General features: G+C 40.5%; 3 protein-coding genes and 1 long non-coding RNA gene across 15 annotated transcripts in view; all 4 read left to right on the forward strand.

Moving 5' to 3' along the window:
* The window catches only part of LOC116440080 (interleukin-1 receptor-like 2), a 17,697-nt gene extending 13,098 nt beyond the window's left edge, over positions 1 to 4,599 (forward strand). For 2 of the 3 annotated variants that reach the window (XM_032100398.1, XM_032100399.1), the window contains 2 exons: positions 1,257 to 1,418; positions 1,912 to 4,599. In XM_032100398.1, coding sequence (XP_031956289.1) covers positions 1,257 to 1,418; positions 1,912 to 2,303 — 554 coding nt within the window. In that variant the 3' untranslated portion in view covers positions 2,304 to 4,599. The remainder of the gene's footprint in view (positions 1 to 1,256; positions 1,419 to 1,911) is intronic. The other variant, XM_032100400.1, reaches the window with a different exon arrangement.
* Positions 4,600 to 5,458: 859 nt separating this feature from the next.
* Positions 5,459 to 12,869, forward strand: LOC116440081. Its single transcript, XR_004238392.1, has 2 exons — positions 5,459 to 7,189; positions 12,783 to 12,869. It is a non-coding gene; the product is annotated as an uncharacterized LOC116440081 (long non-coding RNA).
* Positions 12,870 to 28,025: 15,156 nt separating this feature from the next.
* IL1RL1 (interleukin 1 receptor like 1) lies at positions 28,026 to 49,813 on the forward strand. 4 transcript variants are annotated; one of them, XM_032100403.1, is made up of 12 exons: positions 28,272 to 28,359; positions 31,174 to 31,263; positions 32,142 to 32,217; positions 34,433 to 34,634; positions 34,903 to 35,071; positions 35,154 to 35,316; positions 37,469 to 37,537; positions 39,399 to 39,531; positions 39,624 to 39,781; positions 43,877 to 44,020; positions 45,979 to 46,137; positions 48,187 to 49,813. In XM_032100403.1, the coding sequence occupies exons 3-12, from the start codon at positions 32,151 to 32,153 to the stop codon at positions 48,531 to 48,533; spliced, it is 1,611 nt and encodes a 536-aa protein (XP_031956294.1). In that variant the 5' UTR covers positions 28,272 to 28,359; positions 31,174 to 31,263; positions 32,142 to 32,150; the 3' UTR covers positions 48,534 to 49,813. The 4 variants fall into 4 exon arrangements, 3 of the variants coding, with proteins under 3 accessions (XP_031956295.1, XP_031956293.1, XP_031956294.1); XR_004238393.1 differs by lacking the exons at positions 31,174 to 31,263; positions 32,142 to 32,217 and adding an exon at positions 46,830 to 47,012 and having other exon boundaries at positions 28,026 to 28,359; positions 48,187 to 48,260; XM_032100404.1 differs by lacking the exons at positions 31,174 to 31,263; positions 32,142 to 32,217; positions 48,187 to 49,813 and adding an exon at positions 46,830 to 47,980 and having other exon boundaries at positions 28,026 to 28,359.
* A 1,101-nt stretch (positions 49,814 to 50,914) lies between these two features.
* Positions 50,915 to 79,067, forward strand: IL18R1 (interleukin 18 receptor 1). Of its 7 annotated transcripts, XM_032100413.1 has the most exons (14): positions 50,915 to 55,938; positions 56,586 to 56,748; positions 58,880 to 59,031; positions 59,380 to 59,450; positions 60,481 to 60,721; positions 66,353 to 66,530; positions 67,429 to 67,582; positions 68,084 to 68,146; positions 72,576 to 72,732; positions 72,915 to 73,048; positions 73,918 to 74,079; positions 75,643 to 75,801; positions 77,427 to 77,590; positions 77,689 to 79,067. In XM_032100413.1, the coding sequence occupies exons 4-14, from the start codon at positions 59,402 to 59,404 to the stop codon at positions 77,755 to 77,757; spliced, it is 1,530 nt and encodes a 509-aa protein (XP_031956304.1). In that variant the 5' UTR covers positions 50,915 to 55,938; positions 56,586 to 56,748; positions 58,880 to 59,031; positions 59,380 to 59,401; the 3' UTR covers positions 77,758 to 79,067. The 7 variants fall into 7 exon arrangements, with proteins under 7 accessions (XP_031956304.1, XP_031956297.1, XP_031956301.1 ...); XM_032100406.1 differs by having other exon boundaries at positions 77,427 to 79,067; XM_032100410.1 differs by having other exon boundaries at positions 58,883 to 59,031; positions 77,427 to 77,827.
* The last annotated feature ends 25,686 nt before the right edge of the window (positions 79,068 to 104,753 follow it).

The raw sequence follows: 104,753 nt of genomic DNA on the forward strand, positions 1-104,753 counted from the left end.
GCAGGATTTTTTTTCAGTCATATAGGTAAAATAGATAATTATGCTTGAGGTAATAAAAACTGTGTAATATTGAAGACAATCATAGTGAGATAAGTGAAAAACAACTATAGGTTATTCCAAAATGAGCATGTTGCTTTTTGCGTTTCTGTAGTTTCTTTACATGCAGATTTATGGTCACTCTGATGATGAACAATAGGTGTCAGCAGAGCTACATCCTGTAAACTGGATGTTTAAAGATGTGTATTAAGTATTTATTTTGAAAATCAGACTCATTTGTCAGAGATTAATTTTGTTGGTTTTTTTTCATTTTGCAGTTTCTCTCTGTTACCTTCACTTTCCTTCTAAATCCTGTCAGTTATGATGTTGACATATCAAAGAGAAAATATACTGCTAATTCCATGTTCTGGGATTCTTCTAATGTGTTGTAGTTCAATGTACTGTAGACAAATATATTGGACAGGTGTGAAAAATTTGAAATAAGTGCAACATCATAGATATATTTCATACCAGTTCTCAGAACTAGACTGTCTGAAGTTCCCCATGTCTTGAAAGTGAATGGATTACATACATTAAGATAGTTAATGTTTACTCATGGCTGTCCTAAAAGTTTTCATGGAAAAGTAGTTTCAACTCCTGGTCAAAAGTTCAGTTGTACTATATTACCGCATTAGAGTTCTAATTAAAAGGAAAAAAAAAAAATCAAAGTTTTTAACTTGTTGAGTTAAATCTGACTTTGGCTTGGTTCTTTCAGTCCTGCTTGCTATGCAGCCTTAACTCTCAAAACCTCAGAAGCCTTCTGGCCTTTTCCTCCACCCGAGAAAAGCCCCTACAGGACTATTACAAGAAAGAATTGCCTTTTTTCCACCTTCTCTTGTGGTTAGTCAGAAGTGGAGATAACTACTGTTGAGTTTCTTTCAGGAGAACTGGTGAAGACAGTCCTGTAAGAGGGTATTTCTTAAATGTCCTGGCACCTCTGGGGTTGGGAGCTCCTTCCTGCAGGTCCCAGGTCCTGCATCCAGTTCACATGGGGACTCCTCCATCCCCATGATGGGACCTTTCCCATCAGATTCTGTCAGATTCTGTGGCTGATCATCTTTATTTTGATTCGTAGAGCATTTTACTTCTGTGAAGTTATTCTGTCAGATGGGTGAAATCATCCCACATTGCTATTTCTAAACAGTCCAAAATGAAACTTTGCAATGAAGGCATTTTTCTGAATTTTAGTTTTTTAATAGAAATGTTTATGTTTGTTTTAGATGGTAAAATCTATGATGCATATGTCCTGTACACAAAAAGCAGCGAAGGCAGAAGTGTCTGTTGTCTGGAAACCTTTGTTCGTAGAATACTCCCAGATGTTTTAGAAAAACAGTGTGGATATAACCTTTTCATATTAGGAAGGGATGATTTACCAGGAGAAGGTATGCTTTAATTTGCAGAGTAAACAGGTTGCCTTTTGACACATTGTTCTCAGGTTATAAGTTTATCTATGCAATTTAAAACCACATTTTTGGAAAAGAAAGCTGTATTTGTTTAGTTTTAATGGATAATTTACTCAATGCAAATTTTTTTCTTTTTCTTTTTTTTTCTTACTGAAAATTCTGTTCTGGTGTTGTGAGGGTCTGTGCTTTCTTCTTAGTGATGAATGAATGAAGACTTAATAGCATTAATAATGTTGTTGAGTTTTTTTGAATGATATCTTCTGCTGAGGGCAGGAGGAACCAATTTTTTAGTAAGTTTTATGTCATGTAATCGATCACGAATCATGTATCATGAATGGCAGTGTAAAGATCTTGAAGCAGCCACTGCTCTGATCTAGCCACAGCTTCACGTGTGCAATTTTAAAATTAAGAACTATTTTCCACAATTGTAAAGTTTCTTTGCAAACTTTGATTGTTCCTTCATCACTTACAGCTGTGGTCAGTGTTGCTGATGAAACCCTTAAGCAAAGCAGAAGACTGATGATTATTTTGGGATCAGAAACATCTAGCTGCTGCCTGTTAGAAGACACCTCTGAGCAACAACTAGCTATGTATAATGCTCTCATCCGTGATGGGATTCAAGTGATTCTAATAGAAATGGGTGAAATACAGGACTACACAATCATGCCAGAATCAATCAGATACATTAAGCAAAAGCATGGAGCTATCCAATGGAAAGGGGACTTCTCAGAGAAATCTTGTTCAGCAAATACAAGATTCTGGAAAAATGTGCGCTATCAAATGCCATCCAGGAAAAAGGTACCTTATTCTGAAGTGTATTTGTTGCCCCTAACTTCAAACAGTTCTGCAGCAAAAGGAAATTAAGAAGCACTTATTTAAATAATAATGAGAAAGTAGTTCTGAATTGGGATGTTTCTTTCACAGTCTTTATATTACAAAGTAAATGTTTTCTTTGAGGAGTAAAAACTTCTCATCCCTTCCATAAATTACACCCTAATAAAAACCTCTGTGCAACTTTATTTCTGTTATGGATTTTGGATAGTGACACAATTTGTTGTGTTAGTCTCCATCAGATATTAGAAGTAAACATGGTGATGTTTTAGGCTATTAACTAGTTGTGGTCCACATAAATGTTGTATGAAGAAACAGCTATGAAGTCCCTTCTTTAAAAATTAAAAATGCAGTTGATAAATTAAAAGTCTATTTCTGTCATCAGCATTTTCCTAGTCATTCTGTTCCATTTCTTGTTGCCTTTCCATAATTGTCTGACTTCCTTATTGCTGCAAGAATCTGCACTGTGCAAGTTTTTCTCCCAACCTTACCCTTGCTTCTTGAAGGGGTTGGGGAAAATACATGACATAGCAGGTGTATTTAAAACTCACAACACCGAATGTGTTTCTGCTGAACAGTTTGTACCAAATGTGTTCAGCAAATGGAAGGGAATGAAATCCGTGGATTTTTAGACATTTGTTGAACAATTCTGTGATATCTGGTATATGTTTTCTTTTTAATCTCTTGAAATGCTTAGGAAACGAAAATAGTTCAGATTTCTTGAGAATGGGAAGCTTTCTAGACTGTGCTGCTACTCTGGAAACCAGATGTTCTCATGCTGTGTCTCAACTTTGCTAACTGCATGCACAGAAACTCACTGAGAGTCTATCAAAGGACTGTGCTTGGGCTGGGTATACTGGAGAGTGGAAAGTGGCCAGTTCTGAAACATGACCAGATGCTAATGGCAAGAAATTATATCATGTCTACATGTGAAAAAAGAAGTTAGAGGCATGTGGCTATATCAAACTGCTTGGGAGTATCTTGGTATTTCTGGACCCCAATCTACTTTCTGTGTGCATCACTGTGAGAAAATGACATGCTGCTTCCTTTTCAAGGTGGTCTGATGCAGCAGGAGTTTTCATGCTCCAGCTTTGAAGAACATTATCTGAATGCAGATAAGAATTTTGTTTGCTTTTTAAAAATTGTTTTCTGAAGTCAAGTAGGTTCTTACATCATGTTTATTGCCAGGATAGCATCTGTCACTGAATTCCTTTCAGCTGAGTCTCAGAGGTATGTATATCTAGAATATTCTTCATTGGGCTGTATTGATGGGAGAGAAAGCAAAATCTAGGAGTGGGAATATATAATCAAAGGGAAAGATTTCCAATAGCATTTCATGGTACTTTTTTCTTTGTAAAGGGGTAGTAAATACTCCTTACTTCTCATTCTCCTGGCTGTGGGGTTCACAACTGTGTAGTTTTCCAGAGCCTTCACTGACTAGAGGCTTGTTCTGAGGTGTCACCAGGAAAACTGGGAACAGGATAGATCCATCAGATGAAACACTATTGTCCTAGTAAGGGTTGAATCAGTCTTCTTTGGAAATGTGTAATATTTAGGCTGGAACTTTTAAAAATAAATTTAGGGACTTAGAGAATTCAGATAATCATAATTTTCAAGTGTTTAGACTTAGCAGGCTCAAAAAAAGTATTTAAAATTAGTTTCCTTCTTTTTTTAGATTTGTGTTTAAAAACAGGACCCTCTTATTTTCAAGGTAGAAGGAGAAAAATAATAAGGAAAAGATGTTGAAACTGTGGTAGTTTTTTTCAGCTTACTTATTTCATATGCTTTGAAATAAAAAAACTAAACAAACTAATGACTAGGATTTGCAGTACTACATAAAAGTAAATTGATTTGCAATTTGTGCTGGTATTTTTCTTTTTTTCTTTCTGTGAATGTGCTGTTATGATTTCTGGCTGCTTTTTTTCATAGTTCTTTTCAGAGATTGGCCACAGTATTTAAGATAAAAATTTTCCCATTTCTCCACTAAATGAGACTCCTAAAGACTCTTAAGAGAAGACAGATGATTCTGAGTCACCATTGGTTTACCTGATACTTTCTTTCAAACAACCACATTTAGTATGGTTATGTAGACATTTTGAGTCCTTGTGTGAAAGTGAGTGTGAGAGAAAGGTTTTGGTTATCATGGTTGATTGTTAGCTAGCTAATTCAATGTAGCACGACATGAGATGGCTTATCCTTTTATCAGGGGGCTTAATTTTGAAGCTGAATTTTGTCTCTATTTTCTCTCCTTGGAAACTGTTTTTTTTGCAAGTCACATAGGAAAACACACTATTTTTTTTTGGTGGTACAATAAAAGAAATCCCATAGAGACAGATGTGCTGGTTGCTCTTTATTAAAAAAAAACCAATAAATCCCAACAACTCCACAAATGATTAGTTGGCTAGAGGTTTGCTCCTGAAAACTTGGCAGCTTCAGAAGGAAAAGGCAAATGCAGTGTAATCAATGGAAGAGTATTTGTTCACCACTTTGTAGTAGATATATTTCAGTTTGTTTATGCCGACAGAGAGCAAAGTCTAAATGGTATGTGGCATAAGATACACTGAAAGCATTCTCTGCACCGTTTTTAGTTTTACAGCCATAACTACATATTCATTCTGTTGGCTTGCTCCTGTCAATTTATTTGGTACTCCAGATTGCACTGTCCTTTCTTTGCCTGGTGATTAACTTGTTTCATATTTGCTAATTCCACTGCATCTTTCCATCCATACTGTGAGGCTGGTGCTTTCTGGGATACTTTTCCTCTGTCATGATTTTTTCATGATCATGTCCTGCTTTCTTACCTCTGTGGTAACTCGTGCTGAGATGTGGCCTGTTTCATGTTCTAATGTACACATCTGTTGTGGTTTAACCCGAGCCAGCAGCCAAGCCCCACACAGCCACACGCTTACTCCCCTACCAGTGGGATCGGGGAGAGAATCAGAAGGGTAAAAGCTAAAAAACTTGTGGGTTGAAATAAAGACAGTTTAATAGGTAAAGAAAAAGCCACACACACAAGCAGAGAAAAACAAAGAATTAATTAATTAATTGTTTCCCATGGGCAGGCAGGTGTTCAGCCATCTCCCAGGAGAGCAGGGCCCCATCATATGCAGTGGTTACTTGGGAAGACAAACACCATCACTCCAAACATCCCCTTCTTCCTTCTTCCCCCCCACTTTATACACTGAACATGATGTCGTATGACCTGGAATATCCCTTTGGTTGGCTTGGGTCACCTGTCCCAGCTGTGTCTCCTCCCAGCTCCCCATGCACATCATCTATGACCGTATTAATTAATGGATAGCGGTTTATGTGATCGGGAGGAAGATGTGCTCTGAGCTCAGAACAAGTTGTTAGGACATAGTAGAGTTGATGCAATAGCCCCAAAGAGGACAGCCCTGACTAGCTTTGCTTTTTTTTTTTTTTTCTTTTATCTCTATATTGCATCTTAGGAAGTAGAACAGTGCATGAACAATTTTACATTTTCCCTGTATCTTGGTGGCTTGAACTTCTGCTTGAGGGGTAAGCCCATCCTGCCTCTTGTTCAGACACTACGGTAGCTCAGTGACTCTACTTCCTTTCATAGCTGCAGTTAGCTTGAAGCAGGCAGCATACAGTTAATATTTATGGCATCTCAGCTAAGGAGAGACCTTTTTTCCTAGAAGTACCAAGGATGTATTATGTTGTAGAGCTTCAGAATACATGTAAGTAAAAACAGTGGCTAGCAGCTTTCCTTCAGGGTATTTCCAGGTCTCAGGTTTACTCAGAGATGCTACAACTCATGAACACAGGAGCAATAGCATTTCCTCCTCTCATCTTTACAGTCATTATTCTCAAGAGTAAGGGCAAAGCATGCCACTTGATGTGCATGTTTATTCTCTTTTAATTTAGGATAATATTAACCAGTGCTTGATGCATTTGTTGAGACAAACTGAACATTAGTCTTTAAAAGTGAGCTAGAAAGTAGTAGTAGTAGAAACATTTGCTTCCTCAGCCCACTCTGAGATTGCTTCCCATGTTGAAATCAATTGAAAACAAGGAGTCTGATTTCTGCTGTGCATCAGGGGGCACAGTTAAAATGTACAGCTTATGTGGCCCCTCTGACAGACCACCTGGGTCCCTGTGGCATTACAGCTGAAGCTAGAGCTCTGCTTGGCCCTGACAGTGTTTATCAGAGGTTCCTATTTCACCCTGAAGAAAGATAAAAAGGCCACCAGGTCATTAAGGTGATTTTTTTTCTCCAAAAAGGTCGATTTTGAATTACTGCTCCAAATCAGGTGACTTAGATGTGTAAATATTTCTGGTTCATTTCTGTTGCCAGATCATTTGATCTTGCCCTAGTTTTTTTTTTTTTTTTTTTTCCTGGAGCACAGCAGTGGCTGTAGTAGGAGGGGAATTTTGAACACTGTCTCATAATTATTTTTCTTTCTTTTTGATTAAATACTTTCCCTGATGGGCTTTAATTCTGCTAGCAATTATTAAAATCCATGCTCTTTCTTTCCCTTATCTCACTGGCTACATGCATCAGGGGAGTGCTTCCTTTTCCTGCATTGCCTATGGTAACACACCCCAGTGCTGCTTCATCTTGCCTTGAGATTTGCTCTTTTGCACATTCTTTCTCTGTTTAACTAATGTCCCCTGGAAGATGTGAAGAGAACAAGTCCTTAAGAAGGCATTTTCTTTCTTTCTTTGAACACATTGTTTCTAATATCCACATGGTTTGTTTGTTTGTTTGTTTGTTTGTTTTCTGGTGTTTTTTCTTTCCTAATATGCATAGCATAACTATTTCTTCTGTGCCATGGAATTGGGGGACTTGGACAAGCATTGAATTTGGAAAGAAATTCAAGCTATCTACTCTTATCCAACCTCTCACTCCTATGGAAGCACACTAAGACTGTACCAGCTGGATCTGTACTTTCTAGGTAAGGTGTGAAACAACTACATAATTTCAAGTGGAGCATAGCAGAAATGGCAGGACAAATGCATCTTTAGGACCCTGAGGTCAGCTCAGTTGGTCAGAGCATGGCACTAATAAAGCCAAGGTTGCATGTTTTATCCCCATATGGGCCATTCACTTTAGAGCTGGACTTGATGATCCTTGTGGGTCTCTTTCAACTCCGAATATTCCATGATTCTGTTTAAAAACACTACTGAGAGGTAAGGGAGTTTATAAATTCTTTTTCTTCTGAAATGGCAACTAAGCAGAGTATTTGGGAGTTACAAAAAATAACATTCATCTGTCTCTTTAAAACAGAAAAAACACTTGGCAGTTAACTCCCCCACATATTGCCTACAGGAGCAAACAGGGAAAAAGCTAAAGAGCTGTCTGGACAGGGACACTCACAGTGGGAAAGAACTAATGTGCCATATGTCCCCCTTCCATCTGTGTATGCTCTCTTCTGGGTCGTGACATCTGGTTCTGCTTGATATCTGGCTCTGATTCCTGTATTTTTAAAGTAAACGGGACTTAATTCTCCTCAGAGACTGAAGAGAATAGACCACATGCTGACTTTTAAAAGAAAAGCCAAGTTTTTCATAAAAATATGTCTCCTCATCCTAGATCTGAATGGCTTGGTACACGTATGCATTTAAATGAGCCAAGGATGTGCCAGCACCGTCTGCTGTCACTTTTAAAAAACTGCTAACTTTGGCATATTTGACATTTTCAGAGGGTTGGGCCATAAAGTTAGTTGGGTACCTAAATTAGATGATGAATTGGCTTATTATTAAGGAAAGGATCACGTCCAAGAGAGCAGACAGCTGAGGATGGGAAAAGAGTGGGTGTTCCAGGGTGAGGGGTGGTGAGGGATTAATAACATCTGCCATAGAAGCTGGCTGTGGGGAGCCTGAAACCCCTGGAGCCGTGAGCCACACCGGCTTGTGCCGTGCAATGCCTCCACCTAGTGATGCCTGAGACTGAAGCTTTCCCCTTCTGGGAAAAGCCCCACTGTTTATATAAAATCATAAGGAGATTCTGCTGCTAATAATGCCAAGCCACAGCATTAAAGAAAAATAAGCACACCAAGAGGGAGTAAAAAAAAAGAAGATACTTTGACAACTGCTGTTCTGAATTATACTGTAATTATTATTTTTAGTGCTTTTCCTGTCCTTTTTAAGGAATTTAGTGGAAAATGAGATTTTTGGCCTTTGAGTCTGGCCTTAGAGCTGATTGGACAATGGGGAGTAGTAGAGCTCTGTAGAGCTGTGTTTCTTTTACAGCCTCCAGCGTATGTCAATTAGATCTAATTGAGCAACACTTACTGTTAGTTATTCCAAGAAGAAGACTATGATTGGAGACCATCTGGGGTCTGCATTCCAGCAGATCTGCTGTGCATAATGGCTGGAGGATCATTGCCTGCCATATGCTACCCAGGCAGCTGAGAGTTCTACAATTTACTTGACGTAGTGATGTATGAGGATTTAGTAATTTAATTTAGTGATCTAGTCCCCTGAGCTGGGGACAAGTGGATCCAATGGTCACATGATGAGAAAATCTTGGAGTCTTGGATGCTGAATTGTTTATAGGAACCCAAATGGACAGTAGGCCCCTGGAATCCTTGAAGAAGAATTGCCTCAAGGCTGCCATCAGAGAGGAGCAGTCAGTGCGTAATGAAGATCATCTGAAATGGAACATCACAGCATTCTCTGGAGCAGAAAGCACTGGCTGCCTGAAGTGACCAATCCCCAGTTTCTTTGCCTTGGACTGTGTACTCAGATTCCAAGGGACCTTGCAAACTCTTTTTTCCCTAATGATGTTTAGGGATTTTTTTTTAACCCCCTAGTTAATAATCTACAGCCACAGGGTTTGTAAGTTGAAGAGAATTTGCAAAATGGAAGTGATTGGGAGGTTTCAAAGTCTATCTAGGACCTTTGTCTGTTAAAGTATTATTATTATTGTTGTTGTTAATTTTGACATCAGTAATAAGTGCAGCCAAATCAAAAATCCTGCCATGGTTATGGCTCAGGCAAAATGATTCTGAGTACCAGAACTAATGGTGAAGATGAGACTGCAGAAAGTGATAAAGCAATTAGCACAAGAAGGCTGGGGCAGTGTGATTCATAATTCAATAGCTCTCAATAGTACTTGATTTTGTAGTGAGCACTCAGATGGTAATTCTTAAAGCTTTGTAGTAGCATACGCCTTAAGGTACATGAAGGTCCCCTGATGACTGAAGGGTCCCAGAGCCACCCATATGCTCCATGTGTAGACCCTCAAAAATGCAGTACTGCCAAGACTGACGTTTTCTGCCCCAGCTGTGGGAGTCTATGAGCAGTCACTGGTATCCTGGGTTAGGCTAAGAGTTATGGAAGAGAAGGCCTTAGTGGGTTTGGTGAGGCTTCAGGAATCTGTGAGTCAGGCCATGCATTTGTTTCTCTTCTTCATTCTATCTCTCTTCCTTGAAACCTACCAGAAAACATGGCCTCTAGCTGGCCTCATACTCAGCATCACACAGCTGTGTCTCAAAAAACAACCACCTTACTCATATGTCTGCACTTGTAAATTACAACAGCCCCTAGCTGGAATTGGACTAGAGCACTTGGTGGCTATTTCCACTTCTAGAGTAGGTGGGTAGTATGAGATGGTCTTCCATAGGAAAGGAAATGAGAATTGTTGGCCACATCATAATGGGAGTTAAATCAAAGTATGCACTTTGCTAAAGAAAACATGTCATTTTGGAAAATAGCCATATGACTTCTTTCGAAGCTAAATACCATGTCAACTAAGTAAGATGCTAATTGGAAAAAAAAAATAAAATTCTTGTCATGCTTTGAAAAATTTGACCTGGACCTGGAAGCATTATGAAGTCTTTGTGGCCTGGCCTGGTGAAGAAGGGAGGAGATGAGGAGGAATCAAGACAGCAGCACTATACATAATTACTGATTAAGATCATATGTTGAACTTTGAGCTACTTGTGGGACACGTGAAGCAGGAAAGTGCCATTTTATCTTTGTACCTACCCCTCTCTAACCACAAATGTACTTAATATGGACGTATTCATTACTCTTGGCTTTTTTCTTTGACGATAACTCAAATCAGCCTGATGATCTTTAGATTTCCTGAGTGGGGCCACCTCCTGGATCACCATGTTCCTTTTACAAGCCCCAGTGTCGTGGAAATTCCCTTGCCTTACATGCAGAGTGGAATTTTTTTCTTCGGCTAAAAGCTCCTGGTTTGGTGTCAGCAAAGTATATTCAAGCAGTGAGTACAGAGCCCTTTTGAGGTGAGCCGTGGCAGAAGTTATTTATGACCTACACTGAAGAGCTGCACCTGTATTTCATAAAGGAGTGCAGGATATACCCACCTGCAGGTGCTCATAAAAGCCTCAGCAAGGAAACCAAGGCTCAGCTGCTGCGAGTCCCCGCGTTCCTCCAGCTGGGGGTTTGTAAGGGCTGGAGGGAGATGTGACAGCTGCAATAGCTCCAGCTGACCTATTCCCTGGGCCAAGAGCTGTCTCATGGCCAAAGGATGAAGCTTGCTTGCAAGGGCTGATGGGGAAGACAGAGGAACAAGAAACACTGGAGAGAAGTATGAGAAACGCTCTGCAGAGTCAGGCCAGCAGCTAACCCAGTGTCTCGATTTTGAAAGACAGGTGTCTGCTAAGAAAGGCAAAAGCCTCCCTTGAAGTGGCAGATGTAACCCCTTTCCCTCCAAGTTATTATAATTTTGAAATCAAGGGCCTTTAGGCAAAGATGTGGGAAAATAGGAATAACAGTTCTTTACTATTATATATATAACCAGTCAAACAAAACAACAACAACTATGGCAGTAACAGCAATCACAAACCCAGTGCCAGCCTTCTCGGCTGTCAGGCCCTTTCCCCTCAGGTGCAGTTCCGCTCGCAGCCGGCAGGGGCGCTGGCGGCTCCCGGTGAGCAGGGCAGGTGCGATGGTTCCCCCGCGGCTGCAGGGGGGGCGCTCCGGAGCGAGCTCGGGGAGCACGCGGCACCGGTGCTCCGGGGATCCCGGGAAGGGATGGAACAAAGGCTTCACAAACCCCTGGGCAGCTGGCCCTGGTGTCCGGCTGGACTCTTGGGAACAGCAGGCTGGAGCAGCAGGCTGGAGTGGCAGGGACGAGCGCAAATCCTGGAGGCCAGACGAGGTGTATCTAAATGGGGAACCCCCCCGGAGGTGGGGCAGGCAGGGCAAGCACGGCTACAACGTAGCGAAGGCTCAAAGCAGCAGCGGGGCAGGGCAGCCACAGCCCAGCCTCCAGCAGGGCAGGGAAAGCGGCTTTGGGATCCCGGCGTTGTTCCCAGCAGAAAGAAAAACGGCCGAAAAAAAAGAACCAGCAGCTCCTTTCTCTGCAGCTTCTCTCTCCGAACGCTGAGAGCGAACTGACCCACACCCAGGTGAAACAAAGGAGTAGCCAGGCCCACCCCACCCCCAATGGGCAGCTCTTTTGTCTTTCTTAAGTACAGCCATTTGTCCCCTAGCAACATGCATATGGGAAAAAATTCCTTTAACAGGAAAAAAAAACTAGGACTAAACTAAAACCCCAACACTCAGCCAGGCATTCTGTCTCCCAACAGTGGTGAAAGCAGTTGCTGAAAATCAGACTGTTATCTCAACAGCTGCCCCAAGCTGCTGGGCTGGCTCTCATATCTTGAACTCCACTGAAACCCAGGGATCAGGATAGCATTCTGGTATCTGAACCCCGAAGTTTCTTTACAATTTTGATTATTCTTCCCCTCTGTAGCACTAACAGAACACCACGTGAAATCTGCAGGGTTTTGTGTAGCTTTTTTGGCCTGTGTTGCTCCAGTCTTTCATGGCCTTTCGCTACTGCCTGTAGCAATAGGTATTGAATGAAATTGCATATTTACATGAGATGCTTTTATCATGCTTACCCAGCAAATATTTAGACTTGGGCATGCTGTTGACTTTCTTTCTGGAGAGTGAAAAAGAGGTTTTTGTGCTTCCTGCAATGTCTATTGCTATTGGTGGGAAAGAAGGTCCCTGGGGTGAAGTATCAGAACCTAAACACTGTTCTGTTAGCCTTGAAAACCACACAGAGCAGAGTTTGTTTCCATTCAGACATAATAATGAATTGGTTTCTTGTTATTGCATAACACAACCACATCCCCAGAAAAACAGTAGAGCTGTCTTTCCTTATTAAGGTTACTTGCAACCTTGGGGGTTATTAAAACAGTCAGCTTTCCCTTGAAAACATAATTCTTCGTTGTTTCTTGGTTGGCAAACACTCATGCAACAGGAGTTACAAGACCATGCAGGCATCATGCTGGTGTGGTCATCCAGTGCAGCCAGACATCAGGAAATTGTAACACTATTTTGCTATTGTTCTGGTATGGTTTGACAGGTGCTTATTCCCCACCCTCACTAGTTTGGACTGTCCTTCTCCCTCTGTCTGCCACACCCACTCAAGACTGTCCTGTTGGGGTCCCTTCCCCCCTGCTATGTGGTCCTAGGAGAGGGGCCCTGGGCGGGGAGACACGGGGTTTCCCAGCCCCTGGTCAGCCTCATTCCCCGTTGGTTGTTTTGTGTTCCCCTGTGCAGGCGACGACCCTCGGGTCCCACAATTGCCACAGTTTCCTCGGCATCCTCAGCCATGCGGCTGGAGAAATAAACATCTCTGAAAATATCTACCAAGAATCGGTCCATATATATTCTTTTCCATGGGCCTCGTTGTCTGATACACATGTTGCAACAATCCCCATTGCAACATTTGGTCAGAGAATGCGAGCAGAACGATCCCTTGGAGGACAGTGACTGTGATTTGTGAGTAAACTCCGGATTTCTCTTCTTGTTTTTGTTTTGCTATTCCATCTCTATGGAGGAACTGTGGAAAAACGCGTGGCTCTCCAAGCTGCATATGGACATTTATCTTAAACTTGAAAAGATTCTTGAACAACAATTTGTAAATTTTAGCTTAATTTAGGCTCAAAAGGAACTGAAACACTTCCTGGCATGGTTGTTTAAAAACTTCTTCTATGTTTCTTGGGACTTGATTCTTACCAAAGACTTTTGGAAGACTGTTTGGACCCAGTTAATTTCTGAGTCAAAATATATGCCGATGGAAGAATATTTTTGTGAATATTATTTGATTACCGAGACTACTGAACAATATCAGCTGTGTCCTGGTGAAGGGAAGCGTGCCCCAGGGACTGTGCTACCCAGGCCACATGGACCGAGCTCTCTGTGAGCAGCAGCGAGGCAGTTCCCGCGGGCGGAGCGACGTGAGCCGCAGTGTCGGCAGCGGAGCGAGGCGCGGCGGGAGTGGCACGACCTGGTGGTGCCCTCCTGGCCCCGCGCAGCGCGTGGTGGAGCGAGCCCGGTGAACGCCCAACTGAGAGGGGGGGCGCGCGGGCGGCGGCTAGTGGCGGTGGCGGTGGAGCGGAGTCGCGCCCAGCCGAAACGCGTGCTGGAGCAGGGCGTGGGGAGGCCGTCACTCGGGGGCCTGGCTGAGATGGGGGTGCAGCACCAGGCAGCGGCAGCGCAGCTGAGAGCAGAGGCAACAGAGGCGGCGGCGTGCGGGGAGCTGAGCGGCACGGCCTGGCCCGGCCCGCGTGGCCCCGAATACGACCCTGGGAAGCCGAAACCCCGCGGCAAGAGCACGCAGGCACGAGCAGCTCTGATGGCCCTGGCAGCCCTGGCAGCCCCGGCAGTTTCAACACGGGAGCGAGCAAAAGCAAAAACACAGCAAGACAGAAAACAGCAGCTACTCGGAAAAAGGAAAAGATCATTGTAGCTAAGGTTTTAGGAATAGTAAAATGGTATAATGTTAAACAAAATTATGGTTTAATAACAAGATGTGACAACCAGGAAGACATATTCATTCATAGAACTGCTATTAAAAAGAATAACCCTGAAAAATATATCCTATGCTTAGGAAATGGAGAAATAGTAGAGTTTAAAATAATCCAAGGAAAGGTTTACAAGCAGCAGATGTCACTGGGCCTGGTGGTGCTTCTGTGAAAGGCAGTATATATGCTGCAAATCATAGTCATGTCAACCAATATCCCCATTATAAGCCCTCCTTACAGTCTCCCTTTCCTAATCCCACCTTTCCCTTTTACCCTATGTCCTATTACCCCCAGTGTATACCCAATCCGTTTTTCCACCCATGGTTTCCCTCACAAAACCATGCCTTTACCAATTGTTTCCCCAAAAATCCCTTTCCAGTGCCGAGTGGGGGATGGCAAGGGAGAGAGAAAGAAATTAACTATTTTTGTTTAGTGTTCCAACAGGTACATATGGAAAAAACCCTCTCCTGCCTCAGTTTCCCCGCAAAGCATGCTCAGAGAGTCCTGTCTCCCTTCTGTCAGCCTTAAGATGTTCCAGAGAAAAATTCCATTTGGACATTTAAAGACTCAGGAGGGTGGCTTGTTTTGTTTTGAAACACTTCTTGTTATCTCATGTTTATCCAGTTGTTTTCAATGTTAAGTTTTAAATCTCTTTTGTTAAAAATAAACAGGTGAAATGTTGGGGTCCCTTCCCCCCCTGCCATGTGGTCCTGGGAGAGGGGCCCTGGGGGGGAGGCACGGGGTTCCCAGCCCCTGGTCAGCCTCATTCTCCGTTGGTTGTTTTGTGTTCCCCTGTGCAGGCGACGACCCTCGGGTCCCACAATTGCCACAGTTTCCTCGGCATCCTCAGCCATGCGGCTGGAGAGATAACCATCCCTGAAAATAACTACCAAGAATCTGCCTATATATTCTTTTCCATGGGCCTCGTTGTCTGATACACATGTTGCAACAATCCCCATTGCAACGCTGTCCCTTCTATTGTGCCAGCACAGCTGCGTGTCCAAGAAACCTGCCCAAGAACCAAAACAGCTGAAAAATTACTGTGCTTTTGTTGCTCCTCTTGGCCAGTTAGTTCTCAGGCAGATCTGCTTTCTGAACTCTCTGCCATCTAAAAGCACACAGTATTTTTTTTTCTGGCACAGGAGAGTCGGGGAAGGCAAGGATGGGTGTTTAGGATGGCATGGGATGCACTGTTCCTAAACCACAGGCTTGGCCGGGCTGAGCAGCTGTTTGATGGTCTGTGTTCTTGTAGCTACACATTCCCAGCACTCAAGTGTGATCCTTTGGAGACCCTTCTGTAGATTGCAATACCACGCCAGGAACATGCTGAGATAACATCTCTCTTCTCTGGCCACACGTTTGGGTTTTAAGGATTTTTCTCTATGCATTGCATCTGATAGAGTTTCAGTTGCTCTGGTCAAGGGGTTGTACAAAAAAAAGGTTGTATCCCACAGGAAGCAGCATAGTCTGACACAGCAGCTTCTCAGGGAGGGTATTTTATGCAACCAACACAACTTTTTTCATGATTATTTTCTCATTCCTTTCTCATGCTTCAGCACTCAGTTCTGGCTATCCAGGACATTAGCAGAAAAATATGATGGATCTTTAGGAAAGAGATGACAACACTGTGTAACTCCTTGACAGAGGACACTGCACAAGTAGGAAGTCCACATAGTTCCTGCAGGGACCAGCCTTTGAATGGGAAAAAACACACAAAACCTAACAGGACATTCCTGGTGCTGAGAGCATTTGAAGGCTAGAACAGTACTGAGGTGGGGTTATAGTGTATTTTGGATATGATTTTACTCTTTGTTTTTTGTAAGAGTCCTTACCTCAGAAGAAGTACTGAGTTAGATGGTCTGAAGCAGCACAGCTGTTTTCATATTCCTATGGGTTTGAACTATAAAAACAATACAAGGATGGAGCTATTCCATCGAAGTTTGCTGCCACCATTCTTTCTCTCTTTTTTTTTTTTTTTTTTTTTTTGTGTCATTTATTGATAGCTTAATTTATAAATGGCAAGTCTTGGATGGAATAATCTTGTCTGAATTGTAGACTCATCAAAATTCAGCATTGTCTACTTTTGTCTATCACTGCCTGTTTCTTTGTGTCAACAACATTTGTTGTCATTGTCCATTATGTTGCCCCAATAAACTCCACAGTTGCTTTTTATCCTCCTGTAAATTTGACATTTTGCCATGATTTCAGTAATTCCAACTAGATATTTGTTGTTTCAAGATCTAGTATTTCCGTTGTTTATTGCAGTAAATTTATTTGTCTTTTCAAGATTTAATGGACCATCTGAAGAGACTCAGTGAAAATCACCTGAAACATTTTGCAAGCACAAGTTCTATTTTTGTCATCACTATTCTATTGTCTTAGTCTTTGGAACATAAATATTTATTTTGTCTTCATGCAGGTGATACTTTTACTGCTTCCCATTGGGCATTACATCTAGACTTAAACTTCTGGGTTCTTCATCCATCTCATTAATTTACCCAGAATTTCAGTCAGTAGAAGTTAACTCCTTCTTTCCAGACATTGTTTGACTCAAATGATCAAACCAGAAGAAATAGGAGGTAGAATATTTTTAATAAGAAGATTAACTCAAAGACTTCAGTATCTCCCACCTTTTTTTTTTAAGATTATATAATGTAGCAATTGCTTTATAGATATGTTTTCTTCATTGGTTTGTGAGCCAGAGGGTTGCTGTTCTACTTAGGACTACATTTAAACTGTGTCTTTCCAGTCTAGCATACGAATTCATAGAAAAAGGATGCTTTTGCTAGTGATGTAGAGAGAGATTAAATCAATTTTCTGTTTTTATTTTTATGATAGACTGCCATTTCTGCTGAGCTCTTAAAACTCAAACTGTGGCTATCCAAAGGTCAGATCTGACACCTGAGGTTTTGCTGGGGCAGAGAACCAGCTTGACAGAAACTTTAAGCTGATTTACCAGTATTGATAATCTTTGTGATAACACAGCAGGAAGAGAGTCTGTGGAAAGATTGTCCACACATGCACTCTCCTTCAGAAAATTTCTGGTTGTCTGAAAAAACTAGTATAAATTAATTTGCATGAACATAGTATTGCTTCTGTGATATCCTGCAGTTAGAAGAGTCAGTGCCTATGGACAATGTCTTTGCATGAATTTAGGCACACTCACAACCCCCAAAGGGAAAGGGATGGTCCAGTCTGCTTAATGGCAGAAGGTGAGGACCTTTAAGACATTCAGAAAGAGTTCTACTTTCTAGTTTGGCTAATCTTGATTAATCCTTACTGTTGAATTTAGAGGTAACTAATGGGAAATGCTTAATTCCACCCCCAGTCATGATGTAAACTGGCCATCTGTCTTCTGAGAATAGGGGTTAACAGAGCAGAAACAGCTCTGATAATACAAAAACATGAATGCATACTGCGCCCCCACTCAGTTCTTCATTCTCATCCTGGCCTTGTGGTTAGAGCAGTCATTATGAAACTGGTGACCTCTCTTGCCCTGAAGAAGAATGTGCTCCCTCAGCTTCTCCTAGGACACTTTCTGCTTCTTCTGAGATACCTGGGCCAACTCGTACCAGTTTTGCTTGTTGAAAGTAAATGTGTGAGAGCCCAACACACTTAAAAGGAGTCAGAGCCTCAGAATATAAATTTCTTCTTAATGTCCATCCCCTAAATGGCTAGAGCCAAATTCACTCTTGGCCATTCTCTGTTTTCCTCATGACTTATAATCTCCAACAAGTAGCATCCCAGTTTGAGGATACAGGATGGAGTGTTCTTCCTGAGTTGTAGAAGCCCTTACAGACCTTAGAAGTTGGGTCCTCTGGTTAACTATTATGACTGAAAGCCTTGTCTGGGCATTGTGGATTCTCAGTCTGAGCTGTAAATCACTTTACTTTTATGAATCTTGTTACTGTCTGGCTGTGCAGTGTCTGACCCAATCAACTCCCTGTCGCTCATCTATCCTGTCACATCCACAGCAGTGTGGGATTGTCTGCACTGAGGCTGCTGAGGCAGTATGGACCACCCTCAGCTTGGCCTAGCCTATGATGAATGTGTTACCTAGTGTGCAACTCCGTAATGTCACCTGAAGATGTCAGAAAATTTATTTAAGATACAAGAACCTCAAGATCCTCACTGAGCTAATCAGTGCTCTGGACATAGGGTGTGGCCCTCACCTGAGCAATTATCTGAATGAAACATTCAGGTTTGGCGGCACTTGCTTGGGAGTCCAGTACACAGTGCACACTTACTCTGTGGAATCAAGAGTATGTGAGGGCCTACATGCTGTGATTTGTCTGTCTTTGCAGGATGAATATTCACTGAAATCATATGCATTTTTTATATTTCTTTCATAATTTCTATTACTTACTTCTGCATTAGGGATGTTTATATAACCCTGAGAGATACCAACATGTCCACATTAGGTAAAAAAAGAAAGTTTACTTGAATTTTCCTTCTTTTAGACTTACTTGTTTCAGCTGCTCTTTTGTAAAGATGAAGGAGGTGAAAAACGGTTTATCTTTCACCCTGAGGTATAGTTTCCACAGCAGCAGAGGGACCCAGAAGTGCCCAAATCCACTCCTTTTGCATTCATGTTTGTTCCCCAAATTCTCCACTTTAATGCAAACAGAGTCTGCAGTTGAGATGTCAACTCTGTGTAATGTGTCTGCAGTCTAGACCTTGCCTCTGTGAAACAATGCTCCCTTCATATGTCACTGGCAATTTGAGCACAAAGCAGGTTTCATTTCCTTTTGCACTTGCATGGTGCTGAGTGACCAGTCAGCAAAACCCAGAAGGGGAAATGACGATCAGTGGCGCAATGCCTGTGATGGAAGACCTGTGATGGAATGCCTGTGATGGAATGCCTGTGATGGAATGCCTAGAGATGATGGCTCATCTGATTTCTGATGGCTCTAGAGAAGTGCTGCTGAGCAGGACCTAATGTCCCACAGGTGAGTGAACTGAGGTTTCAACAGAGCTTGTGTGGTGCTGTGGTACTTAAGTGGCTAGTAAGAAACACCAAGGAAGAGACTGCCAGAAAATGTCTTCCCCAAAAAGCCTTTGACACAGCACTAAAGCTGGAATTTGGAATGGGAAACCATCTGTTGGTACAAAATATTAGGTTTCTTTTCTTAGAAATGCAAAATCTTTCCATTTTACATTTATTCTCAGTGCTCAAAATCCATCAGTTTAATTGTCCCCTCTCTGGAGAAGCATTTTTCCTTATATCTTCATTACTACATGTTTCTGAGCCACAAAGAATGGAAATTTGTGGTTGTGAGCTTTTTTTCCCCCTAGAAGGTTTTTCTGCTCCAAAGTAAGAACAAAGGGGAGGAAAGGAGCAAACCTTTTCCAAAAGCACAACTCGAGACCTTACAGGAACAGATCTCCAGACTCTGTGGGAACTCCTGGTTTCATGGAAAAAAAATTATCTTTTGGCTCTTAGCAGAATTATTAAACACAGTACTTGTGAGATGAAATGAAATAACTGACAAAACAAACAAAAAAAGTAAGTTCAAGTGAGAGTTACCTAGACTTTTGCATTTCTTCTGTTTCTCCATTAATGTAAGAAAATAAAAACTATCAGACTAGCTTGCACATGCCATCCACAGATCTTTATCCTACTGCTAACCAAAAGCACAAGCCATCAATAATGGGTGAAGGAGAGGATGGTAAACTGCCAGTTTCAACCACGGGGGTGGACATCCTCAGTTTAAAGCAGCTTTTCCAACAGCATCTTAAATGGTGATCAGTGTGCCTCTCCTTCTTGAGTCATGCCTCTTGAAACCAATTGTGCATTTACTTTACTAACAACTTCACATGGCAATTAGTTTTGGGTTTTACTTAGGTGAAAGAGTAGTGTTTTCTTCTTTAACCATATGTCTGATCATTTCCCTGTTTCTTTTTTTGTGAGAGGTACTGAAAAATAGTTTCCAGTGTAATTTTTCCTAGTGCAGAAAGTCCTCTCCTTTCTCAGCCGCAGAGTGACAGACAATGGTTTTGGTTTATTCTTGTAGCAAAAGCCCTCTTTACCTCTGATATCCTCACTGCTCTTTTCAGTAACTTCTTTTCATACTACAGTATCCTTTTTGTCAGTGGAGTTGAGAATCACACCCAGTGCTCAAGATAAACATGTATTGCATCAGTATAATAACACTTCCTGTTTTGTTCTCTTCTTTTGCTAGTAACTCTTCACAAACTCTTTGCCCTCCTGGCAGCTTCTGAACATCAGGCTTTTTTCAGAGAAAATTCAAAATTACCTCAAGGTGTCCTTTCCATGTAGCAAAAGATGATCACTTTGTATGTGTTGGTAGGATTATTTCTCTGAGAATAGGGCTTTGTGTAGCTCAGTGGCTAAAGAAACAAAATAAAGCTAGAGGACACCTGATCTCATGGCATTTCCCATGAAAATTTATCTACTGTCCCAAAGCAATCATTCTGGTACAGAACTGACTGGCATTTCAGTTTCACAGGATCTAGGAAACTTCCAGTGTTTGGGCCCCATCCTGGAGCCTCAGTCCTGGACTAGTGTGTCTGGAAGACACAGGTAGATAATATGGCTGTCAGGTTCTGGCTGTGAGGTTGAGATGTGGTGGAGGAGGACCGAGAGAGGCACTTGCTCGTGTCTCACAGTGCAGAGCACACTCTTCACTGCTGATGCGGGAGGTCTCAGACAAGCTTGTTTCTGCAGGCTGTCAGCTGCAGAGGATAAGGTTCAGGAAGTTTGGCCTGTGGTCATGGGCTCTGAGAGCAATCAGGCAGGAGTGCTTGAAACCTTCAGCTCTTTGAAAACACTGAGGTCCTCAGAAGCTGCTAGCAGCCTGCAAGCCCTGATGCTGGCTATGGAGACAAGGTGGAACAGAGAAGCTTCCAACTGACATTTTTGGATATAAAACAGACAAGAACTGACCTCCATGTCTGGCTGAATGCACACTGGGGACTTGTATTTCTAGGGTAAACATCGATTAGCTGTGGGCTAACCTCTTTATAGAGGAGGCAGGAGCTTGGGCTCCATTACCTCAGAGGGCTCATTACCTCAGAGCCTCACAGAAGTCATGGACCCAAAATATGAAGAATAAATGACTTTAAAAAATGTTTGTCTTATGTTGAGTGACTCCATCATTCAGCATTGTTTATCCTGTATGACTGTGGATTGCCTATATTATAATGCTTACATCCTATGAGGAAGCAAATGGGGTAGAGTTTCTACTGTGTCTTTCCTGCAATGTCTGCTTCTTAGTGACACCTTGCAGGCCAAATTTTTGTATACAAGGACTCACAGATCTGCGAAGTAGCCCTGGTGAAGACCTGCCTGTGTTTGCAACAGGCCATAGTTACATACAGGTTCTTTTCCATTGTCGTGGTTTGACACCAGCCCAGTGCCAGGCACCCATGACAGCTGCTCGCTCACCCTCCCCTGCCACAGCTGGGCAGAGGAGGGAAAAGGAAAAAAAATTAACAAATGCTTTATGAGTGAGATAAGGACCGAGAGAAACGCTTCAAGGGCAAAACAGGCTCAACTTAAGTTGTGAATTTATTACTAACAGACTCAGAGGAGGATAATGAAGTAAAATAAGCCCTTAGAACACTTTCCACCCCCTAACCCTTCCTTCCTTCTCACCGACAGCACAGGGAGACAGGGCATGGGGGGTTGGTCAGTCCATCACCAAGATTTCCTTCCGCTGCTCCGGGAGAGGAGTCCTTCCCCTGTGAGGCTGTGGGGTCCTTCCCATGGGAGACAGATGTCCATGAACTTCCCCAGCATGGGTCCACCCTCACAAGCAGCAGCCACACCACCCCTGCTGCAGCGTGAGCCCCTCCCACGGGCCCACAGCCCTCCCCAACTGCTGCGCCGGGGCTCTCCCTTTCCACGGGGTGCAGCCCTCCAAGGACAGGCTGCTCCAGCCTGGAAGCAGGGGACCCTCTCTCTCCACCGGGTCCCTCACTGGATCACAGCCTCCTCCAGGCATCCACCTGCTCTGGCGTGGGCACCTCCCTCATGGGCTGCAGGTGGATCTCTGCATCCCCCATGGATTCCCATGGGCTGCAGGGGCACAGCAGCTTCACCATGGTCTGCACCACGGCCTGCAGAGGCACCTCGGCTCTGGCGCCTGGAGCACCTCCTCCCCCTCCTTCTTCACTGACCTTGGTGTTGCCATGTTGTTTTCCCTCAGGTGTCCTCACCTCCTCCTCTTCTCTGACTAGAATCCAAAATCTCGTGACTTTGTTTTGATTTTCTTCTTAACTATGTCATCACAGAGACATCACCAACCTCTCTCATTGGCCCAGTTTTGGCCAGCAGCATGTCCATCTTCAGAGCCATCAGCCATTGGCCCTTCTGGACATGGTGGGAAGCTTCCAGCTGCTTCCTCACAGGAGCCATCTCTGTGCCTAAGACCAGGCCATGCCAAACCAATACATCTATGTAGAATCCCACAGAAATTAGGATTTTGGCCTCGGGGACAATGGAAAAGTGAGCAGTTGATACACGAAGACCAAGTTATGCAGTGGTAGTAGGCATGGGGACTATGGATAAAAATAAATAGCTAATTTTATATTGATGGGAAAAGAAGATTGGCTCCTGGAACAGCTCATCTCCCAAGAAGACTTGCAAGAAATCATGTGGAAAGCTGAAGGAAGGCTTTTGATAAAGAAAGGATTCTTGGTTAGTGAGGGAAGGAAAACAGATTTTGTTGAGTTTCTACTTTCATGGTGGGGAAACAAGCCTGAAATCTGAGGTAACAGGTGCTAAAAGGCACTCTGCATGCCATTTGGTATCTCTACAGTCTACAGAGGTAGGCAATGGTCTGTATTCCCAGAGTTTCTTGAAGCTGGCCAAACTGGGAACATACAGTACAATAAACAGCCAGTTTTCTGACACAGTCTATCCTAACTTCCATGTGACTAGCTGCTGAGAGCCAGGCCCAGAGAAAGTTTTCAAGTTCATAGCCCTCCCTCTTTTGACAGGTGCTCTAAGGTCTAAGAATTAAGTGCTCTAAGGATTTCTGAACTCTAGCAGAGGAGTCCTTGGGGTTTGGATGCCTGGCTGCTTCAATTCTAAAAAAACCTAACAAATACATTGGTTTTTTTTATTATAAAAAAAAATAATGGGTGATGTTTCATTTTCATGAGAAGTCTTGTTTTTCTTTCCAAAATACTTTAAACTTTCAGGGAATGCAAGCTCCAAGTTGCAACCAGATCTGATAATAAAGACAATTAGATAATTATGAAGAAAAAAAGCTCTTCTAAAACCCCACTGCATAACCTAGAGAAAAAAAATACATTTTCCTAAATAGTAGTATCATAAAAAAATTATAACTAAGGCTCTGCTTTTGCATGCCGTCAGTATGCCATGACCCTCTTCTATCAGTAAGATATTAACTTCCAGTAATCCATATACATTAAGGAACAAACAAGACTACTTAATAAGAAGTCATTATAAACAATATCATTTGTCAACAAATTATCTTCAGTAACTTTCCAGAGAATCCAAATTAATTTTAGTTGTGTAAATTAATAAGAATTGTGTCTTATGCATCTGAGTTATGATTTCCAGAATGCCATGTATGACTTCGTAAGAAATTGTGTAGAAAAAAACCTCCTTGTTCTCAGGGAAGAGGTCAGATAGGAACAACGATGCGCTAAATAATCGTTTCCACAGTAATGAAAAATGGAGTCGGTGCTGTGTGGGAGGAGGCCAGCTTCCCAAGCACTCCGAGTGGAGTGTTGGCCATAAGGACCTGAAACTTCTGGAATTAGCCTATGATGCTGCACCAAGAAATGGCCTCTTTAACTTAAAATTTGGAAGATTTGACTTGTGCACATCTTATTTCTGCCCTGAAGTTATTTGGACACAAGAATGATGGTTAGTTCAGTGTTTCTTTTGTGTGCAAACTTAGGATAGGTTTCTTGCCCAAAGATAACTGCCTGTTCAGACTCATCCTCACCTCTGTAAGGCATTCTGGCATCTAAGGACAGGACCATCTATGGGAATGGAAGATTCTGGAGACTCAGCAAAGTGTTTTAATTTCTGTAAGAGCAACAGATGCACTGCACAGATCCTCTCTCTGGTGGGCTTTGTGGTCTCCCCATGGGGATCCTGCTGGTGGCCTGGTGACATTCAGACATTCAGAACAGCTGCTGTTATTTTCATTCGGGATGGCTGTATCCAGAACCTGCAAGATGGCAGTGCAGCTGCTTTCCTTTTGGGGTAAGGCATGGAGCAGTGAAATGTAGAACTTCTTTAGAAAGGGAAACTGTTTTTAAGACACAAAGGCTTTGTTAGTGATGTTATGATTTTTGTTTGAATATTGTCCTTGGCCTGACAAGCATAATTATCAGAGTTTCATATTTTATAAACTGCTGGTGGTCAAATAACATAGCAAGTATCAATGTGCAACCCAAAGGAAATACTTGCCATTGACATAAAAAAGTGCAGATGTGATTCTGGCTACTTTAGCCAATTGCTTCCTTCAAGATAGTGACCTCTTATTTTACATCCTCTGGATTTTACTACACTATCTGGCAACTACAGTGGATTTGAAAACCTTTTAAGATATTTAATATTTCTGACTTGGTGGGATGAAGGAGAGAGATGAATATGGTAAAAATATTGATGGCTTTGTAAAACTTAAATTCTTATTAATCCTTTGTTGTCCACATGCTTGTCCTCACTTACTGTTGTGTGGGAGCCTGCCATGCCGGTTCACCTTGCCTGGCCACCAGGGCCCCACCAAGCTGCTCTATTACCCCTCTCAATAGGACAGGGGGAGGAAATACTACAAAAAGTTCATGGGTTGAGAAAAGGACAGGCAGATGACTTACCAATTACCTTCAAAGGCAAATCAGACCTAATTTGGGGAAATTATTTTAATTTATTGCCAATTATTAACAGAGTAGGATAGTAAGAAAAAACCCCAAACTAATCCTGCTACCTCCCAACCCCTCCCTTCTTCCCAGGCTCAGCTTCATTCCCAAGTCTCTTACCTCCTCCTCCCAAGTGACACAGGGGGATGGAGAACAGGGATTGCAGTCAGTTACTAAAATTTTGTTTCTGTAGCTTCTTCCTTCTCACACTACTGCAAAGGGGGTGTCCCTCTTTCAGGAGACACTTCTTCACAAAATTCTCTGATGTGGATCTCCCCATGGGCTAGATTTCTTCACAAACAGCTCCAGTGTGGGTCTTTTTATGGGCTGCAGCCCTTAGGAACAGACTGCTCCAGTGTGTGTCACCTTCCAGAAAGCCTGCTCCTACAGGGGCTCCCCTGTGGTCGCACTTCCTGCCAGGAACCTGCTCCAGCATGAACTCTCCACGGGCTACATCTTCCTTCAAGGCACATCCACCTGTTCCAGTGTGGCATCCTCCATGGGCTGCAGGAGGACAAACTGTGTCACCATGATTTTCTCCATGATCTGCAAGGGAATCTTTGCTCCAGCACCAGGAGCACCTCCTCCCCCTCCTTGGTCACTACAGGGTTGTCTCAGCCCTCTCACAGTTGCTGTGGAGCAGTTTTTACCCTTTCTTAAATATGTTCCCACAGAGTACTTGAGAATGTTGCTGATGAGCTCAGCTGTGGTTGGCATGGGTCTCTTGGAGCTGGCTGGAGCTGGCTCTGTTCAACATGGGGGCAGCTCCTGGTGTCTTCTCACAGAAGTCACCTCTGTACCCTCCCAAGCTTTGCCAAACCAAATAAACTCTGGTTAGGAATGTATCCACCAACAGTGTCTTGTTGGGGTAACAATCTCAAACTTCTCAATGAAAGGAACCATCAGAACTATCTGGGGACCAGCCCTTTCGTCACCCAGAATGTGGGTAGTACTAAGACTGCGTGATCAATGGTAGAGGCCAGGGGAAACTTTTACCCTGAGAGAAGTCCATCTCTATTAGAATATTATAAACCTTGAAAAATCTTTCTAATTTCCATTTTACACAAAGCATGAGGAGCCTTTGCTAGCCATGAGAAGGGCACCATGACATTGGGGAACAGGAAGAACACTGCAACCGCAGTAGGGTGGATACCCATCAGCTAAAAAACATTAGACCTGACACAGGTGAGGGCACATCCAACAGCAGCTTCTCCTGCCATCCCACCATTTGCCAATTCCACCAGAGTTCCTTGGGTTGGCCTCAATAAATGTAGATGGTGAAACCTTTCCTGTCAGGGTCACTTGTGTCCGAATATTTCTGTACTGCGTCCATTGACAGTCTGTAAGGAGGATGCAAAAATTGTACCCAGCAAATATTTCCTGGCTAACAAAATTAGGTAGTAGGCAAGCAGGGCTAATGTGCTACTAGGCTAAGCACTGCTTATTGGAGTAAAGTGAACTCTGATGGTGCTGAATTTCTGTTTCCCTATCTCTGCTTTTTATCTTTGGACTTTATCTTTTTTCATGTCATCATTTTTTCTCTTGCATGCTTGAACTCTTAAGATGTCAGTAACTTCATGCAATCTGGGTTTTCACTTTTTGTATCTTGTGTGGCTTTAGCTTGCATATTTTTCACAGCCTAGGAGTAATTTTGCCAACACAATTGAGTTAAGTTCATACACTCATGCTGTGCCAAAACTAGTCTTTGAATCACCAATGGCTGAATCTCTGGATCATTGACTTCTAGCGCTAGTAAGGACCTGTGGAGCCATCAACATTCATTCATGATACCAGTACTAAACTTTTTCTTAAACACTGAGTGGCAGCTGCACTAAGTTACCAGCAAATTTCCAGTGCTTCACTACCTTACCTTTTAAAAGGTTTTTCTGCAGTCTTGCTTATCTATCCCCTGCTTCAGTTCAAACCCATTACCTCTTGATCTCTTTGCTTTGAGAACAGAAGACTCCCTTGCTTGCTGTAGTGCTATGCATACAGGCTGCCAAGGGAGAAATTAACTCCTCAAAAAAATCTCTTGACGTATTTCTGTAAGCTCATTTTTCTCTGTACTTATCAGTAGGACTTTGTTTTGGAAGATGGGCCCAAAGTTACAAGGCATTCAGCACTGATTTTAGTTTCTTATGAAAGCTGCAGAATAGCTTTTGCTCAGCTGGCACTATCTTCTTTAGCCAGGAGCTCAGTTTTCCACCTGCACCATGATCTGGGAACAACCTGGGCATGGGAAACAGACTCCAGGATTAAGGGCTCTTCTGAGGTATGAGCACCTCTGATCTAAGTTTCAGTGGAGTTTATGATAGAATAACCTTTTATGTGTCCAGGCAATTGAAGTTAGCTTTACCTCAATATATTTAACCTTTCCCTAGATGAACCTGACATATTGTGGTTAGAGGATATTGAACACACCACTGAATGCAGATGGTTACTCCAGAATTTTCACCGCAGTCTCTCACATCAGGAAACGAGGAAGACCTTGATTCTGATGAAACCTCACAATCTTGAGCAGGGAGTAATTTGTGAGCTTTTGAAGGGGTCTGAACTGTTTGACCAAAACATTGTGGGATTTCATTGTTGCAGGTTGTTTGGCTTAGTTTTTTTAGTTCTTTTGCATTTTCTTTGTCATATGGGAAGTGCAATCCCCAGACCACTTCGAAGGAAGTGCTGCACCAAGAACTGGGGAGACCATGGGTGTGACACAGGTAAGATTTTGCATACTGGCATATAATTGCTACATCTTTTTGAATTGGAGTTGTTGCATGCTGACAGTAGAGTCCCAGGAATACTGGAAGGGACAAATGGTATTCACAACTCTGCCAGGGAAGGAAAATAAAAGTTTGAATGACCATAGAATAAATCTTTCCCTCAGAGACTTAATTTAGCTGTTGGTGCAGATAACTGTTTTTTCAGCACCTTCTTTGATCAGCTTAGCTTCAGTGAAGCAGTTTCCTTCACTGAAAACTGTTCCTGATTCTCCAGAGACTTTTCAAGCTGTTCTCAGGGAGCTGCTGCTTGATTAGGCTAGGCAAAGCTGTTACTTGTTTTCAAGCAAAATCTGTTTCAAAGTGCCTTCTGCCATCTGAGTATCTCTGTCCGCCCCAGCCAGAATATTTATTGCACCATAATTGTGCTAAAAAGGAACAATTTGCAATGAAAGGAAAACCTATGCAAGTGGTAAAAGATTGTTTTGGAACTATGAGATGAATTGGAACTATGAGATACTATCTCTGATAGGTACTTAAAGTAAATTGCTACAGTAATTTGCGTGTTCTGCTCTATTCAGTGGGAGGTGCCTCAGAATGAAGCTGTGTATCTTACTGCTACAGATATGAACTGTCCAAGCCAGATAAAAAGAGCTCACAGTAATATCTGGTTCAAACTAAGCAGAGAAATCGCTGCAAAAGACCCATCCACAGAGAACGAGCCACTCCTCTGCTTTTTGAATTTTCCGGATGGTAGGTCAAATTTTTATATTGTCATTTAACCAGAAATAATTGAAGTATTTGATAAGAAAGTTTATTTCAGTTCACTTATGTGCTTCTTTATCTCAAGAAATAATACTAGATTGAAAGAGTGGTTATGCTTCTATGATAGACAAACAGTGTTGGGACTAACACAAAAATTTACCTTCTAGTGAAGTGTATTTAGAAATGGATTTTGCCATCAGTTTCCTGGCATATGGTTTTACTAATTAGTCAAAGACACAGAAAACCTTTACTGTGCAATTTATTTTTCAGAGTTTAGCATATTTATGTATTTTTTTGCTTCAAAATATTTTTTAAGAATAAAGTGTATATCACTTCTAGAATTTCAATGATTTAATACTGAACTTCCTAAATTTTACACCTACATCTGTAACTAGTGTAATTGTTAACTCTTGTGAATGTTAGTTCACAAGGGATAAGTTCAGTTTTACTGTTGCAATTTTAATAGGATGTTTTCAGTCAGAATGAATTTTTTTGTTTGCTAGAAGAATGAAAATCACTTTCAAAATGTGTATAGGTTGTATATATTAGTAAAGAAATCTCACAAAACTGCTCTTTCATGGTATGTTTACATTGTAAAGTCTTAAGATTTTAGGTAGAAAAATCTTAAGGTTTTTCTTTAGGTATTTCCAAGTTTTGTTAGCATGCAAGATAATGTTTGTCACTTATATAAACAATGTTATAAACATTTTGTTGGCAAATACATTTTTTGGAAAGAAAATCAGAAATATGTTACTAACACAGTTGCCTTTGGAGAAGCAATGAGTTAACCCCCACAGACTGCTGCTTCTGAAACATACATAGTGGGTTCCCCCTTCCCTCACCTTCCTTTGACACTGGACAATTAGGAACTGCATTTTGACATACTAGGGTAGTTATCCCAAATTTTGGATCTAGTGTTTTTTCAGCACCACGCTAAAGTTTTCATTTACAGAGCTTAGGTTTACACTCGTACCATGTAGTCATTCTAAGCTATAGGAAGAAGCTGTAAGGCACTATAGAACCAGCCCTTCTCTTGCTATTTTCTGTCTAGAACTGCAACTTCTGCTTCAGTTCATATTGAGGTAATTCAGTGTTTGCTGCTGACTTCGGAAAATGAAAACAGAATCATTTTGCTTTTTAAATTGCATGAGCTCTTTTGATTTTCAGGGAATATTCTGCTTTAATTAGAGCCCTGCATATTGTACATATTCACACACACAGCCTCCAAACTCTACTTGAACTGCAGCCAGTACACAGCAACTTAAAAATGGAGAGAAAACCAACAGAGCGATCATCAAATTTGTTGGGGAGCATCTCAGCTCAAATATTTTACATTCTTTTGGTGCGGGCTGGCAGCCCAGTATGTGTAAGGTCTCTCAAAGACATATTTTTTCAGTAAACAGAAGGCTAGCTGCAACAACTGGCAAGTATGGGGATAGGAAATGATGAGTTTCTTACTCCTGAATCCTTCTGGTGCTTGTTAGAAAAGTTGGTGAAACCAAGTAACTGGCTGTCTCCCTTCCTGGACAAAGTTCTATCTCAAAAATAGTGAAAGCACGTCTTCTTGCAACTTTCTGGTAAACACAGCCTTCCATTTCTAGGGCTGCAATAGCACTGGCAATAAGGGATTTGCCAGTGGCTCCAACAGTGGTATTACTTGTGGCTATTAATAATAAACACACACAAATAAAATATCAAATGAGGAAATAACTAATTTCAGAAAGACTCCAAACTTAGTCTATGAAATGATTTTTCTTTAAAAATCAATCAGTTTATTTTTTGTCATCTTGCTGAGGTATCACTCACTTAAACAAAATAGCTCTAAAAATAGAAGGGCAGTTAATATAACTGCTGTCATACCTTGTTGGAGGCAAATAAGTTCCTGGAACAAACCCAAACAGTTGGTGGGAAAAGGATTCTAGTAGAGAAGGAATACTCTGGATATTTTTGCTCCCTGATAGTGTTAGAAATAACTTCTAGGAATAAGCCTCATACTCGAAATGGTGAACAAAGATGAATGCTTTTCTGTGCTGATGCTGTGAATTTCATTGTGTGCTGTTTTGTGACTATCTTCCTCTCCTAAAAGGTCTGTCCAGTCCCAGGTCACTCACTAACCTTTTCTGGGCCACCTTGTTCATTCCTTCCAGGGCAAAACTCCTGATGTTAGTGTTGAAAAGTACCCTTTCAAAATCTGTTCACCTGGCCTAAGGTTTCTGTAAAATTAAAGAATAGATTTGTGCTTGTAAGTGGTGCTTTTCTCCAGCAATAATGAAAGCAAGTAGCTCCTCACACATAATATTTCTTGGAGCTCCTGACTGGTCACTCACTTCCTGCAAAAGGCATGGCATCGGTTTTATTGTGACATTAATGCTGAGATGCTGCTTTTTTTGGTCTAAACCTCATCTTTCTTGTGATTCATGAATATCCCTGCACAATACCTACAATTAAATTCTCACGCTTTTCTCTTCCAACACTAAGTTTTGTTATTGTTTTTTCAGAGTTTAAGTATAATCCCCTGAATATTATTAAACCTTCTAAAAGAAGAAACTTCCTATATTAGTATAAAGCCGATGATATTTCTGAAAGCTCAAAACTGAGTTTGCTCTGCATTTCAGACTTGGCAAAAACATAGGACTTGATAAGGCTTTTCAACATTTATTTAGTCTGAAAGCTTTTGGCACTGAAATAAAAATTCCTTGCAGTAAGTGTGATGAAGTATTTACACTGCTTGCCTGTTTTTCACTACTCCCCTTGTGCTCACTATCTGCAAGATAAAATGTAGTTCCCTTCTACTGCCTGTAGTACCCTGTGACTGCTGCTTACTCAGACATGACAATAGAACCCACTGCTCTGTGATCTGCAGTGAAGAACTGCATTCAAGGCTTTTTGTTGGTAAGTAGAATGCTTACAGCTATGTAGTATAGCTGGATTGCATGCCTGCTGTCTCCTGAGATATGCCTGGGTTAGGTCAACTTAATGCCCATGATCAAATGGTCAGCTTTTTTAATAAAGGGGTTTGCTGGAGAGGTCTTGGGCCACACCATGAGGTGTAAATTACAGCTGGTGCATATCAGTTACACACAAATGAAAACATCAGTGAGATGCAGGATCTGCCCTACTGCTGTTATATGAGTACAAGATATGCTCCTTTACCTACCTTTCCAGTCCATCTCTTCAGCTCCCCTTCAGTTTAGCATTGTTTACAACACTCACCTGGTTTTGCTTTTACTGCTAAATTCTTACCTAGAGAAGCTGTCACTAAAGATAACTCCCTGTTCACAAAAAGACAAAAAAGTATAATGCACCTAAGCAATTGATAGAATGTAACCTTAATTCAAAAACATTATAATATTTTCATGTATTTTATATGTATTTTTATATTTTTAATATTCAAAAATATTTTTAAACCCAGGATCTGTTCTTTTCTAAGTTGTGGTATAGTTTTTCTGTGCTTGACTGTGAAGAGAATACCAAAAAAAAGCAAGCAAGCTAAAAGAGTCTTCTGCCTGAGGAGCACCACAGCAGAGTAATTCCCCGACTCTCACTAAACTGTCATAACTGTAGTTTCAGTGATGATAGAACAAATAACATCACCTCAAACTGTAAAACCACTGCTATGTACACACACACACACACTGTACAGAGCAGCTCACGTGATGCACTTTATCACTGTATGATATAATTTTCTGTTCAATTTTCTGATGTACATTGATACAGCATTACTGATGCAGTCAGAGTATATTCTATGACATCAATGTTTTTCTTCTTAGTTTAGAAATATGATGGGCCATATAGATTTGATCATCCTATCTACCTTCCTCTCGGTTTCCATGACATCTGAAACATGTAAGTCACGTTTTAAAAATATTTTCTGGTAAGGTTTGTTCTGTAGAAATGTGTAGGCTGTTTCCAAATTGGTGGTTTTATTTTTAAGCCTAAAATTAGTGAGTTCATCTCAAGCCAGAAATCACACCTTAAAAACTAGCTTTTGATGTGTTTTCTCTGCATATTAAAATGCACCAAGCACTATCCATTTCTATGACAGCAGGTCTAGGTTCTACTTCTGCCACTTGGCACCTCTGCAAGCAGAAAGAAAAGGGTCTTCTTGAAAGAATTTGAGAGTAGGTGGTGCTCCAGGTCCCAGCTGGGCACAAACTCCATGAGCATGCTTCAATTACACTGAACAGTGCACATGCATATGTACCCTGCTGAATCAGGGGTGTAAATGGCTGCTGTGCTCCATAGAAATGCTCTTTAATGTCCCAAATTTGGGGGTGAAAAATGCAGTGCAAAAATAATGTTTCCCCTGCACACAGGGTATGTTCAGAACAGTAAACTCTTTCTGGTGGGACAGCTCTACTGTCTCAGCTATATAATGCTGACCAGTGACACAGTGTTTCACAGCACTCATGTACTTCTCTAGCTGAGATGCTGTTTTGTCTAAAAAATTCTGTAAGATACGATCTCTAAATATTTCTCCATATTGTCAATTTTACCATATGAATGCTTGAATGCTAAGATTCAAGCAAATTAGATTTATTAAGATGCCATATTCTGCTGAAGAATTTGAAGATGATTTTCACTGATATCATTGAGTTTAGATGAGGCCTTTCTTTTTCTATGTCTTCCCTCTCCACACTATTTTTCCCCAAAGAAAGCTGTATTTCCAGTGTGTTCCACCTTTGGTGGGGCAATGCTGCCTTTTCTGACTCCCCTGGTATGTCCCACTGTCTTTGCAAGGCTTGTGGGTGGGAAAACTGTTAAAATGATGGGGTTGGGGTTACTCAAACCTCATGTGGCTAATTTAGGTGCCCAAATTAGTAAGTGAGATGATGCTTAATATCAATGGAGATGGATCACTTTAGAAAGAACCAGAGCAGAAATGTTCATGTAGAGAGACTCACCTGATTTGTGCACCTACATGTCTAAAGCCAGCTGGTGGCAACTCTACCATAGAGTGTCATTTTTGATAGATACTGTCTATTTTGGTTCACTGTTTGGTTATCTAATCTCATTTTGATGCTCCTTTATCTACTGCAGTTCCTCTGCCAATCTCCATCTTTGTCCCGTCACCATCCTTGCTCATACTCTCATCTTTCTTTTCTCAGAATGCAATTTAACTTTCAGATTAGTGTTCATTTTCTGAAGCCAGTACAATATTCAGGTACCTGAGCACTTAAATATTTGTCAAAATTGCTTGATTCTAGTTTCTCTGGACCAATTTCAGTATTCAAAAGTAGAAGTATACTCAGTTAAAAAAAAATTAAAAAATTTATTGTCTCACTCCCAAATTTTCTTGTGTGTGAGAATATGTAGTTTATTTTTCTAAGCTTCTTATTTGTCTCTTAATTATTTCTGGCGTCTTTTCACCTTCCCATCTTCTTATCAGATTCTTCCTTTCAGGCTGTTACATTGTTTTCATTTTTTCCCACCCCATTTCCATGAACTTCAGAGAGAAGATGTTCCTTTGTGGTTTTATTTTATTCTTTTTTTTTTCCCCCCTCAGGATCTAATCTACAGACTTCCTCCTATGTTTTTTTTTTCCCAAGAAAAGAAAAATCAATTTTCTTTTTCTGTATTAAAAAGGCAGAACAAAAGCACTTATCTATTGTATAAATAAGTATTCATTATACAGAAGTAAGGAAAGATAACTACATTAAAGCCAGTATTTTTCTTTGTGTTTTAATTCGTGTTTTGAATGAAAACATCATTTTAGACAAATATTTACATAATAAGCTCATTGTAAGAAATCATTATTTTTTCAATTAAATTCTCTTGCTTTTTAGTGTTTGTCTGCTTAGAATCTAGGGATTTGTTTGCTTGTCTGATTGTTTGTGTCCCCCACATTGATTACTGTTTTTGGAAAAAAAATGGCTCCATAACTCAAGGTAAACAAAATTTTTATTGAAAAACAATCTAGTGAAAATAAGCTTGCTATGTATCATCTCTGAAAGCCCAAGGAAGGTGGAGGCACATGACTGGCTTACTGATCCAGGAGTGCCAAGTTCTCTGTCTCAGTGGACAGATTTATCTGAGATGTTAATCTTTTGTTCATTTGCAGTTGATTCTATGGAAGGTGAGGCTTTAGTTATAAAATGTCCCAAATGGAGTTCGTCTATGAAAGTCACCTGGTATCGCATGGATACTAACAAAATAATTCCTGCAGAAGAGGAGGGATCACGAGTGTTTTCCATAGAACGATTTCTTTGGTTTCTGCCAACTTCGAGAGAGGATTCTGGAAACTACACTTGTGTAACACATTTGTAAGTGCTGCATGGAAAGTGGAAGGTGTAAGACTGGCAAGAATATATATTTTAATAATATACTTTAAATATTATTTGTGGAAAAGATGCCTTTTTTCGTAAGTTTTCACCCTGCGACTGCTATTTCTTATGGCACATCATTAAAATTAATCTGTAACTGAATACTATAATCATTCATATGTTTATAAAATGACTCGCATTTATTATAAATATTAATATATTCCATATAAAAATGCAATCACTGACATACCTTATCCCATTTTTAAAGTTCAAGTAATCGTACAAAATCATACAACATGAGTGTGCAAGTGCATTCATACAAGCCAGGAGAATGTTTCCCAAGTCAGATTCGTTACCCAAATGACACTGGAAGAGGAAAAATTGTTTGTCCTACCATTGATAACTATAAGAATGCTACTATCATCCAGTGGTACAAGGTAAATAAAACCCTGATAGTACCAGTGTAGGCCAGAATACTGTGAAAATCTCTTTGCAACCAAATAAATTTTTCTTTTCCAGGACTGCAAACCTCTTCAAGAACAGAGATACTTCGAGAAAGAAAAATATATTTATATTGAGAACCCAAGAAAGGAGGATGATGGTTACTATACTTGTCAATTTATTTATACCCATAAAGGAAATGTATTTAATGTATCAGCAACAAGAATTTTCATAAGTGAGGGTAAGACAGTAATTCTGCATCTTGCTAAGATAAAAAGACTAATGTCAACTCAGAGCAGAGGAAACTCCTTTTGTACATTAAGGAAAAAAGGAGTTTTTTTGGTTTGTTTTATCATCTTACTTAAGGTTTAGATCAGCTTTATTAGATGAATTTTGTGGATGGCCATCCAAATAGAGAAAGATGGGGTAAAGTCAGACCTGGTCACATTCAGTTTTTTGTTTAAAAGATCCTAATGACTCTTGTTCTGGTTCTGTGGTTGGCAGAGTTCTTTGGTAGCACATTTCTGAAATGAAGGATCTCCTCAGAGAGATGCTACAATGCTCTGCTTTCTGTTTTGTTGAGGGCAGCACAATTTGTAGCTAGGGAGGATTATCTGGTGGTCACTAGGTAAGTCATGTGTTGATGGCCTACAACTTAATGCCTCTTGGTCCATCTCAACTATCTAACATTTATTTGATAGTAGGACTGAAAACACTTTTAGATTTGTCCTGAATGAGACAAAATGAACAAGATATATATAGCCCAGTGATTACTATGTCTCTGTAATTTTGAGCATGGCCAATATGACTAAGGTGTGTGGACTTTGGGCTGCCTCTGGGATGCAGTCTCCTCAGGGAAGCTTTGTATTTGGATGGTGGTCTGGGGAAGGGCACCCAGTGATTGGCAGTATCAAATTGCATCAACTTGCAAAACTTCAAAATGCATCTTCAGTTCTGCAATCAGATCAGTAAAAAAAAATCAGAAAGACCTTTTCTTGGGCGGTGGTGGAAGGCTTGAGTTTGGCTTGCGTGGTTGTTTTGTTGTTGTTTAGTTAGTTAGTTAGTTAGTTAGTTTGGTTTTAAGAAGTAATGTTAGTTTACAGACTGAATATCAGGCTTTTTTGCTCTGGGGAGGCACACAACCTATGGGCAGAATGCAGATTTGGAGTGTTGACTGCTGTTTTTGCTGCTGTGTCCAGATGTCAGTATCAGAGTTTGTTCTGATTATTCTGAGCTGGACAGAAGAGAGATTTGAGCAGAGGCCTAGTTCAGTAGCTGAGAAATGTGCCTTTCCTCCTTTTCTACCTATTGCTCTACATGATCATGCTCCATGTGATACTGTTCTGGCTAACAATTTTTGTTTAAATGTACTTCCATCAAAGCTTCTCTGACTGGTCTGGAATATTGTTCATCCTGGGTTGCAACAAAAATTTCTGGTTATTATTTGGCCCAAAGACATTCAAGTTTACAGAAGCCTTTGTTACATCCAGGCAGATCTTGAGCTTGAAGTTTATCTAACTTTCTTTGGAAGTCCTTGCAGAAAGAAGAGATTGCAACATAACATGTGAAATCTGGTCTGGGTCTGGCATGTCTGCTCCAGGTTTTGCTAAATTCAAAGTACTTAATGACAACTTTGAGTTTTTATCAGACCTTAAAATTAGTATACTGATGAGTGGAGCTGTTATGTTTTGTTAATACTAGAGAACTATGATATACATTCCTGTTGCCTTGCAGATCCACACTGATTCAGAGGACTTTCTGCCTCTGAATGCTGGCAGCTAAGAACTTGGCATAGTCAGATAGCCAGGAGGTTACTGGCTCTCTCCTGACTTTTATTTTTATCATATCCAGTCAGTCTGGGAAGCAGGAACTGAAATGGGTTCCTGCAGATTTTTTAGGGAAATATGGGTTTCACAGAGATGCCTTGAGATGGAGAAGCTTAATGAGGAAAAGGTTAGTAAGCAATGTGTTTGGAGTTAGGATACTGCATAAAAGTACATATTAGCTATTTCATATAATGGATGTGAGTAATTTCTCAAATGTCTCTTAAAAAAACCGCCAAAACAGCTGAGAAAACACACAAGCCTATAGAAGCATTTGCTCCCCCCCCCCCACTCAGCAGCTAAAACAGTACTTCAAAGACTGATTTTTTTCCTTACTTTCTATGTACACAGGTAAAAATTAAATAAATGGGGAGAAAATACTGAAAATATTAACATGTACATACTCCCCAGAAATATTTGGTTGTAGGAATAAAGCCAGATGATCCCTATAGGTATGTGAAACACTGTTAGTTTGCAATTCTGTCTTGTGTACAGATTACAAACCTTATCTTACAAAACGCATTTTCACAACTTTCTAATATGTGCTTTTTTCCTCTTAAATTTCTAAAGCAAAATACTCACCTCTACCACCTCAAATCATATTTCCAAAGAATGAAGATGTAATAGAAGCAGAGCTTGGTGAGTACAAATTTTAATTTGTTTTTAAATTAACATTTTGTAATGGTTTAGCCAACATGGGTATCTTCAAGAAGATGTAATGATGGAACTTTCCATGCAGGTTTGCCTCATAATATTTACCAGATTTAACTCACTCCAGGCCCAGGGATGTGAATTTAGATATAACTGATGGGTTGTTTAGGTATTAAGTGAAGTTTAAGGAGATTTAAATAACCTGTTCTACTCTCACTGGGATAGACTAGGATTATTCACAGAGTGGATCATTACATCTCAGCTGAAAGGTGACAGCTTCCATCCACTTCAAAGAAGGCTGTAGCTAAATCCCTCGAAAATGCTTGATGGTACTCCTAAGAGGGAAGGATGGATGGTTCTTGTGACTAGAGCTACTCCTTGTCACTTTCAGTCCCCACGTGGAGCAGTGGCTGTGTCTCTTGAGGAATGAAGGAGAGCAAGGAACTGGTTGCTGGCCTTGAGGCTGAGGAGCACTGCCTGTCCCATATCCGTGTTGGCTAGCAGCAATCAGACCAGACTGCTTGGAAGATACTGGGAGGGCTGAAGGACAGGACCAAGCAGTGAACTTAGGTGTAGACAGTTGGACAGCCCATGATGTAGAGCTTGCTCCTGGCTCCCTTCTGTTTAGGGCTGTAGATGTTCTCAGAGATTCAGATTCATTCTGGGTGACTTGCACCATCAGGACAAGGTGTTTCCGGTAGGAGTGAGAGTTGTCTGGGGTTTTTCTGTAGTCAGTGGAGAAAGGTGGAACTCTCCAGCAAGAGACTGAACCCATGTGAAATCTAAATAGATAATCCAGGATGCCTGTCTCCCAGGGCAAGTGGGATGAAGCTGGGCCAGTGACATAAAGGATTTTAACTACCACTCCACTGTTTCTGTCCTACACCAAGACTGCTCTGGTAGCAGATACTACAGGGGTCCACAGCCCTCTCTGTGCCATGTGCTGGGGCTCAGAGGCTTGCCGTGTTGACTCACATTCCCATTCATTTTTTCCTCTTTTCCCCAGTTGTTCTGTCACTCAGAAATGAGATGGTCTCTGCTCCAGGACAAGCTTTCTCTAGTAAGATGGTCAGTGCCTAGTGCTCTGTGGGCTCTGCCTATCACTCTGGCACTGCTTACATGGAGAAAATTCACTTTATTTAAAACCCACTTGCTGTACTGGTTCTATTGTCTCCTGTTTGCAAAATTGAAGGGATTTCTCCATGGTCCCTAATACCAATTCATGATCTAACCATAAGATTTGATATTATCTAAGACTTGCTTAGATGCAGACTTACATGGAAACAATTTAACATGTTTTAATTTTACCTTCTTTCAGTGCAATGGTGACCCTTACTTTGGAATAAATATTTCCTAATGGGAAATATTTGATAAGTAATTTCCTGCTTTAGTTTTGCTTGGACTGGTTTACTTTACTTTTGTCCAGCTTGAATAAAATCCAAGATAAGGCAGCACTAAAAGTCTTATGCAAGATAATAGATATTGAAATTTAATTAGGTTATTTCTCTGTACATTTGTCAACCAGCATATTTTTTCTATGTTCCTCAGTAGCTGATTCCATGTGTCAAGCATCACAAGTAGAGGGTACGTTGCCTTCATAATAATAAATATAAATAATTACTTTTGTAATCCTTGGTGTGTTATTAGATCTGTTGTTGAAAAATTCATTTTACTATTTCTTTTTGTCTCTTCTATGTACCATTCTGTCAGCAGTAGTTCAGAAAAAATATGTCAAAATTGTTATGACAAAACTCACAAGTTGTATGAAGATTTGTAGAAAAAGATGTTATGAGGAAAATAAAATCATGTTTTTCATCAAGGAATGTTTATATCTCTGTATCTTGATTAGGTGCTGTTTTGTCTCTGAAATGTCAGGCCCGCCTGGGGATTAAGAAACAGCCACTGGCTGCTGTCAGATGGGATGTGAATAACATCCCAGTGAAAAGCCTTGTTTTTTATAGATTTCATGAAGAAACTCATTTGTAAGTGCATATAACACAGATTAATTTTTCTTCTAAGCAAACTGTGCCTAGCCATTAAAACCAATGGTACCAGCTCTTTCTCTTTCTGTTAGTTTTGAAGGACGTGAGCAAGAATACTATGAAGAGACTACTTTGAATATAACTGAAGTAAAAAAAGAGGATCTGCAGTCAAATTTCACATGTATAGCATTGAACACAATGTACAACACAAGAGTCACGGTGACATTACGACTCAAAGTGCAATCTGCGGGTAGGACTTTTTCATTTTGATCCTTTACACTTTGCACTCAGTTTGAAATATGTTGGTGAGTTTATTTTATTATTTGTTTCAGACAGTAAAAAAGTTTCAGTTCATAAGAAGCAAAACCAGCCAGCTTCTTCCCTACATGTTCAAGCCAGTTGCAAAATTCTTGTGGCTGAGTCCTTGGGGTAAATTCTGTTGGGGAGAAAGGGGGACGTTATTCAAAGAGTATCAGTGAGAGATTAAATACTCATGACTGTATCAGCCCTGTGATAAGAATATCTTGTTTCTAGGATATTTGTCCACTGTGACAAATCAAATATTTTTTCTGGTGTAAAACCATGACAGAAAATAGGCAAACTTTAAAAACAAGTGTTTCAGCTGCTGGTTTGCCAGTTTGTTTGCCTTTCTTACTATACTGCATCCACTGTTGTGCCTTTTTTTTGACTGAATGTTGTGTGACTTACCTCTTCAAAATCTCTCTTTATCTGCTATGAGTGCTGCTGTGTTCACTTGGTGCCACGCAGAGGTGTGAGTAGCACTTCAAAGGCATTTCCTTGGTTTTGTTTTAAATTCCTGGTTCTAATAGTACTTGAAAGAGAAGGAAAATCCAGGGCAGTAAATGATAGGGACAGGGATAATCTTTGCTCATATGGGAATTTTCTTTTCTAATAGGGATAGCCAGATCCCTAAGCATTGTTGCCAACACTCCTGAATCAGAAAATGCTATTTTGCCTGTGAAGGCAAAAGAAGAAGCTGTGATCAATGGTTTCCTTTTTCATCCCTTCAGATATGCTGAACCACCAGGAATCGTGGAATCATAGAATGGTTTGGGTTGGAAGGGACCTTAAAGATCATTTAGTCACAAACCCCCTGCCAAGGGCAGGGGCACCTTTCACTACACCAGGTTGCTCAGAGCTCCATCCAGCCTAGCCTCAAACACTGCCAGGGATGGGGCATCCACAGCTTCTGGACAACCTGTTCCAGTGCCTCACCACCCTCACAGTAAAGAATCTCTTCCTAATATCTAATCTAAAGCTACTCTCTTTTCTAGAGGACTTTGAAAAGAAATGTCAAGGCCTTTAATAGGGATTGGTTTTCTATAAGAGAGTGGTGGGAAGAGTAAAATGAAGTGTACTGTGATCACAGGATGTGCACACATCCATGTCCTGCCATATTCTCGACTGCTCATGATGTTCTACAGGATCATGACTTCAAAGCCTAGACATATTTCCTTCCTGTAGCCTGGACTGGAAGGGACATAGGTGAATTGTAACAGCAGAATAGCACCCAGCAGGAAGGTGGCAGGAAGTGTTTTGGTTGGATAGGCAAGTTTGAGTGCAGCTTCACTCAGGAAGCTGGAAGCACACCACCTCTGCACTGAAGTACCTGAGTGTGGGAGTGTACTTGCAACGAGAGGGAAGGAAACTGAGTAACAGTGTCTGCTCACTAGTTCAACAATACAAGTCCCTGACTGGCCCCGTATTACAGACTAGATGAAGGAGACCATATAGCATATTCTGTATTCATCCTATGAATCATTGAATCTGATTTCTGTTATAGTCAAATCTTATTTTGTTTTTTATTCATAGGTCTTCAGTAAATGTTCATGAAAGCTCTTGACTGTGACCCTGCTTTCATTGCTGCCATTTTTGTATGGATATCTGTGCCCTTGTCCTTGTTGCTGCTGTTGACAAGATGTCTGCGTCTGCTCCTCAGCACTGTTGGTGTCAGCAATGCTATGTCCAGAAGTGGCTGTGCTCTACTTTAGTTTTCTTCACTCACTCCTCACACAGCTGAGCAATATTTATACTAAAGCAATGCCGCTTGTCTCTGAGAATAATAAAAATGCTATAGGATTTTCTTGTGCCTCTCATCTTGTAAATGTGTAATGAAGATGTGCACACTCCTTCTTTTTTGTGTTTTGTGTGTTTGTTTTTAATAGGAAAAATTTTTTTTTCCATATTTTTTTTCCAAATATGGATTGCTCCTTAGTGTTTCCCTCAGTACAACTTGTGTCTGCTAGTTACTATCTCATTAATGTTTTTTTTACAGTCATTCAAAGCAGAGATAAAGTTCAGCCCAAAGCATCAGCTCTATTCTTTGTCAAAGATGTTTAATGCTAAAGCTAAGCTTTTGGCTCATATTTGGTAGACTGATGTGGACAGGAACCCTAGACCCAGATCTCTGCCTTCACTCTCTGGAAGTGCATCCAGCTTAGAAGCCAGAGAATACAGAAAAAACTGCTGCTCTTCTGGAATTTGTCAGGAAGTTGCTTTCTGACATGTTTTCTCCGGCCTTTCCAATTTTATTCTTTGTGAGCTGTTAGTTCTGTATTCCCATTGCTCTTGAATAAAAATAGAAGATGGCTTACTCATGAACTCAGCTGCTAAATGATGCAGTAAAGTCAAATGAAACAACAGGATCTATTCAACCTTGTTCAGGGGCTTGTGGCACTTGCCCCCATTGTGCCGAATGTTCACGAGCGAATTAAATTAGCGAATGTTTGGCTAATTTATTCCAGAGAAATGAGAGGTTAAGCCAGCATTACTGGGAATCAAACCTGCTCGTCCAGGAAGCACCTCTGTGGGGCTCTTGTCTGACATGTTACAAACTGCATAGGCATGTCACTTCTTTTCCAGCCTTGGTCTAATCAGTGTAACCCCAAATAGAAAGAGTGTTTTTTAGGTTCGTAATTGCAGAAGTTGGTGTTGGAACAGGTTTCCTCTCTAGATGTTTATAGACACTTCATGCAATACACCAGTAATTGTAATGTTACGATGAGCACACTGTCGACAAATGCATCAGTAAGAAACAACCTCAAACTCTGATGCTTGAGTCATACCCACTGGGTAGTGGAAGGGGTTTCCTTATTTTGTGTGCGTGTGTGTGTATTGACCAGGAAAACGGATCAAATAATAAAATTTGAAGGGGTCCACAAGGATGAAGTTCCTTTGTAGGCATTATGTGACAGTGGTAAAAATATGGCCAAACTTTTCTTCAGAAGGAACTGGTTGTTTTCTTGCCCAACCTTATTGGAAGGTGTTTCCCCCGGTCTAGCTCTGGTGAGGTAAGCTTCATCACAAAGTTTTTTTATTTCTTTCTCCCTTTAAATGCCAAAGAAATAAATGTAAAGAATGTGAAAATCATGTTAAATTTACCTTTCATCCTACCAGAGGAAAGGGAAAATGTACTTGTAAACTCCTCATTTATATACCTTTTCTGCAGAATTTCTCAGGCACACTTTCCACTAGACCAAATTTCTCAGCACCCCATCCAAGCTATTCTGGAACATTTACAGGAATGGGGCATCCACAGTTTCTCTGGGCAATCTGTTCCAGTGTTTTACCACTCTCAGTGTAAAAAATGTCATCCATATATCTAGACTTAATCTATCCTTGATAAGTCTTCATCTCTGAGGTAAAGGTGGTCAGATTCTAAAGCTCTTCCATGAGCTGGAACTAAGCTCTTAAAACTAGTGGAACTAATTCCATGAAACTGGAACTAAGGTGGGTGGCTCCATTCTTTCCCAATTTTTCTTACTCATCATTGCTATTATATGCTCCTTGACCCTCTTGAAAGGAAAAAGCATGAGAGAACATCATCTGACTTCAGCATAGTTTATTTTATTTTTGTGACCAGGACATGTTCTGTTTTCTTGCTTGTCCAGTGTCATCTTAGTTCTTATCTTTCAGATTTCATTACTTGCACATGCTTTTTGTACCCTGTTTGTGCAATCATGCCAGAAGCCTCCACTTGTCCTTTTGTAGACGCATGATTTCCATGCGTAGGCTTAGATGTCTTACAAAATGGTTGTGTTATTACCAGTTTTAAAAAGTTACAAAATACTTAAACATCATTGTCAGCTGTAGTTGTTAGTGTAAGTAGGTCTGGATTCAATGAAGTGAATACTAATTATATACTGTATAATATGCTTCTAGTTTAGAGGTCTATGTGTTGGCTGTGCCAGCTGCGGAAGGGAAAAGCTTTGTCATCTCTGTTTTGAGCTCCCAAAAGCTGTAATAGAAATAAAAATACGAGGCTAAAGCTTCAGCACACAGGTTAACTTCTCTGTTGCTAACAACATATTCCTCTACTTTGCAGAGGTTCTTCCTACTGTCCTCCTGATTGCAGGATCTCTAGTTCTGCTAGGTGCAATAGCAATCTCAGTTATACTTTACCAGTCTCTCCGAGCTGATATTGTCCTGTTGTATCGGGAGATATTCCAGCCCGACTCAGTCAAGGATGGTAAGTAATATTTGAGAAAGAAAGTTTAAAAAAAGGAAAATGACAAATTATAGAGAAAATAATTTATTTGATAGCTGCTTACTAACTCACAGCTCCTGAACCGGATTCCTCTCTTTTTATGCCTTTAATAAGGAGAAGTCATACATAGCTCTGCAATTGCTTTACATTCCCTTGCTTCCTGGTTTCTGTAGTGCTGAATTGCATAAAAGAGGGATTCAGTCCTGGTTTTGTAGTTTTTTAAATGAAAAGATTTGCCATAAAATATTGAGCATTGAAAATCTGATTTACCGTGCTATTAACTGTACTTGCTATGTGCTTTCTAAAGCAAAGGAACAAACATGCTGGTTGACATGTTAAAGGCACATGTTAGAGCAATACAGTTTTTATAGGCCAAAAAGAAAAATACCAATAGTGTGGAAGACATTTCTGGAGGAATACATCCCTCCTAACGTTATTGATGGAATTCAGACATCTAAATTTAATTGCAATCAAGGTGCACACATGCAATTTTTCATCATAGGCATGAAACCTGGAGATCTGTGGCTGGGTTCAGCTGTCTAACTGTAAGCAGTTGGTGCTGCCTTATGGCTTAAGTGAGACCTGAACCCCTCTTCAGGGGGCAGCTGAAGGGCAGGCAGTGCCTAATGACATGATGAGGTACATATTTTTAAGGGACCAAATCCAGCTAAATGGACAATATTTAAATCTGAAGCTGGCTCTTACCACATATGTCTGTGTGGTAGATATCTACAGCTGATCTAGTTGCTTCTCTTTAAAGAGGAAAGAAGTATGCTTTTTAGGGCAGTTTCCATTTAAGTATATTTTAGGATGAAATGAATCAGACTCTGGAAATGGACATTTCATTATTATTACAGAATCACAAAATCACAGATTCACAGAATCAGTGAGGACCTCTGAGATAATCGAGTCCAACCTATGACCAAACACCACCACGTCAGCTAGACCATGGCACTCAGTGCCACAACCATCCTTTCCTTAAACACCTCCAGGGATGGTGACTCCAACACCACCCTGGGCAGCCCCTTCCAATGCCTAATCATCTTTTCTATGAAGAAATTATTTCTAATGTCCAACCTAAACCTCCCCTGGTACAGTTTGGCATTATGTCCTTTTGTCCTGTCGCTGGTTGTGACCAGTAGGCAGAGTTTTACCTATCGGTCACAGCTGGTTGCCTGGGAGAAGAGGCGGACCCCCACCTGGCTACAGCCGCCTTTCAGGTGGTTATGGAGAGCAATAAGGTCAGCCCTGAGCCTCCTCTTCTCCAGACTAGATAACCCCAGCTCCCTCAGCTGCTCCTCATAGGATCTATTGCCCCAAAAGAAAGGATATGGCTCTCTCCACTGGAAAGAAAGAAACATTTGGGATTAGAATAAAAATGCTGTAATGGAAAACTTAATTGAGAGACATGAAGCAAAGAATGAAATAAATATTTAACTTTGTGCTTGGTTCTGACTCTAAGATTTTTTCCTAAGTAATGGGGTTTTCACTCAGGAGTATGATATGTTGTGGGAATGATGAATCATTTCTTCACGATGGAAGAATTTAAATGGAATATCTTGTCCTGAGAGACAAAGCCTGTTAATAGCATATTGTATCAGTGAAATAACAAATGCTGAGCTTCATTGCTGTATCATGCTAATACACATAAATCAACTGAAATCTTACTCCATATTCTTTGGGATACAGCCTTCACAATACAAAGGTCAGGTTCTCCAAAGCTACAAACACACAGGACAAAACAATTGAGCATGGAAAACACCAAATATACACAGTCTTTAGTTTTCAAACATGTACTGGATGATATATGTTATTCAGATTGGCCAGAACTTCTTCTTAGATCTCTATCAGTAATTAATATTTTTATTTCTCTCCTACTTTTTGCAATAGACAGCTCTAATTCATATTAGCACAACACTCCTTCTTGTTTTGCCTTACAGATGGGAAGATATATGATGCGTATGTTATCTACCCCAAAAACCACACCAGTGAAGCTAATTTTGTGGAATATTTTGTTTACCAAATCATGCCAGATATTCTAGAAGATAAATGTGGATATAAACTGTGTATTTATGGGAGAGATATATATCCTGGAGAAGGTACGTTTCAGATCTGATAATACACTGAATTACTTGTCGAGCTTGACCAAATTGTGATTCTAATCCCTTTTAGGTGTATAAGAGGTCACTTTACATCCCTGACCTTGATGCTCATCTCCTCAGCAGCCATCTGTCTGCTCTTTCAGGCTAGGTGAAACAAGGCAAAGAAAACTACAAGGAAGGGGCACAGACTTCTTATCATCTTGGCATGTGCAGGAAATATGACCCTGAGTGTGGCTCTTCTAAATATACAGTTGCTCTTTGGAAAGTCTAACTCTGCACAGCCATTATCTGGGCAAAGCCACAACCAAACTGTGCATGAGTTGGCTTAGCCGTCTACAAGACAAGGAAGAGGAGAAACCCACAAACTGGGTTGAGGAAATATGTTTGCTGCTATCACTTGAGAGTTCTCAACCTTTTGTGAGGGCATTAGAGTCGCAGGAAGTTCAGCTTCTTTTCACTGACATGTTCTATTTTCCCTTCACACAATTCCCAGCATTAGTTCAGGAGAGAATTGGTATGCTTTATACCTGCTTTCTTGTCTTTCAGGATGAAATCATGTTATTTAATCTGGGCTAATTTCCATATAGACACCCTTCACATTATTGTATATGATTGCTGTCATCTAGGTGCTATCTGCTTTCCTCCAGAGCTGATTTGTCTGTTTATCTTGTGCTCTTGTTCTTCTGTAGACCACATCTTTTCTCTCTGTCAGTGAGCAGGCATGAAGTCTAAGCTGGTGCATTTTCTGTTTCCCATTTCTGAAATCATCTGCATTGGGCCAGGTGTCATTCATCTGACCTGAGCTGAGATCTTTGATGCCCTTCTGTTCTGGAAAGTTGTGAAAGGGCTGCCTGGCCTTGGGAAAAATTAAGGTAAAGAAATGTTGCAAAAATTGCTGAGCCAGAGCATTCCCAGATCCAGCACAAGGAACTAACTGTAGCTCACAAAACTGTCAATGGCAAAAACTTACACCACTTGTAGTGGTCTGGCATGCCCCAGCAAAGGAGAAGAGGGTACATGTGGAGCTGGCTGATGCATGTGCAAATCAGTTGGTTTGTTAAATAATTGTTGCATAGAATTTCCTCAGCTGGGCCACCACTTCTTTTCTTTTGGCCCAGCATCACATGCTCCCACCAAAACAACTCCAGCTTTCAGCATACAGACCATCAGAACCTCTTATAACTGGGATGAGTGTTTCACTGGACAGGCATTCATTTACAGTCTACCTCCCATAGACATCCCAGCAGGTCACTGAGAAAAGCAGCTCCCAGAGGCTTGATGTGGAGATTTCCAAGCTGGCCCAGAAGTTTCTTCCATAGCACACTGGCTCTTGAGCTTCCGACGTTCAGCACCTCCAACATCACAGTGACAGTGGCATTTATCAGCTGTCCCTAATATGGCAGTGGGTAATTCAAACACCTTCAGCTGTGCTGACACACAGATGCCCTGCAGTTCTTGATCTACCCCTGCAGGGTGAAGACCAACATAATGCACAGATTAGCATATAAATTAGCACACGATAACTCAAGACAATTAACTGTAATTAACTCTAACCCCACCTGTAAATAAGCCTCTTAGAAGCAAGTCACCCAAAAGTCTCCTAATGACTAGTTTTCATGAGTAAGTATTGTAAGATAATTTCTAAGGCATTAAACTTAGCACAGCATGATTCCTTACATGGAGGCTGTTGATCAAACACAAATTTGATACAGTCAGATCTACTAAACTTGACCTAGGTCACTGGACTAGAAATTCCTAACAATACTTAAAAGCAGTGAAAATAATAATTTTTCAGCCAAAGAAAACATTTGAAATGAAAGCTGTATGTTTTGGGCTTTTTGCTTTTCTCTCCCCCTGCCCCATCTCCTTTGGTTGGTTGGTGTTTTTTTGTCTTTTGGACCGGTTTAGGGGGTAAAGTCTTTTTCTAATAAATAAACTGTACCAGACTGAAGTGAGATAGAAGTTATTTCTGCTTACAAAGCAATGAAAATGGAGTTTTCAATCACAAAAGAATTTAAAAAGAAATAACACATTGTACATTGCTAGATGCAGCCAGTGCAATTGAGAAGAGGATGCAGAAGAGCAGACGGCTGATCATCCTGCTAACACACCAGCTGATTCATTCAAAAGAAGATGCTTATGATCAACACATTGCTTTATACAATGCCCTCATTCAAAATGACACAAAGGTGATCCTTCTGGAAATGGAGACAATTGGGACTTATGGGAATCTTCAGGAATCTCTTAGGTTTATTATTAAGCAGCAAGGTACCATCAAATGGAAAGAGGAGCACACAGTGCACCCCCAGTCCCCCAGTTCTAAGTTCTGGAAACAGGTGAGGTACCATATGCCACTGACACGCAGGTCCTCACACTCGGCTAACGCCAGGTGAACAGTCTTGGAAAACAGTGCTGAACTATTAGGATGGACTACAAGCCCACAACTGTTTTTCCTTTCAGAAGGTATGTGATTCTACGGTCTGGAAGTCTGGCTGTGTTTATTGAACTTTTTTTTCAGTCCTTCAATTGAGTAATGGTAAGGCAAATTGATGGAAGAAGTCTAGGAAACTGAGGGAAGATTTTATAGTATGGTGTGAGAGTTCTGTAAAGCAAAAATTCTAGATTTTGTGGAGAACATGTCACAGGAAACCAAATGCACCTGTACTATTTCTATATATAGTTATATATAACAGAAAGTTATGATTGTGAATAACTGAATGCCTTGCAGGTTTACTTCACCTTTATAATGCAGTTGATAAAATATAAATGCCTTCTGTATTATTTGACTAGAAAGTATAATGTGTATTTTGCAACTAGAAAGTATAATGCTATGCTTTTGTTAACTTTTTTCCCTGACACTTATTCCTTTTTGATTCAATAGTGATACTCAAGATGAAATTTTATTTTTCTTAGTATGGATGTCTCACTAAAGGCTCTTTTGAGACTGATATGAATACAGCATTAAAAAAATGCAGTTTTAAGGGAAATAAATGCACTAATATATATAGGTATTTTATATGCATTTTAAAATATTTTATGTATCTATTAAATTGAGTCTCTCACAAAGGGGAGATTTTAAATCTTTCAGGTACAATAACCATGCTGTTACTCTAATTATTATCTCCAGATAGAAATAACATATTAAAATTTAGGATTTTGGTACACTGATAGCACTCCTTTAAGCTACTGCAAAAATTGTAGTGCTTTTTTATAACAAGAAATATCCACCTTTTTTCCATGCTTTGGCCTCATGTGTAGTTATACTTTCTTCTGATAGGAAATAACCTTAGATGTAAAAGAGCCAAATCTCCTTCTGGTTCAGGGTAGTATGAACAAGATGTATTCTAGTATAGGTATCCCTGCAAACTTTAATCTTTTTAGCTTTTCAAACCCAGGAAATTCTTACTGTCAGAGAAGGCTTAGTTTTCAGCTTTAGACTTGCTACAGAACGGACTTAAAAAGTGAAAATTAGATGCAGAACACTTATTGTTACTCAGTCCAGGATTACAGAACAGGCAAGTTCTTTTCTTTTCCTGTAAGTTTTTATTGAATATTGATCTTCAGACTTATGGAGAGCTATTTGGAACAGAAAAAATGTGCATAAAACATATGTATATATATTTTTCAGCATTCAATTAAAAGATCTATGGCAACCTAGACAGTTTTTCACTAATGAGTTGTATTTTCAAGTGTTCATTCACTCATCACTCACTTCACCACAACTATAAAGCATTTAATGTTGCATTTTGTTATTGCCTCATTAGATTTTGTGCAGTGTTGGGTCCTGTTCCTAAAAATACCTCAGGATAAACCTTACTGTCTCTGGGGAGGCTCCACAAAATGGATTCATGCCAGTGTGAGACTTGGTTTATTCCTACAGTACCATTTCTTCCCACAGAGAGAATACTAACACTAAGGCATAGTAAAAACAGGAAAGCCTGCTGCTATAAACTATGAAGATTTTTCACATAAGCTTCTGAGCGAGACAGAATATTCACCTCCAAGATTATCACAGGATAAGTTTTTAATATGGTTTGAGTCCTGGGCATGTAATGAACAAGAAAGGATGACAAGTGAGAATCTGGGAAACGAGAAGCTTGGGACGAATTTTAAGCTGGAAAGGGATGAGGAGAAGGTACAGTGAGGAAGCGCATGGGATCAGCAATGAGCCAAATCACTCTGAAACATACTGATGTGTCATTAACTTCTGTAGTCAGTGTAATCATTGTGGTGAAAAACAAACTCACTACATGGCTCTTGTGGTGATGCTACTTTTTTTCAAGTTTTGTGGTCAGCCCAGAAAAAAAAAAGAGGAAAACTGTAGGAACCCAGAGTGCAGAGAATATTTCTCTGCCTGTTTTGAAGGGTTTTTACCCCCCTGAACAATACTGTTTTGACCTTCGTTCATGGAAAAAATTGCCAACTATCAGGCAAGAACTAGAAAATACAATGGTGTGAATTAGTACTATGTAAGATTGTCACAAGGTGAAAAATTTAGATGTTTTGGGCTTCTCTTTGTAGTAAATAGATAAGAGCAAAAAACATCAAAATGGAGGATTGTTGTTGTTCTCCAAACCTGCTTCTTCTTCTTCTACTACTCCATATTCTGCAGTAAAACTAATTTGGGATGATTGGACAAAGAATTCCACAGTTCCTGGCTGTGTTACTGAATAATTGGTAGGAAAGTGAAAATAATGTACGTTTTTAGTAACCATTGGTTAAATTATCTTTAAAAGGCTGTGTAAATCTTGATAATTAGGCTTTCTGCTGCATTCTCTGCTCTGTGATGTGTCTGGGTCATGCTAGTGACTCTGTTTCTCTGATAAGACTTAATAAACAACTATCTAGCAGCAGTGAAGGCTGAAAGTCTCCATTTGTTTCTCAAACTAACTCCTGGCAAGGACTTTAAAAACTCTCTCCCATCAGGAGAGATTTCATTTATGCCACAGGCTGTGGCAGAAAATAATTCTTATTGTGGTTGCCAGCAGTGAACAAAATGGCCTTGACAGAAAGAAAAGGAGCAAATTCTGAGAGTGACAAAGAACATTTACAGGACCAGGGGGTGAGTATGTGACCACAACAATGACTAAAAAATGTTGCAGTTGTCACAGTTTCTTTTGTTATTCCTTGGTGTTTAGTAAAGAAATATGAGATATACATTAAAATGGATGTCTTTCTACAGATGTTATCATATTTGTAATGTTAGAGAGAAAGCACAAAAAGTACTGTGGAATACTTTTACAGCATCTTTACAGTGTCAGCACCACTGAGGCCACATCAGGAGTCCTGTGTTCAGTTCAGAGCTCCGCAACAGGACATGGACATTCTGCAGTGAGTACAACAAAGGGCCTTGAGTTTGGTGAAGGAATTGGAACATCTTTTCTGTGAAGAGAAGCAGAGAGAGCTGGGACTCTTTAGCCTGGTGAAGTCCCTCATCTGAAGGGAGGATACAAAGAACGGGGAGCCAGGCTCTTCTCAGTGATGGCCATTGACAGGACAAGAGGCAATGGGTGAAAACTTAAAAAAGGGAGGTTCCCTCTGAACATCAGAAAGGGTTTTTTTTATGGTGAGGGTGGTCCAGTACTGGCACAGATTGCCCAGGGAAGTTGTGGAGTCTCCAGCCTTGGAGATACTAAAAAATCTCCAGGGTTAGATTCTGGCCAATCTTGGGCAGGGGGGTTGATGAGATAACTTCCAGAGGTGCCTTCAACTCTCAATCATTCTATGATATGCAACTTACACAGAACTTAGATTTTCAAAAACACTTTTTTGATTAAAATTGGCTATTTTTACACTAAGAAGTCTGCCTTCACAGAATAACAGAATGACAGTCTGCTCTGTGCAAAACAAAACAAAAACAAAACAAACAAACAAAAAAGTCTTCTTCCAACGTAGAAATAAATAAACATAGAAATAATAACATAGGAATAAATATAGAAATCTTATAGAAGATTCAGTTTGGATGCTTTAAGCTTAAACTAAACAGCACCAAGGTAATTTTGTTGCTTAATTATATTGTCCACAAAGAGTTTTAATGTTCTTCAGTTTCTGCCCTGTGCTTCTCTGGTTTTGGCACCCCAAGGTGGAGAGCAGATTTGCTTTAACTTCTTTAATAGAGCAGAGTCATCCTGCCCTCTCCTGGGTGAATAGGGACCCAGAGATTCTGACCAGCTAGAAATCCTATAGGTTTGAGATTTTATGTTCCTACAGCTCACATGGTTGTGAAGCCCAAGAGACTGACCACTTAAAGGAAGTTTTTAGAAATTTTTGGAAGTTTTCGTAGCAAGCTATTATTTGTAGTATATGCAACATTAATTTCTTGCTTTTCATTGGACAAAGCCTGTTTGAAAGATGATGTGTAAAATTGATAGTATATTCAATTGAATGTACAACTGTATGTTCCTGATTCTTTCAAGGGTTGGAAAACTACAGCTGTTGTTTTAGATACATATCATGCATGTCCAGCTGTGTTTTGGACAGTGGGAGGACACTGGATGCTGCATAGCTTATATTGAGCAAGGTCTTTGACACAGTCTCTGTTAGATAGACAAATCCACAAAAGTGAGCGGAAAAACAGTGGGACTAAAGTCCCTGTGGGACCAACGCGTTGTGACCAGCGTACAAACCTCAGCTCACAGCAAATCACTAGAGACATCCCTCAGGGAGTGATACCAGTACCAGGACTGTTTAACATCCTTATTGATGACCTTGACAATGGGACAGACTGCACAACCAGTGGATTTTTAGACAGAAAATCAAACTGTGGGGGGATACTTGACCCACTGAAGCACAGGGCTGCTGTTTTGGACAGCAACAGGCTGAAGAAATGGACTGATGAGAAACTCACGAAGTTCAGTCCAAGGCATGTGCAAAGTGCTGCATCTGAGATGGAATAAACCCATTCAGCAACGCAGCCTGGAGGTCAACCTAACACAAAATAACTTTGTGGAAATAGACTGGATGTCCTGGTTGACACTAAAGTGGACATGATTCAGCAGTGTGTCCCTGTGACTAAGGCGACCAACTGCGCCCTGCACCTTACTAATGAGAATGTAGCTGTGGAAAGTGGTTATTCCCTAGAATGCAGCATTTGTGAAGTCATCTCTGGGGCACTATGTAAAGTTTTGGGCTCCCCAGTACAAGTGAGGTACTGACATATTGAAGTCCAGGGGAAGACCACCAAGAGCAAAGATCATACAGGGAGAGGACAAGAGGCCCTGTTTCCATCTACAAGAATCTAATGAAAAGACAGAGAGAATGGATGGAGCCAGACTCTTCTCAAAGGAGCACAGAGATAGGACAAAAAAGTAACTGGCAGTAATTAGAACATGAGAAATTTGTATTATGTATTAGGAAAAACAATTTCACCATCTGCATGGTCCAAAGCTGGAACATGTACCCAGAGAAGCTGTGGAATCCCCACCCTTGTAAGTGTTCGTGTCTCAGTTGTATGCACCCTGAAGAGGGGCTGGACCTGAGGACTCCCAGAGGTCCCTTCAAACCTGAATTACCCTGTGATGCTGTGATATGGAGGAAAGTTTGAAAGTGTCCAACTTTAGTATTTTAATATTTATGAGAAACATATGAGGCTCTAACAGACACATTTTCGGTTTGTAACCTGCTTTTTTGATATCAGGGGAAGATAATGCTGAAAAACTATTGAATATAATTTAACCTCTGCTAAGAATTAATATAACTTGTATATAGAGATAATAGGAGTAGTTTAAGAAGGACTACTGCCAGCTAACAGCAAACAGGTTTAAACCATGGTTACAGGAGTTGGATGTGTTGCAATTTCTGACGGAAATAGTTTCAGTTTTTCATTTAGCACCTTGGTATAGTTTATGTTGGATGGAAAGGAAGTGAAAAACTGTGAAGTAACAGGTCTTCCCTGATTGATCAGGTTGTCAGAGCTTCCTTCAACAATCTGTTTTCCAATATTAGTGCAAACTTTCATGTTCATCATGGCATTTTCAAAATTAAAATCTAAGCTGTAGCTATTTTTAGTCAAGTTACGTATCTATTACCAGACTAAAGTTTCTCTATTAAAATTGTATTAGTCAGAGAACTAAAAAGTGTGAAGTTTATTCTCCTTTCACATATATTCATGTATCACAGAGCTAGCTATGACAGTTGAAAGGACCAGTTGAACACAGCTCTTTCTGCAATGCAGATTAAAGTTCAAAAAACTTGTGAGTGTTTCAAAAGAGTATGAAAGCACATGAGAGAAAATGAGAGAAAAGCTCACGGAAAATATTGCTGTAAAAGACTAAGTCAAAAAAAAGAAGTTTCAAAACTGTCACTATGAAGACTTACTCTGTGAAAGTAAAAAGCTGATGACATTTTACTTTATGATTTTATTTGTTGGCTGCTAAATAGTTTCCAGACTGTCTTATAAAATCATTATCATCTTTATGATATCTACTTTCTTTTTGGTTTTAAAATCAGGTACTAAGTCATAGAACCAAAAGCACTGTAAAATACCTTTTACACATTTTTAAAGTAGTTATAGTTAGTTGTATCCTTAGCTTACTTTCCTGAAATTGTGCTGATTTATGTTATCCAAAGGTCTGATTGTTGTTATATACATAGTGTTTCAAATCTGTGATGAGGAAAAAAATGAGATGAGACAGTAAAACACTCCAGGGTTTCTTTGCTTCACCTCTGCAATGAAAATATGCAAGACAGCCAGCTCTGTGTAATCCCTCCCTCCTTTTTAGTGTAACCTGTTTGTTTTATGTCTAACGTGATCCCTCTTGTTGCAATTGGAACCTTTTGCATTAGGAGTTGTCCTGGGTAAAAAACCCAAAAGATAGCTGTCACCAAGCAAATTTCTGAAGATGAAAAGGGTGATATGAAAATAAAAGAATTCCTGAGGGAATGACTTTTTCCCACTGTTACCAAACTAACTTTATTTAGAAGTATAGTGAATTATTGAACAGTACTTAGCAGATAAACTGTCCATGTAGTTAACAAAGGCAAGCATTCATTTACGCAGGAACAGGACTCAAACAGGAAATATGCCTGTCAGAAACCCCTGGTGGAACCACAGTTCCAATGTATCAACGTTTGGCTAACAAGCCAACTCAACTAATGGCATGATGGCTTATTTAGAAGTGAATACATACACTCACTTTGCGGTAATGGAACTACAAAATGTTTCATGTCTTGAAAGTTTTCCTTATTCTCCCCATGAAGGGGATGGTAGCACAGAAAAAAATAGCACTCAAATGGGGACATTTCTCATAAAACCAATATAGAATCATGTCTTTTGCCTTGTCTATTTTCCTCCACACCATATTTTGTAATTTTTTTTTGTGGGATGTAATTTTTTTTCTTTTTTTCTGTGTGTGTGTCTTTTGAGGTCTTTGCAGAATATCAACCTTTCAGTTTTAGCTCTTTGCACGTCCTCATTCTCAAACCAGGCAGCGAGCTGGGGAGGAAGCCGTAGCAGAGATCAAAGTTGGTATACTCAGCCCAATATACTCGTTCGTAGCACTCCGTCCTACCTCCACCACACTCCTTGGAAAAGTCCTACAATGGGCGCTCAGCAGAAAGGCGGAGGAGGAGGCGTTTCAGCTGAAGACAACGGAAAACAATCACCTCCTTACGGCTTTTCTTCCCCTGGAAGGTTGTGAGAAGGAAGGCACACGCACACACCCACACCCCCCCTCTCCGTCTCCTAGAAGTTGATCATCACTCGCTCTGCTGGCGGGGCGCGCCTCTGGGTTTCCGAGGGCTGGGTGGCAGCACAGCCCCCTCGCCAAGCCGGGCGAGCTGCCTTGCTGCCGCAGCCAGGTAGGGCAGGGGCGGCGCAGGGCAGGGGCGGGCAGCGCGCTGGGGGAGGCAAGGGCCGGGCGCGGGCAGCTCCTTCTCCCCTCCCTCGCAACCGAGCGCCTGCCCCGGTCAGGGCATTCCTGCGGGTGTGCCCCGCGCCGCCCTCGCTGGCCGGGGATCTCTCCGGGGCACCCTGCCCGTCCCCAGCCCTGCCCGTCCCCAGCCCGGTCTCTCTCCCACCCAGCCGCGCTTCCCTGCCCGCGGCACTGCCCGGCACTTCCCAGAACCACCTGGCTCGGACGCCTCTCTCCGGGGTCCGTTATATAATTTTTCCTCATTATAGAGCTGCCATAAACAGGTTAGTCCTGAAAATGACTTATTTCAACACACAGTCCCTGTCGCCGTGTCTGGGCTGTCTGCAGCCCTTTCCCTCACACCTGGGTGGCTTTGGAGGAGGATGGGCTCCTTCAGCGCTGTTGTAGGTGGTAGGAGCAAAAGATTATGCCTGAAACATTTGTGTATCAGCTCTCAAATGTCTCATTTAGAAAAATTATTAATATTAAGGACTTGCCTTTACCTTTCCATTAATACCAGCAGAAATTATTTTCTCACATCTCCCTCTTCTGTTTTCCTTCCTGCAGTCCGCAGTTCTCTTTTCCTTTTTTCAGAAGGTTTTTCAAACTGAAATATCTATGCATTCACCTGCTGAGAGAGACAACTCTCTGTTTCAGTGATGACTAAAACTCAGAAGAGTTGTAAGTTCAAGTTGCAGCTCTCTGGAGTTTGGAAGACTCCCTTTCCTTCCACTTTCCACCTGGCAAGACTTGCATAGTAAGTAAACAGCTTTGCTTGTCTTCTTTGAAATTAAGATAGATTTTCATTTTTACCAAGAAATTGCAATCCTGGCAGAATGGTGCTTGGATCTAATATGTCTAAGACGACTGTTTGTTAAACATTTTTGTTTTCTTCATGAATGCTGAGAAAACTATGGCTCTGTGTAGTAATATTTAGAAAATACTTAAATTCCACAGGAATTCCTTAAAGAGGAAAGATTAGTGCTTTCCTCCCTTGACCCGAAGATGATTGTTAGAGCAGTCTCATGTTCAGAAGAATCTGTTGTGTTTTTTTAAAAAAGGAAGTCACAACCCTTCAGGACCAAATTGAGTTTTCCAAAAGTGTTGATCAAAATGAGTTACTTATCCAAAACAGAGGATCAGTCACTTCTGTGTATCAGCCCCACTTCATTTCAAAATCTTCTGGTGATTCTAGAAAAGTGGGGAATAATTTTAAGGCTGCTTAAATATATACAATTTTCTAATTAATGAGATATTGGTAATGCACTTTACAGAATTTAAACTTTCAGTTTGTTTAGAGTTTTTGTTGGTTTCACAGTGGCACAAGCATTTTTAAGAACCATATTTTATTATTAAAATTCCATCAGTGGTTTTAAACAGGTATAAAATTTATAAAGCGTGCTTAAAGCTATTGTCACTTTGATCCTTATAGACAATTGGTAATTTAACCAATTTTCATTGAAACTGTCATTTCCCTCTATTGCCTCAGCATTCTGTCCTTTAATATTTCTGTACTCCTTTATTAGGCAGAGAATTTTTGCTTTTACTTTAAAATAACTCTCAATTTTTTCCGAAAATTAAAATTCTTATTCTGTTTCTCAAAGATTATCTTTGTATTAGCTGACTTTCACTAAAAGCATTTTTCTTTCTTTTCATCTTCCCCCCCCCAACTTTTCATTGAGGAGTACTCAAACTGTGGCTCAAATGTAAACACTTTTAGCCTACAGTGAACAATTTCAGACAAATTGATCAGGTTCAACAGCAATGAGAGAGTAAGATTAAGGTCCTGTGTCTTGCTTTTCATTAGTCGTGAATCTTAAACCTGGTCATTACTAAATAGCTTCCATTATACTGTGTGCATTCAAACGAACTTCCACTGTGTGCTGACGTGATATACCAAAAAAGAACTGGATTTAGAGTTAAAAATCTGGTGATAAATGGTTTTATCTTTATGTAGTGGATCATAGTCTTGTAGTCTCTAACAGCTGTATTTCTTCTGAATGTGATAGGATAAAAAAGGAAAAAAAAGATTAGAGAAATTAAAGAGAGAGGCCCCTCTTTCCTTATGAAGTATAGGAGTTTGAATCTCCATGCGTAACAAGGAACTGAAATTGCTTGTTCCAGTACTCAGCATCCAGTCTCTTTTAGCTTTCTAAATCTGGATTTGCCTACCAGGCTGTCTGAAAAAAGGGATGTGAAACACTTCCTCCATCTCCTTACAGTGCTTTATGGGATGATGACACACTTGTAAAGAACTGAGAAGAAAGATAGGAGAGGGAGAACAGCTACTCAGTTTGGTGTCATTCTGGAATACTGTGGGAAATGCAGTACCCTCTTGCCTCCAGACTCTTCAGGTCACAGGAACTTTCTGACTGTAAATCTCAGGGCAGTCTCTTACAACATTAAGTTTGTGCTTTCTCAAATTGCAACAGATTTACTTAATAAAAAAGACATGGATTGCTAATGACATTTCTTTTGGCAGATCTCTTAGATCTCTGAAGTACATCTTGTGTGCATGTGTCTCATTTGTCCATCCATGCTTGGGTAACACTGAGCAAGGTTGTCTGTTTTAGGTTCAGAGGCTGAACTGAGTTGTGTATCTAACCTGTCTGTTTTGTAAGCAAAACTGAGGCAGAGTCTCAGGAGTAGCTCTGTCTTTGGTTGTCAGTTAACCTGCTGTTCTGAGGAACCTCAGAAAGTGCTCCAAGCTGATCTTATTTAGTGGTGTTTTTCACTTGCCTTTGAAATCAGTTGACTACACATGAAGCAACTGAATATAGGCTGCTTCATGTCCTTCCCCCCAGTGGAAATGTTAGCACTCTTAGCTGGTGCTTATTGCCTCCACGGACCAAATTGTGAGAGAAATTACATGTCTCATTGTTTTCCAGCAGGCTCAAAGTTACCCATCAACATATCCAATCTGCAACATTGTGCTGTTCTCACTGAAGACAAGGGAAGTTTCCACTGGCTGTTTCCACAAGGTCCAGTCTTGCAAAGTCGTTCTCTTTGTGGAGAAAAAAAAGCACTGTCCTATCCTGTGGTAGGTATCTACTGGCTTGGGATTTGAGTGCTTTTGTAATACTGCAAAATGCATGCATTAAATAAGAAAATGGAAGAAGGAAATCCTGCAGTGCTTTCTGAATTTGAAGTGAAATTGCAAGGAAAAATCTACATACATTTCATACATGATGTATGAAAATAGCTGTTATGATAAAAATATGTAACTTCCCATTTGGAAATCCCTCTTCAGCACCAGGCAATAGTTACAATGCTCACATGCTCCAAGGAATGTTTTACTGCACTTGTGATGAACTGTGAATCTGTTTTTTATTTTTCTTAGGTTTTCAGAACAAACCAGAGAAATTCAGTTTCTTTTCTTTTTTTTCAGAAGTGAGAAGTAACTCAAGAAAATGACTCTGATGATTTTTCTGGTAATGTTTGTCATGGAATCTGCCACTGGTAAGTAAAAGTCTTCAATTCAAAAACAGAACCTTCAAAATATGTGCCAGCATCTTGACAGTTGCTTGGAGTAGGACAAGTTTTGTGTTTTGCAGCCAAGAACAAAAACTTAAAGGTTTGGCAATTTCAGCCCAGCTCCAGGCTGGGGAAATTTGGTCCCAAACACCAAAATTATGAAATGAAAAAGCAAGGATGCTACCTGGAGAAACCTGATGATGTTGTATGTGACCATGACTGTGTGAAGAGACATAGCAAGCAAGAGAAAGAGTCTGCTTCTTTTTGTGCCATTCAGAAGTGTGGTCACAATAGGTGCTAAACAACAATAATCTCTGAGAACCTTAGGAGAAAGAGAGACTGAAGGCTGATTTTATTTTTGACTCTTAATGCTAGATCATGGTTCCTTTTCTGTACTTTTCATGACTTCTGTATGCAAAAGCAAATTTGAGAAATTTGTGCGGAAAGGCAGACTTAAAAACTAAATTTTACACACATAATCTCGTTCCAAGGCAACTTTCCAAAGATATCTGAAGTTTTTCAGAAATATATCTACATAATGATTCTGTTTTAATTAAGAAGATAAGGAAATACAAATGTTAATTTATAGGATCTGTGCTTTTATCTCAGACATATTTGTCAAGTCAAACCATATGTGAAGAACTTCTCCTTTCTCTTTCCATTTGTGGGAGCTGCTTTATTGTAGAGTGAGGCCAGATTCTGCCCTTTCAGAATTTTATTCTGACTCTGTGGAACTCATGTGAAAGAATCATAGAGATAGGGAAATGTCTTCTTATTTTCAGCTGCCTTTTTCTTCTGGTATTGCTTTGGTAAGATGGAATAAAGGTGTGGAAAACTGAGGTTTTCAGAAAATATTGCAGGAATAAATAAATAAATGCTGCCAGACCACTTTGCTGAAAGAATTCTCTTTATAAGATACCAGCAGCACAGCAAATTACTTTAAAGTCAGGTTAATGTAATTTTCTGAAACAAGTATTTGGCTTCCTAACGTATCTTTTTTCCCCTTTCTCTGAAGAAAAGCTGTGCCCCCTTCGTGCCTCCATTGATGTTCTAGAAGGGGAATATTTTTTCCTTTGTTACCTTGAGTCAAGGCAAGAACATTTTCAGGAAGAAGCATACACAATAAACTGGTACAAAGAAAGTGCTGGAAAGCGGCAACTGGTAAAGGAAACACACAGAATTGCTTCACAAATGAATTTTCTGGAGTTTTGGCCAGCTGAACTCAGTGACTCTGGGAATTACTCTGTCATTCACAGGTGGGTACACATCAGAATGTATAAATGTCTTGCCTGTGCACATGTCTATGATGAAGATAATTTCTTTGTCTTGTTTTGTATAGATAGTGGCATCTATATAAAAGTGGCTCAGGGAACTGCATTAACTGCAGTGTCATTTCACACTTCATTTCACAATAACTATCAAGGTGAACTTTTAATATTTACAAATATCTATAAGGACTTTCAGCCTTTTAAATGTTCTGTAAACCTTTTGATAAGGCAGGTAGCATTTTTTCTGGCTTGTGATTAATTACCTAAGAAAAATGAGTGTCAGGCAGCCCTTCTGTCCCCTGACAAGGAAAAGGAAACATTTGCTTGTCTTCTTCCCCAGACTTGTTCTTGCTTGCTGTGTTGAGCAGATCTCATGCTATGAGGCTTGCCAAATCATCTAACTGTATAGTAAAGATTAAACATAGCATAGCTAAACTCTGCTTTCTGTTCAAACCTTTCCCTGCATGAAGCCATTCAAAGAACAAATTAAATAATTGCATTTGATTTCTTACTGCTGTAGAACATTATGGGTTAAAAGGAGAAATAAGGATGGGCCTCCATTATTTGGTGCCAGTCTTCACTGGAACACCTTAAAAGACTAAGGGACTAAATCAAAGGTTTGTTGCACGGAGTTCTTATGATTAACTTGCACTAAACCCATAATTCAGCATTTACAGTTGAAGCAACAATTCATTTGAAGCAGATTACCTTGCATGTAATGATTTGTGCTGTTCTCCAAGTAATAATTTTAAGGTTCTAGCCAGGTTTGTAAAGGTTACGGGACGCGGATACTGAAAAATGCTCCCCACGTTTTTCCAGAAATATCACAGGCTCAAGTTCGATACTTTACAGTTCGAAGCTAGACTTCAATTGTTAACTTCCAAGTTAACTTGGAAGCTGCAATCTCCTTGTTTTATTTTTCCATGCATCATTACTATTATCTCCTTATTGATATTATTTTAAAAAGTAGTGAGTCATGGTATATGAAATGCAAAGTATTTTTAATTGAAGGGTAAATACTGAGAAAAATGTATTCATCTATTTTAAATTCAAGATAATTTTCATTAAGGATGATGAATATGGTAGTTTGTCTAGTTTGTTGTGCAGTTTTGTTGTGTTGATCAGTTGTCTACATTGTCTCTTCACAAAAAGAGCTATTAAATCTAAAACTCACTCTAATACCACCTAATCAGTGGCACAAAATGCAGACTGACTAATTTTGTCACGGGGAAAGATAGGTGGAGATCGTACCTGAATTGCCAGGCTACCAAAGGAGACTGCCACAAGGAGTCTAAAATACAGGACAGAAGAGAAGAGAGCTATGATAACCCCAGCCTTAATTCATGATCATTGTGGTTTTCTGATTATTTTACGGACTTGGAGTAATGACAGTAAATTCACAGTAAATCATAAGAATTCTATTAAGTTATTATGAAAAAGTGTAAACCTCAAAACTGAAGGAAACAGCCTTACATATAGAAGAAGGAAGTGACGGGAAAAGAACTGAAGTAAAACTATTAAAATGAGGTTTGTTAAAATAAGTAATTGCTGGAAAACATGAAAATATCAGAATCCTTTATGAAATGTCTTGATTTAGTAATTTGTTTAAGAGAGAAACTGAGCAAAAAAGTCTTGATTACATCAGAGCATTTGTTTGAAATTGAGAGTTTTGATTTTCTGCTTTTTTGTCTTGTGTTCTAGGACTATGTTAGCTGCTACATTTTAAAAATCAGTTTTGAAAGAAAGTATTTTTGCTTTGAGGAAAAAATTTCTTACTCTGAAACTCCTTGCCTTGCCTCGCCCTTCCCCTTGCCCTTCCTCTTGCCCTTCCCTTCTTCTTTTCTTTTCATTAGGCCCGTATGAATTCTCATTTTTCTGTAAGGATCAGAATGATGCCAGAAGCTTGCAATCCTCCTGTGAGAACTCTTCACAGGTCTCACTGCTGGAACAACAGGCATAATGGATTTTAATGGGATCTTTGGCTTACTTCATATGATGGATTTCACTATTGGCAGGCAAATTAAATGAGTTATATTTCAGCAAATACAGAAGATTATTGAAAAATTTTTTTTCTGCAGAGACAGAGGATTTTAGCAGTCTCTGTAGGGAAAGATTGTGGGCTATTGTGGACTACTGAACTGGTTTAATATTTAATAAGAATTACTGAGTGGAATTAGTTTAATTTCAGAGTATTTATAGGGGGTTAAAGGGGTTACTTTTGAAACAAGGTATGCTAAATATATTTTTATTTATCTTCTAAATTTTCAACTATTAATTTGGGGATAGGTATTTGTAAGCTATATCGGAAATAATTTTTAGATTACTTATAACTGTTTAGGCAGTTTCAGGGAACAATGTGACAGCTACATATACTGCAGATTTTCAAGAAAAGAAGACAACATGACAGATTTTGCAAATTAATTAAACATAGGAATTTTTTTTCTGCTGTGTTACAACTGACAATATACAAGAAGTAAGAGGCGAAGGTGATCTAACAATGTTTTTATGGTGTTTTAACCACTTATTTTTTACTTACAGAGGAATCAGAAGGTTTACAGTTAACCTAGAAGTGTCCTGCTGAGACATATGTAGATAGCTGAAGTGTGCATATATGTGTGTTGATATGTTCACGTGTGTTAGTGCACTAGACTTAGGATGTTAATTCAGGAATCAATGGACATCACCTCTAAGCATGAATGTGCCCATCTTCAGCAACGTTCTTGCTGAAAAATTTCACAGGTACTTGTAGTGAGCGTGGTAAGCAGAAAAAAAACTGTGTCACAGGTCTTTGGAAAGATTTTTAATTTGTATGGGTGTTTTTTATAGCCTATATCCTGTGGTTGTCAAAGAGAAAAACAGAATACAAAAAAGCAGGTCATCAGGTTGCTCTGTTTCGGTGACCTTGAAACTGAGGGAACTTACACGTTCCTGAAAAAAAACCCCAAAACTACAGAGAACCATGATAAATACACGATAAATTTTAAAATCCTAATATTGTTCAATTTTTCAATATGATTAGAACAGTTGAAAGCTGTAAAAACATGCATTTGGAGTTAATACTGCAATTTGGAAAGCAGAGTGACAGTTTCTGCAGTAGATTGAAATATTGCGATAACACTGGCTTGCTGCAGTGAAGTAGCTAAGGGATGACTTAGAATTGGTTATGTATCCAGTAAACTTGGTTTATATTCTCTAAGGGCTTTCACTTCCCTGTATCATCTTCTGAGCCAAGCTAGATTTTGTTGTTCCTTCTTGGTGGGTTTGTTGGGGGAAGATTGAAAGTCTGTTAAACCAGAAATGGTTTGTTCCTGACAAAATATCACTAAAGACTCTCAACAAGTAAAAACCAGGATAAAAATATAACAATTCAGACACTAGCAGTTTAAAAAATACACCTAAATGCCTTTTTTTTAATATATATTGAAAACCGTTCTGTATGGCAGGCAACTAGAAATGATGCAAGACAAATTAATCTTTGTTTGCATAGGTATGGTTTTAATACCTTCCAGGGACATTCTCCTTGCCAGATTTTGGCTCATCAGGTAGAATATCTTGATCCACTTCGAGTCATTTCCCCAAACAGGATCACAGAAGAAACCCTCTGTGGAGTGACAGTGCTGAGGGGAACATGTGGCTTTACAGATCCTTTTCTTTCATCTGCTGAATTTAGAGAGTAAAATCATATGCATTTCGTGGCTAGATCTGTAAATTGCTTCTCTGACAGTATTCAGATTGGTAGAGTGATGCCTAAAGAAACACACAGACTCAGTGGAATTAATTTGATATAATGTTTATGTCTACACCTAAACTTATCTTAGGTACCTTTACTGTCAGGGAGAGAGAGGCCTTTCTGGGCCACAGATTATCTTGTCCTAAACCAAACATAAAAAATAGGTCATATAAACTGCACTGTAACAGGTTGACTACTGACTGTGGTCCCACTGCTGACTGTGATTAGTAGCTCTGATTTAAATGTGTAAATATGATATTGAAGAATAGGTGAGAAGGACTCCACCCACTGTGAATACCCATGCAAGCTTATCTCTGATGGAAAAGTTTTGGTAAGGCTTTTCCTGTTTGTAACAGCATAGGTAGCTGATTTAGAAACCAAACCACGATGTTTTCGTTTAAAGAGTCAATTACGAGTAGTAAACATCTCAAGTGAGTAAGGAGAACCTGTGTAGGTTGAAAAAGGGCTACAGTGCAAAGAGGGTGAGCAGAATACATAAATACATTTGTTTAGGGGGCTTAAAAAGCAGAAAAGAAACAACCCAAGACTTGGTCTAAATTCATCATAAAAATGATGTCCTAATAGCTCTTCTGAGTCCTGTACACTCAAAAGGCATGTCAAGAATGGTATTTAAGATGATGTACTCACCAGGGATGCTTCTCCATTCCAACTTCTTTGTCCTCTTGGCCTTTCTCATTGAAACAATTCTTGACCAGTTGCACTTCTGGAAGCAATTTTTTTTTCTTTTCTTGGAGGCAGAAAGATTCAAACATATTTATGAAGATATGACTGACATTGGAGGGAAGTGCTCTGTGATTGCTGCTTTTTCTTTGTCAGGCCCTGCTTGTTCAGAAAACAAATGAGAGCTTTATGCACTAATTGCAAAATCTCACCCATTAACTGTCAGAATCTCACCCACTAACTGACAGCAACATATGGCTTTCTCTTAAGCTCTAACTTTGCCAAATTTAAGTCAAAAGTCCTCCAGCTTCCTTTCCCTTGGTAGTCATGTATTTGGATATATCAGTGAAATAACAGCTATAATCTGATTCTTTCAAGGAATATATGGATAGAACTTAGTAGATATCTAAATGACAATCATCAGCTCCCAGATATTCAAAAGAGGTATTTTTTGAGCATATTTGTGTGATCTTTTCTAGACACTGCATGGGATGTGATGCCTCTGCTGCAGAAGTGGTAGTTCCTGACTCTTCCAGTCAGCCTGGGGTGCTCAGCTACTGTAGATCTCTGAGCAGTTCAGACTCAAAAGACAAAGAGATGCACCCTTTCCAAAATGCCTTGTTTTGCAGACATGCTTGAATCCATAAATGATGCTGTGATTCATGAGACTTGTGGAGCTTAGAAATATTTCCAAAATATCAGTGACTATCTGCAGAGTATCAAACAATGATTAATGTTGCTTTATGAACCATATCAGAGTTGCCTGTCTTATCACTTATTTTACAAATATATTTTTCAGTTATGGCTTTTAACCTTAGCAACACTTAGGAAATTAAGCCTGCAGGATCTTTAGCTGATTCAAGGTCCAAGATTCTTTGATGCTCTCATGTAACTGTTCATGATGTCACAGACAGTTGCATCCTTGTTCAGGTCAATGTAGCATATATTGTCATGTTCAATAGATATAATTGTATTGTCAAATGTTTTGCGGTAGTGCATTTAGTTTAGGTAACCTGTTTGGTTAAAGGAAATAACACTTATTTGGGAGTGGGAAAGTATAAAGGGGAATAAAAATAATTAGGTCACTGTAGATGTACTTTTTACCTACCAGATGTATTTGAGAATTTATTTGTGTTTTGTAACTCACTAAGCTGCATAATTTTTAAAAGCTCCTAAAACTGATTTTGCTTTATCTTTTTTTTTCTTAGCAATGGAAAACAAAATTTAACAATTCAAAAATGGACCTTGAATGTACTTGAAAGAAATAAAAGTAGCTGTTTCAACAAAAATCATTTGACTACAGAAATTAAAAGTGCTGGAACTGGTCATTCACTGAAATGCAGTGATTTGTCCATCTATGAAAATGAGAGCATAACATGGTACAAGGTAATTACTGAAACAGTGTCACTGAAATCATTGCCTATAGAAACAAAACATCTGATTACAGGAAATATTAATTGCAAATAAATTTTTAGAAGCATCTACAAACATTGTAAAGCTTTAATTTCTCATGGGATTAGGGCAAAAAACTTTAGACAGGTACGCAAAACAAAGTTTTTGTCTGCCCTCAGATTTGTTAAAAAAATACACCTGTTTCAGAAGTTGTTAAACTCGTAGTTTGGAATGTGCATGTCTGTTTGCTGATTTAGGCAGCAGCTGGTTTAGCCAGCTGCCACTTTGCTGATACAGATATTGTACTGATGCTAAATGAGGTGCCAAGATTTTTATTTTACAGTTGGCATGTACTTGTAAAGTAATTACAAACTTTTCAATTTTTCTGTTTCTGAACACTTTTTACATGTGTAACAGATCCAGTTCTGTTCATTTTTTGGCAAGTCATCACTTTGAGAAGTGCTCCTTATTCCTCTCAGGTCTCCTGATTGGAGTAACAGACCCTGTTCACTCCAAGATCTATCAGTTTCTGGAAGAGATTTTGACTGATTTAGTAAAGGCATCTGGAGTAACCTGGCAAGAATGAACTACAGCCCTGTTTTCTTGTGTTTCAGGGCCTGGGATGATGGGACCATTGATGGATAGGGCCATAGGTCGTTATATTTTCCTCAGTTGCAATGTTCTCAACTTCTAATGGGTTAAATGTTCAGATGTGGCATTTAAGTGACCATGAGTGAAAATTGGGTGCACACCTCTTTTGGGTCAGACACTTGTCATTGAGACAGTGAAAAGATGATGGTGATACTTGTGTCAAAAAAACCTCATCATTTCTTCAATGTTTTGAATGCATGTTTGCTACAGAATAGTATTTTCTGGTTTTATTTTATTGCAGGACTGCAAGAACTATGAACATGAAACAGAGAGGGAACTAAATTTTAGAACCCTAACAGTACAGCACTCTGGGATATATACCTGTAAAATTTTAATCAGTCATGAAGGAAGGATATACCACAGCACAAATACAATTAAACTTGTAGTAGAAGAAGGTAAGAAAGCTTTCTAAAATTTTGAAGCATACTTTTTGGTTCATTTTACTATGGAGATTTTTCATTGCACTTCTCATTTGATAAATATATACCAAGGGGAACAAGTCTGGTAATCTGAACTACTTCAGAATAATTTGAGAAGTAAAAAAGCAGAAGTTAAGATGAAATATAACCAATTTTGGAAGATGTGTTTAGTATGTTTTCCCTGCAGTTTTATTTTTTTTTTCAAAATAGCTGCTCTAAGTAAGTTATTTAAACTTACTGAGAATTTTGCACAAGAGCCTTTCCAACCATTGCAAATTGTACTCTGTATTTATATGTATGTGAAAAAATTCAACAAGACATACTGGGTTTTAAACTACTCAGTAATGCCAGAATCCAGATATTCTGTGAATTAAATTGAATGTTTGTGATTAATTTTAGATATAGAGCACGTATGTAACTTCTACTATGGAAGAATGTAAGTAAGGTTTTACTTCAATAGCCGTACTTCTGTTTTAGATGCAGCAGAGGCTGTAACTTTGGAGATAGTTGGACATCATGAAGAAATTGAAACAGAAATAGGTATGAAATAACACAAAAATGTTTGTGTAGCTACTCTACCTACAGGCTTTTGTTCTGATTTCTTTATGGTTGATGGTCTGGGTAAGTATAACCAAACTAAGAATTGTCTGTGCATCATCCTGTATCTGATCTAACCTCACATCTGGTAATGTTTTGCCTAGTGTATTACATGATTGATATACAAGTACCCTAAATGTACCCTTTCAGAGAGGCAGAAGCTGAGGTTACTGCTACAGCCTGCAGGAGAAAGTGGTGGTGGTGGTAAAACATGTCTCCATGGCTTTCTTTTGTAGCTAGCAAAACCCATGAAGCAATGTATAAAAGATGTATGGTTTACTCAGTGAACAGCAGTAATGAGTAATCACCTGATACCTGATGCGGTCGAAAATGTTATTCTCAGGGAAGTGAGAAGTGTGAGGTATGACGGTCTTGGCAATGTGTGCATGAAGATCTGTACTGTCAAGAGACCTTATCTGTGCTTCTAGCTGGAAGTAGGTTAGATAAAATGATCTGCAGGCTTCACACAGTCTTGGGCAGGATCCAGGAGTTTGCGATTGAGGCTATAAATAATTTTTAAAAACAGAAATTTACCTGTCTTTTTCCTCTCCTGTTCCTGAGGCTTCTCTCTTCTGGGTAGCTAATCCTTCCTTTCCAAAGCTTATCTCCTCTGTGGCTCATACCCATATCTCATTTGCTCATCTAGGACCTCAGATATTAATTTTGCTGCCTTCCTGCCAATACTGCTTGCTAAGTCCTTTTCCCAATGGTAGTATCCCAATCCTATGGTTCCTCATGCCTTCCAAACTCCCAGTACACCCTTCCTGCACATTTCTGTCTCGTTACTGTGCTTGTCCCAACCCTTAGAAGGGTCTGGCATCATATACATATGAACTACCTGTCTTCCATCCCTTTTCTGCCTTGATAAGATCATTTGATAAGGTCATTGAACTCCCTGCTGAGTGATGAGACAGATGGCATGGTAGAGAGGGAAGGGAATTTAGGATGAGCCAGGTCCATGACCTTTAACATCTCTCATTGTTTAAAATGGCGTTCTATAATATTTGCCTCCAAATAGGTCTTGTATATGCTGAAAATGCTAGAGTTGCAAGGTCAATGATACTGGAAGGTTAGGTCTGTGCAACTGTAATTTGGATTTCTAAGGCCTGAATCTGTGATGGCCAGATTTTCAGCTGGATCTTGCTTTGAAGGTTCTAGAAGTCTCTGACAAATCTTGAGAAGTCAATTTTATGTGCTCTTAGAGAATTGCTGTGCAGACCTTGCTTACTGGAAAGTATTTGTGCATGATGCCCTGAACAAAGACTAACATGCACTTTTCCTGGCTTAATAAAGGGCATTCTGGGTGTATTCCCTGGAAATGATGCTGGAATAGCCTAGATGGTTGCAGCTAAATCCAGGTCAGGCTTCCCATATCAGAGTTTAAAAAATCTCACACTCCAGAGCTGCAGTCTTCTGCCCTTATTTTTACCAAGTGTCCAGTTGTCCTTTTAGTTTTGCAATTTCTTAAAACTATCAAAACCTTATGGGGTTGTTCCTGTCAGTTACAGTTAGTGCTTTGAAATGGGACAAGTAGCTGACTGAGTAAATGACTTGTTCATGTATTCAGGAATTTTCAGTTGTGATACTGAGACGATAATTTTCTCTGTGCATGTTCAGCCTGGGCTTTGGTTTTATTCGGTAATCATATATAGTTTACCTGTTACAATGAATTAATCGCTGTAATTCCCCTTACCAGTTACTTACTTTTACCTGGCCCTGGAGCACTGGTGACAGGTTGTCCTCTTATCTTCTCAGCCTGCGGAGCACTGTCTAGTTTATAGAATCATAGAATATCTGAAGTAGAAGGAACCCATAAGCATCATCAAGTCAAATCCCCTTTAGTTTGTTGGGGTCCCTCCCCCGCCATGTAGCCCTGGGAGAGGGGCCCTGAGGGCACAGACACGGGGTTTCCCTGCCCCTGCTCAGCCTCGTTCCCATTGGTTGGTTTGTGTTCCCTGCGCGGGCAGAAGGACCCTTGGTCCCGTGACTGGAACAGTTCCTCGGCAGAGCTCCGGCCATGCGGCTGGAGGAATAAACATCTCTGAAACATCTAGCAAGAATCTGTCTGTCCATATATATTTCCTTTCCACGGGACTCCTGGTTTGATATATGCGTGTTGCAGTATCCCTACTGCAACAAATGGTGGAGAATTGAGAGCAGAACGATCCCCGATCCCTAAGCGACTGATTTGTGTGAGTAAACCCTGGAAACTTTGGACTCCTCTTCTTGGTTTTGCTTTGCTATTCCATATCTAAACTATGGAGGAACCGTGGGAAGACTCTTGGCTCTCAGAGCCGCATATGGACATTTATCTTAAACTTAAAATGATTCTTGAACAATGATTTGTAAATTTTAGCTTGATTCAAGCTCAAAAAGAACTGAAACACTTCCTGGCATGGTTGTTTAAGAACTTTTTCTATGTTTCTTGGGATTTAATTCTTACCAAGGGCTTTTGGAAAACCGTTTGGACACAGTTAATACTGGAGTCAAAATATATGCCGATGGAAGAATATTTTCGTGAATATTATTTAGTTACCGAGACTGTTGAGCAATGTCAGCTGTGTCCTGGCGAAGGGAAGCCTGGCGCAGGGACCGTGCGGCCCAGGCCACGTGCACCGAGCGCTCTGCGAGCAGCAGCGAGGCAGTTCCCGCGCGCGGGCGGAGCCACGCGAGCCGCAGTGTCGGTGGCGGAGCGAGGCGCGGCGGGAGCGGCGGGACCCAGCGGTGCCTGCACGGCCGCGTGCAGCGCGTGGTGGAGCGAGCCCCGTGAACGCCCGGCTGAGAGGGGCGGCGCGCGGGCGGCGGTGGTGGTGGAACGGAGCCGCGCCGAACCGAAACACGCGCTGGAGCAGGGCGCGGGGGGATCGTTGCCCGGGGGCCCGGCCGAGACGTGGGTACAGCGGCCGGCAGCGGCAGCGAAGCTGCGACCAGAGGAGGCGACGCACGGAGAACTGAGCGGCGCGGCCCGGCCCGGCCCGCGCAGCCCCGAACGCGACGCCAGGAAGAGCGCGCAGGCACCAGCAGCCCCGACAATTCCAACACGGGAGCGACCGAAGGAGAGAGCAAAGACGCAGCGAGACAGAAAACAGCAGCCACTCGGAAAAAGGAAAAGATCGTAGTACCTAAGATCTTAGGGATAGTAAAATGGTATAATGTTAAGCAAAATTATGGTTTTATAACAAGGTGTGACAACCAGCAAGACATATTCGTGCATAGAACTGCTATTAAAAAGAATAACCCTGAAAAATGCATCCCAGGCTTGGGAGATGGAGAGGTGGTAGAATTCAAAATTATACGAGGTAGAAAAGGGTCTGGGAGGTCCAGGTCACTGGGCCTGATGGTGTTCCTGTAAAAGGCAGTATATATGCAAAAAATCGTAGTCATGTTAGACAGTATCTCTATTGTAAGTCCCCCCTACAGTCTCCCTTTCCTAATCCCACCTTTCCCTTTTACCCTATGTCCTATTATCCCCAGTGTATTCCCAATCCGTTTTTTCACCCATGGTTTCCCTCACAAAACCATGCTTTTGCCAATTGTTTCCCCAAAAATCCCTTTCCAATGCCGAGTGGGGGATGAAAAGGGGGAGGGAAGAAGTTAAACCCTCTCCTGCCTCAGTTTCCCCACAAAGCATGCTCAGAGAGTCCTGTCTCCCTTCTGTCAGCCCTAAGATGTTCCACAGAATCTGATTGGACATTTAAAGACTCAGGAGGGTGGCTTGTTTTGTTTTGAAACTGTTCTTGTTATGTTTATCCAGTTGTTTTCATTCTCCTTTTATTAAAATAAAACGGATGAGGTGTTGGGGTCCCTCCCCTGCCATGTAGCCCTGGGAGAGGGGCCCTGAGGGCACAGACACGGGGCTTCCCTGCCCCTGCTCAGCCTCGTTCCCATTGGTTGGTTTGTGTTCCCTGCGCGGGCAGAAGGACCCTTGGTCCCGTGACTGGAACAGTTCCTCAGCAGAGCCCTGGCCATGCGGCTGGAGAAATAAACATCTCTGAAACAGCTAGCAAGAATCTGTCTGTCCATATATATTTCCTTTCCACGGGACTCCTGGTTTGATATATGCGTGTTGCAGTATCCCCACTGCAACATTAGTTCTCTAAAGCCTGAAATTCTCAGGCCTATTTAAACTCACCTGGCTGTGATGATTTGTCTGAAAGAAAGCAATGCATGACTGTCACTTTGCAACAGTGCATGATTGCTGAAGACACCACCAGTGCAGGTGTAACACCTGTAAAACATTGAGAAGGGGCTATGAAATCCTGAAAGGTGCACAGCTCATAGGATATGTTGCCTGGAAAGCTGACATTTTCTTGCACTGTGTACATGAATACAACTTCTCACGAGATCTTCTCATGTTACGCTTTTTTTGTAGGTAAAGAAGAGATACTCAATTGCACAGGTTTCTTGGGTTATTATATGCAAGAAGATGCCAGCCTCTACTGGTTAATTAACCAAACGTTTCCAGAACAATGCACAGGTATCCCTGAGAATGAACCTTCAGTATGTGAAGAAGAGTTCAAAAAATTACAGTAGGTTTCCTGAAAATCCTGCATTTAGTATGTGATAATGTCCTACACTTTGTGGAACTGCAAATTCAGTAAAACCACAGTCTGAGGGTTTTCTTTAGAAGCTTTCCCCTCAAAATCTGCCTCTCAGGTAGTTGTAGGTTTCTGTACAGATAGGGTTGCTAACACCATTCCTTATGTTGCAGGTTGGGAAACAAGTTCTATGTCACAAGGCTACTACGGATTAAAAAAGTAAGAGATGAGGACATGCATCATAATTTCACCTGCATGTTGCAAGCTGATGAAAGCACACAGATAAAAATAGTAAAATTGAAGAAAGGTATGGCCTAATCTAGAAAGAATTTATTAATTTTTATTAAGTAATTTTATTAATTATTAATCATGCCAGCCTTCTCAATCCTGAGGGCAGGGTACTCATTTCAAAACACCACTCCTAATATGTCTGTCCGCTTATGAAGGCCCTCATCCATCTGGTGCTGGACATAACAACCCCTGGGTGATTCCTCCTGCTCTCAGACAGGGGCAGAAGTAATCCAAAGCAAAAGAAATGCTGACTACAATGAGCATGTCTTGACAGTGCCTTCATAAAAAAATTCACAAAGATTAAAGTGTTAAAAATCTGCATTTGGAACTAAAAACCCAAAGATAAAATAATAATAATAATAATAATAATAATAATAATAATAATAGTAAAGAAAAAGAAAAGCCTGAAAGAGACTGGAGAAAAAAAATACAAAAATATCTCAGCCAAACAGATTAAAGGGAACATTAAGGACTTATGGATGGGACTGAGAGAGGGGTGAAAGGTAGATAATAACAGGAAATAATAAAGAACCTTAAGGAAACTCATCACAAAAGTGAGTGACCATCAGTTTGGGATGCTGCACATCTATGAGGATCTGTAGTGTCAGTCTTGATCTCACATAGCCTGCACACACATAAATGAACTGTATGTGATTGTGTGCAGGATTGTTTCTCCAGTTTTTAGAGTAATCCATGTTGTGTAGTTCCTCTTCATCTCAGGACTAGTGGCATGTGTATGTGCTTGAAGCATTAGCAGGAAAGGATTCCCATCAACATTGTGTTTTTTTTGAGATGATTTTTAGGTGTCATCAGTATTGGATACAGTAATCTTGTCATATAATACTCTTTGTTAAGGCTATAATTTGCTGCTTTTCTGTTTTACAGGGAAGACCCAAGACCTACCTGTGCACATATTTACCACTGGAATGGTCCTTGCTCTGCTATTTCCGTTTGTTGTTGTAGCTGTGGTGTTTGTGTTTGTGATGTTTAGGGTCGACTTTGTTCTATTTTACAGAGATACATGCAGAAGAGATGATACTGCTGGAGGTATGATTTTGCTAATGCTGACATTGAAATAAGTGTATTGATTAAAAAATAATTTCTGGTAGGTTCTATGAAAAAGCCATCTTTGACGAAGATAATTTTTTTATCTTAAATTCAGGAGCAGTGTGAGAAGAAACAAAGAATATATAAAAGAGAACTTGATGGTCAGGTGCTAAAGTGTGTTGTTATATACATGTGGCAATGACAGCAGATAAACAGAGTGAAGAAGCTTCCTATGGAACACGCAGTGGAGAGGATGTCAGCTGTTCAGATGAGCTCTGTTCTGACATGTTCTTCATCACAAAAGTTGATAGGGGTGGAGAAATTTGCAGTTGTCTATTTGTGATGAGGATGAACACTCTGGAGCTGTCAGATGGATAGACTGACACAATTTTTTTTCACCTCACTGATGCCCTTCAGTAAGGTGAAGGTTAAAATGTTCCCTTGACTGTAGAGGCCATTGCATGTTTATAGGTTTGTCACTACATGCACTTAAGGAGAGCTGGAGTGCACACTACCAGTATCTTAACAGGCACCAGCTCTGTGACCTTCACAGCAAGCAAGCCTGACAATTACTCAATTTTAGGAATTATTTTTCTGAAAATTGCAGTGACAAAACTTGCTGTATATATGGGTCTGATTTTCTTGGCCTTTCTTTGTCTCTAAATCAGCTTGAATATAACTTGAATAAACAGCAGTGGTTGGAGATTTTTCAGTAATGGTTGGATGTCATTTATGCCTGCCAGTGTTATTTATCTAGTTGTTGATGTCAGCTATCACAGTGTACACTGAGTTACAGGGACGATCTCTGAGATCCTGGACTAGGCCACCCTGGAGGAGCTGCCTGTTGAATACTAGGCAATGGATTGCCTATTCCTAGAGCTCTTGAAGGTGTAGGGTTTCATGGACTTGACTTTGTGTTCTCTCTTATGTGGTAAAGTATTCAGAAAGGGAAACAAAGGAGTGCAGTTTAAGAAGAAAAGCCACGTGTGCTGGTGTATCAATCCTGATAGTTGCTCTGGGGCAGTGCGGTGGACCCGGCCTCTGGATCGGTCTTTGATTTCCCAAACCATGACCAGACAAGGCATACTCTCATAACAAAAAAAATTAACTGTTTTTTTCTCTCTTTTGCCAGTACCCATTCTACTTGATACTCTTAGACAAAGTGTAAAATAAATGTGGAAATCTGCGATACCACATAAATAGCAATTTTATCAGGTTACAGACACATTTTTTGCTTCCCTTCATATCTTGAGCTTCACAGGTGTGACATTAATTGGTTAAATTAATCTGATTTTATTTAAAAAGCACTTTAATGTAGAAAGGTAATGTTCTCAAGTATTTGCCAAATGCAATCAGAATCTTTATATCAAAATTAAATTTCTTCAGGACATTTTTTGAATCCCATGAAGAGTGTTTGAAGAGTTTTCAGAGTCTTCAGAAGAAAGAGCAGGAGTTTCTAGATGCTTTGCTACTGAGACACTAAGTTTGAAAACCAGAATAATGAATCAGATACTGGATTTCTAATGGTTGATAACAAGACAACAATTGGTGATTTCTTTTCAGATGGAAAAGAATATGATGCATTTGTGTCTTACCTGAAAGACTGTGCTTCTCCCATTGAAGAAGAGAGAGAATTTGCTTTGAAGATATTGCCCATGATATTAGAAGAAAACTTTGGGTACAAGTTATGTATATTTGAGAGGGATGTATTCCCTGGAGGAGGTGAGTGTATTGAATATTCTTGTCATTGAATAGGCTCATCAAGTTCACAAAAAGGTAAAGTCTATAATTAGAAGGAATTCTGCCATGTGCTGTGCATTGAAAAGATACAGTTTTCATTTAATCTGGACTATGTGCATGCAAAGTTTGCTTGCAAACATTTTACATGTTTTATAGTTACATTTATTAATTAATATACACTTACACACATATGCACACATATATCACTAATTACAAAGACCCAAGATGAAAGGATGAAAGAGCAAACATCGAGAAGGTTAAGATGAGGACACAGAAGGTGTCAGATATTTCACAGTAATATTGCTTTTGCTCTGCTTTTGCCGAGGGCCAGTTAATGTACTCACATTTACTGCACAGAGCAGCTGGTGTTTCTGGTACTAATTATTCTTAGGTAACTTGTATGTTTGCTGTATCTTCAGTGTGGTGGTTGAAACCATATTCTGAATGAAATGGGTGCCATAACAAAATAGAAATAAGAAATGGAATTTTGTTTGGCCTATGGATGTATCTGACATCTGCTTTTTGCAAATGTTTGGATAAAAGGTATTACAAGTTTCCACTTAGTCCAAAGATCTAGTTGAGGAATAGAATTTCATTGTTCAAACCACAGAACAATAAGATCAGTCACCATCCTTCATTAAACAGGATCTTGTCTCCTTATATCCATTCCTGACAAATTTTTCTAACCTGAGAGGTGCCACAGCTCTTGCAAGCCTTTTTTTTTAACCTATTCTCTTTCTTTAAGTATTAAAAAAGTGTTTACTGACATCTTTCAATAGTTTTAGCTTATTTCCTTTTCTCTGGCCTGATCCATTGTGAACATGGAAAATAGAATATTTCCTTCTTTTTACACGATCCTTTGGTGTTGTAATACCCTTGTCAGCCTCTTTTTACCCTCAGTTTTCTCTTCATTAGGTTAGTTCTGCAGTTTGCTTTGCCTTTCTCTACAAGTCATGTTGTCCAGATCTCTGATTTATGCAGACTTTGTCCCATGGTGCTAAAACAAGCACTGGAAGCTGTGCATGAAAATTCAATTTGATGTTTAAAGGGTATCACCATTCACTTTCATTCACCACTTTTCATGCCAAAAGTCATCAATGTGAAACACAGTTGGAACTCCTTCTGCCATCACATGCTGGTCTTCTTCACCTTGGATTACTGGAAATAGATTTGGATGTTTGATGTCATAAAAGAAGGTGCAACCTGAGGGTTACAGAATACTTGGTGAGAGGTTGCTGTTTGTGCCTTTCTGTGGAATCACTCCAATGGTATCTATTAGGAAAGAGCAAAGAGATGTCTGGTTGGGGGGAAGTTAGATTTTGCTGTCACCTTCTATCCATGTGACTACTGCCAGACAGCTGTCTAGGGTAGATGAGATTATTAAGTAGGTTTATATCTGCTCTAGAGAATAAGCTTTGACCAATACTGAGTTAATTTTCAGAGACCCTTAATCTTTTATACACATTAATCTCTTCATAAGGGCAAGATGCTTAAATGTCACTTTATAAGAGGGACATTTCTGGTACATATGTGAATTTAAAAGATAAGTCGATTCATTGCCTATCTTTTCAATTGAATTTAACAATAAATTTATCTTTAATTTGCAGCGTTTGTTGATGATATCAATTCATTCATTGATAAAAGCAGAAGATTAATCATTATACTGAGCCAGAACTACGTTTCTGACAGAGCCATATATGAACTTGAGAGTGGACTGCATAAAGCCCTAGTTGAAAGAAAAACTAAGATCATATTAATTGAATATATGCCTGTAAGTGACTACAATTTCTTGCCAGAATCACTGTCACTTTTACCATCAAAGAGGGTGGTGAAGTGGAAAAAAGATAAATCTCTTCCTGTGAATTCCAGATTTTGGAAAAACCTTCGGTACCTCATGCCGGCAAAGCCTATCAAGATAAAGACCAAAGGGCACTGTAATAATCTTGGCTTAGGCTCAGAAGCTGCTCAACCACAGACTGAGGGCTGTGACTTGAACACAGTTGTATAACAATTCTGGAGACAGAAGATGTAGCAGAAAACTGTATGTTTTGCTAACTAATAGAACCAAATAAACTAATATTTTGGGAAATAGTGTTGATTAAGAGGCCAGCTCTGAGATCTGAGAAGAACACAGAAGTTGCTGCAGTGGCCAGGATGATGTTAACCCCAATCATTAAATCTTATTCCAGAGAAGGTTTCCTCAGCAATCTACATAAGGAGCAGAAGTTTCATTCTGCTTAGGACTTACCATGTGGCATGAAGCACAATGAAAAATATTTTTATTTCACAGTTTTCAGTAATGTAGAATGCTACTTGTTTTACTTGCATATACTTTTTGAGGCTCTTCAACAAATAAACCAGTACTTACAATCTCCTATTGTTAGTTAGATGCTCTTTGTTTTGTATTTTGATGTTTTCTAAGGATTCTAAATGTAAGTAGGCCCAAATAGCTCCCGTGTTAAAGAGCTTGGCATGCAGGCTTTGGGCAATATCAAGCAGGAAAAAACCCGAACCAACAGAGAAAAGGGAGGTTAGAAAGAGTAGGGCAGTTTTGGATGGTTTAATGCCCTCTATAAGAATCAGCCACTTTAAATTGAAATTGAATTTGCCGTGGATGCCCCCTCACCTCAGCTCGGAGAGACAATGTGACTGCCTATACGTGCTACGCCTCATGAAGCTGTACCCTAAAGCCTGTGACACCATACAGAATTTGACTGCCCTGAGATTTTACAGAATAACAGAGGATTATACATAAGGAAGGTTGAAAGCTAAATGGTATTAACTCCAAAGTTCTTTGAATGCCAGCAAAGCAGACACACTTTGAATGATTCAACATCTGTAAAAGGAGAAGTATTTTTGCACAGAAGGGTATCATGACACCATCACTTAATCTCTGTAGGTGATCCTCGCTGCCTGTGATGCAGTGGAAGAGGGAGACAAGGGAAATTAAGGATATGCATACTCATACTAATGCCAGATGTTGTTCTTATTGCTCTTATACCCTGAATTACTGACATTTATCAGGGCTTGGAAATGCCTGCTTTCTCCTTGCCAGTCCGTAGAGAAAAGGAACTGCTAATATTACTTTTTTAGACTGTAGTTGTGATGATTTGCCTGATCATGTGTATGTCAATGTATAAGTGAAGTCACATGATAGTTTGTTTGAGGTAATGGGTCATTTCAATGATTTTTATTGTGGGTTTTGTTCACTTTTGCACTTAATAAAACTTTTAATTTCCCCTTCTCCACATCTGTGGCTTCCATTTTTGCTGCAGTTAGACAGAAGTAATATTGTGAATGTGTGTTTTAAGGTCACTTATAGAATCACGGACATATGTCTTGGCAAAAGCTGATTTAGTATAAAAGTGAAAGGCTGAAAAAGTTCATTGGCAAGGTCCACTCTACTACTTACTAGATGGCTAAAGCAAACAGACAAAAATCAGACTAAAACCTAAAATCAATCAATCTAACCCCAAAGTCAACCCAAAAATTATCTGTGGGAGTGGGAGTGGGGGGAACAAAAGAGTTAGGGTAGGAAAAGGTAAAAAGGAATAAGGAAGACTTTCCCATTTAGGCGCAAGGTTCAAAGCCACAGCTAAACCGAGCCACAGTCTTGACCAATAGTTTAGGCCTAAAGATTTAGCAGCACTCAATCGATAACTTAAGTTAAACAATTTAACAAAAGATTAATATAGAATTGACTACAGCATGACCGTAGCTCATTTACAGGCCTAGCTTACAAATTTAAATACCTTAGGAGAGCACCATTCATAGTACATTTGCTACAGAATATTCACACTCTCATGCCCACAGACCTAGAGAAATATATATGAGGTATACCTGTGAAAAATGCCCCTCGAATTCAGTGATGTGCTCACATCAGATGCCTTTGCATCTTCTCAATGGACAAAGAGTTGAGCCTTGAGCAGTGGGGGTGTCAGCCCAGGATCTGCTGTCGTCTGGTGATCCTCCAAATATAGCAGGCTTGAGAGTTCACTGGCTCTGAGAAGGAGGTTGCTGGTTGCAGCTCACTGTGGTCCAGGAGAGCTCAAAGGGTCCTACTTAGGACTGCTCTTTATAGCATTGAAGAGAGTAGGCTTTAGTCATAGTAATTTTCCCTCCTGGCCACAATTTGGGTTGGAAACTTTCTTCAAGAGAGCTCAATCCAGGTGCTGTTCAAGGCTGAGGCCTATTTCTCAGCTCATAGTGTGACCTGAGGGGTGGGGGGAGAGATGCACCACCACAAGTAAGTGTCAAAAACCAAGCTTAGGGTATGAAGAAAAAATGGAAGAAAAGCAAGCGTGGTCAGACCACAAACAACGAATGTCTCATTTGTAGTTTAGGAAGATTAAAACAAAGCCAAATCCAAAAAAAAGCTATTGAAACGTAATTTCCCTGAGGAGGACACAGATAGGATCAGCAAGGAGACTGCTGTTGCAAGCCACCAGTCTTGAAATTTCTTGTCTCTCTTGCTATGTACTACAACATAGTAACGGACTGTGAGAACATGGTCTGTGTCTGCATTATTTTAGTGTTACTGGTTTACTGAATTCTACCAGACACAACACAGGCTAGAAGGAAAACAGTATCAAAGAAATCTTGTCTGTTGATAATTGTAACATAAATGTAGGAAGAATAAGGACTATTGTATATAGTATCATTACTGTAGGGTAGTGAATAAGGGCCTATAACTGCATAAGGTTTGTCAATTAGAGGGTTTTTTCCTACTATAAGTAATTCTGTTCCTTCATGACCATCTGCATTCTTTACAGAGATTAGAGAGGTAGAACTTGTAAAACAGGAGTAAATTCCCCCTCCGAACCAGCTGTGTCACTCCAAATCCAAGCATAAGGACAAATCCTATCAATTCCACCACTTTCCAGATTGTAATGAATGCAGGAGATTTGCAGAAGGGCTGGAGGATGGAGGGAACCTTAAGATTGCTGGTTATGTTGCAGAGCAACTGAAGATGCCTGCAGAAGCAAGTTGTCATCAATGTGTTTACTGAACTGGAAGTTAAACATAGCTGTTGCAGTCAGCATGAAAAAGGAGAGCTCCATTAAGGATGGTCCAACAAGTTCTGGGCACAGAACTACTGTGTGTGAAGGACAAGGTTAGTATTCACTGGACATCTCAGACCTTAAGGGACTACGTAGTTGATTTATGCAGAATGGTCCAGAATTTTATGTGTCACAACCAGAATTCGGTAGCTTGATTCCTCGGGTCATTAAAAATTGCTAGAAAGTAGAGATTAACAGTTATAAAGGTAGATGTGTGAATGTGGCCTGGAAGGTTACTCTAGAGCTGAGGTTATATATTGAAGTTGTCCTTTTTTATCTTGGTTTCTCAGAGGAAGTAAAAAAAAAAGTTGCTTTCTTTTTGGAGATGACTACAGTCTGGCTTACAGACTTTAAGAATGTTTGAAATGTTTCCTTTCCTAATGAGATGCTTGTGATGTATTTAAAAAGCATTCAGTGTTTTGAAAAAGAAAATGTGATTGCATTTTTGGGAAATAATTTTCCAAACTAGAAGTAGATTGGCTGTCTGAGTGAAGCAGCAGCTTCCAAGCTTTCTGCAGTATCCACAACTTGCAGCTTCCTGTAGTTCAGCAATTCAAATTTTCTGAATTTCTGCGAAAGCAGCTGCAGATAAGGCACAATACTATCTTTTTTTTTTTGTTTTCTTTTGTCAGCTATATATATAAACAAGTCATCACAGAGTTTTGTCTTCTATTGCATTGTTTGATCTCCCATCTGGCCTCCATGGGTAAGTAATAGTGTGTACATCAGCAAGATGTACCACAGTCCAATGTAATATATTTGTTGCTTGTAACCTATCAAATACAAAAATAATAAAGTTCAGTACATTGATGCCTTAAGGTATTTCTGAAAGATAATCAAATAGGTTTATGGGTTATTGCTCTGTTGCTTTTGACCACTACCATAACTAAGCCAATTTCAGTTGCGTGCTGGAGATATCATTCCACTATATGGCTACAAAACTGTTTGCTGTTCATTGAAGGGAAATTGTAGCTGTTTTAGGGGTTTTGACTATGGTGAAGGAATGCTGTTCCTTAAGAGGTTCCAAAACTACTTGTAATGCTGTAGAAATTTGACTTTTTAGAAACAGTTGGGAAAATTCTGAAGTGACCATGTCTAGTCTTGAAGAGCTGGCAGTATATACTAGGAATTATCTGAATATCACTAGGAAAGGGATTTCTTGAGGACATCATCACAAGACCTCATTTATGGATTCAGGCTTTTCTGGAGACTTGAAAGTAAATATTTATCTCTCAGCTGTGATAGCAATGTCTCTATTTGTGCATAGTGGCTTAATAAGCAGTACATTAAGCATATTTATTTATGTAATACATAAGGAAGATACTGTCTTTAAGGACTAGCAACAAAAATTCATCTACAAGGAAGGAACTCATAAACTGGAAATGAAAACTTGTGACACTCAGGAGTGTCTCCAGCTTCCAGCATGATGAAGGAAAGGCAAATACTAATGAATTGCTTCCAGTGAAGCAAGACCTTGAGACCTGTGAGGCAGAGCCATGAGGATCACCAGGGGAACCATGAAAAGGGATCCTAGAAGAGTTTAAATTGCCTAGGTTGGTAAAATGAACAGGGAGAGGAATAGGAGCATTATTACCAAATGCATACAGGTAAAGAAAAGCACTAGAAAGAAGAGTTCTTCAAGTTAAGGAATGATATCCATACAAGGATGTATCCTAGAATAAATGTTCGATGGGCATTAAAGCCATTATAACGGTAAGGTCTCCTGTGAGAGTAATGCAGAAACTACTCTGACCTACTTTTAAGCTGAAGTTAAGTAAGTTTCTGAAAGAAAGCTGAAAATTCATCTGTGGCCATCCCTGTCAGGTTTATGTTTCTTGGCTTGCAGTAAGCAGGCTGGACTACCAAGGAAGGCAAGAAGGAATAGTTATGGAATTTGAGGTGCTAGACAATCTTTTCTAATTAACTGCTAATGATTGTGAGAGTGAAAAGTTTTTAAAGGCTTGCATGGTGAGAATTTGCTTTGCTCTTTCTCTCTTGGCATGTGGCTATTCAGTTACTAGTACATTCAAAGTACCTCTGTGGCTCTAGACATGTTAGTCCGTGATGCCCAAGGCAGAAGGCACCGTAGTACAGCAAATTTGTGCTAAGTAACACCACCTTCCTTTATTTCACAGAGAATCACCTACAAGCTCCACAAGCCACCTGTGACTGTATGTAATTTCACTGAGTGCTTAAACTAGTACAAAATGGACAGAGGTTCATGTTTAGATACTGTTCAGACACCTCCTGTAACAGCAGAACCAACACCACTGACACGGTGTAGAAGATAATCAGGGTGGAAAATTTCTTACCTGCTAGGTGTTAACCATAGCTGGGCAGAGGAGGAGGTGATGTGTAAATGTGTCAAGCCAGAGTAGTGCCAGAATAGTACGAGAATAGAAAAAAAAGTTATCCTCCCAGTACTATAAGACTACACTGCACACATCTTGAGATGATACATTTTTCTCACTTGAGCAGAAGTGAAATGGACAAGGTAAGATAAAGCCCCCAAACCTGACTTTCCACAGGGGTGGGGAGGTACAATTTTCTGGAGCTATAGCATAAAATTTGGTAAATTTTAGCAGAGTGGGAGGGTTAGAGAGTAAGGGGGAGGAGAGGGTGGGGAGAGAGAGGAAGCAGGGAGGATATTTTGGAGTGGTCCTTTACCCTCTTCTTTATACACTTTGTCTAGAAGCCAAGGATAAATATGAACCTTGGAAGTGCAAGTGTGTGAGGCTGCTTTTTTAGCATCTATATTACTTTTACAGAAGACAAAGGGGTGAATTGGAGCAGAGGCTTAGCCAAATATTTGGTACTATGTACAAGATTTTCATCCCGTGTGGTTACCAGTATGACATACCACTCAGACTTCTGGTAGCATGGCTTTCAGAACTCTATGTGACTGGTGCTCCTGTTGTATTTCTAAGATGTATTTCTCATGTAATAGTTGGACTGTTATGTTTAATTTTTTGATTGTGGTAAACCTTATTACTTGGACACTACAACAATTTGTGCTGAAATGAATGAAGTATATTTTTTGTCTTTAAGATGCATCTCTGTGAAAGAACCATTTGTTTCCGATAATCTGAGCTTTAAGCAGAAGGGCCTTGACTTCAGCTGTGTTGCACTCTTTAATTCCTTTAAGTGAAGAGGGAATAATAGTGCTTTTTTTTTCTAGTCAGGATGCCTTCAAAAGCCTAATTCTTTATACTGACATCTCCAGAGATACATTGGAGCCTTTTGTAACTTATAAACCAAATGTGTATTTTGTATTGGGGCAAAACATTGAATATATTTTAGGAAACAATCACCAAACTTGATCATCAGTGGGCTTTGGTCTGCAATAAGCAGAGAGATAAAAACATGGTGAAAGCCGAGAATACGAATTCTCTATCTCCAAGTGCTCAGACCCCAACAGGATCAAGCATTAATACTGGTCATTGCATAAAGGAATATGTACATAAACAGAGGCAACATTGAAATCCCCTGTTACGCAACAAACAGCCTTTTTTACCTTCTTGTGGAAATAGAGTGATTGACCCAATATGCAGTAAAGATAGAGCACTTTACACAAGAAAAGAAAAACAAGTTCTACTGTTCTTGAAATAGGACTGGTGCAAACTGATGGACATATATTTACATAGCCTCTACTGGAATAGGGATCATTTGGATCTGAATTGATGGCAAAGTGCTCTGAGATGCTTTTATGTAGTTTGGGTCACTGTGCAGTCTATCTTTTATGAGTTTTGCACCCAAGCAGGAAGCCAGAAAGAGGGGCTGGACTGAGTGGGACTGTATGCTGAAGTGCTCTGCCTTCAGGTCCAAGGGGCAGGCCACAGGTGGCTCAGATTCATCAAGGCTTCTCTTCCCTTTCTGCCAAGGCTGTGTTTGGGTAACTAATGAGGCTGAACTTGGAGGACACAGGAGGTAACACTGCCCCCTTACAGCACCCACTTGCAGTGGGTGTGGAAGGCAGCTGAGGACATTAATGGTAAGGAGAACTCACCTCTTACAGTTAATATTATTCTGTATTGAAATAATCTTGTAGATTTCAGATATTAGAGATTTTTGTGAACTGTCTAAGACCAGCATATGGGGAAAAAAAAAAGGGAAACATTACCCTTCTTAAATGAAGCAAACTAAAAAATCCAACACGTTTTTGCACACAATGCAAATAGAAGGCTTTAGAACCCAAGAGGCTTTGATCTTTTACTGGGAGGTGTTTCCCATGTTCTTTTTACAAGAAAGTGACCCGGAAATTTTCAACTTAATGCAACTGAACTGAGAAAGGAGGGGATGATGACAGTGAGGTAGAGGAAATTCCTGTAAAGGAAACAGACTCAACGCAGTGCACAGCTAGAACTAACCACAATTCTTATCATGTTGTGTAGGATGTGCAAGTAAGATTTTGAGATAATTTTTTTTAACTATATGTTTTATCTTCAGATTTTAGCTCTCCCTACCCCATCTGCTTGAAGGTGAGTTAATTCTATTGCCTTTGAATGTGCATTTTAAAGTAAATTGGCTTTAACTGCTTGGTCAGGCAAACAGTAGTGTCTTAGTAAGTAGCTTCATTAGATATTCTTTTCTATTTCATAGACGTGGTAAAGTTTTTTCATCTCCTATGTGGCTATTCTAAGATTCTAAGATTACTAATTCTAAGATTACTAATCTTAGTCCTAGAATCAGATTATGCTTGCCTTTTCATTGATAAGTTGAATACAAGACACAGAAATTGATATCTTTCATAGTGAAGTGATTTCCATCAGAATCAGAACTGTTCGATGGAATGATTGTGGCATGCCACTCTTTACTAGACTTCAGAGATATCATGAAATTTGGCACAGCTCTCAAGAAACTGATTTTGATTTCTTTTGCTTATATTTTATGTAAATAACTGGAGAAGAAGAGGCTGAAGGGAGACCTCATCACAGTGTACAGCTTCCTCGTGAGGGGAAGAGAAGGGCCAGGCACTGATCTCTTCACTGTGGTGACCAGTGATAGGACCCGAGGTAATGGCCTGAAATTGTGTCAGGGGAGGTTCAGGCTGGATATCAAAAAAAGCTTCTTTGCCCAGGGGGTGGTTGGGCACTGGAACAGGCTCCCCAGGAACATGGTCACAGCACCAAGCCTGACAGAGTTCAAAAAGGGCTGGGATTTGGACTCGATGATCCTTATGGGTCCCTTCCAACTCACCTTATTCTGTGATAATGTGAAAACTCTATGAAATAGAAATTTACTGTTTTCTTCTAAGAGTCCTTTAGGAGTTGAAACATAGGCAATATAATACAATTCCTATTTTTCGATCTCAATTTTTTAGCACAGGGAATTATGTGAAGACCACATTAATTTCCTTTGCATGTATGATACTTTCCAACTAAGTGGCATCCTAAGTCCCTAGACTAAGGATATGAAAATATGGCTGTGTACATAGCAGGAGAATGTAGAAAGACATTTGATAATAAGTCGCCGAGAGTAGAATACTTTCTTCTCTGGTAGATACTGACAAAGAAAAAATGAGTCCTTGAGTAAACCGAGTCACCAAATCACCTAAGTCCATCTGCAGTGCAAATACACCTGAATGGTGATTGCTGTCTGCTTCTGCTGTGAATTTCCCTGTTCCTGTCAAGCACACTTGTAAGATGATTCTTAATTTCACATCCTACCATACTTTTTAAACACTATAAAAATGCAAAGATTACAAGATTCTCTAATGAAAGCATTATCCGATAGCAAAAAAAAAAAAAAAGGCAGTGGTGTATTTTCCCATGCCTAGCTAAAGACAACAGAAAAATTATAAAGATTGCTAACCAGTGCTGTAACATTCACTAGTCAACTCTTCCCTTTGGCACTTCTTTCCCATTTGTGGTGACCTTTTTCAGCTTAGAGGGTATTGTTTATATGGCAGTAAATTGGAGAACAAAGAGATTATACATCACTGGCACTATTAAATGCTTTGTGAATGGTCACTTGTTGTAGTTTCACTACATGTGGCCTGTATGTCCCCAGTGACACACAAATGGGAAGCCAGGAAGTAAACGCTTCCACTGCTTATCTTGTGCCAGGTTAGGCACTCTTCAAATAGCTTCTGATGGCTTAACAGCTTAATGAGTCACCAGAAAGTACCAGGGCTGTCACAGGAGAGAGGCTGGACCGTTTGCCTGTGGTCAAGGGAGAGTGGAGTGTGGAGGACAGATCAATAGTTCATAAAATCATAGAAAAAGCTGAGTTAGAAGGGACCCATCAGAATCACTGAGTCCAACTCCTGGCCCTGCACAGGACACCCCAAGAATCACACCACATGCCTGAGTGTTGTCCAGTGTTGAACTCTGTCAGGCTTGGTGCTGTGACCACTTCCCTGGGGAGCCTGTTCTAGTGCCCAGCCATCCTCTGGGTGAAGAACAATTGATATCCAATTGAACTTCCCCTGACACAGCTTCATGCTGTCTCCTTGAGTTGTGTCACTGGTCACCAGAGTGAAGAGATCAGTTCTTGCCCCTCTGCTTTAGTCAACAGCAACCTATTCCATCATCTCACCTGCTCAAGGGACTATGGCAATGAACCTCACAAAAGGGCCTTTGGTCCTGATTGCTACGGGCACCAGCATGCCTTTGCCATGTGGGCTGTTGGATGACATAACTCAAAACATCATTTTTGGTTTTATACAGAATTAGCATGCCTAGAGATGCAGCCTTAATGAATGCCTTGAGCAAGGTCTTCACAGGTGTCATAAATACAGATTTGAGAGTCAGGATCCATTGATCTTTTTGCAGTGGATAAAAAAGTTGGATAAACTTATGGAAGGCTTTTCCCAGTGCTGGTAGCAAACTCACTTTATTCAGACATACATACAGGCTTGGAGTTTCAGGATGATTTTAAAAGATGTGTGGGGTGATGACAGTTGGCAGCCAACCTGTAACAAAGCACCAGGATGGGGTCAGACAAATGAGTTAACTTACTTCCTGTGAGCTCTGAGCATAAAAATAGATCATTCCATTCACTTGCAAGGAATAGAGACATTCTGAAGAGAATGGTGACTAAGAGTTCTCCCTGCTACACAAAACTGCTGCCTGGAAAAGTGCAGCGTGGGAGTTCTCATCACCTCTCTCTCTAGCTCAGTGTGCGCTGGATGCTCTGTTGATGCTAACCAGTATCAGTAGTGTCTGATTTGCATGAGGTGCCAACAGACAAGGGACTAGCCTTTGCCCAACCTTTTCTGCTTTTCCCTTGGGCTGACTCAATGCCTCTCTGACAGCATTGTAAATGCAGAGTCACTCTGTGGCCAAAGGAAAGAAAAAACCCCCTTGAGGGCTCAGTTGCACAATGCACAGCTGCACAAACTGAACATCAGCAAAGTAGATGCCCTTTGCTCCTGAACCAGGCACTCCAGGCATCGGTCATAGGCATTGGATATGTCCTTACTAAATACCCGAATTAAGCCATGGCTGTTGAGTATGCCCACTGCACAGCCTGCAGCTGAGAAGGCTGTGGCATGCAGATCAGACTTCTTAGTAGAAGAGGGAAGATATAACAATATGGTTTGGGGTTTCACCTTGTTCAGGGTACTGTCATATAGGGCTCTGGATGCAGCTGAGTGCTTTGAGGACCTGCCCCAAATCCCCTGGGTGCTCTCTGTCTCAGTTTACAGAGGGACCACCACAGAGCTGGTCCCTTACAATCCTCTGGGTGTTACCCTGCTAAGCAGGGCTCTGCCAGGGTTGTTCAAGCAGTGCAGAGCAGCATCGTGGTGCAAAAGTGAGGCCTGATTCTGCACACCCTGGTAAGCCATGGGGGAGGAGAAGGGGTTTTTAGGTTGCTCTGCTGGTCCTGGTAGACATCCTAATGTATGTCCATTTTGGCTGGTAGCAAAGCCTGGTAGGAGCACATATCTTGGGTGAAAGCGAGAACCAAAAACCTGTGCCCACACAAGACATGCTTTGAGGGTTTTACTCCTGCATAGTCCTCCAGTCTCATGGGCTCAATGCTGTTTGCAGCTGCAGCACATCTTCAGATTTAGTTTAATACCAAAGGAATCCAATCAGCTCACTCTGGGCCAGTTGACCTTCAAGCTACAGTGGTGTTCTATGGAGTTTTGGTGCCATTTATGCCTGTCTCAGCCTTTTGCTGATAATCATCATTAGCTGAAGGCTGATATTATTTGGTATCTTACCTCTCATCTTAGAGAACATGCTCCTATCAAAGGAGGAAGGATCTACATTTCCACTCCAGAGGTGGAGTTCTGCATTGCTGTAGGTATGACATGGAAATCCATCTGTAAGAAATTCTATGAAAGGTGCATTTAGAGAGATTGTTGCATAGTCTTGAGTATTATCCATTCTGTGAAATCATTCCATTTCTGTGAAATAGTGTGAGCAGGAAAAGTGCTGCAAACCCCATTTTTAAAAAACACAATATGCAGGAAATAGTGTTTGCAAAGTTTTATAGAGGTACATAATGAAATATGCAATGATCTATTTTATTTACAAAATGATCTATCTTATTTACAAAAAACCCCCCCCCCCCGTTTTTCTCTTTTACAGAAAGCTGGATGATTATTAAAGAAAATGTCTTAGAGCATCAACCCAAATTGATAAAGGAAATCATGCTCACTTTGTGCTGGATACTAACATTGTTTGTCAGTGGGGTAGAAGTTAGAGAGATTAACTTGCCAGGTAAGAGGCTGCTCCAGTGAGGTTTGGTGTTTGTGGTGCTTTCTGAAAACTTAAAAAAGGAGATCTTAATTTTTCTTGCTTTTGTGAGTTTTTCCTGTACATATCCATGCTTGTGTCAGACAAATAGCCTTTCTGCAAGCTTTTGAAGTATTGGTTATACAGTCTACCATAAATTTGACTCAAAAATCAGTTCCCCAATGAAAAGGACAAATGTAAAGAAGAATTTCTGAGAACTAGATGGGACAAATGAATTGCTTCTGTGACTTAGGTCTCCAGCATCTGGTCCAGGGAGGCAGGGACTGGGGAGAAGGAAGACAAAAGCAGAATGAGACTGATCTTTCAAAGTCTTTCACACACACAATATATCTGGAGGAGCTTGATGCAATTTAGTTTGCAGAGAGAAAATGAAACTGTAAAGAGTTTCCCAGGTGAGCAGGTGAGGAACAGATGTCATGCCCTCCCTTCTGCTGGAGTGAAATCCTGCCATACTTTCAAGGGTCACAACCATCTGAGTGGCAGGAGGGGCATTAGGATGGCTGACCACATCTTTCAAAATTAAAAAATGTGTTTAACTTTAGGGAAAGTTACTGAAACCTGGGAGGATGAATATTTAAAAGCAGTGGGACAATGATGTTTCTCAATCTTACCATAAACAGGGCATGTGGTGGGCAGGATCTGCTTCTTCAGGCTTATGTCAGTCCCTTGTCCGTTAATATGAGATCGAGAAGAGCTGTGTCTGCTTTTCTACAGAGTTGAGGTTTAACAGGTTAGCACCACACAAAAGTTTACACATCACAAAAACCCTTCACATTAATCTTTTGAGAAAAGGTCTAGCAAACCCTTGGAAACCTTTGAATAAATTTTCAAGAACATTGACAAATTGCATATTTAAGAAAACCTGTTTTCTGTTAGTCCATCTTCTGATCACATAAAGGGATATTTAACTAAAGAAAGGTAAAGTTCTATTTTGGTTGTGTTCCTAATTTTTATTTTTAATTTTTTCACCATGACTCTGCATTCTTTCAGATGGCACTGATATCTTACTCTCCTGCTTTTCAGGATGTTCCCATGTTGAACCTCAAATATGGTATCGTGCAATTAATGGTGAGGAGTTCGTTCTACGGTGTGCTTTACCAGAGAGAGATGCTACCAGCATTTATAACAACTCACTTTTAAATCAACATAAGGTGGAATGGTTCTGGCATCAGAAGGATAAAGAGACACTGAAGGCTGTCAAGGAAAGCTCAAATCTGGCTTTCCAAGGGGATGCACTTTGGTTTAAACCAATAAGGGACAGTGCTTCTGGAGTGTACATCTGTAGGATGTGGTAAGTAATGGAGCAAAAGGGTAAGTAATGGATTAATGGAGCAAAAGGTTTCTACTTCTATAGGAGAATTATTGGTTTGGTTTGTGTATTAAATGTTTAACTTCTTTTTCTTTCTTTTTTTTTTTTTTTTTTACATCACTCAGGGGAAAAATCCCATGTCTCGAAATTGTTTTGGATGTTCAAACAAAGAAGGCAGCAAAATGTTCAGGTTATGACACAAACATGCTATATCTGCTTGCTGGCATTGGGAATTCAATAACCTGTCCTGGGACAAAATGTTACAGCCACATTAAAAAGCCAGATGTAAAATGGTACAAGGTAAGAGTCAGTCTATCGAGTGTTGAAAACAGCTGAGTGGAGGTGGAGCTTCAGGTCTAGTTAATGTCCATGTGCCATAGTACTTGAACTCTTCTTTGGCAGGCAATGCAGCCTAAGAAATTCAACCCAAGAGCAGAATCTTGAATTAATACCTATCAAGTATTTAAGGAAGAGTTTTGAAGAAATTTACCACATCCAAAATATTCTGTGAAACAGAATCCAAGAAATGGTTTCTCTTCAGCTAAGAAATTGAAGTAATTGAGAATTAAAATAATTCTTTGCAAAACAGACATGATTGAAAAGTAACATTTTAAGTTTTGTTTTGACATTTCAAATTTTGAAACTATCAAATATACCAAAGAAAAACTGGCTTTGTTAGGTGAAAAATTATTTTAAGATGAATGTTTCAAGCCATTCTATCCAAGACTCCTGTTTTTAATGAAACACTATTCCGCTGAACCACTACTGACTTAGTGTTTGTAAGGAGGGCAATATAACATCTAAACCTGTATAAATGAGCAAAGGAAGATGACTAAAATTTGCAGTTGCGCATTTTCCTACCTGGTATTATTTACATTATTTATTCTTTCAAGCAGAATTATGATCTAGTTGAAGTTACTTTGCATTTGCTTTCAAATTTTAAATGAGGTATATCTTTACCTACATCTTGATCTGAAGCCCGCTGAAGTTAAGGAGCTTCTTCCTGTTTGCATTAGTGGATTTTTTCAGGAACTTCGTTTAAGGAAAATTCTTCTGGTCTCAGTGGAATATGAATATATTAAGCTGAAAAATAGGGGTGCTTTTCAAAAACAGACAATTTTCATGCTTCTAAAAGTAGTGACAGTGTTCTCAATCTCAGACAATACAAACTCATGATCTACTTCTCATAATATAACTTGAAAATGCTTTCAAAACGATTTCTTTACAAAATAAAAAATACCCAGTCCATCAAAAAAGTGATCCTTTTTGTTGCTCTTTAGTAATAGGAGTTTAATTTAGATTATCTTCATGATTTCACAGTTTCATATCAACTGTAAATTTTAAATAATTTTTAAAAAGTCAAGGGTATTCGCATCTTTTTTAGCATAACTGAAAAATGTTCTCAGACTCCTAATACGTCCCTTTTTGGGCTTCAGTGGAAAGACTTTGGTTTAGCCCTACTGACATAAAAATGTTGTCCAAATACATTAAAATATAATTTAATAACAGCAAGATGAAAAAAGACTTTAATCCTTTCCTTTTCCTTTTTTTCTTTTCCTTTTCCTTTTCCTTTTCCTTTTCCTTTTCCTTTTCCTTTCATTAGGATGGTCACCAGGTAAAACACAGGAAAAGCAGACCAAGCCTAAAGCTTAAGCAGAATGAAATCTACTTGAATCCAACCTATGACAAAGATGCTGGAATATATGTGTGTGATTACACTCTGCCTGACAACGCTACCAACTGGACAGTGAGAACAGCAGTAACAGTAGAAGTCATTGGTGAGTTATATAATAACTCAAAATAAAATACCTGAAGTAAAGTATATTTTCTTTATTATGTTTATTTATGTGGTTTTTTTCAGGCTCTTGTTCTGAAAACCCATAAAATGAATTAGCTAGATCATTAAAATCCTCTTCCAAGTATTCTGAAGACATCTAGGGACACTAACTAGAACATCCAATAGTAATAGCAGTAATAGCATGCAGCATACAACACTGTAATTTTCAAAATCTAATTGTGCCTTGGATTTATTGTAGTTCTTAACATTGGGGATCAAATCCACAAAAGATTTAGAACTCTTGATCTGGGAGTAGAATTCATGAAACTCCAACTGGTGCCAATGTTCTCCATGTACAGTGTGAGGAGTATTAGGAACATATTTGCATACTAGGAAGAAGGATTGCAAATCCTGCACTGGAAATGTGGGCAAAAGCAGCATATCTCAATCCTACCCATCTCCCTGAAGTAGAGGATTATGTGAAATTATGAGTTAGGTAAAATATTGTTCCTTGTGGCATGGGTGAAACCTTCACTTTCTCCATTTGACAGTGACAGGGAAGATGATATTGGTGGGATCTCTACCTCTCTTGCATGTAATTTTTTAGCAGCAGAGTAAATAGGAGAGCTGTGAGCAATCTAACAAACAAGCCATTTGTTGTTGCGCATGCTCTTTGGGGGAGAACATCACTGCCTGCATGAGCTGTTCTCTCAGGCTTTGCATGCATTACTAAAGAAAACTGGCTAGAACTCTATGGCACAGTGATATGACATGGTCTTATATTCTCCTACAAACCACGGTGACTTTTCCTCTAGTATTTACTGTCTCTGGTTGTCCTTCAGGCAAAATCCAGATACTGCCTTGGCAGAGTGTTTTGGGGCATCAATGCAATGCAAGGGAGCATGCTAGCAACTCAGGATCAGTACTGGGGGAGACTGCTTGATCTGCTAAAGGAGTGATGTGGCAATGCTTTTCTCCAGATATCTACGGTTGAGTGCTGTTAAGACTTTGTAGTCACCCCAGTCAATCACAGGTTCCATAGGAAGAGTATATATCTACTCTATATCCTGAACTGCATAGATGCAGTCCAGCTGTTTCTGTATGAAAACAGCACAGGACTAGTCCTCAGCATCCTGGTGGAAAGTGGGCCACTCTGTGGAAGGGAGGACAAGATTTAGGGGACCAAAGAAAGGTGTCAAATGAGGCAACCTGATTCTGCGGTCTAGTGAAGAAACACACCTTTGAAATTCCATGGTCTCATGAGGATAGAATTTCTCTGAAATAGATGATCCTTTTTTTTTTTTCCCCCCCCAGGTATTTTAAGCATTTGATTCTAATAATTCAAGGGAAAATGTATCCATCCCGTCAGGACAGGAAAGCATGTCTCACCAACCTGTGAGAGCTCTTTGGTGGCTTAAAATATCTGATGATCTTTGACTCTTCCTTCTAATATTCTTCTGTGGAATATTCCCACAATATTCTCCAGGCAGGCTCGGACTAGCTCTGCTTTTATTCTGATCTGACTGAACTTGAGCTGATACACTATCCTTCTCAGTTCTTTTCCCCCACTTCACAGTGCAGTGAGAAAAACATGTAAAAGGTGCCATATGCATATATACTACCCCAGAGCCATGCAGACTGAGGGGAGACCTCCTTGCAGTTACAACTTCCTCACCAGGGTAAGAGGACGGGCAGGCACTGATCTCATCACTGTGGTGACCAGTGACAGGACCTGAGGAAATGGCCTGAAGTTGTGTCCGGGGAGGTTTATGTTGGATAATAAAAAGAGGTTCTTCACCCAGAGGGTGGTCAGGCACTGGAAGAGGCTCGCGTCACAGCACCAAGCCTGACAGAGTTCAAGAAGTGTTTGAACAACACTTTCAGGCACATGGTGTGACTCTTGGGTATGGTTCTGTGCAGGTCCAGGAGTTGGACATTGATGATCTTGTGGGTCCCTTCCAACTCAGCTTATTCTGTGATACATTTCTCTGCTGTGGCTTGGTAAAAAAAAAAAAAAAAAAAAAAAAAAAAAAAAAAAAAAAAAGTGTTATATGGCACCATTTCCTGCAGTATGGGACTTTCCTAGAACCTCAGAGCTGTGGGTTTTATGGTATAACCCGTGGGTGTCATTATCTGTGCCCTTTGGCAGCCTGAGTTTTGAGAACAGCATGGCTATTTTGGTGCAAGTATCTGTGCTTGTGAATGAGGTGTGTGTGCGTTGTTTGTGCTTACTGGGCATGGAAAGAGGCTTGGCAGGGAGCTGGTATGAGGATTGTACCCTTCGGGGGGTCTTGCAAGGGGGGTTCCTAATTTTTGAATCCTAAATAATCTTAAATGCAGGCTAGATGCTGAGCTTCTCAGCTCATGAAAGAGGACAATGCCTCAGAGCAAATGAGATAGCAGGTGTTTAAGTAGCTGCACAAGTTTTGTTGTTGAAACTCCCTTATCTGTGCACACTCAGATACCTCAAGAACTGTAAATCATCCTCTTGGATTAGGTGTTAAATTCCACCTAAAACCTGAAAAATCAAATTGTAAGCTGTTTTCTTTGGTCCTCTGCACTGATAATAACTTTATACTTAATGCTATTCTTGTTGGTTGCAGCAAAAAACACTATTCATCCGCCAAACCTTTTGTATCCCAATGGTGTTGTGATCCTCGAAGCAGAGCTTGGTAAGTTTCAATTCCTCACCTAAAAGCAAATGAAAATATTTAAATGAGGTATTGATAAATAATGATAGATCTTGATAAAGCAAACCAGCTTTGCTTTCTAAGCTATTTAAGTGAATAATATTCTGGTGACCTGCAGGCATGGTTTTTCCGTGTTAATTTGTTCCAGGCAAGCCACTTGAATTGGAATGCCGTGTACAGTTTGGGTTTGAAACAGTTTCTCCAATGAGGGTAACATGGAAACGAAGTGACGAGGAGAATATAAATGAGAAACTGAATCAGGAAACAAGGTGAGAAAACCTACCCCTCGCCCCCTTCCTGCCCCAGTAACCTAGTTACTACCACCACAAACAACTGTAAAAGTCCATCTATAACAACTTCACTGAATGCATTTAATTGAAAGAAACTTAGAAGGCTCTTTTCTTTCACCTAGTAATGTGTATGTCCACAAGCATGTGACAGGCATGTGACCTTCACATACAGAAGCACATATTGATGGCCATAAAATCAAGAACTCAAACTCTCCACAATCTTAGCTCTTCTTCTTAAAGCTTTAGCTCAGAGACAGCTGCAACATGAAGGGTTCCTAGTTGCCTGTCCCTGCATCCATTGTTTCCAAGTGTTCTTGTTTTCAAGTGTTCTTGAAAGCACAATCTCTGTTGTGCCTTGCTAGCAATTCACACAATCTCTCTTTGGAAGCTGTCTCTGAGTGGGGAATAAATCAGATCAGCAAAACAATACTGTGGACATTGAAAGGAGCTTGTGTACCTCAGACATTGGGGTATATTTACAGACTAGATCTGAGGACTTGCAGCACTGAGTTTCAGGGCACTGAATTTTGGGACTTTTCCTCTGGTAAGAATTAACCAGGCCCTGCAGAGAAGAAACATGTAGGGGAAAGGTTTCCTGTGACCTGGGGACAACCCCTATAGTCACTACACTTCCCTTTCCTTCCTGTTCTCATTCACTTACGCAGTGTTCAACTTGGGCAAGCAACAGAGTGGAGGCAACACAGGCAAGTACATCTTTTACTACACAGCCCTGACTCAACTGTATGGCTAAATTTTCTGTCTACTGGGGGAAGCAAAAGCTCTGCTGTCACTGCTAAAATCAAGTTCATAATAGGAGTCACATGGGAAAAAAAAAGATGATATCACACACACACATGCACACACTCATGAGGTAGACAGGAAATTGGATTTTCCTAACTTTAGAATGTTTAGATTTGGAATATTCTTCTTAACAAGGTTTTAGCTTTTTTCATGGCTGTTCCGGTTTCGCCAAATTTAGAAATATATACTCTGAGAAAAGGCACAACCACCCCTCCCCCCACCAGGTTCGGGAAAAAATAAATTTTCCTCGAAGGAAAGTGAAAGAGATAAAAGCTATTTATTTAACAAACACATGGGAAAAGGATAATAATGCTAAATAATAAAATCTCTCGCTGTGGAGAAAAAAACCTGGGAAAGTGTTCGAGTCCTCCCTTTGGTCTCCTCGGAGCTGAGGCTTGGCCCAGGGCCAGGCCCTTTGTGCCCGGTGGAAAGTCCTCCCGATGTGCTCTGATATTGAAACAGTCCAGTAGAAAAGGGAGAAAATCTGAAATTCCAGGGAAGGAAACATTCAACTCTCAGTCTCTCTCCAGAGAAAAAGCAGCTGAACCCCTGGCCAAAAAACTGACCGGAGAACAGCAAGCCGGGTGCTTCCTCCCTCCCCTGCCACAGCTGGGAAAACCAATTGCTATCTGTGTGTGTCCTTGAACAAGCTGCAAGAAGCTGCTTTGAAGAAGTTTTGCTCAGTTTTTCCTTCCCCCTCTCAGGTTCAGTTTAGAGGCATAGAAAGGCACAGAAATTAATTTCTGGGCATAGGCAGTGATATGGGATACACATCATAAGGTCACCCCAAGACATTGGCTAGAGTTTCTGTTTATTTTTTAAAAATACAAATAAATGAAACATCCCCAACAGATTTTGGTTGAATCCTTGCCCTTGCTTACTCCTCCACATCTTGAGGTAACGAGGAAGGGCTGTGGGATACTGTCATTTTGCAGTGGCCTGATGTGAGATGCCTTCTAGGATGACCCAGAGATGCTTGTACTTGTGGCTTTCGAAGAGGAACACTGAAACTCAGAAACTCTGGGTATTCTGGAGTGATTGCAGACAGAGATCTGTTACCCATATCCTCCACTCAACCCTGAAGAGATTCCTCCGTTTCATCTTCATTTCTTATACTTCTGTCCCTTATATATATCTTTTTCTGTTTGCCTATCCTGTCCTTGGGCTTTCTACCCCTGTGCAAGAGGCTGTGCTGCTCAGTCTTTTTGCCCAGCTAGTTCTCTCTTGGGGCTCCTTTTTGAAGTTTCATTTCTCTGCATTTCGGCTGGGTGAATATTTTACATCTTAGAAAACCATAAGTAATCTTACAGAAGTAAAGGGGACTATATATTGAAAACTAGGAAAGTGGTAAATATTTTTCTGAATAGATGAACTAGGAATAAACCTTTCAGTCTTCAGGCCTATCAAAGTATTTTCTTACAGTGTTAGTATTTTCTTGCCATGTATAAACCAAATGGAGGTTCCAAACCAGAATATTGCATCACTATTAAAAGTTCAAGATCAATGTTAAGAAGTTGCAAGCTCCTCTATTTTTGTGTGTAAGACATTGGGAGATTGTGGGAATGAACAGCAAAGGTATCATGCAAATACACATTTTTTTCTCTCTAGTGTCTATCCAAAAGGTTTGAAGGGGAGCACACTTCTTCATGTTGCAACTTTGAAAGAAGTTACTGAAAAGGACCTCAGAAGCAACTTCACATGCTTTGCTGAGAATTCAGTGGGAAATGCCACCGCTGTGATCCAGCTGAAAAGAAAGCAGAGAGGTAAAGCTATCATTTGGTGACTATTTGCCCCTGAAGACACATTTTGATTTACTCTTCTGCTACTAATAAATTCCCCATTCACACTGGCTTTTAGCCAGTTGCTGAAGTTTATTGAACCTGGGTGGGAAAAGTTTGCTTTGTCAGATATCTTGACAGCCTCAGTATTTTGAGGATTACTCAGAAGGACAGGACTATCTGGGGACTTACTGCAGGTGGGTGAGCCTAGTGGAAGATGGAGAGAAACTGGAAGGAAGAAGAGGAGAGTAGCATCTCTGAACATTAACAGGCAGTCTACTAAACTGAAGCGGAGAGGCTGCTGAAAGCAGCAGTATTCCCTGATTTTCACAGGACATTTCTGTCTGTTTTCCCAGTCCTTAGCATGCATGTATCGTGGTATCCCGCAGTGGTAGGGAGGAGAAGAGAGATCCAGCAGGCAGGAATTGTGCAGCAAGATTGATTGATTGAATTATTTTACAACTCTTTTACAGACTTTTTTATTTATAGTCTAATTGGACAAAGGATCAGCCACCCCCTGGGTGGATTGGCTAGAAATCCTAAACATCCATTGTCAAAATATTTTTCTACTGTACCATAAACAAAGCTTTGCGAGGTTGAAGGTGTTCATAGTTTATAGAACTCTACAAGTATCTTCCGTGAGAGAGAAAAGTATCTCTTGGGACTGGAAAGAAGCAAGAAAAATTCTTGCTACTGGCATACTTGTATCCACATGCATGTTTCTAAGAAGTTACCATAACTGATATGAATGTGGCTGCCTTTCAAGCCTTTCAAGGCCCAAACCAGAATCAGTGTGGAAATTAAAATGTTGAACCATAGTTCACAGTGAAGATTCATCACTGTAGTTGCACAGGAAGCTGCCAGCAGGGCACTGTGTGCAGCTATGTCTGTTCTGATGTAGCTTTTCCATCTCAGGCAATTACTATTTTCAGCATTGCTGAGTGTACCAGAGACTGTTTCCTCTGTGCCTTCTGTCACAGATTGGCTTTTCATACCAGCAAAGAGATACCATGCAAAAAAGGTCATTGATGGTAGACTGAAATTCTGTGTTTAGGTTTGTGGCTACATGAAATCTTGACTTCCCTAAATTTTGCCAGTGGGATAAGGAAAAAGACTGTGAGATGGTTTGTCCCCATTTCTGGACCGAGTTTTTTATCTAAATGTCAATATTGTTTTGGAAACCTGAGTTATGATAGGCTCTTTTCTTTCTGCAGTGCTGTTCCTATATGTACTATGCAGTGCCATTTCTACTCTATTTGCATTTGTTTTGTGCACTGCCTTTATTTACCAGCACTGGATTGAAATAGTGCTGATGTATCGAAGTTATCTGGTCCACAACAAAAACACAGAAGGTAAGAAACCTTGTGTAATATTAATTTTCTCCAGTTTTTCTGCTGCTTTTTGCCATGTGGGATAATCAGGTATGAATTACTCATTTAATTAAGTTCTCTTAATGACCCTGCTCTCTCTGAGCCAATACAAGGACTGTTAAACCTTACAAGATGCTCAGTGAACGCAGATGGAAAAAAAGAAAGATAGTGTGAAAGAAACATCTAACACCAACTGAAATGTCAGTTAGACTTTTACCCTAATTTACCCATAGAAGATTAGGGTACCCATTAGAGCAGGAAGTTGAATTTTGACAGTCCATTTGCAGGAAATAATTTAGCATCTCCAACGTTTCAAAATCGTTCTCTGAAAAAGTTCAACAAAACCTTTGGACAAGAATGAAACAACCTTGCATAACAAGGTGAAGGACTCCAGAGTTTATTGTATTTTTCACTTGAAGTCAAAAAGTTTCTCAAAAGAATAAAAAAAAAGAGAGAAACAAGACGATAAAGGGCACCAACTGAGAAGTGAATATTTGGGAAACTTTGGAAACAACTTGACATTTGCACCTGAGTGATTAACTTTTGATTTTTCAAGTCTCCGTAGTAGCATCGCCCATCATCTCAGCTAAAAGAGGCCTCCAAAACAGCGCAGTGTAAAAATGTATCAGGAATCACTATGACTACTTCAAAGAACTTAATGTACAATTTTCTTACATGGGTTGAAAGAATTCTGATAGTTCGTGCCTGAGAAAATTTTTCTAAAAATTCTTGCATCTTGATGCAGTTTGAGATAGAGGTGTCTGAGTCGGTTTTTGTGTTTGCATATGTACCTTACACCTGAGTGTGAAACAGCTACATCTAGATACCTGTAAGTACATACACAATTAGAAAATTAAGTGCCCTTTTGGAAAACATTTTTGTGAGCCCTAAAGCATTTGGCAAAATCAATTTGGGACATCACTCAAAATTTCCCCTCTATTTGGTAAAAAAGTGATTTAAGGACCTGTGGGAAGTCCCCTTAGAACACACCCTGCATGTCAGTAGGACAGACCTGCCAAGGCTTGTGCATTGAGGACACTGTTGGGCTCCACTGTGGCAGTCCCTGTCCCCTGCCTGTACACTCTCGTATACCTCATGCACAAAGCACCATTTGCAATGTGCAGACCAGATAGCTTTCTGTCCAAGGAAAATGTGTTCTCACCTGCAGGATCACGTCCTTCTCACGTCATGTGGATGCATATCAAGTCACCTGAGGTCTGAGAGCAGCAAAGCAGCAGTTATGACTTGATTTTGCTGTTTCTTCATTTCTATCATTTCTTCTCTCATGTCCCTCTCAGCACAAAATCAGAAAACTGAAGAATCCTACAAGATTAGAAGGTACCCCTGGGTACCTGCTCAAAGCAGAGCCAACCTAGACCATGTTGTGCAGGACCTTGTGAACAGAGAAACCAGAACCCCTCTGGGGTTAATTGGCCTCCTTAGCCAATTAAGATACGTATCTTAAAATTCCTGCCTTCTCCCATAAGGAGAAAAAAAATAATGCAGGAGATTTGATACTAACATTTATAGACCACATATGCCATCAATTTGCTTAAGTCAGGTATTCTTCATTTCCTACACTTTCAGTATCTTAAATACAGTACCAAATGTTCCTCAGCTTGTAATTGTCCTGTACAGTTATGTGAAAAAAAGCTTAATGGTGCTTATTTTGTATTTGATTTTTAACTTGCTACTGTAATAGTAATGTTGCAAAGGTGTGTGTTAGTGGTTGTTGTCTAATAAGATTGCAGTGACCTCTGTGGGTGAAATAAGGAATACCTGGCTTGTAGTGCAATTTATAGTCACTTAAAATCCATTCTCAGAGGAGCTTCAATTTAGGGTATAGATGAATTGAAGTTCAGCTAAACCAATCTAGTGAATCTCTGCTCCACCTTTAATTCCCACATTAGTCCTGTGTGCCTGCTGCTGGTGATTCACTCTTGTGGGCCTAAATGGGCTCAACCTGGCAGAAAAACAACTCAGTAAAAGACAATGGGTAGCCAGCAAAGTGAATCATCTTCCTCTATTATCACAAGACCTGCAGCACCAGTAGAAGGATGTGATTGAAAGGGTGTATCCAGGAGTAGAGGGGAGGAGCAGAGATGCAATGTGTTGTCTGATCATTTTCTTGGCCTCCAAACCCAACCTGCACACCTCTGTTTTGTTTTGATGACATACTTTCTGCTACGTGCTGGTTCTGAATTTGAGCGTTCAGCCCCAGCTCATCCATGTTAGTTTTCTGAATTTGCTTTACCTACGGGCTCTTCTAGATCCTGTGGGAACTTGGTGACTCTAGCTCATGTCTGTGATCCTAATCTTACATCTAGGGATAGAAATCAGGAAGTTAACACCAAGGCACGTGGGTCATGATACTCAACACTTAGGTGTCTGTTAACACCAAGGCACGTGGGTCATGATACTCAACACTTAGGTGTCTGCTGGAGGTAGGCATCTCAGTTCCCAAGCAGTGAAGGTGCAGTCCGTGTGGTGAAATCTAGAGAGCTGTTGCAGTGGGGATACTGCAACACGCATATATCAAACCAGGAGTCCCGTGGAAAGGAAATATATATGGATGGATTCTTGCTAGCTGTTTCAGAGATGTTCATTTCTCCAGCCGCATGGCCGGAGCTCTGCCGAGGAACTGTTCCAGTCACGGGACCAAGGGTCCTTCTGCCCGCGCAGGGAACACAAACCAACCCATGGGAACGAGGCTGAGCAGGGACAGGGAAACCCCGTGTCTGTGCCCTCAGGGCCCCTCTCCCAGGGCTACATGGCAGGGGAGGGACCCCAACACCTCACCTGTTTTATTTTAATAAAAGGAGAATGAAAACAACTGGATAAACATAACAAGAACAGTTTCAAGACAAAACAAGCCACCCTCCTGAGTCTTTAAATGTCCAATCAGATTCTGTGGAACATCTTAGGGCTGACAGAAGGGAGACAGAATTCTCTGAGCATGCTTTGTGGGGAAACTGAGGCAGGAGAGGGTTTAACTTCTTCCCTCCCCCTTTTCATCCCCCACTCGGCATTGGAAAGGGATTTTTGGGGAAACAATTGGCAAAAGCATGGTTTTGTGAGGGAAACCATGGATGAAAAAACGGATTGGGAATACACTGGGGGTAATAGGACATAGGGTAAAAGGGAAAGGTGGGTTAGGAAAGGGAAACTGTAGGGGGGGCTTACAATGGAAATATTGTCTAACATGACTACGATTTTTTGCATATATACTGCCTTTTACAGAAACACCATCAGGCCCAGTGACCTGCGATGCTTGTAACCCTTTTCTCCCTAGTACAATATTAAATTCCACCACCTCTCCATCTCCCAAGCTTGGGATGCATTTTTCAGGGTTATTCTTTTTAATAGCAGTTCTATGCACGAATATGTCTTGCTGGTTGTCACACCTTGTTATAAAACCATAATTTTGCTTAACATTATACCATTTTACTATTCCTAAGGTCTTAGTTACTATGATCTTTTCCTTTTTCCGAGTGGCTGCTGTTTTCTGTCTCGCTGCGTCTTTGCTCTCTCCTTCGGTCGCTCCCGTGTTGGAATTGTCGGGGCTGCTGGTGCCTGCGCGCTCTTCCTGGCGTCGCGTTCGGGGCTGCGCGGGCCGGGCCGGGCCGCGCCGCTCAGTTCTCCGTGCGTCGCCTCCTCTGGTCGCAGCTTCGCTGCCGCTGCCGGCCGCTGTACCCACGTCTCGGCCGGGCCCCCGGGCAACGATCCCCCCGCGCCCTGCTCCAGCGCGCGTCTCGGCTGGGCGCGGCTCCGTTCCACCGCCACCACCGCCAGCCGCCGCCCGCGCGCCGCCCCTCTCGGTCGGGCATTCACGGGGCTCGCTCCACCACGCGCTGCACAGGACCGGGCGGGCACCGCCGGGTCCCGCCGCGCCTCGCTCCGCCACCGACACTGCGGCTCGCGTGGCTCCGCCCGCACGCGGGAACTGCCTCGCTGCTGCTCGCAGAGCGCTCGGTGCACGTGGCCTGGGCCGCACGGTCCCTGCGCCAGGCTTCCCTTCGCCAGGACACAGCTGACATTGCTCAACAGCCTCGGTAACTAAATAATATTCACGAAAATATTCTTCCATCGGCATATATTTTGACTCCAGTATTAACTGTGTCCAAACGGTTTTCCAAAAGCCCTTGGTAAGAATTAAATCCCAAGAAACATAGAAAAAGTTCTTAAACAACCATGCCAGGAAGTGTTTCAGTTCTTTCTGAGCTTGAATCAAGCTAAAATTTACAAATCGTTGTTCAAGAATCGTTTTAAGTTTAAGATAAATGTCCATATGCGGCTCTGAGAGCCAAGAGTCTTCCCACGGTTCCTCCATAGTTTAGATACGGAATAGCAAAGCAAAACCAAGAAGAGGAATCCAAAGTTTCCAGGGTTTACTCACACAAATCAGTCGCTTAGGGATCGGGGATTGTTCTGCTCTCAATTCTCCACCATTTGTTGCAGTGGGGGTACTGCAACACGCATATATCAAACCAGGAGTCCCGTGGAAAGGAAATATATATGGACAGACAGATTCTTGCTAGATGTTTCAGAGATGTTTATTTCTCCAGCCGCATGGCCGGAGCTCTGCTGAGGAACTGCTCCAGTCACGGGACCAAGGGTCCTTCTGCCCGCGCAGGGAACACAAACCAACCAATGGGAACGAGGCTGAGCAGGGGCAGGGAAGCCCCGTGTCTGTGCCCTCAGGGCCCCTCTCCCAGGGCTACACGGCGGGGGAGGGACCCCAGCAGAGAGCCTCTCAGCTCACCCTGCAGCAGCACCCTGCAGTGGGACTCTGCTCTACACAGGGGAATTTCTTTCTGGTTTCTATTGCTGTGATACAATTCAGCTAATTGAACACAGGTGTCTGATGTAATTTGGGCTGCCTGAGGATGTCCTGCCATTCCAAAAGGCTTGTCTCCAATACTTCCCCTGTCAAATCTGGCAGTCTTAGGACACCTTAAATGGCCTAAAGTAACTGGGAAACTGGACTGAGTCCACTATGCCTTTTGCTTTTACCAGAAATTCTTTTCTTTTCTGTTCCTTCTCCCTCAAGTGTAGTTCAAATTTTATTCAACAAATAGATACAATTTGCTTTTGCCTTGTAGTTAAGAATGGGCCTAACCCAGGACATGGGTACCAGGGTGATCAAAGCCA

The sequence above is a fragment of the Corvus moneduloides genome, chromosome 2 (genome assembly GCF_009650955.1).
Source record: "Corvus moneduloides isolate bCorMon1 chromosome 2, bCorMon1.pri, whole genome shotgun sequence".
In the NCBI taxonomy this organism is placed as follows: domain Eukaryota; kingdom Metazoa; phylum Chordata; class Aves; order Passeriformes; family Corvidae; genus Corvus; species Corvus moneduloides.

Coding starts and splice junctions, on each gene's coding strand:
- IL1RL1 (XM_032100402.1), top strand. CDS start 28,233: ATGAACTGTCCAAGCCAGATAAAAAGAGCTCACAGTAATATCTGGTTC. Junction 34,635..34,902: donor TACACTTGTGTAACACATTT/GTAAGTGCTGCA, acceptor CCATTTTTAAAG/TTCAAGTAATCGTACAAAAT. Junction 35,317..37,468: donor AAGAATTTTCATAAGTGAGG/GTAAGACAGTAA, acceptor AAATTTCTAAAG/CAAAATACTCACCTCTACCA.
- IL18R1 (XM_032100406.1), top strand. CDS start 59,402: ATGACTCTGATGATTTTTCTGGTAATGTTTGTCATGGAATCTGCCACT. Junction 72,733..72,914: donor GAAGAGTTCAAAAAATTACA/GTAGGTTTCCTG, acceptor CTTATGTTGCAG/GTTGGGAAACAAGTTCTATG. Junction 74,080..75,642: donor AAGAGATGATACTGCTGGAG/GTATGATTTTGC, acceptor ATTTCTTTTCAG/ATGGAAAAGAATATGATGCA.